This window comes from Argiope bruennichi, chromosome 7 (genome assembly GCF_947563725.1).
Source record: "Argiope bruennichi chromosome 7, qqArgBrue1.1, whole genome shotgun sequence".
NCBI classification, from domain to species: domain Eukaryota; kingdom Metazoa; phylum Arthropoda; class Arachnida; order Araneae; family Araneidae; genus Argiope; species Argiope bruennichi.
In genome coordinates this window covers 7,719,683-7,863,861 of record NC_079157.1, presented here as the reverse complement: position 1 = coordinate 7,863,861, position 144,179 = coordinate 7,719,683, and the positions used below count along the sequence as shown (strand labels likewise).

At 34.2% G+C, this 144,179-nt stretch overlaps 1 protein-coding gene across 3 annotated transcripts; it reads right to left on the bottom strand.

The window, feature by feature from the left end:
- Positions 1-71,522: 71,522 nt before the first annotated feature.
- Positions 71,523-114,425, bottom strand: LOC129976747 (fibroin heavy chain-like). 3 transcript variants are annotated; one of them, XM_056090476.1, is made up of 20 exons: positions 113,825-114,425; positions 110,406-110,804; positions 108,217-109,182; positions 106,028-106,993; positions 103,839-104,804; positions 101,650-102,615; positions 99,471-100,427; positions 97,291-98,247; positions 95,123-96,067; positions 92,949-93,899; positions 90,766-91,725; positions 88,583-89,542; positions 86,400-87,359; positions 84,226-85,176; positions 82,052-83,002; positions 79,878-80,828; positions 77,707-78,654; positions 75,560-76,483; positions 73,366-74,337; positions 71,523-72,142 (listed from the first exon to the last, which is right to left on the bottom strand). In XM_056090476.1, the coding sequence occupies exons 1-20, from the start codon at positions 114,408-114,410 to the stop codon at positions 71,664-71,666; spliced, it is 17,715 nt and encodes a 5,904-aa protein (XP_055946451.1). In that variant the 5' UTR covers positions 114,411-114,425; the 3' UTR covers positions 71,523-71,663. The 3 variants fall into 3 exon arrangements, with proteins under 3 accessions (XP_055946451.1, XP_055946452.1, XP_055946453.1); XM_056090477.1 differs by having other exon boundaries at positions 75,560-75,898; positions 78,028-78,654; XM_056090478.1 differs by having other exon boundaries at positions 103,839-103,913; positions 106,103-106,993.
- Positions 114,426-144,179: the final 29,754 nt, after the last annotated feature.

Genomic DNA, 144,179 nt, shown 5'->3' with positions numbered 1-144,179 from the left:
ATTTCTCCAGCACAGCCTACCATTTTTTCAACTCACCGGAATAAAGTGCGCAGAATCAAAATTTAGTAGATGGTGTTTAATTTTGTGACAATTTTCTGAAAGTGAATAAGATTCAGAGATAATGATGCAAAATTTGTTTAATATCGATACAAGCCTAAAATATTGATGCCAAATAATTTCCTCTATGTGTGTTTGTCTGTGTGTTGAATTCTTAATCAGATATATAATATAATTATTTACACTTAAATAACACTATCGTAAAAATAAAAAAAATTGCATTTTATTTTTTTATCTCCTGTGCTTATTTCATAAAAGTTCAGCTGGTTTGGAAAAAAAAACAAGCATATTATAATACAAAAATAAAAACAGTACATAAATTTAAAAGAAAAGGATCTTTTAATGTTTAACGTCAGAGAATTGCTAGAAAGCCATGTCGAATTCTAACAAATTTTCCTAGAAAGAGCGAGTAGAATTCAAAAGAACTTGGAAACTTTAGCTTTAGACAGATTATGAGTCATATTGCTCGGATTCAACATTACAGCATTTTAAAACTGTCTGCTATATCAGTTTTCGACATTGATAAAAAGCATTAAAGTTTTACTTATTTTAATTAACTAATATTTCAATAAGAATTTCCCTACGGATACAGCGGCTCTTCAGATCTCTAATTCTAATGATAAAAATGCTAGACTTGAACTGTTTCACATTTTGAGATTGTTTTTATCATGTTCACATACATGTTGATGTAAAAATATGGTTATCCCAAAATCTGGCATTTTAATACGAATACCATATCCCAAATTACATCCATTTCTTCGTTATGTTCATTCATTTCGAAATATCACACTCACAATCTGACATTTCAAAAAAATCTCTTGTTCGATAAATCAAAAACATTGTGTTTTTTTTTTTTGAAATTTTGAAACCGTATCTCTAGATGATTATAATACTTTCCATTTTTATGCTTCGTATGCGCAAAACAAAAATATATTTTGGAGACATTCCTAAAGCAACTTCTCACTCCTACTAATAGGATCAATCAAATATCACGGAACACAAATCCTTTCTTTTGGTTTACTGAAATATTCAATAAAATAAAACAAATATTGTAGTAAATTTCGTTCACATTATCGTGCAAAATAATACTAGATTATATCTTAAGACAATACGAAATGATTTTCAATATTAATTGTATGAAGAATCAATGCACTCCAGAGCTCAAAATAAAATGGCAATTGTAAAAGCGTCAATTAAGAATGAAAGTGGACGAAATGTATTTGGTTATTACAATAATCAATAGAAATATAAATGTCTCTGATGATATTCCAAGATATTTTGACACGTTATCTTTGATCAGTATAAAAATTCATTCCATCTTGAGCAAAAAAAACTTTATAAATCTTACAAAAAGGAATATTCTTAAAATTATTATCGAAATTCTTGAGGATGGGGGGGGGCGACTTCAGTGTTAAATATAAAGCTCTTCAAAGATAAACACAAATTTATTAATATTTCAATTTCAAAGATACTAGGTGTACAATTGATTTTGGGCAAGAAATAAGAAGCAATATGTGGTTTCGCATATTTTACTTCAGATGCAGACGACAACCTCTTACATCCATTAGAATAGTTGCTAAAGAACAAAGAAGTAAATATTTGAAAAAAATAAATCTACGAGGGGAAATATTAAAAAAAATCTTATATTTCTTTTTTTCTCTTTATTTTTTATGTTAGGGAAAATAAATTTAAGTATGACTTACAAAAAAACAATAAATTGGAAACGAATTAGAATTCTGATGCTTGAAATAAATATTAAGAAATTTTACATAGTGATATAAATTTAATATTTTAATAGAAATAGCATAATCATTGTTTTAACTATAAAATATATAATAATTTTATCAATGATTGCAAGCTAAGTTGGAAAATTAAAAGTTTCTAAATGAATATTTAAGTATTTTTTTTTTATCTGAAGCTTTTATTACGCTATTATTTTATTCAAATTCAAGCTTTTTCATTGTTCTATATGTACAGTTAAAAGAAGTTCTCTTTTCAGAAATAAGTTTGTTCTATAAATTTAGTATGGAACGAATGAAGCTGACAAGATACATCATTTTTATCTTCTCAGCATACATCATTTTTAACGGTAACAGTATATATTACCGCCAAAGAGCAAAAATCAGTTCAACTGCAAATTTGTTCATTAACTAGAGTGATCCGTTAAAGTGCGGAAGATTGTCTCGTTTATGAAATTACCTAGGTAATCAACGAATTACCGAATAATCTACACAATACCTACTAAATATTATCGCAATTAAGGAAATTGATGTAATGTTATTTTTATTTATTTTTCGACATCTAAGTAATCTCGTTAATACAATCAAACAAACAACAGCGTTGATTCACGTTCATAAAATCAATCATGAATCAATTGAAAAATTATAATACAAAGAATCAAACGGTTTAACATATTATAAACGGTTACAATTAAGGAAATGAATTTGCGAAACAGGTGATAAAATTATTAGCACAATCTAAAGATTGGTGATGCTTTCAGTCGCATAGCAATTGGTTTTTGAGACAAGCTCACCTGTTTGAGGTACATTTAGATCTTCAAACCAACTAATCAAACGGTTAAAAATGATATTGCAATCAAGGAGATTGCACTTTAAAACAATCACAAAGGAAATTCTCGCCCTAACAGGCAGGAACGAATATAAAATAGAATTAGCTATGCTACGAATTGGCAGCCGACTCAAATTATGAGAAATAAATTGGTGCTGACGAAACCAAACTAAAAGTGGAGGGTGAAGGGGAAAGATAGGGAAAGGAAAGAAACAAACTTTTAAGCTTCAATGATTTGGAAGCCGCTAATGTGCAAGTTACCTCTTTAAAACGAGAAAAGTCTTGATTCCGCTATTCAACGGAGCAAATCAGTCAGTCCGCAGATTAGCTAGGCAATCTGCACTTTATAAGCTTTTGAACTCTAACAGTAACATATAAATGATGATAATTAACACGATAAAGCCAAAAATTAAAATTAATTTGGGAATTTCGGAAACATACAATAAAAATTTTACAATGTCGAATTAAGAGAAAGGCTTCTGAAATTCGATATTGCTTTATTGTTAAGATAATTGTCTTAAAAAATATACCTAAACAGTTTTTTTACCTAAACAGTAAGTTTACCTAAAACATTAATCGCATTTGAATTTATTCCTTTTTTCGAGAACTAATTGCTGTCAAACATGCATCCTTGTTTAAAAATTACTAAATGTTTGAACTGTAAAAATAAATTCCTACCATATTACTTCTAGAGATAAGAAATTAAAAAAACAATTTTAATTTTGAAAATGTGGCACCTAATGTACTGCGTGATATCCAACTTCGACGGAATTCATCGACCTGCCCCAAAGAGTCATTTGAAATTGTAGCTGGTAAACGTAAATATTAGATAAACAAATTCAATTACTTATTAAACCTGCCTTGAAATAAATAGAATGCATTTTGAAATCTTTTGGCATCTTTAATTTATGAATATGAGTGTAGTATTCGTATAAGTCATGTACTTCGGCATATAGAGAATCAACACACATACACATACATAAACATTCCCATTTATTATAAGTAGATGCCATAAATTCCAGTAAAAAAGGTGACATAAATAAAAATAACTAATTACTTTATTGATTATTTTAATAACCCTTTCGCCGTCCCTTCCAGCCAGCAGAAATTTCTGTTTTTCGCCTCATTAGAACAATTAGAAAAACTTGATGACCTTCTTGAAGAAAGAAGCTATTGACGAGGAGATGATCGAACTGACTCGAACCGGATTTGAGATTAACCGAAGAAAAAAGGCCGATGTGAACAAGATTGTGATTCAGGAAATGCCTTCAGCAGCTGCTTTGGTAAATACAACGAATTCAGGTAGGAAGAATTTTGATTGTCTTTTCTGTGATCAGAAGCATCCCAGCCAGGACTGTTATACGGCCAGAAAATTGACTTTAGAAGAGAGAAGGAAGATTTCATCTAGGAAAGGGGCTTGTTTTTCTTGTTTACGTTTAAAACACGTGTCTCGAAATTCTAAATTTAAAGACAAATGTATGCACTGTGGTAAAAATCACTTTCTTTTGATGTGTGCATATCTGGATTCAAGTTCACATAAGAACGGAACTGAAGTATCTACTGTGACTGACAGTACTCTGCAAACTGTTCTAATGATGATTTAAGAATCGTAATTGAGAACGCTTATAAAAGAGTAAACGTAAGAGCACTCATCGATACTGGGTCTCAGCTCTCCTATTTAAGTACAAGAATAAATAAAGAGCTTACATTGAAACCTAAAAGGAAGCAGCATTTAGTGCAAAGCTTATTTGGGGTGAGAAATATTGAGCCACGTTTGCATGAGGTACACTAAATTAAGATTTTAACTGTAATTGTTCTGTAGACATTGAGGTTAGGTCTGAGGAAAGAATATGCAGCTGTGTGCCTAAATCTAGAGATCTTTTGACATTGAGGGAGTTGGAAGAAAATAGTATTGTGATATCAGATTTGTATTCAAAGGATTGTGTTATAGATTTACTTATAGGAGCCGATGTTGCTGGACTGATAATGACTGGTAATTCTATGCAATTAACTTCTGGTGTAATTGTATTAGAAACTAGTTTGGTTCATACTTTAATAGGTACAGTTACTGGAAGTGGTTGCCTCAAAAAGAAACCCCAGAGGTTTTGAGTCTTCCTTTGTCAGATCAAAAGGGGGGAGGATGTTGGGAACTGAAATGAATTGAATAATTGTTTCCAATAGTGATGTCACCTAGCAACTGTTTCTATGTTTAATTGTCTGTATAGAGCGCCATTGCGAAGCAACTGTTTCCATGTATATGTCTTGTTGTTTTTTAAAATAAAGTTATTCTGTTCTGTTTTTGAGCAAGCGTTGCGCCTTTTTATTGAATAGACAGCTGTAAAGTCATCGGGTGGATGCAAGAGTCCCGATAAAGATGAGAAGATTTATTTATTTAGATAAATTTTATTGACTTTGAAGAAATATTTTCACTTATAATAAAGCTCAATGTGTGTGTGTGGGGGGGGGGGGTTGGAGCTCGGAAGGACAGACGGTTTGACCTACAGCTACCAAGTAGATTTGGCTACTTGGAAGTCGGGAATGTGCACCTCTGAGCAATTTTTTTCGACTTTTTAATTAGAATTTTAATTAATTAAAAAATTAAGCGAACTTTTAATATTTTACCGCCATACCTTCCGAAAATATTACAGTACAAAATTGATTTTTACATCAAATTGAAGATCAAAAAATTATCTTTTTAATAATACTAATGTTTTAATCAACAAATTAAATTTCTATTTTTAATGATTTTTTAAAAATAATTTAATTATATTTTTGAATAACTTATTTCGTACAAAGTAAAAATAAAATTTAACTCGCACGGAACTTGAATTTAAAAGAAGTAAGATATTGGGATTTGTTGCCTCAATGGCTGCTATCTCTGTAATAATTTTTCCATATGTAGAGAGCAAAAAAAAAAAAAAAAAAACTTATTTCGTTTCGTTATTAAGTGTTTTTTTATTAATAAAAACAAGACAGCACGCACACAAAATCAAAGTGAAGTTTCAGTCAGTTAACAGTTACAAAACAGTTCCGCTGATGCAATTTAGTACAAATTCGAGAGTTCCAGTGGAAAGAAGAGGTACAATTTAACAGAGCGTTCCAGCAACGCGGAATGTTGATAAAGAAAAGAGTCTCAAAAAAACTCTCAACAGAATATGGTCAATAAAGTTAGTAGATATTGAAATGCTTCAACGCTTGAAGAGAAATTTGCTTCAACCGTTTAGTTTGCAGTTATTTTGCCCAGAACATTTTTGAAGGAAATATCTTGTTCATCTAAGTGTAGAAAAGTCCATAATTTGTCTCTATAATGCGCATACTTTTTTCACGAGAGAATTATGTGTCCAATATGATTAATGCTATTACATTCATGACAAAGGACATCATTATGAAGGTGAAAACGATTCAACAGCCCTGGTGTTATAATTGTTTTGCAGATTTGTCTGGCTTAGACAACATCTTCCCTTCGATTTATGGACCAAAAAAATAGTGTTTCAATGCTAGGGATGTCACCTAAGGAAATGAAATATTTACTGCTTCTATAATTATTTATTGTGATTTGATGCGTCGCTTTCTTGGGGCTTGAAATTATATCTTCAGGAGAGAACCATTCAATCCAAGATGTATTTTCTGTAACATATTTGGCTAAGCGATCTGCAAGATCGTTCCAGATTATATTTGAATGACCAGGTACCCACAGGAAGGATATTTTTTTTTAATTAGTTTGGTTAAAGTTTCAACTTTGGATGCTATACGTTGGATATTTTTTGGCGACTGGAGAGGGCTTGCACGAATACGTTACGCTTCAATAAGAAAAAAAAATTAGTTTCTATCAACGTGTTGCCATCTATTGACAAAAGCTCAAATTTAAAAAAAATCAAGTGTTATTGCAAATTAATCATATAAAGATAAATTTCCAGCGCGTGTCTGTATGAAATGAAATAAATATGAAATAGCATATTTTATAAAATGTAAATGCAAAGAAAAGATTTCTATGATCTCTTACAATATCTATATTATTAATTCAATTAATGAGTTTTACTTAAGGCAAAAATGGTTTAATATATATATTCTTTAAATTCAATGCCTACCGGCTAATTTGTAAACCTTTAATAATAGAAATACATATATTAAAATGATCTAAATGAAGTAAATAATTATATGTAACTTGAGTTAATAAATGCTCTAATAAACTACGAATGTTTAACTTTTATCTAGATTCTCTGCTCTGTGAATCATATTTAACAAATATTCTTGAGATGCTAAAATTTTAAATAAAAAAAGTTGCACTACAATCAACCAAATCAGTCTCTAAATCTGACTGATTTATGAATATTTAAATACCACTATTCAATAAAAACTAGCCATTTTACACCACTTCATCGAACGTCTCAAAGATGATACCCCAAACAACACCCAGTATTCTCAAGACTGATTGGCCTAGGATTATGAAAATGTTGATTGTTTTAAATTATTCTATTCAAAATTTAATAAATCGATCTTATTTTATAGCAGAAGATAGTAACATTCATTTACTTATTTAAAAGTTGTAATGTCAAGAATATTTCGAAGAATATAATTCCCTAGGACCAATGAATTGTTTAAAATTTAGATTTTGTAATTTTTTAAGCATATTTATAAACCAAAACAAAATAAAATATTGTTAATAACGCCATTACAATTCTTTTGAACGTAAAACCAAAAACTGATTTTTATAATGAATCTGAGAAATATTTTGTGGAATAATTCTTAAAATACTACACAAATTATGAAACATTTTCTGTAGTGCACGTAAAACTTTGAACGATTCTGTTTTCAGTACTCATCCTTTTTTTTAAATGCATGGTTTCTGTAAAAAATGTTTTTTTATAGTGATTACAGTTTAATCATTTAAAATTAAATTTAAAATTGAAATTTTACGGGAGCTGACAGAAAATGAAAAAGATACATAGTACATTATGGCTTATGGCATTTTTAATAGCATGAGTGAATTATATGACTATCAAAATTTGAAGCTTAAAATAGTTTGATGAAGAAGCTATTAACGACATGTTACATAAAATATTTAATTGAAAATTTTAACAAGTATTATAATCGGTGAACTGGATGGTCTCTAAAGGCGGCTAGAAATAAATAAAATTCGGAGTGAGACTAGAAATGCGAGAATGTTTCTACCACATAAAAAAACCTAGCTCTGTTTATTTACATTACGGTTACATTCACCCCTCCTCTCAACACCTGATGAATAAAGTACCAAAGAGAGCCAGAATCTAAGCTACCTGAAGGTCAGGATACTATATCTATGTCCATTTCCTAAGTAAAATACACAGGGAGCCGTCTAGTGGCCTGCAAAGATAGTTCCATCTTAAAATGCACATATGGATCATTTGCCCCTTAACTCAACTTCCAGCGATACACAGGTGGTACGCCCGGCTGTGAGAGACGTCCGTAGGTGATGTACATATGAAACGCCCGTCGTGAAAGGGTTATCTGTTTTATATTTTCGCCCTTATTGTAAGTGTATGTCGTGCTACCAATATAGAGTTTTATGTTGAATATTTTCAATTCTTCATTTCAGCAGATTCATCCTAGGATCCACTCAGTTTAGTTTTACACATTAATACAAAACAAAGCTCTCAGTTTTGAATTCGATAAAGCATTTTCGAGGAATTTATTGAATCGTTAAACTCTTTCTTCCTACCAATAGAACATCTCTCTCTCTCTTTCTATATATATATATATATGTGTGTGTGTGTGTGTGTGTGTGTGTGTGTGTGTGTGTATGTGTGTGTGTATGTATGTGTGTGTTAGTACCATTTATTTTTGTAATTCGTATTACAATGCTATGTTTCATATTGAAAGTGTGTTTATTTGAATGAGCTTTGAAATTCGGCGGTCGGTAAAATCAAATGTATTTTCATTTTCTCACCTATGGCATTTACAACACTGTCAAGTTATTAATATCATATGAGTTAAACACATATGAAATAAAAAGGGGTCCCAAATTTAACTCAAGATGTGAATTTGGCACCATTATTTCAATAAAGTTGGCAACCGCCATTAAAAACCCTTTGACAGCTGATAATTTAGAATTTAAAAAATGGAGTGTTACACGATAGCAAAACGTGTTTTCATTGTTGAACAATATTTCAAAATTAATAAAAGTCTGGAGGCCACAGTTCGAAAATTTGTGAATTGGACCCCTAGATCTGTGATTTAACACCGCCAGATTTCTTTTTATGGGGCTATTTGAAGTCAAAAGTTTATGCCGACAAACTTATAAGCACGGGTGCATAGCAGGAAGAAATTCAATGCTGCATCAACGAAATTCAACCACATTTATGCATAATGGTGTGGAAAACTTCGACGAAAGAGGGCGTATGTGTCAGCAAAGCCGTGGAGGCCATTTGTCCTATGTATTATTCCATACATAACCCTATCCTGTTTACTTTACTATGCAATAAAAATCTAACCATTCAAAGAAAAAAAATGCATTTAATTCCTATCTTGCATTAGAACGTTGTTCTACAGAGTAACGCTCCATTTTTACTAACCCTAAACTCTCAGCTGTCAAACGGTTTTTTAAATAAGGTTGCCAACATTATAAGAAAGTTTGGTGATCGAACATATCATTATTTTAAAGAAGATTTTTACCAATGACTTAAATAGTTATTTTTTTTAAGTGAAAGACCAGTAAATATTTTTTCCTCAAATAACGACGCATATATTAATTAATGATGCAAAATTTAATGTTTTAATAAAATTATAAGTTTTGAAGTTTCTGGGTTAAAAGGATGGTGATAATGAAGGCCGTTTCCTCGTCTATAGCATCGATTATATATTTTTTTAAATCCAACATTTAATGTCAAGTTTGCATGTTTGTGTAATACCTTGGATACCAAACATAATTTTTATTCAAGTATTCTTGGGAATTAAAACTACAAAAAGAAAAAAATATTGATTTTAAAATCAATTGCATTTGTTTGTAACTTATAAACTCATTAAGGAGAATTGAAAATAAAACCAGTATTACATTAAATTGCAATAAGAATGTCCTTGATTATTGGTTTTAAAGCCTCCTAGGTTTTACATTAACCAAGCGAAAAACCTTCTCTAGCTTATTCAATATATCATTTATTTTAAGGTAAATCAAGCTCTTTAGTACAGGTGAAGTATCATTTTAAATCCTAAATTTCGTATTCCTTTATAGAACTGTTTCGTTCTCAGAATTTAAAAATTCATTTCGTGTGGGCTCAATTCCTTGAAATTCTAAGAATCCATTCTTTTTAATCAATAATAATACAATAAGTAATAATGAGGTTCTATAATATTTAATCAAAAAATGAAGTGCTATTTTAAGTTTTTATGCAAAAAAATATGTATAATTTAATTGTGTTTCACTTGATATCTTATGATGTTTTCCGAAATTTCTGAAAACACTATTATTTTATCCTACTTTCAATTTTAAAATTAACTTCTCTTCTTATCACAACTGAGAGAAGAACGAAGCCATTTTGAGAAAACTGGATCTGGATAGTTAGTTGATCACGAATTTTTTTTAAATATATGCATTGCATGTGCCAGAATTCCTAATTAGAAAAAGAAATTAATCATAAAATCTGAATTTTTTAATGTGTTTTAAACAAGATTTCTTACAAGTCAGAAAAATATTCGGATCTCTGTTGTTTATCCGTCAACTTATTATTGTTGTTTTATACTGTAATAATATGTCACTGAACACAGCTGTGTGTGACAATTTTAATTTGGAACTGAAGTGACCTTGTCTTCTTTAAGCATATATTTTTTTTTTCCGATTTCTGTTTGGTTTCAAATTTGTAAACACTCAGTATTTTCAAATGGTAACTTCCTATTTAAGATAATAATTCAAAATCTTCAAATTAAATTTGTTCCGATTCTAGAAAAAGTTTTTCATTAGAAGTAATGATTGGTAAGTTACGGAACAGTTAAAATATTAAATAAAGAACCCCAATTTTTCGACGTATCTCAAATAATTTTTAATAATTGTTCCTATTTTATAGCAACATACAAATGACATACCTTACTATAACATTGATGTCTTACTTAAACCTTCATTTAAGAATCCTTCAATCTGTTAAAATAAATAAGAAGCAGAATAAAATTTATTTATTTGATATTAATTGTAATTTAAATAAAGTTACATATTTAATTTTAATAGTTTCATTTAATTTTTTAATTGATTTAATTAACAAGATTTATTTTAATTATACTTTAGGATGCTTTAATCCATGTATTAAAATTTTTAAAGAAAAAATTTTGATGCCAATAAAAGTGATAAGAGTGCCGCTACTCCAAGTTTCAGCCATTTTTCATTTTGTAGTTATTACGATATGCAATGATAATTAAAAACTTTTTGAAAAGCATTATTATAGTTTTCTTTTTAAAAAATTCCAATCTATACTTATAATAAAGCTCAATGTGTGTGTGTGTGTGTGTGTGTGTGTGTGTGTGTGTGTGTGTGTGTGTGTGTGTGTGTGTGTGTGTGTGTGTGTGTGTGTGTGTGTGTGTGTGTGTGTTGGCGCTCTACAGGCAGACCGTTTGACATACAGCTACGAAATTTGGTACATGTATACCTTGGAGGTTGGGAATGTGCACCTGGGGTTTCTTTTTTCGAATTTTTAATTAGAATTTTAATTATTAATTAAAAACTAACTTTCCCGCCAAAAAAATCTTCCCCAGCGCCAAACGAGAAAGGCTTCAGTTTTTTTTTCTCCCAACAGTAATAAGGCTAGGGTTAAAATTTTTCGGCGGATTATTTCAATCGGTTCTGTTTATTTTCTTAATGTTTGATGCATTTAAAATTAAACATTGTTAATGAATCAATCTTTCAGATTCATTCTGAAGTACTTTTGAATTAAAATAAAACAGAATAAAGGAAATTAAAAATGTCTAATCCGCATAGCGTTACCCCAACTGGCGTAGAAAAAATCACGTATTTGCGTTACGTAACCGGCGAAGAAAATTCACGCATGCGCATTCTGTTCTGATTGTTGCCATGACAACGTTATCAATGGATGATTTAAATTATTTTTGGGTTAGTTGCATGCTTTTGTAAATAAATTGTATTTATGTTAGTTATATATTTTTTGTATATGCTTATAGTTTTAAGTACATTGTTTTTTAAGTAGTTTTTTTAAAACCTGTTTTCAACCGTTTATTTTAAACGATTCGTTTTATTTTCTTAGTGTTTGATGCATTTAAATTTAAACATTGTTAATGAATCGATCTGCTCATAATGAATCTAAGAAAATTTTGTTGACCAACTCTTGAGATATTACATAAATTAAAACAGATATTCTTTAGTGCCCATAAAGTTTAAACGCTGAGTGACTCTATTTTCAGTAATCAGATTATAAAAAAATGCTTTGTTTCAGTAAAAAATATTATTATATTAATTGAAGATAAATTCTTTCCACTTTAATTTAAAGCATAAATTCTACGGGTGCTAACAGAAAATGAGAGAGATACATATTACGTTATGACTGAAGGCCTTTATAATATTATGAATGAATTATATGATAATCAAAATTTGAAGTTTTAAAATATTTTGATGAAGAAGCTATTAAAGTAGAAATCGCATAAAATATTTAATTATTAAAATTTTAACGAACATTAAGATTGGCGAACCGGCTGGTCGCCAAAGGCGGTAGTTAAAAAATAAGGCTGAAAGAAATCCTTAATGTGGCAATTGAAACAAAGCATATCAACCAACATTATTTAAATCAGAATATTATCACGTTATTTTCTTTTCCAAACACATGTGAAAAAATAGACAAATATATACTTACCAAATATAATTCTTTTTACATGGGTAGCTAAATTATATTTTAAATATGAAATGAAAAATGCGAGCCTATTATGGCTGTAGATGGTTTTCAAATTAAAGAAGAAAGCAAAAAGCAAAAATACAGTCACGGAAAAAAAGAAAAGGAGTCAACAATTTTTATTCTGGCATCGTTCATCGTATCCTCATAAGAAAGGAAGTATTCGTAAGGAATTAACATATTTTTTAAAAAATTTGGATTAAAAATTTCATAAAGGAGTGTTTATATCGATAAATAAGAACAAACTTCACAATTTTCAATATCAACATCCATTTTTCACATTAAAAATTAAGACTATATCAAATGTTATTCTCGAAAATCAAGTTACATTATTTTAAGTCGAAATTATGCGCTAATAAAATTTTGACTTTTTAAAATTCAAATTAAATTTTGAACTTTTATTGATTTCTTACAAAAGTAATTCTGCTACTGATCAAAACTCTTTTTGTCATGAAAATATAAAACATGCTATACATTTTACACATATAGTTATTATTAAAAAGTCGGTTTTACTAAGGGAAAAAATTTTAAAATTAAAAATTTTTATACTGCAATACATTAAATTTTGGCATGGACCGAAGAAGATTGTTTTATGGAAGCTCAGATAATTCCGGTCAGTAGTTTTCCCGTTATATTATGCGTTCGGTGTTACCACTAAAATGATACATTTAGTTTACGAAAATTTTAAAACGTCGACCGGTTCTTATCTGGCATTTAAATGCTATTATTGTAACATTTCTTGCAGCAAATATCGTTTTCCACATTTTTGTACTGTAAGAAGATATATAAAATTGGCAACAAAAAAATCAACAGCAACAATGTAAAAAATATGCCTTCCATTAGCACATTTTGTTAATAGTGGCTACTTTTACATATGGAGGATAATATCTGTTCCAATAGCAAGCTGGAATTTTTACTTACATGCTCAAATATGAGAATATAATTAATTACTGAAAAATAGAAGTATTTCTTAACAAGTAATTTGTCAGGTTTAACTATTTAGTTTTACAAACAATCTCTGAGTAATTAAGGCATAACGAACTTCGCATTTTCCAACAAGGAAAAGGCCATCTGTGTTTGTTTAAATTTATTGATGTTTTTTTATTTGCTCAATTATTCTTACAGAAGTCAATAGATTAATCTGCTGTAATTTTAACTGCTATAAAATTGTATGTAATCACGTATGGAGTAAAAAATTCAGGCAACAAAATATTATTTTATAACTTACTTTATTAAAACTTTGTATTTAAAACTTATCTTACATTTATTCGATACACATGTGAAAACGGAGAATTTCAAATAATTAAAATCATTCACTAAGTATTGATTACTATTTATTAATTACTATTTTTGTCAATATAATTATGTATTTTTTCTTAATATTTAAATGAAGAATAGAAGCAGATCAAATAAAATAGAAAAACAATTCATTTCATTTGATTACTAATAAAAGACACATGAAAATATTAAACCTATATCTATTCTCTAACTTTCAAGAGTGATGACTGTATTGTTTTCGAAAGTTGAATTTAAGAATTGGATATTTTCATTGATTTCTTTACTCCATTTATTATAGTTGTTTCATAAATGCTACATCATTTCTGTGTCAGTTTAATTAAATTTGATATGTTTAACCAAATATATCCTGATATAAAATTCTGACTAGAATATGAAGTGGGTAACTTCCCAAAGACCTGCTATTCTCATAATTGAATATATGTAATAATTATTGATTTAATTCCTGTATTATTCCTATATATATATATATATATATATATATATATATATATATATATATATATATATATATATATATATATATATATATATATAGTTACTTCTATATTATCTATATATTCCAATATTATATATAGTTTCTCTTATAATTACACCTCCCTTCAAACTTCTAATCACATAAAAAGCAGAAAAATATGTGATTATTAGCAAAGTAGCTTAAAAATGTGCTACAATAATGGAGATTAAAGATATGAATGAATATTTAGAGTGATGCTCTGTATTTTTCTTTCCAAGTCTGTAACTTGCATATATCCTATTTAATGTCGTCATGCAATGAATTCTTTGTGATAAAAAGCAACAATACCATTTGTATGGAACCCTAAGTTACAGATAAAACATAAGAGAAAGCTGTTTATATTTCTGAATGAATGAAAGTACTATTTTTTTGTATGCTCGTAAAATAGATTATTTCATTTTATGTATATTTACGAATAGTAAGCAGTGATCATTGGATTAATATATACCGATAAAAAGAAGTAGAAACAAAGCTCAAAAAAAGAAACAATTCAGTGAATTTTTTCTCTCTCTCAATCAATAAGATATCGATTTTAGCTTAAAAATTAATATTTCTTTCAAACAGTAAAAAATGAATTTACATTTATTTCTTTTGCTTAGACAACAAAACTCTTCATTTTGGTGCCTTCAGCGTTAAGGTAGCGCGATTCCATGCGTAATTCCATGCTCAGGAACAATTTAAATAAAACTCTCAATGTTTTTTAATATTTCTTTACCAAAATAATCAAAATTCTTCGAAAAATTTTCACTGTAAATATTTTGTCATGAATAAAATAGCAATGGATTTTGAGAAGAATATTATTACAAAAATATGGAATAAACATGAGCAATATCGAATACTGCAGATGTTTGTAAGGCATCATAAAAATAAAGATACTATTACCGAAGTCCAGAAAATATCTCAATTTTACTCATCTATGTATAGAAACGTCCCCTAATAGAAAATGTCAAATATATCCTGATGTCATCTTGATACATTAACTAAAATTTGATGTCCAAGTATTTTTTTATAAGATATCTATTCATGCCATCACAATAGTTAGATAGATAATAGAGTTTCGCCAAAAAAAATTTCAAAGTTTATGCAAGTTTAAATATGTAGGTAGACAGTTCCCCCCCACCCCCACCCCAAAAATAGGCACATTTTCTTTTAGTATTTCTAATTAAATTTTAAATTGGGGCTGTTTAGTTTTCAAAAAGAATGATCGGAAACAGAATAAAGCTGGATTGTTCTATCTTTTATTCCGGAACAATACACAATATTTTACTTATGAACGAATGAAGGATGAATGAATAAAATAAAATATCTAATTCGTTTGTTGAAATACGACATGAGATTTATTTAAAAGTGAAATTTAAACTTACGATGTTTCGATTTACTTTCTTCTGAGCTGATTTGATATAATATTAATATTAGAATTATACAAAATATATGATAATTTTATTCAATTAATGACAAAAATTAGATGAAAAGATCCAAATTATAATTCTTTATAAATTAGTTGTATGATAGACAAAAAGTCGGCATTTTAAAATCCCCCGTATAGTTAGCAAATTCGAAACAGAATCAGCTTACCGTATCCAAAATAATGAATATATTTCCCCGATTTTCTTGCACACTTACTCACTTTCTTGCAGTGCCTCCAGAATATGTTTATGGAGGGTATACAGGCCATGTCGAACTACATAATGCTTATATCTATATAAACAGCACTAAAATCGAGATTAAAGAATGAAAGAATCAAATTGCACTTCAATTTGCTCAACAGTGTAAATAGAAATTGGATGGATCAGAGTTTTATTTTCTAATCAAATTTTCTGCACAGTCCTATAATATTATTTCTAAAATGCTATGCAGACCTCGAGCTTGCATTAATTCGTTAATTATATGAACTTAAAAAGGAATATAAATATACAGCAAATGTAGTATATTATAATAACCTAATATTATTCATAACATACATTATTCATTCGCACAGTAGATTACAGCTAATTAGGGTACAAGTTTTATATAAAAGTTTATCATGTTCACTGATTTTCAGATTTGAACTCGATGTATCGTCTCAAATTTTCTTAACTCAAGAACGAGTAAAGAATCGGGAATTTCTCTGAAAACAGCATAAAAAAAAGAAGCTGTTGGAGCTGGACAAAGGTTCATATCCTGTTCTTGTAAAAAAGATTGTTTTTCAAAGAAATGTTTCTGTGTCAAAAATGCCTTGTCGAAATAAGGAATTTGTAATAACAGTATTGTGCCAAACAATATCCAAATTAAGTATTTGTTCTTCAATTATAGGTCCTTTCCTCAAACAATGTATTATAAGTATAATTTAATACAATAATTTTGGATAGATAGAATTAATATTGTCTAACAAATCGGTCAAAGCACGAATAAAACGGGCTCTCCCTAGTGCTGTCAGTTAAAACGTGTTTTTCATAGTTAATTCGGTTCTCCCTAGCCCTCTTAGTTAAAATGCATTTTGACAAATTTCGGGGCTTTATATATATATATATATATATATATATATATATATATATATATATATATATATATATATATATATATATATATATCTGTGTGTGTGTGTGTGTAATGATATTTTAAACTCTGATTTGAATTCTAATTAATTTACAACGTTTTATCTTAATTTAGCCCATAGTAAATTCATCCTCTTACTTCTTGATACAATTCCACTTTCTCTGCTTAATTAATTCAAGAGAAGCTTTGTAAAATTGTTGAATCGGCTAAAAGCCTAACCTTCCCACACTCCACGTGAAGGGCTAAAAAAATGTCCAATAAGCACATTCTTTTTAAAACCTCCTTGTGTTTCCTCTGCCTTGTCGGCGCGTGTAGCGAAAATCCCTATCAAAATTTCATTATATATTAGCACTATGAAGAAATATTTTCCCTATAAAAATCTCAGGTTATATAAGACCAGGCATAAAATGTTCAAGTGCTTTTCCCTCATTCCTTTCTGTGTCGTTCTGTATGCTCATCGCTTGTACATAATGCCTGCCTCTCCAAAATGAAATAAAAGGACGTCCTGAAATCGAAAGTCTTTTCACTGTCTTCAAAACTGAATCCTGCTTCACATAAAATAATGCTTATATATATATATGTATATATATATATATATATATATATATATATATATATATATATATATATATATATATATATATATATATATATATATATAAGGAAAAAGAGAAATAAAATAATGTAAGAAAAGAATAAAAAAAGCAAATAACAACAACAAAAAATATATAACAACAAGTAGCAAACAAAGCGAGAATATGAGGTAAGTCGGAGTGAAGAAGAAAAGTACTTAAAACATATGAAGCGAATGTGAAAATGCCGCAATCTAACGAAAGCTGTTGAAAGAAATTGTAAATAAATGCTATAAGTGGAAATAAAATATAAACTTGAAAGACAGATATTCTATCCACAAAAAAAAAAGCACTGTAATTGAAGTGATGGAGGGTCAACTTAATAACAATATTATTGCTAGAAGCTGGAAAGGAAAGACTTATGTAATCATAAGGAAATTCGATATACAAGTTTGAAGCTTTCTGTAAACATAATTTCTATAAGAGATCCTTTACACAGCTCAAAACATTGCGGTAAGTTCAGTATCATATAACTATATAATGGACAAATTTTTATCGAAAATGAAATAGAAGAGTTTGCTAAAGAAAATTATAATATTTACCAAATTGGAAATTAGCAAAGTTTTTCTGTGTCATAGAAAATACAAGTTTAGAAAATTGTTGAATGTAATTTTGAAGCCTTTTATGAATAAATAATTAAACTATATGAAAATAATTATAATCAAATAATAGCAAATATATTTAAAAGCATAAGAATTTTGACAAAAATAGCCCTATCTTTTTGAAGACTTGTGTATCCTTTATTGATTAATGGAAATTATTTATAGTTCATTTTTCATTGTTATCTTATTTAATATTCCAGTAGATTAATAAATGCAACTGATTTTAAATTCTTATTTTTTCTTTTAGTTTATAGCTTCGTATACTTATGATTTTATTATATGAACTGAATATATTTCCTATCGTAAAAATTGAGTTCATATTTATTAAAATATTTGAAATTGATGAAAATAAAAATTTGCAGATGGTCCATCATGCTTTTTAAAAAGAACATATTTCGAAATTAAATGACGTGTTTTTCTGAAACTTAAATCTTAGAGCTTGTAAGCTGTAAAAGGTATGCAGATATATTTTTAACGAACCGAACAAAATGTTTCTGCATGTCAAATAACATTAAACATGAAAATGCGCATATGAATGTGTAAATATTATCATTCTACAGGTTAACTGTCTACCAAACTATCAAATTTGATTCGAATAAACTTTTAAAAGTGGGAATGTGTAAATGAGAGCTATTTTTTTAAAAAAGTGCTATTAGAATTTTATAAATTAAAAATGAAGTGATATTCTAACATTTCTTTGCTATAAGTTCAGAAAATAGAATCACAACAAAATAAGTTTAACCTTCATTTAAAATTTTAAAAAGTATTTTTCATAGCAATTTAGTTAGGAAAAAAAATTCTTATCATTAAGATCTTCTATTAATGTCAGTTTAATTTTTCTAACGCTCAACTTTTGGACCAAGAAATAAATTATTGGTGTTTGATGTGGGAGGAAGGAGTATTATATTAATTTTACTGAATGCATCATATAATATTAACAGTTTTTTTCCAAAGTAGATTGATATGATGCTCACAAGAAGTGTTCACCCTCAAACAGCAGTTACACGAAGAGTGGGGCGTTTATCTAAAAAATGTAGAAGAAGGATCTCAAGAGGATTGGCAGCCTGGAGATTCCTGAAGGGGATCGTTTTCATCCTATGCTTCGGATGCTTCGCCTTTCAGTCCACGACATTCCTTCTAGATTACAAGAAATATCCTACCACGATTAAAATCGAATTTACCTATCCTGATGAATTCGAACTTCCAGCAGTCACGTTTTGCAACACCAATGAGTAAGTAAAAATATAATAAATTATATTTTATGTAGTCTGCTTATAACGTTCACTCACATAAATGCTACAGCATTCATTTTGGTTATAACTGGACCTGTTGGAATCCCTCGAAACTCCAAAATATCTTAAGAACAGCTAGCGTTCTTAAGATAGCAGTGGAATTAGCGTTTGCTTAAAAAATAAAACTGAAAAGACGCATCTCGTGATCTCAAGTCATTGCCATGTCTTTTTGTGAGTCCATATCTCACTAAAAACAAGCTCTCAACGAGTGTTTGTAGATTTTGTAACAGGCATAACACTATGTGAGAATAAAAGTGCGCATGTATTACAAGAATTTCCACTGATGTCATATTTTGATTCTTTTTCTTGTTTTTTAATTCGCTGAATGCGTTTCCTTAGTCATAATTTCTTTGGTTATTTCAACATTGCACATTCATAATGAATCATAACGATCTCTCATTATGAGCCAATGCGTTTAAATCTTTCAGCTCAGGTTCTTTAAGTAATAGTAAATAGCTTAGGGTCATTATAATATTATTATTTGATACGGATATAATTGTGAATAAAAAAAATTGAGGATTTTCTTTGAAAGATTCACTTTTATTCCAGACTGAATGAAACTATTTTGCACAGAGCAATGCATTCTCTTCAGATGATGATTCACCTTATATATATATATATATATATATATATATATATATATATATAATGCAAACGTATGTGGCACAGAAATCGAAGCGTATTACAAATTCCATTTAATGGTTAAATATAAACAAATATCATGCGAATTTCTTACTGCTTTATTCAATGAACCTCTTTACAGCCGTACTGAATCGAACGCTTCGCTTAGCTAGTCAATGGATCTGCAAAATATTATTAGAAGTATTCTGAAGATATTTCGCCACATCACCAAAGAGGATATTCAGTAAGTCGGAAAAAAGAAATCAAGTAATAGGCTTCAGACAAAAAAAATTAAATCAAGTTCAAAAGTAGGCTTTATTGTTGTCAGATAAGTAATCCTGGCAAGACTTAAGATTAATGTACGATTTCTCATCAAGCGCCTTAAAATCGTGCCAATCGTCCAAAAATTCACTAAAAGTCTGCAATCATGAGTATATACCAGAAATGCTAACAAACGACTTTTAAAGTTGCAATCAAAAATTGTCCTGATTATATCTGGCGAGAAATCGCACCAAAATGTTCAACATTTGGCGCCTGAATATTAATCTTATGTTTAGCCGTACTCGTTATGACATGCCTTCGGAAATCGATACTCATATCTTCCAAAACAATTATCTTATAAAAAAGGCTATTTGTTTTACCTTAAGACTAAAAAAAATTCATTTTAATGACAAATTTCATTTTTGTGCAGATTTTTATTTAACTTTAATAATATTTTAATTCGATTTGATACATTATCAGAAACAATGTTTTTACGGGATTCAAACTCTCCAACAAAGTATTTAAGCACGGGGTTATGCCAAACGTACAATCCGTATAAGAACTTCACAGTCAGTTTTATTTCGCAATATTTATGCTATGGAAATAGCAGTAAACTGTTTTAATTGAATTCGCATGTTTTAGTCGTATTAAATAACTAGGTGAAATGTTTTTTGAAAGAAATACATCCCGTATTAGTAATTTAACAGCTTAATAAATTAATAATTTGGGTGAACAAATTGGAGACCAGTTACATTAATATACGCTTTTCGTATATATGAATGTCAGAGCTGAAACATTTTCAAATTACCGTGACCTTTAGGAACAATATATTACGGTTCTTTTTGGTATAAAATTTTAAACTCTTACGTTCAAAGTTGCAATAATATTTTATGACTACAAAATTCATAGTAACAATATCTTTTGCTCATTCAATGAATTGTATGTATTCTTTTATTTTCAGGGTTAAAAGAAGTAAATTTTGTGCTGAATATCCCGATTTGTGTGAAAATCCAAAAAACATGACGGCACTTTGTGCAGTCAATCCTGCTCTATGCAAGGAGAATCCTTCGAATCTAGTTGTTCGTATTATTAATCCTTAATTTCTTTTTTAATACAATGATTAATGTAGAGCTTATTTTAAAAATTAATTGCATTCTTTATATAAAAGTCCCCTTTAAAAAAAATTAAATATTCTCGAAATTATACATAAAATCCTAATTATTACATTCGCTTCTTGATATTTTTAATAAATGCTGTGATTGGTTTGAAAGTTTACTTACAATTATATTAAGTTTAGTAGTAAACTTACAATAATTACTTTAGTACTATAATTTTAATACTAAATTAGTATTAAAGTAAATACTAAAATTAGTATTAATTTAGTACTAATAGTATTAAATTAGTACTAAAGTTAGTACTAGTAGTAATAGTACTAAATTATTAATACTAGTAGTAGTTACTGTAGCACTATAATTTTAGTAATAAAATTATAGTAAATTTAGTAATAATTATAATAGTTTTATTACGAAAATTAAAAAAATATCTCACTAAATTGTAAATTTTTTAGGAAACTAATGCCTTGAAATCTTAAAATTTTATATATACTTTCAAAATTTTCAAACATTTTGGAATGAATTTTTAAAGTTGTTTTTCTTAAACCAAAAAGCAACGCTTCGTCACTATTATAATACTCCAGTAAAAAAAGGGAGAGGGGGGGGGGGGTTGTTTCATCACATTTTATTGAGTATGTTCAATCAGAAATAAAATCAATTAGCATAATTTTAAAATTTTCTGGATGTTTGTATAACTAATAAATATCAAAATATTATATAAGATATTAGAACAGTGTTTATATAGAAAAAAGATGCAATTATGTTTAACTCATTCTTTTGAGAAAAAAATTTTAATTGATGTGTTCGTGCAATCTTTATATTCTCAAGATAAATAAATATACAAAAAATAATGGAAAATAACTTGTATGAATTATAATTTGGGAATTATTAGATTGTTTTATTCTTATGAGCGCAGTAGAGAAATGTAATAATTTTGCTTTTGTATTTTTAAGTTAGTAAAAATTTATTTTTCCATCTTAGTTGCATTTTCGCTACCAAAGATAAAATTATATTCACGTCTAGGATTGCCATATGCTTAAAGGGCCGCGGTGGCCTGATGGTGAGGTTTCGACTTCAGAACCGGATGTTTGCAGGTTCGAGATCCGATTGCACCAATGAACCGTCGTGTAAGCTAGCCTAGTGCACACCAAATCCATCAGGGCCAAGCGCCTTCCTGCTGGCGTGATGTAAAACTTTGGAAAGAAGGCACCAGCTCAGGTGCACTCCCCATCATCTGACCACTGTTCACAACTACGAAGTCCGTCTCAAAATAACTCTAATGTTGTTTTAAAACGGGACGTTGATGTAATTAAACTAATCTAAATACATATAATTCGAGGGAAGATTACAATCACTGGCGTAAATCATGTCAAAGAAAATGTTAGTTTGTGCTTTTGGTAATTGCAAATTATTTAAACAAATAGTTTAGAAAATTTATCGCTGGTTATTTTCTCCATTACTTATAAAAATACTATTAAAGGAAGTAGGATTCAAGGATCACAAGTCTAATACCCAATTACATCAAAGGTTTCCTATGTACGAGATCTTGATATACAGTTATCAAAAAGAAAAGAACTTTTTATAAGCCGAATATAAATTATCGCATCTTCAGGAAATCCGTATCCATGAAAATATCTCAAGAAGAGAGATATCTTTAAAGAGAAAAATTGATAAAATAAGTTAATAACATAATTATTATTTTAGAATTTTTTCTTCACGGAAATTGAGGGCTTTTTTTTTTACTTTTTTTTTTTTTTTTTTTTGTAATAATTTCTACCTGATGTGCCTATTCCTGTATGTTAAACAAATTCCATTCCATAATTCATTGTTGTTCAAGAGATATAATAAATTGTGTTTGATTATAAATCCTGCCAAAAATCACTAATCACCTTAGATATTTTAATTAATTATTAACATTTCTTCTTCAAAATATGTCTTCCGTTTTTTTATTCTATTGTTATTCATTTTTAAAATTCTAATTGATATTTTGAAAAATTAACAAAATAAGATTCAGTCTGATGTTCAACAGAAATGTTCTTTTCAATTTTTTACTATTACATGAATTTTGATTGGAAAATTGAGCATTTCATTAATTTTTAAAATATTTTAATATTTACTTCTATATCTACCAGAAAATTGTGTTGTTATTTTTAATGGTTGCACTATTTTTAGAATGAAGGTAATATCCTTTATGAGAAACTAAGTTCTGTAATTTTAAGTCGATCGATTCTTTTATGCTTTATAAAAATATGAAATTTTTTTGCAAGCAGAAGTGGTTGTAATAAATTAAATTAGAATTTAATTGTGTAGAGAAGTATATTTGACAGATAATAAATACATTATATATATTTGATTTTAAATTGATATCAAAAGATTTTAATCAGATTATTGGAATGAATTAGTTTTAGGAATTTTAATTGCAGGCATAAAATTGTATCTTCAAAGTAAATTGAATTTGACGCCATCAGGTCAATGACCAATGTCTATTGCTGTTGTTTTAATGTTGACACAATATATCAATTGAGTTAGCAAAAATTGCTTCTGTATTCTTGTATGTGAAGTATAAAAGACAAATCGCTGTAGTAGTCAAATAATTCGATCTTGAGATATTTATTGAATCTTTAGGTCTGATCTGAGGTTTTTGAACCCAAAACAAATATTTTTGGAATAAATATGTCTGTCTAGATATGAATAAAAAAAATCAAATGTAGAACAAGTTGGAGTGATGGGAGGTTTACTAAAAGTTTAGTAATTGTATTAAATTTGGGACAAAATAGGAATAAGAGAAATTCAGTTACGGCTGTTTAACTGATAAGTGGTGTTACTATTGAATGAATTACTGGAAGTTTTTAATGTCATAAAGCGTGAAATATAATAAGAATGAATGGTTCAATAAGCCTCGGAAGAGATATAAAAAGACATATTTTTCAATGAAAAGGAGTTCACATTCATATTGCCCCAATGGTCCACCAGATTTTGGATACCCTGGGTGAAGAATTTCCAGGATTGGTTATGGAACCAATTTTTAACGGCAGCTTGGACCTTATTATCATCGGCTAATCGTCGTCTCTTCTGAGCTTTCTTGAGTGGACCGAAGATGCGATCACAAGGCGATATGTCCGGACTGTAAGGAGGATGTTCTAGAACCTCCCAACGGAATTGCCGTAACAATATTTGGCAAATATACGACAGCATTTAATTATAGTGTAGAAGCTTTGAGAGGGAATGGGAGGATAGATGTTTTTCACGTCATCACAACGTCATGCTGTGAAATCTGAATGAGAAGTACAATGATTTATTTTGTGTGGTAAATTAGTTTATGTGGTGTGAAACCCTGAAAGGAAGAGTGGCAGGTCTGATTCATCTTTCTTTTTTTTATCACTTGGATGTTGCTAAGAAAAATGAGTCTTGAAATGTTTTCCTCGTCCTTAGACCATTATATAAGCTAGTAAAACTTTCTAAAATAAATGTAATGTAATTTCAAAAAGGGATGTTTATATCACTAAACTGTATCAATCCTCCATCATTGTTATTTTAATTTAGCTTCGTTTTTTCCTTTTTTGAAAAGCAATATAAAATTATTAATTTATATTGACTAGTACTCTCACAATATTTTTGCTTTACTTTCATAATTACTTATATTTAACAAAAATCAGGAAATATAAAAAAAGAACTTTTTTAAATGTTGTTGACACAGTTATGAAAATTCAAAAATAATCTTTCATTATAAAAATTTCTTTTCAGATTCCTAAAATCGGATTTCTTGCAAACGATTCATACATGCAAATTTTAGACGCAATTCCAAAATTATATTATAATAGAAATGTTACTACAGAGTTTTGGGAAGAATTGACTTGGCATATCAGAAAGTGGCGCAGGTAAAATTTACACGTTTTGCAATTTTAGTTAGTTTTTGTAGCTGTAAAATTTTTGTGACAAAAATCTTCTTAATACAAAACGCATTTAAAAATTTTAAAAGCGCAAATCGCGTTTTTAAGTTTTTACAATGCTATTTATAAACTTTGACTGGATACTCCGAGCCGCTCGCAGGCCCACGGAAAAATCTGAATGACCGCCCCTACAGAAACATTGGTGAGAACTTAGGCTGAGTCATTAGGGCGATCACGGGCCACAGTACAACACTTCCCTTGAGAAGTACTTCCCGTCCTCGATGGGAGGAGCCAGACCCTCACCTTTTTCTATAGTCACCAGGATGGTGAGAACCAACCACCATACCGGAAGCTTCTTTTCATCAATTACGAGGTGCCCCCCCCGATAAATGCTTTATAAAAAGGCAAGTTTTAATTTTGTGAATTTATTCAAGGCAAATTTAAAAAAATCAAATGCATGTTAAAATTTGTAGGTATTATAGCAATTAAAAAACACACTGCTACACATCTTAATAATTAATTTTAGTTACTCCTTTTATCTTTTTATAAATTGACTAATTGGACTACATAACTTTTTTGGATGTATTGAGAGCTATTTTGGATTTTTGAGGATTTCCTTTAGAAATTGTAATCCCGCAGCTACTTGCCAATTTCATTCTGATTGAGCTATTTTCATCCTCACTAAATATGATTACTTTTTTCTATTAAAAATGATAATATGCTCGATGAAAGCTTTCATGCTTAATATGATTCTCTTGATAACAACAAAACAAAATGCCCTAAATGGAAGTGAAACGTGGCGCAACTTCATGTCTTTTGAAGGGAGATTCTTTTTTACTCTTGTGATCAGGGATTGCAATATCGGAACAAAATTTCAATACCGGTATTCGGTATTTTTTAGATCTTAATACCGGGATACCGGTTTTAATACGGGTATTAGAAATTTTAGAAAAAGAAAGAAAACACAGATGTTTTTTTGCTTTATTTGCCAGTTTTATTTGAGAGAGTAAATATCACAAAAAAAAAAATTTATAACTGATAAATTACAACATTATATAAAGAATCCCAATAAAGTAAAGGAACATCTTATTTATTAAATCACAAAAAAAGTGTAAATATCTCTATTCAGTTTGTGGTACCATTACAAATTTTTGAAAAGTGATCTTAAAAAACATAATGCATCAATTACACTGTCATTAAGCCTGAAAAGTAATTTTGTGCAAAAATGACCATCTGTCGAAAACGCTGTTTCGGCGTCTATACTAGTTGGTGGTACTGTTAGCAATGCGCGATTTATTTTTTTCCAAGTATTTACCTCTATATCCCTCATCTTCAAATAAATCGATTCCTCGTCGGATGGTTTTGGATATAGCTGATTTCTGTATTGTATTTTGGTTCGTTGAATTTTTTTTTATTTATCGCTAATTCTAATTTTTGTTCAAGAGACAATTCCTTTTCACTATCGACAGTAGTGACATCATAATCTTCGATAATTGAACCGAATTCTTCTGAATGTGGATAAGTTTGTGGGTAAAAAATTTTAAGAAAATTTACTCTAAACATAATCAGATTTGAATTGGTTCTTTTCTTTTCTTCTTTTTCATTTTCATTTTTAAAATCATTATAATTTAAATACCGTAAGACATTTTCTATTTCGGTATGCCTTTCTTCTGTGCGATGTTTCAATGTAATATATAATTCTTCAGATAGCGATGTTTGCCATTCTTAAAGTGATTGCAACATGAAATTTATTGTTGCTTTAGCTGTTAATAAATTAGAATAAAATAAAATAAAATAAATTGCCTCAAATGTCAGTTTCATTGGAAGTAGAGCTGGTGCAATTCTGGATATAAAGTCGAATCCACTATCTGAAAAATTAATTTACAGGTTTAAGTCGATTATTGGTTGAATTGGATTTCTCAGTTTCAAAAATCGTTCCATCATTAAGATTAAACTGTTCCAACGTGTTATAGAATCTAACATTAATATATATGCTATTTTATTTTCAGTTAGTATATATTTTTGTAACATGGCATTTTTTGTAGGGGAACGTTTAAATATTTTAAAAAAATCCAAACTTTTTAAATTATAGGAAGGAAATCTTGATGGGTTAATATTTCATCTTCATTAGCAATATCTTCTTCAACAATTACATTATCATTATCTTCATTGTCAATATCACTCTCACTCTTACTCTCTTCAAAGTTGGAATCCGAAGTTTCTATATCCACAGTATTTGGATTCTTCTGTTCTTTATTTTTTTGTAATAATACATCTATTACTCCTAATTGAATTCCATGAGCCTATCACAATTGTTGATTTGCACCAATTAACTTTCCAACTTTTTTCATAACTGTTGCTCCATCAGCCGTTATGGATACAATATCTTCGTTCAGGGATAATCTATGTATGTTTCGCTAATTTACATTTAAGCAATTAATTAAGCCATTCATTAGCTAATTAATTTCGCCCGTAAGGGATACACAAAAACATATACTATTTTGTTATGTTGCCGATCCTTGAACATATAGTGGAGACTATTTTAAAAATTTCTACTAAATACCGAAAAAACGGTATTTAAATTTGTGAATACCGGTATTACAAAATTATACAAATGGCTCAAAATACCGGTATTCGGTATCCCGGTATACCGGTATTGCAATCCCTACTTGTGATACTTAAATTTTGCTGTATACTTTACACGTTTTTACTTTTGGGATCCAAGCATGATAATAGAGGAATAAGGGTAAACATTAACCATGCATTTGCCTGGGGCTAGTTATCATTTATTTATTAACACCTCAGGGGCTATGACAATCTTTTCATGATCGATGTGATTCTCTTGATAACAACAAAACAAAATGTTCTAATGGGAAGTGAAACGTGGCGCAACTTCATGTCTTTTGAAGGGAGATTCTTTTTCACTCTTGTGATACTTAAATTTTGCTGTATACTTTACACTTTTTTACTTTTGGGATCCAAGCATGATAATAAAGGAATAAGAGTAAACATTAACCATGCATTTGCCTGGGGCTAGTTATCATTTATTTATTAACACCTCAGGGGCTATGACAATCTATTCATGATCGATGTGATTCTCTTGATAACAACAAAACAAAATGCTCTAATGGGAAGTGAAACGTGGCGCAACTTCATGTCTTTTGAAGGGAGATTCTTTTTTACTCTTGTGATACTTAAATTTTGCTGTATACTTTACACGTTTTTACTTTTGGGTTCCAAGCATGATAATAGAGGAATAAGAGTAAACAGTAACCATGCATTTGCCTGGGGCTAGTTATCATTTATTCATTAACACCTCAGGGGCTATGACAATCTTTTCATGATCGATGTGATTCTCTTGATAACAACAAAACAAAATGCTCTAATGGGAAGTGAAACGTGGCGCAACTTCATGTCTTTTGAAGGGAGATTCTTTTTTACTCTTGTGATACTTAAATTTTGCTGTATACTTTACACGTTTTTACTTTTGGGTTCCAAGCATGATAATAGAGGAATAAGAGTAAACAGTAACCATACATTTGCCTGGGGCTAGTTATCATTTATTCATTAACACCTCAGGGGCTATGACAATCTTTTCATGATCGATGTGATTCTCTTGATAACAACAAAACAAAATGCTCTAATGGGAAGTGAAACGTGGCGCAACTTCATGTCTTTTGAAGGGAAATTCTTTTTTACTCTTGTGATACTTAAATTTTGCTGTATACTTTACACGTTTTTACTTTTGGGATCGAAGCATGATAACAGAGGAATAAGGGTAAACAATAACCATGCATTTGCCTGGTGTTAGTTATCATTTATTTATTAAGAGTACAGCTCAATGACTATGTTAGTCATTTAAGCAAGTCCAAGTGAAAGAACAAACAGTTTACTAGCTTGATATCTATATATGAAACACTAGATGGCTAGAAAGAATGCGTCACAGTGTACTGTTCATTTTGAATTTGGAAATCTTCCGATTTTTTTTTTTTTTTTTTTTTTTTTTTTGCACAAGCATCAGGGGGCAAGTCAACCATTTAACACTCCGACACGCCCGAAGACACACGTATTTAAACCATAAAACTGAATGACCGGACCGCCGCAACAGCAACATTGGCGGGTACTGTGGTTGAGTCCTAAGGGCCGTCACCGGCCACGGTAAACCCTCCCCGAAGGAAGTACGTCCCGTCATCGATGGGAGGAGCCAGATCCCCCACCTATTAGTGTACCCTCCAGGGTGGAGAGATCCAACCACCATGCCGGAAGCATCTCATCCTCATTTCGAGGTGCCCCCCGGGGGGCAGCATCAGGGGGCATTCATTTCTTCAAAAAAATGTGGAGAGAAAAGATGAAAGGGAGATTTTTTACATTCAGCAATAGGATGTAAAGTAAATGAGAAGTAACAACTGCTCATTTTTCTGTATGCCACTCCTTAGAGAAGTACAATTGTTAAAAGTAATAGTCTCGGGATGCTAAAAGAAAAAGTATAGCCGTCTAATCGTGTCGCCAGTCTGTCGTGTTTTCAGCTAATCGGGGTTTTGTCTGTCCATGTGTAGAAAGGAGCAAACAATGAGCAGTTTGTTCTCACGCAGATATATCCTATTGTTGTCATAGATGGGAGAGATAAAAGCTAAAGTCGAAGTAAGGAAGTGAAGGAGAAGCCTGAAAACTCATATCCTTAGGAATCTCAAAATCGAGATTCTCATAATTACTTAATGGAGGTGGGCACTAAATAGAATATTTAAACTCAAGGCCGTGTGGAATTCAGACATGGATTTTAGACACGGTCTCATTTATTTATTTCATTTAACAGTAAAATATCTATACTTTTATTATTTGAGACAGTTTGGAGGATTAATGAATAGATGTGCATTTATTTTGAGAGGCTTTACACAGTTTCGAGATGTTTTCAAAAAGTATTTGTAGAATAATGGTTTAGGTACCTTTCTAGCGAAGTTAGTATCCATTAAATTAATTTTACAGTGGTAATGTGATTTTATTTAGCTAATACATTTAATTTCTGTTTTTCAGTTCAATTAAAATGAAACCAGTATTTGCTGTGAGTTCACATACGTACTATCCATGTTACACAGAAAATCTGCTCCTTAATAGTACAGAGGAACCAAAGAAAATTCATTTAGGTATGCTTTTACATTACATATCTTAAGGAAAAAATTATTTAATTTGTGGACCACGGTTTCCTAGTTGTAAGGTATCGCCTATGGAACTGGATGGTTTCAAGCTCGAGATGCAATTCCAACGAAGAACTGCCGTGTAAACCGGTCTGGTGCACGCTAGATCCAACACCTCCCACTGGTGTGGTGTGGAAGTTTGAAGAAGTAAGGCCAACTTAGGTGTCGTCCTAGTTATCTGTCCGTGGTCCATCACAAAATAGCTCTAGTGTTGTTTTGAAATGGGAGATTAATCTAACTGAACTGATTTCAAATGTGAGGACTTTGTCGATGTGTAGACAGTGAGTTTCTAAATGAGACTTCATTGAAGAGCTGCCTTGCATTTAGATTAAATTTTAGAGAGTAACTTATCAGTATTTTCGAATACAACTCTTGCAAAAGAAAAAATCAGCCTTACATTTATTGTAAAACGAATCTGACTGTTTTAATAAATATTTTGATTTTTTTTTCACTCAAAATTGTTTCACTGAAATTCGAATAGAATGAAAGGAAGAAGATTTTATACTTGGAAAAAAGCTGGAGTATATGTTTTAAATTAATTTTTACAGATATTTCAAACATTTGACAAACAATTAGTTTAGCATTGTGATGCTGAAATAGCTAACTTTAATTTTTCTTCTGGCCTAACTTCATTAGCGTGAGCACGTAAATAATCAAAAAGTAACTACTTTTAAGAACAATTTCTTATACTTTGTAAATTATTCTTTTATAGGTTCGAGATATAAGTTGGATAATTTTCATCACTATGACTTATACACCGATCGCAGTGAAAGAATAATCTTTCCTTTGAAACCGTCTTTCCTCTTTTCTATTCATTCTCCATTCGTTCCAGTAAATCCAGCTAGTCACGGAAACGTCTTGCAATGGGGTTATAGCTACAAGATATACGTACGAATGGTGAGATCTTTATGCATTATTTTAGAGTATTAGTTTCTCAGGACTTTCTTATTTTTAATGTATGAGAAAGTAAGAATATGCAGAATAAAACAGGGTGGTTATATAACGTTTCCTGATAACAGACACCTGTACTTAAAACTAATGAATGGAATGAAACAAAATTCCATACACAGAAATTTCATACATTCAAAAAAGACACGGACAAAAGAATTTTGTAAAATAAATGTACCTTACATTGCTTGTTGGAGAGAGTTTAATACTCTCTGAACAGGAAATTATTCAATAATTACACAGAACAAAAAATGGACCATGTAAACTTTCAGGAAGGGTCACGAAATAAAATAAAATTACACCGAGAAATTGATACAATATAATAAGAAACTCACAGAAAATATCCTGTGGTTAATCCACAAGAGCCTCCTGGGCCAAGTGCAATATTTTTACTGTGTTCTATTTTCATGTGTATAACATTTCTCATTCGATTTATGATATTCTTCATTCCTGTCCATAAATTGTCACTTTAAGCATTTTATATTATTGTATCATCTTTACTGCTTTTCGGCATTTATCATCTCTAATTATTAGCGATACAGTTTCTAATAATCTTTTAATTAAGAAGATCATTTTTTGGAACAGAGTTATAAATTTATATACAAATTAAACAAAAAATTAATATTGAAAATGGTTAAAAGTACTACACTCTTCTGTAAATTGATCGCTGCTTCCTACATGAGTTTAAAAAATGTTTTTTAGGGTAAAGTGAAGTTAGAATCCTATCCTTATAACACTGATTGCATAGATTATGAAAAGCTGTGGCGTGAAAAGGGCAAACAAGGACCAAGATCTCAAGAAGTAATTTCTCTTTTTGTGACAGGCATGCAAACTATTTTTCACAAAAATGCGCTACATTTAAGAAATTAATAATATATAAATACCTCAAACATGGTTTTATGATTTTCAGATGTGCAAAGAACTGTGCCTTTATGATATATTTCAACCATACAAGAACATGACACCAGAATTTGAGATGCTGGAATATCCCCTGGAATTGTGCTTTGGTAAAATTTACTTAAATATATTTGGCAAAAATAAGTTTTCCTAATTGTTATAAATTTTCTATAAAAATCCTTCGCAGACTTTTGATTTTATCATTTGGTTTTATAACAATTGGTTTCTATATTAAAATTTGTGTTGTAATATAATACACTCCCGACTATCCGACCTAATGTGGCGGAAGGACAATTCGGATAAGAAAAAAGCCGGGAGACCGGAGTATAGACCGGAAGAAAAAAGCCGGAAAATAGACCGGAGTTCTATGAACTCATTTCTTTGCCCACCGATACCAGGAGTCAAAGTTTTTACACCAAAACTCACTGTTATAACACTTATTTGCACACTTCTTTTTGAGTTCTAAATCCTCCATTTATCCTAAGCCTCGTATAATGCGAACGCGGTCCGGTGAATCATGCCGGTTAAATGTAGAGTTAAAATAGAAGGCTCTGTACTGGTAGTTCATATAAGTTTATATATTGAATTGCACGTTTCAAGAGTTTATTAAAGAAAAAATAATTTAATGGATACTGTGCAGGTTTGAGACGCGTGAGGATAGAACCTGGGACCTTGTGGTTCGCAGTCCAGTAACTTAACAATTATACCAAAACGATCGTTCGGGTAGAAGAGTTGTTACTGGCTTATATGCGATTCACCACAGTACTCTCCCTCCAGTGAAGTCGGAGGTGAGACGAACGATATGGCGTTGAGAGGTGATGTATTATGTAGTAGCTGTTGTCTTAATGGGCCGTACCCTTATTTGAGTAGCGCCAAGCGTTATGGCGAGAGTTTGTGGGTGCCGACGCGCCAAGTGTGTCTGGCGACTTTGGGTTGCTGCGTCACGTGAGTCTGACGACTTTGTTGCGCCAAGTGAGTCTGGCGACTTTAGTTGCGGGTAGATGGCGCCACAACAGCCGTACGAAGGTTGATGGATCACGTCCGGGTCACCAATGTGCAGGTTTGAGACGCATATGCGATTCACCACAATATAAACTATTCACATTTTAACGTAAATTCTGTAATACCTAACTTAAATGCAGGAAACATAAACAATATTCCCCTCGCAGCGCTTTGCCTTCCTCATTTTACGATAAAAGAAAATGTGGTCGATTAGCCGCAAACCGGATTCTAGAAAGAGTACTGTATTAATAATTTTTAATAATTTTAATTAATAATAATAATAATAGAAATTTAATTTTTCATAATATTGATTTTTAATTTGTAAAATTTTTTCGATTGTTTCTTTTATATTTATTTATTTAAATTCTTACCTCTATAAATTACATGGCAGTTTGCACACAAATTTTCGATAATACTTCCTAATGATTCCTATTTTACAATTTTGATTCAATGTCTTTCGATAAACAGCGTTTATGTCTGATTTTTGTATAAAGAAATTACATAAAATAAAAAATAAAGTTTTGAAAATAATGATTGTCTGTTATAAAAAGATATTAATCAAGAAAAAAATTATGTGAAAGCTTTTGAACTGAACATTTTGAGTTTTTTTCTTTTTCTATACTTTTATTTATTTTGGACTCAATGTAAATATCTTAGTAAAGGTAACACTTTCTTCTGCTCTTTAGAAGAATAATCTGAGGATAATAAAGATTCATACGTTAACCAACTATACATTTGTTATTAGAGGCATTGTAAATTACTCCAATAATCTACAGCTATCAATCCATCCAGCCTGATGATTACGAAAATAAATGCGAGCAATTCGCAGTAACATATCTAATTGTCCAATTGGCATATCACATCTAAGCAAATTTTTAATGAATATTTAAAATTTTGCCACTTTCCAAAGTTTTAAGAAAACACAAACTTCAGGGCGCTTCAAAAGCTCGAACTCAAAACCTGGATTAACCTGGTATGAGTAAGTTAATCCTATTGTCTAATAATTAGTCCTAACGTTATCAGTAAAGCATTAAAAAAACTTTCCAAGAGAATATCTGAAAGCTGCCTCAGTAGGTTTTTATGGTTGTTTGGATTTTTCGGCGCAAGAATCAAATTTGGCTAATCTGCGCCAAGCATATGGTATGAAATCCTACGAGATTAAAAAAAAACAAATCAAAAGTCTAAAATGAAATAAGATAATAGTTTAAAAAACCGGATGGTATAAAAGGTTTCCAAAATATTTTAAAATTTCAAAAGAAAAATGTGAATAATGATTTTCAAACAAAAACAGTTGAAAAAATTCAGTAAATAAAAGGCGATGAAGTAACAAAATAAAATATTAAATGCAAATATAAAAGCAAATGGTTTTTAAGAATTTAAAAATGTTTGGGGAAGTACTGATAATGACTTTAAAAAACTGCAGTTAATGATAATGACTTAATGAAAACTGTAAAGTTAATAATAATGACTTGAAAAAGTGTAAACGATACAAGATAAAACATATGCATTCGATTAAAATATGCTTGATAGAAATTCGACGTTACATGTTTGGCACACTGGAACCCTTCCCCCAAAAATGAAATGCCTGTGAGTGAAACGAGTATGTCCTATACGGAGACGAATCATTATACCCGTCAGCAGGAATACCACGTGTTTGGAAAAAATTGGCTTCGCGCTAGACGTTTAAGCATCTTCCGACTAATCAAGGTTATAAATAATATTACAGGAAGATCCAATTATTGACAGTAAGTGCTGTTCTTCACATCAGAAAGGTTTATGAGCGAATATGGTGCAATGAATTTATCTTCAAAATCAACATAAATGTCATCTTTATGTGATTCCATTCCACTTTCCATGTGAGATTTATAAAAAAAAAGTTCTTTCCAGATATAACATAACGGCATCTTGTGCCCCCGGTGCATATAACTCTGAGTTATCTAACCAGTTGGATTGAGCATAAGATGGAAGGGTAAGTTGGGAAAAAGAAAGAAAGAACGACAAACCATCCAGGGATCTCCACAGATCCATCGGTGTCAAATCCTACACAGCTGTATTTAATGCTTTGGCGAAGCAATAATTAAATGAAGAGAACAAAAATACTTCAAAACAAATGGTGAGAATGAGTTGAACTTACAGAGAAATGTTGACATTTACAAATGCAATCTATTTACATTTTTGATGCCGTTAGCTGCGAGTAAACGATATAGTGACTGCTAACTGAAAAGGAAAAAGAACTGAAAAATAACATCGTAAACATCTATATGATATGTATAAACATATAAACATTGTAGCCAAACATTGTAGAAATCTGTAGCGTCCGTCTGGAGATATCGGAACAATCGGAGCAAGATCTTAGATAGGGAGATTCATCTTCCTCCTGTTTTTTAGCATCTTAATTTCACATTATCCACAGGGACATTATTTATGATACTACTAGCCAAAGCAAGAGGATCTTCGTATATTTTATTAAAAGATCAATTGAATCTTACCTAAGCGCGATTGAGGAATGGTTCCTCTTTGGGGTGAAGCCACATTTACAAGAGAGATACACGCCTTCCTATTCCGAATAATGCATCCGAACAAAAGAATTGGTAAACAAAACAATCTTAGGATTATTTCGGACTGAAACTCGTAACTTAGGCCAATGGTTACATAGCAATAATCACATTTGAACCAACACAGCCTCTTTAGACTTTCAGGCCATATTTCACCAGCGGAGGAAGTTAAAACGCGATGGATTTAATGTATTCGATGGATATCTGCCAGAAGAGAGTCTCGAATTTTCGGTTTCTAAAACAAAAACTGTGACATAACCATAGAGCAGATATAAATGGAGGAAGCTAGTCGCTTGCTTCTTGTCTAAACAAGTGTACACAACATGAGCCATGTGACTTGAGAGAAATCTAGCCTTTTTTGTCGCCATATCGCAAATCTTGGCATACTCAAAAACTGCCGCGCAACATTTTGCTTCTCGGCATTGGGCCCGGTCGGTTTTCATTTCCTGTTAACATTTTCTAAATAATATATATATATATATATATATATATATATATATATATATATATATATATATATATATTAAAAGTGAGTATATTTCTTCTTAAGTAAACATTTTAATTCTTTTCTTTACCTAAAAACATCTTTTAATTTTACATTACATGTTCAAATACTTTTATCATTATCTCATACAGATAAAAAAAAACTTTTTATAGTAAAAGCAGATTACAAAAGTGACCCAAGTCTTTGTTTTTTTATTGAATATTCTGAATAATATTTATTTTTGCATAAAAAAATTAAAAAGGTATTAAGTAAAACTGTTAAATTATTTTGAAATAATTTAGAAAGAAAAAAAAACACTAACTCAGAATCGAACCCGGGTATCCTGAGTGCTACACCTGTGCCCTAACCACTACTCTACTCGAAAGCTCGCTCGGGTAACACATTATTAGTATATAAGCTAATTTGAAAGTTTTAAGGTTGAATATTGAGTCTTAATACTTTTATTAATAAAGATTCTAAATGTATTCTATCATTATACAAAATCTCATTCCGAACTCAATTTTAAACCTCGTGCCTTCTCCTTGTTAATATCAGTTTTAAATATTTCACTTCTGGTTTATAGTGTTGGCGGTAACTTTGCTTCTAACTACCGCAGAAACAAATTTAAATCATTTTTTGGAATCTTAAATGTGTTGATTTAATACAAAATAATAAGGAAATTCGAAATTTTTACTAAAACGGGGATTTTAGGGTATGTGCATATCACAAGTAATTAATAAATGTCAACATTCAGACAAAATTTATATCTGTAAAGATAACATTTCTTTCTTTAATAGTTTATCTTTAGAATATCCACTAGTTTTTTATTAGATCTTAATTAAAATTTATAAAAACATGCAATTACTGCTAGCACATTTATGAAATTTTACTATATAACATTTTCAATAAAAAGTTTTAGTTTCACTATTTCATTCACAATGATGATTTCATATCTTTTACGGTATAATACGATTCGAATATTTATGGTAAAAAAGAAACAACATATTGGAAATAATAAGGAACTTTATTTGCACTAAAATAAATACACAATTATAAATCGGTCAATAGTGTTTATGTAAACACTTGTATTGGCGAGAAAAAATCACGCCAAGCTTGCAGCCAAGCACTTGCAACACATTCGAGATTAAAATAAAGCAAGTAACAAAATATAATGCAGTTACATCAGTTTAAATGAAGCTTAATAACAAGTTAAATAAATTTAATACAATAACTAAACCAAACTATGAAATATTATTCAGTTTACACCAAAATCACTGAGTGATGGAGGTTACGAAATTTTAAATTGACTTAAAATGGATATAAACAGAATATGTTTATTGTACATACCTGCGAAATGATACAAAACTATCCTTAGAAGCTTTTTAATTTTTAATAACAATTGCTAATAGGTTTAGCAATTCGTAAATGATTTGATTCAATTGAATATTAAAAAAAAATAATATGACTTAGATATTTTAGTGTATGTTGACTAATGTAGAAAATTTTAATTTGATTCTTTTTAGGTAGGGGATGTCAAACTTCTCCAGAAGACAGTCAAATTTTAGAGCGATGTAGAAGGGATTGCAAAGCAAATTGCAGGTGAGTATAAATTGCAAGTTGCATATGTATGTTTAATATAAATATTACGTTGTATTCTACAACTCAAAATACTCTTTAAGTATAGAGGTATGAGACATTTCCTTTTTCTTGCATATAAAGAGTGCGAAAAGCTTGACTTCAAAATTTTGATACAATTTCTTCCTTTATTTTTTTTAGATGAAAAATAATTTTTTTTTCGCTCCCCGAGTGAAAGATGACATTTTGTACGGGGTCCAAATACTTTGGTATGGGTACAACGTAAAATTGAAAATATATATGAAGCAAACTATTAAACAAAATTCTTCAATTTAAAGTACAACTGCATTTCCTACCGATGGCATGCAAGCATGATTACTCAAGCGTAACGAATTAGTTGAGCGAACTCAGACATATGATTTTATTTTAGATTTTACACTCTTGTGGGCGTATTTATTATATTGTATTCAGAATCGTAAATATACCAAATACACTTGTGAATTTCTAGTATGGAATTATGTATGTTTATGTATAATACCTATACACTAGACTATTTTTACGAAATTTCCGGATAGTGGAAGTGATATGGTGGGGAGAAAGCTCAATCAGCAGGTGGCAGTAAAAAAAAAATTAATAAAAAATAAATAAAAAAAACCACCGACGTTTATTTACACGAAGACAGGACAGCACAAAGACGACAACTATGTACAGCAAAGACGAATACAGTAGACGACAGTAGCACACTTCTGTAGACAGCAGCACACGAAGCGGATAGACAGAATCCAGCAGGAGAGGGGTTCCTGGGAGCTTCGCTCTACCGTCTCTTTAACGGCTGAACTTCTCGTTTTAGCTGCCGACTCACTACTTCTCACACGACTTCACTTACACCCCCTTCTTCTTCTTCGCTGCATTGTTGAGAGGGATTACGGCTCATTGGGGCCGCAGGCCCCACCATTCGTAAATCTAAAAGTAGTTAACTTTGGAATGATGAAACTGACCTTATTAATTACAATGCATCATACATGGGTTATTTTAATTTGGAGTTATTGTTTTCTTGTGTGTGGAAAAAAAAGGGGGGGAGGGAGTTTTATTTTGTCTGCAATTTAAATTGCAAGGGCACAGCGAGGTCTGCGTTTGTTGGAGGCGTCGTGGATATCATATGTCGGTAAGTTGCTTAGAGTGGGGTTGTCTATATTTATGATATTGCCATAAAAGTTTTGGGCTTGTTTGAGGATTAATTTTTTGATTGGGGGGATGTTCAGAGCTTTTAGAATATCCGCAATTCTTATGAACCATCTGACCCTGGCTATCATCCTTAATGTTTTGTTCTCTAGGGCAATAATTTTTTGCAGGTTTGTTTTTGCCGTAGCAGCCTAGATTGGACATGCATAAGTAAGGATTGGCCTTAGGTATGCTAGGTAAATAAGGACCTTATTATTTATAGAGAGACCTGAATTTCTGCAAATTAGTGGGCATTGGATTCTGAAAGCCAAGTTAAATTTTTCTCTTGTTTTGTTTATGTGTGTTTTGTAATTTAAGTTTTTATCTAGTATTATTCCTAGGTATTTGACCTCGTTTTGCCAGCTGATTTCAGTATTATAGATTTGAATTTTGGGCCAGTTGTTGTTTTTCTTGAAGAATAATATTGCCTCTGTTTTGTCTACGTTGAGTTTTATTTTCCAGCGGGTTAGCCAATTTTCAAGATTTTTAATGTAGTTTTGTAGGGCGATGATTGCTTGCTGAGGGTTTTTGCCTTGGGAGAGAATTGCAGTGTCGTCTGTATAGAGACTTATCATAATATCTTTTTGATGGGGTATGTCATTCAGGTAGAGTAAAAATATGACGAGCGCCAGAATTCCGCCTTGGGGTACCCCAGCTCTGAGTTTTCTTTTGATTGAATCGGTCTGGTTGACTTGTACTGTCTTCTTCTTCACAGCTTCAGAGTTCCCGTCTTTTATAGTTCCGGGAGGCGGGGCTAGAATCTTCAAACCAATCAGGACGTCTCTGGGTGTATCTCGGTTCCTACTGGATGGATTGTGAAACTTCTCGAACTTTCCAGTATGTTCCATTTTGTCGCCAAGTTAGTCGCCAAGCGCTGAGTTCATTGACGCTTAGCACGAACAGGACAGATAGTACATCCTGTCTTTCTTACGATGACACTAGTCGTACTGGGAAGTAAAATTACAGGATTGTAACACTATTTTTGTGGAGGGAAAACTCAGCGAAAAAAAAATCAATTCCAAAGATGGCAACAGTTTTTTCTATACTGTTTTTTAGAAAGGGTAGCATTTCTTTTCTATCATGAATAGACAACGATCATGTTGCTTCAAATTCCACTTGCATGTGCGATTAAACCTTTTCGGCCTAACCTTGAAGAACTCGATACAGCAATTATTGCGAAATTAACATTCTGATAAATTAATAAAACGGTGTCTCATAAATTCAAAGCAGTATGAGTTGAAGAAAACAAAAAAAAATCTTTAATAATTTTTGTTCGCTTTATAGAAGCTACTCCATCATATGGAAAAAAAAGTTCTTGTGCATTTCATTTTTTATAATTCGCCCTCAGTTGGTCATATTTGAAATTATTTTTTCTTCCATCATTTTTAGCAAACCATCGTCAACATTTCCGTCTTTATGATAATTGTTAACAACTCTAGGTAGCTTTGAATAATCTTTGACCATGAAAGAAGGAAGAGCAAATTCGCAAAATATAACGAAAGAAAAAAATGAATAGAATTATGATCAATGAAAATAAAAGCATTTGACACAGAATAAAATGCTCACAAAATAATTCAGTAAATTTAGACTCAAAAATATATCAAAAGATTAGCTAATGTATAAATATATGACAGCTGAAAATATAAAAATTAAGCTTCAACGTGGAATTAACGCAATTAAAGTCTTACAGATTTAAACAATTTATTAACAGAAACCCTTCAAACGCCAAACTCAAAACGAACAGATCTTAAATTCATTATCACATTCAAATTCGTTCTAACAATGGAAAAAAAAATATAAATATATGATAAAAGATAAAGTATTTTTAACATGAAATATACATAATATAACTGAATACAGTTAGAATTGTAAGGGAGCACTGAATACCCCAAAGAATCATTAACAATGCGATGTGGAATTTGCGGGTGGTGATTTCTCTGTAGTAGACAAAATATCGTATATTCACAATCCATCATTTTTCTCTTGTTGGTAATAATGCGGTATATTTAAATGGAAACCTATTTGCCCTTGAACTACAGTACTTGTGAGGGAAGGCTACAGTACATGTTACTCGTGAGGGTGGCTTAAAGTAATGTTTATAGATTCTATTCATGAACGCTGAATTACGCACAGGCATTTGCGGTACTACAAAAGGAATTGCATCAGAAATGGCAAAATAGAAGAATGCACTATTGCAAAAATCAAAAGAATGTGATTTGAAATATTATAATATTTAAGTAAATTTTGCTGGTTTTTTACAATCTTTCCTTTAGAAATCTGAAGTACACTCATACGATGATTGAAACTGTGCGAGATATTTCTCAGGTAAGGAGAGTTTTAATATGTACATTCCTTTTTATAATATAATTCTTAAAATAAGTGTGATTCTTTTTAGATTTATATCAGAAACTATAAAAATACGCCATTAACAATTAGGTTTCCTAACTTAACACTATTTTTCCCTGCTAATTCTTTTAACTTAAACACATTTTAATTCATTATTACAGGATTGAAATATTACAATTTGAAAGTTTTTAGTTCCTGTCCTAAATAAAATAAGAATTCTTAGATTAAAACTGCTGAATATTAAATTGAAACATTCTGTTGATAAATATAGCATGGTCATAATTAAAGTATAGATGTTTAAACTCTATTACAAGGAAAGATCTAGGTCAGACGCATTACTGTTTCGTATGGAAGGAAATGTACTTTGGACCACATTTCTAACTATACGATTAAAAACAAACTAAGTAAGTTTTTATTTTATTTATAGCCATTCTATTTTATGTAGCATTCATTTAATTTGAACTTCACCATATATACAGTAAGATAAAGGCAGTCATTTGAAGAAAAGATAATAACAATCATGTGTAAAATTGCCCTTGATGCAAGAGGTTTCTGTACCTTAGATCATATAGAAATCCGCATTGCTGATAATCTTATTCCCTCTTGTTTGTATATGCGAATGGTAAAGAAAAACTCTGTCCTAATCTCATCTCTACTTCACGGGGAAGTATAGTCTTTATACAGCAAAGTACTTTAAAGTATGGTGGTGGCAATTCTGAAAATGTATTTTCTGTAATTAAGCTGAAATTACGATTACATAAAACATAAATCATCAACGTTTCAAAACTTTCTTATTACTGAAAATTATCAAAACAACGATGTAAAACCACAGTTGCGAACAAAAAGTTTTATTTTCTTGTTCGGAATGCCCAACTTCTCTGAGATATATCAAATATTAAATTCCGCTTTTCTTCTTTAAATATTCCCAGGGGCAGTTTTTAACCAATCAAAATGAATGACATTAGACGCGATAAGCAAATTTCTGTCAGCTTAAAATAACTAGATGATGTATTTATTATAAAAGCAAATATTTGCATGTGACAGCTTTTCTGTATTGAATAAACTCGCATATCTATGAAACTTCGTGTATGCGTATATGAAATGAAGGAAATATTTTGATTAATGGAATTTTTTACTATATGGACCGTATAAAAATTAGTTTTCCGATTTTTTTTATTATGAGCCTATACAGACGCCAACATGTTTTCCTACAATTATCTACATTATTTAATAAAACTTCGCTACATGTATGTATCTTTTTGCAATATTTCATCCAATAAATGTTTGTTGCGAATTTATAGGGCACCCTTTGTACATTTATATATATTTATTACAATCAATGTGTATGTTATTATTGATATTAAGTGGTCAGTGTGATAAAATAATTAATTACTTTTATCGGATATGACCAATAATAGCCGATTAATCACATTAACATACGGTAACTGTTACATATTATTTTGAGTAATCCATTCTCACTATTCATATCATTTCTACTATATTTTTTTCAGAAGGGATTGCCAGACTTTGAATCGGCAAAGTAAGTTATGCAATATTAAAAATAATTGTGTAATATTTTTGTTTCTTATATGCACTGATGCCACGTCTGTTTGCTTCCATCAAACCGTATAATTGAATTTTGAATAACATCAACAAAAACTCTTCGCATGCTAGCCATATTTGATTTGGCCTGTAAAGATAGGTGTCATAAAATTTTTGAAGAACAATTTAAAAATGAATGAAAACGATTGACTACTTAGAAAATCACCAAGGCAATAGCAAAAGCTCTACATAAAATGTAAGAATAAGTGCATGTACATTTAAAAATAAAAATGTATTGATAAATTGTTTCAACTTCCTATCTTGAATGAAGAAATCTGAACGTAGTTATTAATTGAATAAATACTCAGTGATTTAAAAGAGTTTTGCTTCACTTCCAGAATAACTGTGGGAAATTAATTCTATACAGAAATTCTCAAACGTGTATTCCTGCATTAGTATTCCTGATTTATTCCTGTATTCCTGATAAACGGTGTTTTCGACGTAAAGAGGAATAACCCTTACGGGATGAGATGTCTCTATTCTAGAAATTCGCTCGGGTCAGTGCGTACGCGAAAGGAATCATTCCACAGGACTGAGGTTTTTCATCGACAAGCTTAATTTTGAAAAAAAATCACAAAAATTAAAGTTGAAGTCCTAACGTCGTATTTTTTGGTACCTAATTAGATTATTAGTTCAGTTGTCATACTAAAACTAGCATTTAGTAATCTTTTTCTTTCAATTTATATTAAAAAATATTTTTTTAAATTCATTTACGTCTTGAAATAATTTTCAGGAGTCCTATTCAAATTATGCAGAAGTTTTAATGGACAAAATACATTAATAAACTATAAAATAATTATTAAAACATTCAAAATTTCAATATAATATGAACAGAAAGCAGCCACGTAGTGAGCTCAGAGTCTAATAAAATATCCATATCAAAATCACTCTAAATCTCGATTTCTAATTTTTAGTCCATAAATAATGCGAGATTTTGCTTTTCCGATAAATAAAGATTTCTTACCAAAACAAATCTAATTCAAGGCATTCCGAAATAAAAAAAAAGGAGAATGCGTAACGTATCTGAATGCTATGCTAAATGCAACAGAACTGATATTAAAACCCAAACAGATCCTGCATAGTAGCAAAATAATAATAATAATAAATAGAATTCAAAGTGAGAACAAGAACGCTAGAATGTTTCTATCCTTTTGAAAGTAAAAGAACCCAGCTCTGTTTATTTACATTTACCACTCACCCCCTCAACAGCTGATAAATAAAATAACAAAGTGAGGCTAACCGAAGATTAGGATGTTAAAACTTTGTTCATTTCAAAAGTAATGGACTCAGGAAGCCATCTAGTAGCCTTAAAATTAAGCTTTAAATGCGCATATGCATCACCCGTCCCCTGAGCTCAACTTCCAGCGATGCACGGGTAGTAGGGCCAGACACAACCATCGGCGGTTGTGGATATGATCGTAGATATGCATATATGACACGCCGTCTCGACAGAGATAGGCAGCTCGAGCATTCATCTTGTTCAGATAAAGTCTTTGAGAAAGTAGAATAAAATTTAAGAGCAATGCAGAGTTGGTAAACTAAGGTAGATCAATGCGCTCGACGTATATACACGTCATTCCAAATCTCCTTTTTGGCGCTGTCTATGCATAATTTTTCATTTAATAAAAATAAAATCTTATTCCCTTTATTATGATTTTTTTTTTGCAAAATTTACTATGCAACTATTTGTATTGCATTGAATGTGTTATCGCTTGGCTAAAAAAAAAAAAAAAAAAAAAAAAAAACAGGGACAAAGAAATTTTAAAAAATAAACTATATTAATAGTGTAAAATAGTTAATGGAAGTTAATATTAAATAGTTCATAGGAAAAAAAAATAACCATAGCATGTTTTCGTCGTGAAAAATTTCCAAACATTAGGAGCATAAGAGCAAACATATTGACCAAACTGGACCATCGATTGATGTTTTACCAGTTTTCTTTACAATTTCAAATTTAAAATAATAATTTTAGCATTGAACTTAAATACTCTATACGATTAATGTTGAAAAATGCTGAAAATATTTTTAATGAAAGCCTAAATTCGTCAAAAGGAAACACGTTAAGTAATTTTGTGATTCACTGATGAAAATAATTTAAATATAATTTTAATCACATTTATAATATATTTTAATTTTAATGAAAATTTATGAAATTCATATTTATTCATAAATATGAATTTCTCATATTTATGAGGTATAAACAGCTTATTTTTTAAATATTATAGCTTACAGCGTCTAGGCATTTTATGATTTAGTTTTAAAGTTCTCATTTTAGATAAAAGAAATTTGTCTTTAAGATTTTAATGCTAATAAAAATATATTTTAAAAAGTATTTTACGGTAGTTATTTTCCACTTTTTAAATTTGTCCGTTGTAATTATCATGAATGCTTAAAATCGGCTATTTTGTTATTTATAATTAAATGACACCAGTTTAATAAAAGTGATTGCTCCTTTAAGATTAATGCTTCAGAAAATATTAAAAAATTGCATTCTTTTCGAAAATACACAAAATTTTAAAAATGTGCCACAATAATAAAATAAAAAATTTCAAAAATGTGCCGCATGAATAAGTGATAAAATTATCTTTAAGTTCTTTCTTTACAACTATGAAGCGGGTGAAATTAAATAAAGCTTCGTAAAAATATATCAAAGAATTGAAATCTACTTTAATTTCAAAAACTTTCTTTGCAGAGAAAAAATTGAAGTATCGTTATTCTACTGGGATCCCCAAGTCATCGTAGAGAATCATGTTCCTGAATATAAAGTGAGACATGCTTCTTAATTGTCTCATTTACAGATTGTATTGAAATTAATACACAATAAATGAAAAATTATCAATAAGAAATAAATATGGAAAAAGGAAATAGTTTGCATTTTGAACACAGCAGTGCATTTTGTCTTTGCGTAGGCTAATAGAGATTTGTTAAAATGTCAATTTATATTTATATAAAAAAATGGTTGTTTTTTGTCTTTATTCTGTTCCTTTTTTACACTGACTACATTTTTAGCTTCGCAATATTAATTTATATCTTACTATATTAATAATACAAATATTGCCATCTTACATTGCATTAATTGGAAGTATAAAACCGATTTCTCTTCAGATATACATTATATAAATGATAAAGCATTCATTAGTTTCATTATTATGAAATGAAAAAAGAACAATTCTACATAAAGAGAAATAAAGTATTTCAGAACCTCATGATTTTATCTGTGTAATAAACAAAAATTGAATTAGTCCTTCTCTCGTCCTACTTCTTCTTATGTACCCTGCCAACCACTAGCTGACTCTCCCAGAATCACTGAACAACACAGTATCGAGGGATTTGTTGTGGCCGATTGCTATCTTCAGCATAGTCCTTCCATAACATCGCCATCCTCTTCGAGGCAATTGGCTCCTAGCCAGAAAGTGGTCAATCACTGACCAACCCCGTACAGGTATTAACCTGTTAAACAAGGAACAGGCCACCACTTTCAGAAAGTATCCTCAAAATTCTCAATATTCTTCCAAAATCTCGTTCCAGAAAGAAAGAAAGACACACACTTTAAAACTTTCAAATAATTGATAAAAAATCTGACAATTTTTAACGTGGTGTCCTTCAGTGTTTTAAGATTATCTAGGGCCATCAGTACTGTACTCCAGAAATACTTTTCATCTTTCAGATTATTTCATAATTCTGAGATTTCTATGCATTCGTTTAAATAATGAACAATTCCTCTACAAATGCATTTTATTTTCCTGCATTTTTCCGAATCCTTGGAAATATGCGGGAAATCTCCCATGTCCTGATATAATTTCGATTATCAGTGGATGATATCGTCTTATTTTTATTTCTGGGTTAGGAATAAAGTCATAAGTTACTTTTCTTTTTTTTTTTTTGGACATAAACAATCTGTCAAACCATTCTACCTTTATTTCTTCTGTTAATTCTTTTAAGACACCGATTTGACGATAATTATTCAACACTCTCATCCTGTATCGCCAACTATGCATATTGACCCACCTTTTTATTAGCATATATTCCATAATGGACTTTATCTCAATATAACTCTATCCGCTTGTTAATGTTACATGTTTTTTATCTATTATTTCAATGTCCGTATTTCCCTATTACAATTGTGAGATAATTGTATGGCTCCTAGGACTAATAGAGAAGTCTCTCGTTCTCCTGTTTCCACAAGGGTGGAATATTTCGAGATTATCTGGCTTGTATATGTTAATAGTACATACTTGCTATCGGAGGTTCTCCTAATATTATCCAAAACCTTCTGAATTGATAAATATTTGGTGCATTTGCATATAATTCACTCCAATAAATTCCAATCTTCAGAAAAATTCTAGATTGTTTATAACCTCTTAACTTCCAACCAGTGGCAATAATAATAAAATGTGTATTTGCTATGTTTATTTAAAAAATGCAATCCAGAGAAATTCATTGATAAACCTGATTAGAGAAATCCTCCTGTTTTATTTTCCAAACTTTAATTCCTTGAATTAAGTACGTGAAGAGTCTTTGTCAGTGCCTAGGCACTTCTACTCAGTTTGAGGCAACTAATAGCAGAGGGAAAAACAAAAGTAATGTACCAATTTTTTTTTTCATTTGGATAGAAGAAGGATTGCTTATGCGCATTCAAGGTGTAAATTGAAGCAGTTCTTTATATGCAATTTAAATTTCGGAAGAAGTCATGGAAACTTTTATTTAGATGATATTTTTAGTATAACCATTACCACTTTGTTTTTGTTTGTTTTTTATAATTTTCTCTTCATTTAAGATGTGAGCAATGGTTTGTCTAAATTGTCTAGCAACTTTAGGTATCCAATCTTGGGCAGACTTTGTATCCTAGCTGGCAATTAATTTTATGATTCCTTATGAAACCAACGTTAAGAGTTTTGAATCCTCTGAATTAATGAGCGCCCCAATCCTTGAATTTTCTTAAAACTCGAGTCAGGAGATTATGATTCTTCAAATGCAAGGGGACACGAGATTTATAATATTGGTGTTTAAAGGACTTACGTCGTATTAGATTACTGTGTTAATGTATTCTTACAGAGTGAAACATTAGATCGTTTTCCTCACTTATATGCCCTACCCTTATGAAATATTTCGTATAGGGCGAAGTATTTGACTTATAAAAATATAAAATTAAAGAAATCACTGATCATTTCTTTTGCCAAGCAAATCCCCATAATCAAAATTAGGTTAGACTATAATCTGATTGCTCCAAGCAACTATATTATTTGGTTTATTTACGTGGCGTAAATAAATCTTCCTCGGTGCATTAATATATTCATCTATAATCATGCAAATGTACATCCTTTCTGTAGTGTTTCTTACCTGCTAGTCGCGCACAAATATGACTAAAGTGATATATGACAATATGACAAATATGACTAGCCTTAAAATGGCTACTCCGACCCTCTGGAAGGCACACGGAAAACTCTAAACGACCAGACCGTCGTAGCAGCAACATTGGTGGGAATTGTGGTTGAGACTTCAGGGCCATCACCGGACACGGTACAACCCTTCCCTTGGTAAGTACGTCCCGTCATTGATGGCAGGAGCCACACACCCACATTTTTTTTTTTTTTGAACCCACGACGATAGCGAGAACCAATTGCCATGCCGAAAGCTTCTCATCCTCAATTACAAGGTGCCACCCTCCCCCCCCCCCGAGGGAGTAAATAACAATATAAAGAAGATCGTCACTGATTAAGTAAATTCCCATATAGAATATGTTTGAAGTAAAATGTGGTATGGCTTTGATATTTTTTATAAGGACAGTTTACGTTGCCATCGTTCGATAAAAAAATTTGAAATTTATAAAATTTTAACGCAAATTTCCAAAGGAATTTTTAAGCCAGTTGAAATTAATTAATACAAACATAATACATCGCATTCCTGTCTCTTTTCTGTTGAATATTCTACCATTTAAATAAATGGCATTAAAAATATATCAACGATAAATAAAAAAATAAGAAATGTTAATAATTTTTCGTTGCTAATGCATTTGTAGTAAATGGAACAATTAATTTCAAAATTAATCTTCCAAAATATTTTTGTAACAGTTTTTAGGAAATTTATTTTAAGATAATTATTTTTTACTTTATATGTATATATTCTTTTTTTTTCTTTTTTTTTTCTGTTTTGTATAATCGTATTTTTTCGGAGTAAATATTTAGATACGGATCATATCACATATGAATAGTTTTCAATCTTATCTACATATTAGCTGGTCATTTAAATAAAAAAAAATCATGAATGTACTTAGTTTAACATGTTATTCAAAACAATCTATATATAGATAAATGATAGATAATGATCAATATTATAGCATTCATTTTACAGTTTATCTATTATTACTTAAATTTTTGGTGAAATCAGATACAAACAGATAGAAAAAGACTCTAATAGTTATTTATAAAAAAAAATGCTTTTTTGCGTGGTTAAAATCTTGTTGATTCAGGAAAGATACCTATATAGATAAACTTAAAAAGCAAATATAAATTCATACGTAAAAAATAAAGCAAAAAGTAAGACTCGAACCGAGGATTCGCAGCACACACGCCAGCTTTGTTGTTCTAACCACGATTCTACACTGCACAGGCGTCGAAGCGAAAATTAAATAAATTTATTCTAATAAATAATTACAATTTTTTTGAGAGTGTAAAATCAAATATATATATGTATGTGTGTGTGTGTGTGTAAAAATAATAATTTTGAAGCAGAATCGTGGTCGAAGATATCGAAGACACTCTGAATTTGTATACTTCGTTTCATTTCACTCCGGGAGACATGTTTTATGGACAAGAAGCGATGATGGACTACCATCCGTTCACAGCGCGGCACAAAAGCAGAAGAGAGTAAAAGAGAGGGAAGATAGTTTTCCAGGGCTTATATATATAACACAGGGATCTTTTAAAAGAATGTGCTTGTTGGATGATTTTTTATCCCTCCACTCGGAGCGTAGGAATCGCAGACGAAAACATTTTTGCAGAGCTTTCTATTTTATTAAATAAATAGAAAAAGTGGAATGCGACCAGGAAATAAGAGAATGTTTTAGAATGAAGTTAATATGTGCTGAACTGAACTAAAAATTTAGAAATTATTTAAGTTTAAATTATATTTTAAAATATCATATTTCCATTTCAGATTGGGTATTTCTTCAGTTATATCGGAGGCTTGATGGGTTGTTGGCTCGGAGTCTCCGTATGGGCGTTTCCTGGAATAGCAGAAAATGTTTTCCGAAGAGTCCTTCGATGGATAGTACCGAACAAAAGATATGTTAGAACAACTTCTCCAGCACAGCCTACAATTTTTTCATCTCACCAGAATGAAGTGCACAGAATCAAAATTTCGTAAATGGTGTTTAATTTTGTGACAATTTTCTTAAAGTGAATAAAAATAGATATAATGATGCAAAAATTTGTTTAATGTTGATGCATCCCTAAAGAATTTATGCCAAATAATTTTCTCTATATGTGTGTGTGTGTTGAATTCTTAATCAGATATATGATGTTAATTATCTAAGCTTAAAGAATACTATTGTAAAAATAGAAATATATCACATTTTATATCACCTGTGCTTATTTCATAAAAATTCCTGAAAGACAAAAAAAATAAAAGACGGATTTTTCTTATTTAGTGGAAAACTTCTTAGAGCAGCTCGAAATGAAATTAGAAAAATCCTGCAGGTTCGAAAAAGGAACAAGCATATTATAAAAAATAATACAAAAATAAAAATAGTACAAAAAATTTAAAATCAGGATATTTCAATGTTTAATGCCAGAAAATTTCTAGAAAGCCGTGTCGAATTCTAACACATTTTCCTGGAAAACTCGAATAGAATTGAAAAGGATTTGTAAAATCTAGCTTTAGACAGATTGTAAGTCATATTGCTCAGAGTCTACTTTACAACATTTTAAAACAATCTGCTACGTAAGCTTTCGGCATTGATAAAAAGCATCAATGTTTTACTTATTTTAATTAACTAATATTTCAATAAGATGTTCAATACTGATACAGTGGCTCTTCAGATCTTTAATTCTTACGATAAAAATGCTAGACTTGATCTATTTCACATTTTCAAAAAAATTTTTATGCATGTTCACATACATGTTGATGCACAAATATAGTAGTCCCAAAATCTGATATTTTGATACAAATACCATATCCCAAATTACATCCATTTCTTCGTTATGTCCATTCATTTCGAAATATCGCACTCACAATCTGACATTTCAAAAAAACATCTTGTTCGATAAATCAAAAACATTGCTCTTTTTTGAAATTTTGAAACCGTTATAAAACTTTCCATTTTTATGCTTCGTATGCATGAAACAAAAATATATTTTGGCGACATTCTTAAAGCAACTTCTCACTCCTACGAATAAGATGAGTCAAATATCACAGAATCATTTCTTTTGGTTTACTGAAACATTCATTAAAATAAAAAAATATTGTAGTAAATTTCGTTCACATTATCATGCAAAATAATACTAGATTATATCTTAAGACAATACATAATGATTTTCAATATTAATTGTATGAAGAATCAATGCACTCCAGAGCTAAAAAAAATGGCAATTGTAAAATCGTCAATCAATAATGAAAGTGGACGAAAAGTATTTGGTTATTACAATAATCAATAGAAATATAAATGTCTCTGATGATATTCCAAGATATTCTGACACATTATCTTTGATCAGTATAAAAATTCATTCAATCTTGAGCAAAAAAACTTTATAAATCTTACAAAAAGGAATATTCTTAAAATTATGATCGAAATTCTTGAGGATGGGGGGGGACTTCAGTGTTCTATATAAAGCTCTTCAAAGATAAAAACAAATTTATTAATATTTCAGTTTCAAAGATACTAGGTGTACAATTAATTTTGGGCAAGAAATAAGAAACAATATGTGGTTTCGCATATTTTACTTCAGATGCAGACGACAACCTCTTACATCCATTAGAATAGCCGCTGAAGAACAAAGAAGAAAATATTTGAAAAAAATAATCTACGAATTATTTTTATTGGGGAAATATTTAAAAAAAATCTTATATTTCTTTTTTTTTCTCTTTATTTTTTTATGTTAGGGAAAATACATGTAGGTATAACTCACAAAAAAACAATAAATTCAAAACGAATTAGAATTCTGATGCTTGAAATAAATATTAAGATATTTTACGAAGTGATATAAATTTCATATTTTAATAGAAATAACCCAATTATTGTTTTAATTAAAAAATATATAATAATTATGTCAATGACTGCAAGCTATGTTGGAAAAATAAAAGTTTCTAAATGAATATTTAATTATTTTTTTATCAGAAACTTTTATTACGCGTAATTTTTTTTAAGTATGAAGAAACAATGGAGTTGTGAATTTTACTTATGAAATATGTTACTATACAGCAAACAATGACTGCAAATTCAAGCTTTTTCATTATTCTAGATGAACATCTAAAAAAAATGTTCTCTTTTCTGAAATAAATTTGTTCTATAAAATTAGTACGGAACGAATGAAGCCGTCAAGATACATCATATTTATCTTATCAGCATACATCATTTTTAACGATAACAGTATATATTACCGCCAAAGAGCGAAAATCACTTAATCTGCAAATTTGTTCATTAACTAGAGTGATCCGTTAAAGTGCTGAAGATTGTTTCATTTATCAAATTACCTAGGTAATCAGCAAATTACCGAATAATCTACATAATACCTACTAGCCATTCGTTAAAGTGAAATAAGATCTATGCTATAACAATAACAACGTTTCAGTACGCTTAAATTAAATGTATTTATATGAATTTAATATCTAAAGAATCAAGTTAATACAATCGAACAATAAACCCTTAGTTGAGAATAAATCCTTAATCGATTGTAGCACTTCAATACAAAGAATCAAACTTCAATCAATAATCAAATATTATTGCAATTAAGGAAATTGATGTAATGTTATTTTTTATTTATTTTTCAATATCTAAGGAATCTCGTTAATACAATCAAGCAAACAACAGCGTTGATTCACGTTCATAGAATCAATCATGAATCAACTGAAAAACTATAATACAAAGAATCAAACGGTTTAACATATTATAAACGGTTACAAGTAAGGAAATGAATTTGCGAAACAGGTGATAAAATTATTAGCGCAATCTAAAGATTGGTGATGCTTTGAGTCGCATAGCAATTGGTTTTTGAGACAAGCTCACATGTTTGAGGTACATTTAGATCTTCAAACCAACTAATCAAACGGTTAAAAATGTTACTGCAATCAAGGAAATTGCACTTTAAAAAAATCACAAAGGAAATTCTCGCCCTAACAGGCAGAAACGAATTTAAAAATAGAATTAGCTATGCTACGAACTGGCAGGTCCAGTGAGTGAAAAGACTATTGAATGAGGATGTTCGAATAAATAAATGCCTCTTTTGTTCAGGAAAGTCGAAGTGGAATTCTGTCTTATTGACAGTAGCAGCCATTATGTATATTATTATTACACTTTCACCTGCTTTTTATAAAAAGGTTCATTTGTAGCTACGGGTGCTTATTTTTCACGAATGCCTGCGATACAACAACCAGTTGTTTCTTTTTTTCTTTTTATTGAGCTTATTTGCATGAAAAAGCACAAGTAATGGCTTCTGAAGTAAGTCGACACCATCATTTCAACTGACTAGTCATATGACACACATTGTTGGAAAGAAGGACTTAACTGTAACCAGTTTTGACTGTAAAGAACTTTCCCTTCTCGCCACCAGGGGCTTGTTGACCTCCTCTCGTTTTGGCGGCAACCAACGAACGCGTTTTATTCTCTTCTTCTAGCTTGTAAATATATTTTTAATCATGTAACATTTAATCAAGTAACTATCAAATAATTTTCTTAAAGATAAATTCCCCGTGTTAATGAGTCATAGTCACTAAACCTGCCACTAATTAGAAATTTGAGATTTTCAGCTGCAATCAGATGGAGACAACAACATAAGTATGTTAACAAAGAGATTCCAACCAACAAAACAAAGGTAAGCGATTTTACTTGCCTATAATTTAGAGATAGTTCGTGTTGGAATATTATTTGGCATCCCTGCCGGGATAATTGGTGTGGTTTATTCCAATTTAGAGCTGAAAAATATATATTAGAATTTTGAACTGATTTATTATTATTATTAAATCTTACTGAATATAAATTTCGAACTGTTCAATTCTAAAATTGGATGATAAAAGTGGCAGGTTAAGAAAGAAACGGAGAATATTGAGAACATCTGTTACCAAAATTTGTAAAACTATTGAAACAGAACTAACGAAAACAGATGTGTATGTCGATATGTTAGAAGAAATGTTAGAGAAGCTTGCTGTTGAGTCAAGTGAATTAAAGAATCTAGATTCACAAATTGAAGAATTCGTTTCCGAGGACAAATTAGAAAAAGAAGTTAGCGGAATACACCCAAAAAATAATAACTTGGAAATTTAGAGCGGCCAAAAAAATACACGAACGAACAAAAAATGTTGATTCTTTGAATGTTCCAAGTTCCTGTTATAAAGAATCATCGAACATTAAATTGCCAAAACTTGCGATATCTAAATTCTACAGGCAATCACGTTTATAGCTTTCATTTTGGAACTCCTTTGAATCAGCCATACATGAAAATGATTCATTAAGTGAAGTCAGTAAATTTAATTACTTGAAAGCACACCTAGGTGGTTCTGCCCTTAGTACCATAGAAGGATTTGCGTTAATACCAGAAAATTACGAAATCGCCATAAAATTATTAAAGAACGCTTCGGAAGATCAGATGTTCTCATTAATACCCATTTGAATAATTTACTGCGTATCTGTCCATTCAAGAACTCAGATGATATTGTATCATTCAGAAAAATGTTTGATAATATACAGACGGAAATCCGATCTTTGAATCTCTTAATGTTTTGAAAGAAACCTACGAAAACTTTGCCCAATCCTGTTAAAATGCCTTCCCCCAGATCTCGTTTTAGAATATAATAAAAACATGAAATCGGATAAATATGAAATAGATGAATTGCTCGACTTCCTGTCTCTTCAGCTGAAAGCAAAAGAACGATCGTTAATGTATGCTTCTCCCGTTAGTTTGAAAAAAGAAAAGTATTCATTTCCCCCGTTGCGTTATGACTCATCGAGTGGAAAAATAAATAATCCTAGATGTTCCACTGCAAAGAGATTTAGCAGTTCAGAATTTATTAGTTCTGAAGTAAAAATAAAAACACCGGAATGCTTATTCTGCAATAAATTTCATGATGTTGTTGATCGTGAATACGTACGTTCTTTAAGTTTGGAAGAACGGAAACGTATACTGTCTAAAAAAGCTGCGTGTTTTATTTGTGCAAAGCAATTTCATGTTGCTAAATTTTGTAGGTCAAAAATAGTTTGTACTCTCTGCGGTAAAAAACATTTATCCATATTATGCAATCAAGATCATTTTGTTCCGAAAAATAATACTCATTTGAATGAAAGTAAGGATGAGAATAATCTTTTAAATGAAAATTTCGCGTTGGCGAATAATTTATGTTCCAGGGAGGTTTATCTGCAGACTTTAATTGTTAGCGTTGAAAATAATGATTTAAAATACTATGTTAGATCGATCATTGACCTCGGGAGACAGAGGTCGTATGTCAGCAAATACGTAGCGGATGTAATGAAATTGAAGTGTCTTGGGGAACAAACGGTGACTCATGGACTTTTCGGAGGACTGAAAAGGCGGGAAAACCACAAGATGTATTCCAATAAATTGCGTAATAATAATTTCTGTTGTAATGTAGAAGTGATGGATCAGAATAAAATTTGCACTTCTCTTCCCAAATTAGATTCTAAAAACATCGAAGAAGTAAAACAATTGGGTATATTTGTTAGTGATATTTGCTTAGATGAAGATCTTTGTTTGTATGAAAACGATCCCAAGGAGATTCACATATTATTAGGGGCAGATACAGCAGCCAGATTATTTACAGGAGAAATTAAAAAACTTTCGCCTGATCTAATTGCGATGAACACCAAGTTAGGGTGGACAGTTACTGGAAGATCAAGAATTTATAAAATTGATAGTTCCAGCACGCTAATGTCGCTACTTGTCGACGACGTAAATATATCCGATCTTTGTAGGCTTGATCCGCAGGACATTGAATATCAATGACCCTGCGGAAAGTCAAAGTAGAAAAGAACTAGAAGAAGCGGCTAAGGAGCATTTTGAACGCAGTGTAACACGACATAACGAGGGGCGCTACATTGTCAGTCTACCGTGGATACATGATCATCCACCTCTTCCTGATGGCAGAAAGATAGCTGAACGAAGACTTAACAGTTGTATTAAAGCCTTAGAACGTGCCGAAAAGCTGGCCGATTATGATGATGTTTTTCAGGATTGTCAGAGTGAAGGTATTATTGAAGAAGTTGATCCTATGCAAGAAATCAAAGAAGGACAGCATTTCTTACCTCACCATCATGTCTTCAAGGAGAATTCGACGACCAAAGTTCGACCCGTTTTTGATGGTTCAGCTAATGTAAAGAATACGCCTTCTATTAATGACTGCCTCGAAAAGGGACCAAATCTTGTAGAACTCATTCCATCTCTCATAAATCGCTTTCGTGTTGGAAAATATGGAGTGATATCTGACATCAAGAAGGCCTTTCTGCAAATTGGATTACAAGAACGAGATAGACCATATCTCAGATTTTTATGGAAGGATAGAAGAAAAGACGGAAATATCAAGATCCTGCAGCACAAAAGAGTTGTGTTCGGAATCTCCTCCAGTCCTTTCCTTCTAGGAGCTACATTAGAACTTCATTTAAAAAACGCCCCAGATCATCTCAAGGAAACAGCCCAGCAATTTATGAGGTCCTTCTACGTTGATAATTGTGTTTTCAGCATCAACAGAAAAGAAGAACTCGCTAGATTTATTTCGGAATCGCAAGCACTATTATCTACTGCCAAATTTGAACTTCGAGGGTGGGAGAATTCTCCTACTGAAGACAAAACTGATGAAAGGCAAGAAGACCGAAAGGTTCCAGTTCTTGGGCTTCTATGGAATTTACCAAAGGACACTATATCTCTAGATTTTAAAAGTTTGATGAAAGAAGATAAAGAACCTATTACAAAAAGAAAAATCCTGTCAACCGTTCATCGAATCTTTGATCCGATAGGATTTTCTTGTCCAGTGACTCTAGAGCCCAAATCTTTCTTGCAGGAATACTGGAAATTGGGGCTGTCCTGAGATGCTGAACTCCCTCTGCTGATAACTGAAAGATTCGAACGCTGGAAGATGAAGTTACCGAAATTGAATGATCTTGAAATACCAAGATGTGTACGTGAGGACTTTGCAGAAGATTCCAGATTTTCCATCCATGTTTTTTGTGACGCAAGTCAGAGTGCCTACGCTACATGTATCTTCTTGAGAGCTGAATCTGCTGATTGCACGTCGTGCCAGTTAATACAAGCTAGAAATAGAGTTGCTCCTTTGAAAAAGATCTCTATTCCACGCCTGGAACTTTTGTCCTGCACTATTGGAGCTAGATTGGCAAAAGCAACCATATCCGAACTTGGACTTGAGAACATACCAATCTTCTACTGGTTTGACTCTATGAATGCTTTGTATTGGATCAAAAGAAATGAGAATTGGGCCACGTTCGTTTACAACAGGGTACTGGAAATCCGTAAACTCACTAATCCTGAAGACTGGAGGCATATAAGTGGAACATTAAACCCAGCTGACCTTCCATCACGAGGTTCCAATGCAGAGGAACTTGTGAAATCTCTTTGGTGGAAGGGTCCAAATTGGCTGAGAATGCCTATAGAAGATTGGTCTGTTTCGGAAACTATGCCAGATTTCGACGTTGTAAACTCTGAAAAAAGAAAATCTATTTTGCCTGTCACTAACACCACTACAGAGCAATTAGAGTACTTTTCTAAGGTATCTTCTTTCCGAAAAATGACCAGAATCACGGCTTGGATTTTTAGTTTTTATAAAAATGCTAAAACCCAGAAAAAAGAAAGAAAATGTGGTACTCTAGATTTTGAAGAAGTAGAGGCTGCAGAAAAGTTCATTTTAAAACAAGTTCAAAGTCAATGTTTTTTGGGGAACGAAAAACTGAACTTACAGACATTCCTGGGTTCAGATGGTTTATTAAGAGTAAAGACCAAAATTCCTCAAAGAAGTGATCTACCGACATTTAGATTTCCAATTTTGCTGCCTTCAAAAGAAGATGTTATCGCAAAACTTATTTTTGAAAAGCATGTTGAACTTAGTCATGCTGGGATACAGATTTTGATGTCGTGTTTAAGAGAGAATTATTGAATCTTAAAAAGCAGAAAGACAATACGTCAAGTAATAAGAACTTGTGTAATATGCCAACGTTTTTCATCTCGGCCATTAGAAGTAGTAAGTGCTCCACTACCCGAAGATCGCGTCAGAGATGCTTATGTTTTTGAAGTAGTTGGAGTTGACTTGTGCGTACCACTATATTTGAAAAACAAAACCAAATGCTGGGCTGTTCTTTTTACATGCGCAGTTTCTTGTGCAGTCCCCATCGAGCTGGTAACTAGTTTATCAACAGATACTTTTATTCTAGCTTTAAGAATGTTTATTTCTAGAAGAGGAAGACCAGCTACAATTTATTCAGATAATGGAACCAACTTAGTGGGTACTTCTAATGAGCTGAAATCTGTTGATTGGGGGGAAATACAAGAATATGCCTCAGTAAAGAAAATCCTATGGAAATTCAACCCCCCATCAGCCCCATGGTGGGGCGGATTTTGGGAAAGGCTTATAGGTATGTTGAAATCTATCTTAAGAAAAATTCTTGGAAAGGCCTCCTTACAGTTTGAAGAATTGTACACCGTGCTATGTGATGCTGAAGGCATTATAAATTCAAGACCTTTGACATACTTAAGTGAAGACAATGAGGACCTTGTAGCATTAACACCTGCTATGTTTTTGCAAGATGTAAAAGAAATAGGAGTTCCAGATATAGATCAAATAGATACTAAGAGAATGAATAAAATATTCTTTTACAGGCAAAAAGTGTGTCAAGATCTCGGAAAACGTTTCAGAATCGAATATCTTGGACATCTTACAGAATTTTCAAAGATTCGTAATGAATCTAAAATTAAAGAAAGAGACATTGTTCTCATCGGTGATAGTAACGTGAAGCGAATAAATTGGCCTTGGGGAAGAGTCATCAAATTATATCTTGGAAAAGACAAGAAAGTTCGTCTCGTGGAAGTCCAGACCAAATCTGGGTCTTTCCTACGTCCAATCCAGAGACTTTTTCCTCTTGAGATCAGCCAAAGGGAAAAATCTGCTATTTCATGTCTCCCAAAGAGTGATTCTCCATCCACAACGATGATTCCTGATGGTACACCTACCTCTAGTGACTCTCATGCTATTCCAGATGTGAGACAACCAAGAAGATCCCGTTATGACCGGCTTTTAAAGCCCAATGTTCTCCTGGACTCAAACAATGTTGTTTGAGTTTCTAAAGTCCTTTACGAAACTCAAAGGTGGGAGAGTGTTCGAAACAAGGACTTAACTGCAATCAGTTTTGACTGTAAAGAACTTTCCCTTCTCGCCACCAGGGGCTTGTTGACCTCCTCTCGTTTTGGCGGCAACCAACGAACGCGTTTTATTCTCTTCTTCTAGCTTGTAAATATATTTTTAATCATGTAAAATTTAATCAAGTAACTATTAAATAATCTTCTTAAAGATAAGTTCCCCTTGTTAATGAGTCATAGTCACTGAACCTGCCACTAATTAGAAATTTTTGATTTTCAGCTGCAACCAGATGGAGACAACAACATCAGTAAACAAAGATATTCCAACTAACAAAACAAAGGTAAGCGATTTTACTTGCCTATTATTTAGAGATTGTTCGTGTTGGAATACACATGTTAACGTGACTTCTCTCGAAGGCGATACACAAAATTCAACAGTACATCTTGTACGTACAGTTCGTTCGTGTCTTTGACTGTAACTATTCTATAGCATCTGGAAAGTATGTACGCTCATGACAAAAATTAAGGTCACAAAAATGCTTTTCAAAGTAATTCTAAATGGCTACCAGTAAAATTTAAAAAAAATTATATTTTATATATTGTGAAGGATCGGTAACACGATATTAATCTTTGTTGTGAGAAAAAAATGTTGCTTAGCATTAGTTTTTTAGGAACTACTGAAATTAGACCGTTTAGGCATCTGGGATTTTTGCCTGAATTTTGTGAATATTGCATTAAAACAAAAATAATTAACCTGTTTCCAGTGAGAATGAGTTCTCATAATCGTTTAGACGATTCCTTGAGATGGAGAGCCGTTGGCAAGCTTGAAGTTGGGCAGTTTTAAGCGGAGGTGGCTCGATGTTTATAAGTGGCACCGAAAATGTATCCAGGTTGTGGAATGAATTCCAAACAAGTGGTACTGTAACAAGGAAAGCCGGCCATGGCCGTCACAGAGCAACGACGCCTGCACAGGATCGCTTTTTGGCATTAAGCGCACATTGATATAGGCTGATAACGGTTCCTCAACTTGCTCGTGACCTTGCTGCTGCGTCTGGAATAAGAATTTCCAGACAAACAGTATTGCAGATGTCTAGCAGAGAGGGCTCTTTATTCCTGGCGACCAGTTGAGTGCGTCCCTTTGACTGCATCCAACAGAAAAGCCAGGTTATTGTGGTGCAGAATATATATCAGTCTTGGCCACAGCAAGAATGAGGACGTGTTCTTTTCAGTGATGAGTCGAGATTTACCACACAGAGTGACACTCGTCGAATCTTCATCTGGAGAGAGCAAAGAGCTCGCTATCATCCCTCCTACGTAAAAGAAATCGACAGATATGGTGGCAGAGGAATACTTGTCTGGGGTGGCATAATGTTGGGAAATCGTACACCACTGCACGTCTTCGATGGGGGTACTGTCAATGCATATCGCTATAGGGATGAGATCCTTGAAGCCTATGTGGGGTTGCTCCGGGGTGCTTTTGGCCCAGACTTCATGTTTATGGACAATAAGACGCGTCCACATAGAGCCCAGATCGGTGAGGATTTTCTTGAGAAAGAGGATATTCGACGTATGGACTGGTGCCCGAGGTCTCCGGATCGCAATCCTATCGCACATGTGTGAAATGGTCTCGGAAGAGCCACTGCACAGCCTAACCCCTCTTCTAATACCCTCCAAAAGTTAAAAGCCGTGCTTTTGGAAGAATGGACTTTGTTGCCCCAAGTATTTATTGACACCCTCATAAACAGTATGAAAGCTCGTTGTGAAGCCTATATAGCACTGCACGGTGGTCACACTCCATATTAGACAGGCTTTCCCTGATATAAGTGCTTTATCTCTGATTCATAATGTAACACTTTTTGATATACCCTGTTTCTTAATTCCTAATTAAAATATTTTCCATGTTGTTATGTGTCTATGTTCTTTCTTTCATTGTAGTATACCTCTGTACCAAATTTCGTGGCAACACAGTGAATAGTTTTTCATTTTTCGCAGATTTTATGTTTGTGACCTTAATTTTGGACATGCGTGTAGTTTATGAAACACCCTGTATTATCTGCGTTTACTTTGAATTAGATTTTTAATGCATAACCTCATATCTGTAATACCGTAGTAATAATATAGTAATATATAGTAATAAGCATTAGATTGTGGCAGATATCAAAGCCATGTCGTTTTAATAGCCTTACACCTGTTCATTGCTTATATGAAACATCCAAACTCAGTCTAATTCCATGCAATCTTAATGCTGTTAAAATATTCAGATAATTAGAAAAAGAACCCCTAGTACTGAGCTTTCCACACTAAAGGAAATTACATAATAATATATTTTGACTAGCACTTAAAAATTTTCGATTTTAATTAAACTACACAATTTTTTGATAAAAATAACACAGAGATTATCATTTTTTTAATGTGAAAAAATTCAGAAAACCTATGCAACGATTAATAAATCATTATTATTATAAAGACAATATTTTAACTTTTAAAATTTAGTGAACATTAGTTTTGTGCAGTTATATTTTCGGGAGCTGTCCCGGACAATGTTGAAATCTTGCTCAATTTTTGATTAATTACAATTTTAAGAAAAGTACATTTTTACCCATCAAAATTTATCTTCATCTAATTTTGTAGCTTTACAGAGCTAACATATGCACACACATACACTTCCATCTTTCGTATTAGTCGCCTTTAGTGTCTAATTGTTCCTCCGATATTATTAGTTTTCTTGAAGTTAAATTAAATATTATGTAGGTAACATAGTCTTAACTTAAATATTATGTAGGCAACATAAGCTTAAAGACTTCATCAAGGTTTTTTTGGTTTTCAAGTTTTATAAATTAGTACTGTTTTAGAAATCTTATTCAGTTACTTGCCGTCTTTATCGACCAGTATGTTCACCCATATTATTAACTTATTAGACTGTTAAATTAATGTTAATAAGGGATGCATTTATTTAAGCAAAACATTTATCCTAATTTTTTAATACGACTAAAGCACATGAATTCAATTAAAATAGTTTACTGCAATTTACAAAGAGTATATATTACGAAATAAAAGCGGAAACGGAAATCCTTCTATAGATTGTATGATTGGTACAATAAAAACACTGGCTTGAGTGTTTTGATGGGGAGTTTGAATCCCGTGAAAACATTGTTTCCGATAGTGTATCAAATTGATTTAAAAATATTATTAATGAAAAATTGCACGAAAATGAGATTTATTTCATTAAAAAGATTTTTTTAGCCTTTAAGATAAAACAAAAAGCACTTTTTATAAGATAATCCTTTGGGTAGATATGAGTACCAATTTCCGAATGGAAGTCATAGCGATTACGGCTAGACTTAAGATTAATATATGGAGGCTAAAGGTAAACACTATTTGAGTGATTTCTTACCAAATATAATCGTGACATTTTTTATTGCAATTTTAAAAGCCGTTTGTTAGAATTTCTTCTTGTATCACCCAGGATAGCAGATTTTTAGAGAGTTTTTGGACGATTGGCACGATTTTGACGTGCTTGGCGAGAAACGTAACTTAAGTCTTACCACGATAACTTATCTGACTACGGTTAAGCTTACTTTTGCGCTTGGTTCAGCTTTTTATTTGAAACCTATTTCATGCTCTCTTTTATATCCTCTTTCCAGCTCCAATAATTAGCTCAGCGAAGCTTTTGATTCAGTACAATTGTAAAAATGTTCATTGAATAATGCAACCTGAAATTCGTTTGATGTTTTGTTTATATTTGGTTGTTGCCATTCGAAAATTATTTATAATCTCGATTTCTGTGCCATGAAAGGTAGCCTTTTATGTATATAGATGTTCATTGCGCCAGATGGACTCCTCTAATTTTCTATTAATTTTCATCTACAATTTGAAGTTTAGGATTGTAAAGAAACTGATTGGGCTTCAATTTTACAGTAAAATATTCGTGAAAAAAATCGAAGCCATATCCGTGAAAAAAAAGAACAGAGGGGAATATTATTCAGCATAGAATCTTTAGATGCTGTATCGAATTTTTATCATGACTTACATAATATATGTGACTATTATTCTATAAAAATTTCTCTGGCTCAAAGAGTTATGTGCATGCATCATTTAGAAAATAAAACGGCAAGATAAAATATCGACAACTTAAAAATGTTCAAAAATAAATACGCTAAATTTTAAAGAAATTATTATTTTGAAGTTACGCGTTAGCTGAAATTGCTTGTTTATTTACAAATTTTATTATAAACTTGCTTTAAACAGGAATTTATGCAATATTGGAGAAGAAGCCAAATTTTCAAAGCGTGAGCATCAGTCATACAAGAAAAATACTAGGATGAAATATTAAAATCAACAATGAAAAGGACTTGGGTTTCATTCATAACAATGAGGATATTGTAATATAAAGAACTTAAAAATATCTTCAAAAAGTGAATTAAATTTAGATTCAATGACATTCCAGCAACCAGATTGGTACCAGTGATAAAATAATTTATAGAACTTTAAAACTGCGTGAATATAATTATAATGCATATATATATTTCGAGTTAACATAAAAAAAAACACTATAAAATTTTGATAAAATTTAATTAATCAAAAATTTAAATAGAATTTTAAAAAATCACTTCGAAATACATGCTTCAACCTTCTGAAGTAAATATGCCCTAAATCTGGTATATATACACTCATGTCCATAAATGAAGGATAATTAAGAGTCACGCGGAAGTGGAACTCAAAAATACTTATATCACTCGTAAAATGACAACACACATCTTCAAAAATGATATGCAAATTGCAGGAAGTCACCAGATGACACCGATAGTACGTCACAATGACGAGAGTGTAAGAGAATGATGTATAAGGAATACAGGCAAAGAAGTAAAATTGCTCACACGCTTTTTATGAACCTTTCAATGCAATAACCGCATAGTTATGATACAAAGGACGCATTTGGATGATTTTTTAAGCAGTAGAATTATCGGCCGTCTAGAATGTGGGCGTACCCACTGGAAGTATACGAGGAATTTGGAATCGCTCAGAGTGTCATCCCCAGGCTTTGGCAACGATTTCAAGATGATGGTAATGTGAGTAGACGTTACAGCACAGGTCGCTTCCGAGTTACAACGCCGAATGAGAATGGCAGTTACTGATAAAAGAAACAGACGGAGCACAGCATCACACCTGTCTCGTCAGCTCTCTTCAGCCACTGGTACGACAGTTTCAAGGCAGATCGTGTACAGACGCTTAGGGCAGATTGGTCTATATGCTCATAGGCCTGTCAGATGTGTTCCACTTACTGCAATTCATTGTCGCCTGCAGTTATCCTGGAGTAGAGAGCATGCATTGTGGACACCGCAACAGTGGGCATAAATTTATTAAAAGCAAATTACTGTTGAAGTTAACCTAATTTTCTGTGTATTATTATGTTATTACTTTAATCATAAAAACTTAAAATCCTGTGGCGTTTTTATCCTGTGGAGTTTAAAATTCCTGTGGAGTTCCTGTGGTGTTTTCTTCTTGAAAAAGAGTAAATACTATTATTTTTTTAAATTTAAATTACAAATCTTAAGTCTTAAATTATAGTTGCGTTATTACGAAATTGCGATTACATTTATTTTATGTATCAATATATATATTCTAAAATTATTATTAAGGGATTTTATTTAATGCAAAAATTAAGTGGAAAAGAACACAAATTGATATATTTCCATTTCGCGAAGTGCATTTTTGGGCAGAAATGTTGAAAATGGGTAGAAAGAAATAATATTTTTTCTTGAATTTTATGATAAAAGTTGAAAAAAAATCTTTACATGGTTGTCATGATAAGGAAATTTCAGCTATTTTCGCTACATCAGAGTGAAGTATTTCCTTTTAGTGCTGACTGCTGCGACGAGTGGGCTTCAATCTAAGTGGATTGCCGTGTTAAACGAGTTCCCGTTAGTGTCAACGCGAATAAGACTGCTGTTTCATCTTTTCTATGACTGAATGTACGATATGACTATACGACTGATTTCAGTTAGCCCATTGGCTGAAGATTCTAGACTAATCCATTTTGTATCCAAAGTCTCCAAATTTGTCGCTAAATCTGATTGTCGAAGATTGGGCATCCAATCAGTATCCAACAGAGTTGACTGTTTTCCTTGCGATTGACTAACTGCACTGGGAAATTACAAATTCCTAACATAAACTTCGTGAATCATTAAAAGTATTTGAAATTCTTCGTTTCACATGTATAGGAAATAAATGCTATATTTTGCGTCCAAGAATTAATACTAAACGTGTTATCTAAAATGTTTTAATCTAAAATTTTTTAAGATTCTATCTATGATTATATACAATCTAATGCATAAAAATGATTTTTTTGTTTTGTTTTTGTTTGATCGCATGTTATGCGCTGTCGTGCCAATCATCCGATTTCGATAAAATGTTGCCAACTTATTGCTTCCACTTGCGCGAAAGTTATAAGCATAGTACTATTATTATATCTATATATAAAAGTGAATTTTTCTTTTTTGTACTTTATGCGCTGTTGTATTGTTCATCCAATTGCGATAAAACTTTGCCAACTTATTGCTTGCATTTACGCGAAGAGTATAGGCATAGTACAATTTATTAAATTTAACGTAAAAAAATAGAATAAATAATATTTATACTGCTACTTTATGTATCATTCAATTTCAATGAATTTATTCATTGTAGACAAGAAAATAAATATCATTTTTTCTATCATTCCTAATTAAAGAAGATAGCTATTTCAAATTTCAAACGATATTTCCAAAATTATTTCTTCTGTGGCAACAACGCACATTTACCAGCTAGTGTTTTAATAATTACATCTACAGCAGATTAATTTTATGAGATTTCAGACTTTACTAAGAAATATTGAGGACAGTAACATACTTACAATACATTTAAGCAAATACAAACCTGATTTTTTCTTGTTACAGAATATGGAGTTCGTTATTATTAGTTCTAGAGAAAATAATTTGGTTACTAAGTTTATAAAATTAAATAGTTACGATCCTATAAAGACTTTATAAAGAAATAAAATTCCCGTTTTGTAGTAATTTCTGACATTCTGTAAATGACATTATATCACCTAAAGAGTAAAAATTAACGAAAAAAAATTGCCAGAAGCACGGAGACTATGTTCCACATTTAAAATCAGCGACTTTTAATAAAAGTACGGGAATGCAATTTTTTTTATATTGACTTCGTATTTTTGCTTTTGATGGTAATTTTTTATAGATATTCAAATTTATAACAGCGTGGAAAATAATATTTTGTTCACGAAATGCATAAACAGTTACACTTGAATGTCCAACAAAACTCAACCGACATTTTGAGATTTGTGAATGTATCCTTAAACGCATCGTTTTAGAGGCAAAACAAAACACTTAATGTAACTGAAATAAGCTCATTGTGGGAATGAGATGAAATTTTGCAGGTCCCCATAAAATGACTTTGCTCTTCGATTTATGCCCACGTTTAGATGTGTTGCCATTTAAAAAAGTTTTTAATTTTTTTGCGTATTAAAGATTACTTTTAAATCATAACTATGTATGTACAATGTGCAGAATACTTTGTATTTTCATAGCAAAAAGGAGTTGAAGTCAATAAATATATTATTTTTAGTATATAAATGAAAGTTTAAAATTTTATTTTAACATTTTATTGAAAACTTTGTTAGCTCATGATTTCGAAAATAATTGACCTAGACTAATGAAATTTGGTTTCTGGGAAGAATGTTTCATGTTGTTTTGAAATTTGTTGAGAGGAATGTGTGCTGTGTTAGAAATTTTGAAATTGTTCATATTTCAATATATGAACGACCTCTTATGAAATTTTAACTTCAAAAATCTATAAATGTTCGTTAATTCCTTTCGAATGATACCCTTTCTATGATTGTTCGAAAGAAAAAAAACTGCGTGGCTCCTTTTTGTTCTGCGGCTGTACACCACTTTTACTTTAGTCAAGAGAATATAGATAAACGTAAATATATGAATGTACATATGAATGAATGAACAACGAATGAATGCAAAAAAACGCACATAAATCGCCTTTAGTTATTGACTGGGATAGATTTAAGAATCAACACCTGCAAGATGTTACACTTTTCTCAAATGTATGTAATAAATGAGAATCTTGATTTCGCGAAGGCTGTTTAAAAATGCAATCGCAACGAATTACAGAAAATATGGGTGGTGCTTTTGTAATATTGTGAAAATACTGCATACAAATATATTTAGGTAATTAATGAAAAAATTAAAATCTTTAGAACATTATAAATAAAAAGGAAAACAAAAACACCTTAAAAATCCCTTTACATGATTTTAACCTCTTATAGATAGTTTGTCTTGAATCTTTAGATTTTATAATGAGTGGCACAACTATATTTCCATCAAACTCAATTCAAAATTATTTCCATCTAACAAATCGTCAATTGCTGTTGAAGTCCAACAAAATAATTCGTTCACTGCATTTCAAAATATAATTTGAAATGCAGTATGATTTATTTCCATCTAACTTCATCCAATTTAAATTGTAAAAAAAATTGTTTCATAATTTTTTTTAATACTTTTGATACTACTGTACATTGAGTAAAACAATGTACATTTAAATGTCATGCGCCACATGAAAGAACTCATGGTCATCCCTCACAAATATGATCCTGGTTGTTGGCTCAAATAAGTCAGCATAACGTTCTATCAACTAATTTTGTAGAGCCATCAAGTGGCCAAATGATATAACCCTTTAGTACGTTTCTGTGAGGTTGAAAATAAAGCAATGGTGACACAGTCCAAGATTTTGTGTTTTATTTATGTGGTGTACGGAGCGTCATCCTGGCGGCGCTCGCGTCATCACTCAACAGCCAATAAAAAGCTCTCAGATTCCCGCCATTAAAACTGAATTCAGTACTGTAATAGCGTTTGTCGATGTAAAACGGCCCAGCCGTTCGTCCAGTTCATTAAATTCGTTTATGTTAAATGAGTGTGTGAATCTTGTAATTTCAGCATTCTCTAAGCATTCATCTCAACCGGGCTTTCCCCTAGGGCCCGTGAGAGATATTTGATTTGACATATTATCCGGTTAGTAGAGGCCCGTTTTTCGAGCCAGAGTGAACATGTCTCTACATTTATATTTCATTGAGTTTTTTTTAAAATGAGATATCATGGGCCAAAACAATGGTAATGATGAAAGTTTATAAGGCCTTTGGCGCCTTTCTGATCTTTAAGATTTTTTGAAGCAATTTTCAGTGAAATATTATTTTATTTATTATTACCCACCTTTGGTGACCAGCCGGTTCGCCAATCTTAATGCTCGTTAAAATTTTAATAATTAAATATGTTATGTAACTCCTATTTTAATAGCTTATTCATCAAAGTATTTTAGCTTCAAATTCTGCTATTCATATAATTCACTCATAATATTATAAAGGCCTTCAGCCATAACGTAATATATATATCTCTAATTTTATGTTAGCTCCCGTAGAATTTATGCTTTAAATTAAAGTGGAAATGATTCAACTGCAATTAATGTAAGAACATTTTTTACTGAAACGAAGTATTTTTTTAAAAATATCAGTACTGAAAACAGAGTCGCTGAGCAATCAAACCTTATGAGCACTAAAAAATATCTTTCTTAATTTATGTAATATCTCAAAAAATTTTCAACCAAATTTTCCCAGAATGAACACATCGATTAATTAACGTTTAATTTTAAATGCTTCAAACACTTAGAAAATAAACAGAATTGTTTGAAATAATCGGTCGAAAACATGTTAAACCTAACCACGTTACTGTGGAAAAAAAAAAAAAAAAATTAAAATACGATGTACCTTAAACTATAAGCATATACGAAAAATATATAACTAACATGAATACAATTCAATCAGAAAAGCTCACAGCTAACCTAAAACAATTAATTTACAGTGTGTAACTGAAATAAAACAAAACTGCAAACAAATTAATCAAAATCAAATCCGTATCCGTTGAAAATACAGTTGTCAACAATCAGAACACACTGCGCATGCGTGAATTTTCAACACCATTTATGGTAATGCAAATGCGTGAATTTTCTACTTCAGTTGGCAAACGTTATGCAGATTAGAAAATTTTAATTGCTTTATTAAATTTTATTTTAATTCAAAATTACATCAGAATGAATCCGAAAGATGGATTAATTAACAATGTTTAATTTTAAATGCATCAAACATTAAGAAAATAAAGAGAATCTTTTGAAATAATCGGTCGAAAACATGTTAAGCCTAACCTCGTTAGTGTGGGGTAAAAAAAACTTAAGCCTTACTCATTTGGAGGTGGTAAAATAAAAAAGGGTTTTTGATAGGAAGGTTGGTTTTTAATTAAAAAAATAAAGACTCAATTAGCCGGGATAAACAGTAGCGTATGCCCCATTCCTGACTATAATCTATCTCTGTGCCAAATTTCATCCAATTCCGTTCAGGCATTCTGGCGTTATTGAGTAACAAACATCCATCCATCCATCCATCCAAACTTTCACATTTATATTAGTAATGTAAATTTTTAAAAAAAATTATTTAAAAACAGAAATTTTATTAGTTAGTTAAAATGTAAGTATCATTGAAAAGATTATTTTTGATCTTCAACATGATGTAAAATAAATTTTGTGCTGTAATATTTTAGGAAGTTATAGCGTAAAAGTGCCAAATTTTGCTTAATTTTTAATTAATTGAAATTTTAATTAAAAATTTAAAAAAAGAGCTCCGAGGTGCACATTTCCGACCTCTAAGGTATGCATGTACCAAATTTTGTAGCTGTATATCAAACGGTCTGGCCTGTAGAGCACCAACACACATACATTGAGCTTTATTATAAGTATAGATTGTAACTTTTTGCTTTATTGCCAACTATCACGTAAATCATGAAAAGGAAACAAATTAAGAGTAAACTTTCCCTCATCAAGTTTAAATTATTCTCTCCCACAAAAATTAATTTAATTTAGTGAAAAATCAATACACACATATGCGTCACTGTTCCCCTGAAGATTTTGCTTGATCTTTTAAATATAAAAACATATTACAACATTTGAAAATGCGAGCATCTGATATTGCTTTTGTGTAATTTTATTTAACATGTTCTATACTTGTTAATCTGGTTTTAATTTTGTAATCAATTTTCGATCCACTTCCCAGCATTTTGAAATTTATACAATGAGTATTCTCATTATTTTGACATTTTTTTAGAATTTGATTAAGTTTATCGATTAATTCAATGAAATTCTTTCCTTCCACTCTCGCTGTCTAAAAGTGAACTTAAAAGTAACAGAATGTAAAACTGGCTGAAATTTATAATTCTGAACCAAGACTAGAAAATAAGTGAACTTTCAGTTTTTCATAGTCTAATGTTAAAAATGTATTTTTTAAGAATTCTTAATTTAATTTCTAAAAAAAAGAAATTTTGTATTGTATTGTATTGAATTGTATCTCAGCAGATACAATTTTCATACTTAAACATTGTATCTGCTTAGAAATAACTTCTAATAAGCTATCTCATTCAAATAATGCCAGTCATAAGCGAATATCCGTTGGCATATGCATTAAAATGTAGAAGCTGATGAATGTATACGATTTTTAAATATATTACAAAATATTTTGTAAACACATTATTTGTTTCATTACTTTAAGAGGTAGAATTAATTACCAAAAAATTCGACAGTTAATATTACAACATTAAGATATTTAGTTTACAAATTACAAAAGACTTCTAAAGTTGCTTCCAATTTATAAATCTAATCATCCTGAAACAGAACAATTGCTAAATGTGCTTATAAATTTCATGATTTCATATTTGAAACTGAAAAGAGTGTTTTAATAGTAAATTACATAAAAGTGCTCACTAATATAAAAGCACAATAAATCAAATAGGCAAACAAAAATGACGGCAGAAATTAAGACACTCTATTTTGTTGCTTTTAAAATAATATTTTATTCTCTTATAAAATTATTAATTATTTGAAAACATATGCAATTAAATCACAAAGCAATTATTTTTTGTAGTAATGTAGAAAAAGTTAAAGCCGATTAGACGCATCACGAAAACTGGATCACATTCAGAAGCATCTTCGAACGTATTGCGAGTAAGCTGACATCGCAGATGGCGACGGATATGAAGGGACATAAGAAGCTCCCTGGTAGCTGAGGGTGTGAAGCGCTGCCAAAAGGGCATCCATCAAAAGATTTAAATCATAATAGCTGCAAGAACCAGAACCTGTGGCATACTGCGAAAGCATATTTCCAAAATTCTGATAATTAAATCCTCCTCCCTGCATAGAACTCTTAATACTATTAACCAAATTTGGTAATCTTGCATATCCACTAGTCGAAGGAGCATAACTAGCGGCAGCTAAAACACCACCTGTAGACACGCCTCCACCGACAGTAAAAGATGAAGAGACAGATACCGGACCTGTTCCACCAGCACCTCCAGACGGTCCAGCACCTCCAGCTCCTGGTCCAACACCACCGCCGATTCCTGCTCCTCCGCCAAATCCACCTGGACCTCCAGGTCCTCCTGGTGCACCAGCTCCTCCTATGAAAAAAACATGACAAATGTACTTGAATGCTCAATCAATGATTTATTTGGAATGGATATTCTTAACGGCATTTAAAGTAATAGTAGATGCAAATATATTTCGTTGTAGGTTTGCCATAACTTGTGTTCATCTGGGTATATGAAATTACTTGAAATACTTTCTCAATAAACTTTGTGCCTGCTAAAGTAGCACGTTTCCTCAGGATTAGGATGTCTATTAAAATATTCGGATTAATGATATGCGTCTGAAACGATTATTGAAATGGAAAAATCTTTAAATATTAGTCACGTATATTGAATTGTATTTATAATAACAATTCAAAGTGACATCAGAAAGTAAATTAGTGATTGATAATATAGCGGAAATTGTCGCAAATACAAAATACAGAGGCGGTATTTATTATAGAAATCGTTCCATTTAAGAAAAAGGGGTCGGAAGGACAGGGAATAATAGTTAGCCAAGTACAGGAGGCGCATAGGTTTTCGTGTCGGAAAGCTATACGTTTGTTGGCGACTTTAACAGCATTCTTTCCTCGAAATCATTTTTATGTGTTAACTGTGACAGAAAAGCAATGTTTCTAGTTTGGAAGTGAGTCTTTCTAGAGATGGTAAATAAATATGTGAGGAAGAGAAATTAAATTAAAATAATCGACAAGAAATAGAATAAAAGAAGTTCTCCAAGAAGAGCTTGAATTTAAAAACATTGCCAGGTTATTTCGTCGTGTCACACATTTTGGATGGAAAATGCGATATAGTGGTGGAATGTGCACAGAAATAATGATACAGTTTAATGAGTTTAATTGACAACAAAACCATGTAGTTTATTGGCTCTTTCTCGATACCATGTATTTTTTTTCTCGAAATGCTGCATTTGAAACTTTTTGTCCAATTCTTAATTTGCTGATAATGATTTATTCATTTCGTCCTGTGTATTTGTAGACATGACACTGCATGTGAGATAGAAGCGTTTTGTATTTATAGAAGTTTTATATTTTAAAAGAGTGTTTGAGGAAAGAGTTAAAGCGTAAAACACTGTTCGAAAGGAATCTGCTAATGAAATATTGTCGTTTGTAAAATGAAGGAAGCATTTTTATAGAGCAGCATAAGAAGATGGGAGGTGTTCCGAGGATTCCAATTTACAGACCGCCTCAAAATAAAGTGTACAATTGTCTTGACCTGACATATATTTGTGTTCTAAAGTTCTTAAAAATATATCTCACCTCCTGCTCCGAAGGCTCCACCTGCACCCGGTCCGTAAAGTCCTCCAGCTCCTCCTGGTCCGTAAATACCTCCCGGTCCAACTCCTCCAGGTCCGACACCTCCTGGACCGACACCACCAGCTCCTGGTCCTCCGGCTCCACCAACAGTAACTGACTCTACAACTGTTACATCTGATCCGCCAGCACCGCCAGCACCTCCAGAGATTCCGCCGGGTCCGACACCACCGGCTCCTGCTCCTCCGCCTGAACCTCCAAATCCTCCTGGTCCACAGGGTCCTCCTGGTCCACCAGGTCCTCCAGCACCACCGAATCCACCAGTTGCTCCGGCTCCTCCCAGACCTGATGGTCCACCGATTCCACCAGCTCCTGCTCCTGCTCCTGCTCCTGCACCTCCGGCTCCACCAACAGTAACTGATTCTGTAACTGATACACCTCCTCCGCCAGCACCTCCAGAGACTCCACCAGGTCCGACACCACCAGCTCCGGCTATACCTCCGATACCTCCTGCTCTACCCGGAGTTCCGGGAGCTCCAGGTGCACCAGCTCCTCCAGGTCCGTATAATCCTCCGGGACCGTACAATCCTCCAGCACCTCCAGATCCGTACAATCCGCCAGCGCCGCCGGCGCCTCCGACTGCTCCTCCTGGGCCGCCTGGTCCTCCAGGACCACCCGGTCCACCAAATCCACCTGGACCTCCAAATCCTCCAGTTCCGACACCACCAGCTCCTGCTCCACCTGCTCCTGGTCCTCCTACTCCTGGTCCACCTGCGCCTGGTCCGCCAGCACCACCGACACTTACAGTAGAAGAGACAGATACCGGACCTGTTCCACCAGCACCTCCAGACGGTCCAACACCTCCAGCTCCTGGTCCAACACCACCGCCGATTCCTGCTCCTCCGCCAAATCCACCTGGACCTCGAGGGCCGCCTGGTCCACCTGGACCTCCAGGTCCTCCTGGTGCACCAGCTCCTCCTATGAAAAAAACATGACAAATGTACTTGAATGCTCAATCAATGATTTCTTTGGAATGGATATTCTTAACGGCATTTAAAGTAATAGTAGATGCAAATATATTTCGTTGTAGGTTTGCCATAACTTGTGTTCATCTGGGTATATGAAATTACTTGAAATACTTTCTCAATAAACTTTGTGCCTGCTAAAGTAGCACGTTTCCTCTGGATTAGGATGTCTATTAAAATATTCGGATTAATGATATGCGTCTGAAACGATTATTGAAATAGAAAAATCTTTAAATATTAGTCACTTATATTGAATTGTATTTATAATAACAATTCAAAGTGACATCAGTAAGTAAATTAGTGATTGATAATATAGCGGAAATTGTCGCAAATACAAAATACAGAGGCGGTATTTATTATAGAAATCGTTCCATTTAAGAAAAAGGGGTCGGAGGGACAGGGAATAATAGTTAGCCAAGTACAGGAGGCGCATAGGTTTTCGTGTCGGAAAGCTATACGTTTGTTGGCGACTTTAACAGCATTCTTTCCTCGAAATCATTTTTATGTGTTAACTGTGACAGAAAAGCAATGTTTCTAGTTTGGAAGTGAGTCTTTTTAGAGATGGTAAATAAATATGTGAGGAAGAGAAATTAAATTAAAATAATCGACAAGAAATAGAATAAAAGAAGTTCTCCAAGAAGAGCATGAATTTAAAAACATTGCCAGGTTATTTCGTCGTGTCACACATTTTGGATGGAAAATGCGATATAGTGGTGGAATGTGCACAGAAATAATGATACAGTTTAATGAGTTTAATTGACAACAAAACCATGTAGTTTATTGGCTCTTTCTCGATACCATGTATTTTTTTCTCGAAATGCTGCATTTGAAACTTTTCGTCCAATTCTTAATTTGCTGATAATGATTTATTCATTTCGTCCTGTGTATTTGTAGACATGACACTGCATGTGAGATAGAAGCGTTTTGTATTTATAGCAGTTTTATATTTTAAAAGAGTGTTTGAGGAAAGAGTTAAAGCGTAAAACACTGTTCGAAAGGAATCTGCTAATGAAATATTGTCGTTTGTAAAATGAAGGAAGCATTTTTATAGAGCAGCATAAGAAGATGGGAGGTGTTCCGAGGATTCCAATTTACAGACCGCCTCAAAATAAAGTGTACAATTGTCTTGACCTGACATATATTTGTGTTCTAAAGATCTTAAAAATATATCTCACCTCCTGCTCCGAAGGCTCCACCTGCACCCGGTCCGTAAAGTCCTCCAGCTCCTCCTGGTCCGTAAATACCTCCCGGTCCAACTCCTCCAGGTCCGACACCTCCTGGACCGACACCACCAGCTCCTGGTCCTCCAGCTCCACCAACAGTAACTGACTCTACAACTGTTACACCTGATCCGCCAACACCGCCAGCACCTCCAGAGATTCCGCCGGGTCCGACACCACCGGCTCCTGCTCCTCCGCCTGAACCTCCAAATCCTCCTGGTCCACCGGGTCCTCCTGGTCCACCAGGTCCTCCAGCACCACCGAATCCACCAGTTGCTCCGGCTCCTCCCAGACCTGATGGTCCACCGATTCCACCAGCTCCTGCTCCTGCACCTCCGGCTCCACCAACAGTAACTGATTCTGTAACTGATACACCTCCTCCGCCAGCACCTCCAGAGACTCCACCAGGTCCGACACCACCAGCTCCGGCTATACCTCCGATACCTCCTGCTCTACCCGGAGCTCCAGGTGCACCAGCTCCTCCAGGTCCGTATAATCCTCCGGGACCGTACAATCCTCCAGCACCTCCAGGTCCGTACAATCCGCCAGCGCCGCCGGCGCCTCCGACTGCTCCTCCTGGACCGCCTGGTCCTCCAGGACCTGCCGGTCCACCAAATCCACCTGGACCTCCAAATCCTCCAGTTCCGACACCACCAGCTCCTGCTCCACCTGCTCCTGGTCCTCCTACTCCTGGTCCACCTGCGCCTGGTCCGCCAGCACCACCGACACTTACAGTAGAAGAGACAGATACCGGACCTGTTCCACCAGCACCTCCAGACGGTCCAACACCTCCAGCTCCTGGTCCAACACCACCGCCGATTCCTGCTCCTCCGCCAAATCCACCTGGACCTCCAGGTCCTCCTGGTGCACCAGCTCCTCCTATGAAAAAAACATGACAAATGTACTTGAATGCTCAATCAATGATTTATTTGGAATGGATATTCTTAACGGCATTTAAAGTAATAGTAGATGCAAATATATTTCGTTGTAGGTTTGCCATACTTGTGTTCATCTGGTTATATGAAATTACTTGAAATACTTTCTCAATAAACTTTGTGCCTGCTAAAGTAGCACGTTTCCTCAGGATTAGGATGTCTATTAAAATATTCGGATTAATGATATGCGTCTGAAACGATTATTGAAATAGAAAAATCTTTAAATATTAGTCACGTATATTGAATTGTATTTATAATAACAATTCAAAGTGACATCAGAAAGTAAATTAGTGATTGATAATATAGCGGAAATTGTCGCAAATACAAAATACAGAGGCGGTATTTATTATAGAAATCGTTCCATTTAAGAAAAAGGGGTCGGAAGGACAGGGAATAATAGTTAGCCAAGTACAGGAGGCGCATAGGTTTTCGTGTCGGAAAGCTATACGTTTGTTGGCGACTTTAACAGCATTCTTTCCTCGAAATCATTTTTATGTGTTAACTGTGACAGAAAAGCAATGTTTCTAGTTTGGAAGTGAGTCTTTCTAGAGATGGTAAATAAATATGTGAGGAAGAGAAATTAAATTAAAATAATCGACAAGAAATAGAATAAAAGAAGTTCTCCAAGAAGAGCATGAATTTAAAAACATTGCCAGGTTATTTCGTCGTGTCACACATTTTGGATGGAAAATGCGATATAGTGGTGGAATGTGCACAGAAATAATGATACAGTTTAATGAGTTTAATTGACAACAAAACCATGTAGTTTTTTGGCTCTTTCTCGATACCATGTATTTTTTTTTCTCGAAATGCTGCATTTGAAACTTTTCGTCCAATTCTTAATTTGCTGATAATGATTTATTCATTTCGTCCTGTGTATTTGTAGACATGACACTGCATGTGAGATAGAAGCGTTTTGTATTTATAGCAGTTTTATATTTTAAAAGAGTGTTTGAGGAAAGAGTTAAAGCGTAAAACACTGTTCGAAAGGAATCTGCTAATGAAATATTGTCGTTTGTAAAATGAAGGAAGCATTTTTATAGAGCAGCATAAGACGATGGGAGGTGTTCCGAGGATTCCAATTTACAGACCGCCTCAAAAAAAAGTGTACAATTGTCTTGACCTGACATATATTTGTGTTCTAAAGATCTTAAAAATATATCTCACCTCCTGCTCCGAAGGCTACACCTGCACCCGGTCCGTAAAGTCCTCCAGCTCCTCCTGGTCCGTAAATACCTCCCGGTCCAACTCCTCCAGGTCCGACACCTCCTGGACCGACACCACCAGCTCCTGGTCCTCCGGCTCCACCAACAGTAACTGACTCTACAACTGTTACACCTGATCCGCCAGCACCGCCAGCACCTCCAGAGATTCCGCCGGGTCCGACACCACCGGCTCCTGCTCCTCCGCCTGAACCTCCAAATCCTCCTGGTCCACCAGGTCCTCCAGCACCACCGAATCCACCAGTTGCTCCGGCTCCTCCCAGACCTGATGGTCCACCGATTCCACCAGCTCCTGCTCCTGCTCCTGCACCTCCGGCTCCACCAACAGTAACTGATTCTGTAACTGATACACCTCCTCCGCCAGCACCTCCAGAGACTCCACCAGGTCCGACACCACCAGCTCCGGCTATACCTCCGATACCTCCTGCTCTACCCGGAGCTCCGGGAGCTCCAGGTGCACCAGCTCCTCCAGGTCCGTATAATCCTCCGGGACCGTACAATCCTCCAGCTCCTCCAGATCCGTACAATCCGCCAGCGCCGCCGGCGCCTCCGCCTGCTCCTCCTGGGCCGCCTGGTCCTCCAGGACCTCCCGGTCTACCGAAACCACCTGGACCTCCAAATCCTCCAGTTCCGACACCACCAGCTCCTGCTCCACCTGCTCCTGGTCCTCCTACTCCTGGTCCACCTGCGCCTGGTCCGCCAGCACCACCGACACTTACAGTAGAAGAGACAGATACCGGACCTGTTCCACCAGCACCTCCAGACGGTCCAACACCTCCAGCTCCTGGTCCAACACCACCGCCGATTCCTGTTCCTCCGCCAAATCCACCTGGACCTCCAGGGCCGCCTGGTCCACCTGGACCTCCAGGTCCTCCTGGTGCACCAGCTCCTCCTATGAATAAAACATGACAAATGTACTTGAATGCTCAATCAATGATTTATTTGGAATGGATATTCTTAACGGCATTTAAAGTAATAGTAGATGCAAATATATTTCGTTGTAGCTTTGCCATAACTTGTGTTCATCTGGGTATATGAAATTACTTGAAATACTTTCTCAATAAACTTTGTGCCTGCTAAAGTAGCACGTTTCCTCAGGATTAGGATGTCTATTAAAATATTCGGATTAATGATATGCGTGTGAAACGATTATTGAAATAGAAAAATCTTTAAATATTAGTCACGTATATTGAATTGTATTTATAATAACAATTCAAAGTGACATCAGAAAGTAAATTAGTGATTGATAATATAGCGGAAATTGTCGCAAATACAAAATACAGAGGCGGTATTTATTATAGAAATCGTTCCATTTAAGAAAAAGGGGTCGGAGGGACAGGGAATAATAGTTAGCCAAGTACAGGAGGCGCATAGGTTTTCGTGTCGGAAAGCTATACGTTTGTTGGCGACTTTAACAGCATTCTTTCCTCGAAATCATTTTTATGTGTAAACTGTGACAGAAAAGCAATGTTTCTAGTTTGGAAGTGAGTCTTTCTAGAGATGGTAAATAAATATGTGAGGAAGAGAAATTAAATTAAAATAATCGACAAGAAATAGAATAAAAGAAGTTCTCCAAGAAGAGCATGAATTTAAAAACATTGCCAGGTTATTTCGTCGTGTCACACATTTTGGATGGAAAATGCGATATAGTGGTGGAATGTGCACAGAAATAATGATACAGTTTAATGAGTTTAATTGACAACAAAACCATGTAGTTTATTGGCTCTTTCTCGATACCATGTATTTTTTTTCTCGAAATGCTGCATTTGAAACTTTTCGTCCAATTCTTAATTTGCTGATAATGATTTATTCATTTCGTCCTGTGTATTTGTAGACATGACACTGCATGTGAGATAGAAGCGTTTTGTATTTATAGAAGTTTTATATTTTAAAAGAGTGTTTGAGGAAAGAGTTAAAGCGTAAAACACTGTTCGAAAGGAATCTGCTAATGAAATATTGTCGTTTGTAAAATGAAGGAAGCATTTTTATAGAGCAGCATAAGAAGATGGGAGGTGTTCCGAGGATTCCAATTTACAGACCGCCTCAAAATAAAGTGTACAATTGTCTTGACCTGACATATATTTGTGTTCTAAAGATCTTAAAAATATATCTCACCTCCTGCTCCGAAGGCTCCACCTGCACCCGGTCCGTAAAGTCCTCCAGCTCCTCCTGGTCCGTAAATACCTCCCGGTCCAACTCCTCCAGGTCCGACACCTCCTGGACCGACACCACCAGCTCCTGGTCCTCCGGCTCCACCAACAGTAACTGACTCTACAACTGTTACACCTGATCCGCCAGCACCTCCAGAGATTCCGCCGGGTCCGACACCACCGGCTCCTGCTCCTCCGCCTGAACCTCCAAATCCTCCTGGTCCACCGGGTCCTCCTGGTCCACCAGGTCCTCCAGCACCACCGAATCCACCAGTTGCTCCGGCTGCTCCCAGACCTGATGGTCCACCGATTCCACCAGCTCCTGCTCCTGCACCTCCGGCTCCACCAACAGTAACTGATTCTGTAACTGATACACCTCCTCCGCCAGCACCTCCAGAGACTCCACCAGGTCCGACCCCACCAGCTCCGGCTATACCTCCGATACCTCCTGCTCTACCCGGAGCTCCGGGAGCTCCAGGTGCACCAGCTCCTCCAGGTCCGTATAATCCTCCGGGACCGTACAATCCTCCAGCACCTCCAGGTCCGTACAATCCGCCAGCGCCGCCGGCGCCTCCGCCTGCTCCTCCTGGGCCGCCTGGTCCTCCAGGACCTCTCGGTCCACCGAATCCACCTGGACCTCCAAATCCTCCAGTTCCGACACCACCAGCTCCTGCTCCACCTGCTCCTGGTCCTCTTACTCCTGGTCCACTTGCGCCTGGTCCGCCAGCACCACCGACACTTACAGTAGAAGAGACAGATACCGGACCTGTTCCACCAGCACCTCCAGACGGTCCAACACCTCCAGCTCCTGGTCCAACACCACCGCCGATTCCTGCTCCTCCGCCAAATCCACCTGGACCTCCAGGGCCGCCTGGTCCACCTGGACCTCCAGGTCCTCCTGGTGCACCAGCTCCTCCTATGAAAAAAACATGGCAAATGTACTTGAATGCTCAATCAATGATTTCTTTGGAATGGATATTCTTAACGGCATTTAAAGTAATAGTAGATGCAAATATATTTCGTTGTAGGTTTGCCATAACTTGTGTTCATCTGGGTATATGAAATTACTTGAAATACTTTCTCAATAAACTTTGTGCCTGCTAAAATAGCACGTTTCCTCAGGATTAGGATGTCTATTAAAATATTCGGATTAATGATATGCGTCTGAAACGATTATTGAAATAGAAAAATCTTTAAATATTAGTCACGTATATTGAATTGTATTTATAATAACAATTCAAAGTGACATCAGAAAGTAAATTAGTGATTGATAATATAGCGGAAATTGTCGCAAATACAAAATACAGAGGCGGTATTTATTATAGAAATCGTTCCATTTAAGAAAAAGGGGTCGGAAGGACAGGGAATAATAGTTAGCCAAGTACAGGAGGCGCATAGGTTTTCGTGTCGGAAAGCTATTCGTTTGTTGGCGACTTTAACAGCATTCTTTCCTCGAAATCATTTTTATGTGTTAACTGTGACAGAAAAGCAATGTTTCTAGTTTGGAAGTGAGTCTTTCTAGAGATGGTAAATAAATATGTGAGGAAGAGAAATTAAATTAAAATAATCGACAAGAAATAGAATAAAAGAAGTTCTCCAAGAAGAGCATGAATTTAAAAACATTGATAGGTTATTTCGTCGTGTCACACATTTTGGATGGAAAATGCGATATAGTGGTGGAATGTGCACAGAAATAATGATACAGTTTAATGAGTTTAATTGACAACAAAACCATGTAGTTTATTGGCTCTTTCTCGATACCATGTATTTTTTTTCTCGAAATGCTGCATTTGAAACTTTTCGTCCAATTCTTAATTTGCTGATAATGATTTATTCATTTCGTCCTGTGTATTTGTAGACATGACACTGCATGTGAGATAGAAGCGTTTTGTATTTATAGAAGTTTTATATTTTAAAAGAGTGTTTGAGGAAAGAGTTAAAGCGTAAAACACTGTTCGAAAGGAATCTGCTAATGAAATATTGTCGTTTGTAAAATGAAGGAAGCATTTTTATAGAGCAGCATAAGAAGATGGGAGGTGTTCCGAGGATTCCAATTTACAGACCGCCTCAAAATAAAGTGTACAATTGTCTTGACCTGACATATATTTGTGTTCTAAAGATCTTAAAAATATATCTCACCTCCTGCTCCGAAGGCTCCACCTGCACCCGGTCCGTAAAGTCCTCCAGCTCCTCCTGGTCCGTAAATACCTCCCGGTCCAACTCCTCCAGGTCCGACACCTCCTGGACCGACACCACCAGCTCCTGGTCCTCCGGCTCCACCAACAGTAACTGACTCTACAACTGTTACACCTGATCCGCCAGCACCTCCAGAGATTCCGCCGGGTCCGACACCACCGGCTCCTGCTCCTCCGCCTGAACCTCCAAATCCTCCTGGTCCACCGGGTCCTCCTGGTCCACCAGGTCCTCCAGCACCACCGAATCCACCAGTTGCTCCGGCTGCTCCCAGACCTGATGGTCCACCGATTCCACCAGCTCCTGCTCCTGCACCTCCGGCTCCACCAACAGTAACTGATTCTGTAACTGATACACCTCCTCCGCCAGCACCTCCAGAGACTCCACCAGGTCCGACCCCACCAGCTCCGGCTATACCTCCGATACCTCCTGCTCTACCCGGAGCTCCGGGAGCTCCAGGTGCACCAGCTCCTCCAGGTCCGTATAATCCTCCGGGACCGTACAATCCTCCAGCACCTCCAGGTCCGTACAATCCGCCAGCGCCGCCGGCGCCTCCGCCTGCTCCTCCTGGGCCGCCTGGTCCTCCAGGACCTCTCGGTCCACCGAATCCACCTGGACCTCCAAATCCTCCAGTTCCGACACCACCAGCTCCTGCTCCACCTGCTCCTGGTCCTCTTACTCCTGGTCCACTTGCGCCTGGTCCGCCAGCACCACCGACACTTACAGTAGAAGAGACAGATACCGGACCTGTTCCACCAGCACCTCCAGACGGTCCAACACCTCCAGCTCCTGGTCCAACACCACCGCCGATTCCTGCTCCTCCGCCAAATCCACCTGGACCTCCAGGGCCGCCTGGTCCACCTGGACCTCCAGGTCCTCCTGGTGCACCAGCTCCTCCTATGAAAAAAACATGGCAAATGTACTTGAATGCTCAATCAATGATTTCTTTGGAATGGATATTCTTAACGGCATTTAAAGTAATAGTAGATGCAAATATATTTCGTTGTAGGTTTGCCATAACTTGTGTTCATCTGGGTATATGAAATTACTTGAAATACTTTCTCAATAAACTTTGTGCCTGCTAAAATAGCACGTTTCCTCAGGATTAGGATGTCTATTAAAATATTCGGATTAATGATATGCGTCTGAAACGATTATTGAAATAGAAAAATCTTTAAATATTAGTCACGTATATTGAATTGTATTTATAATAACAATTCAAAGTGACATCAGAAAGTAAATTAGTGATTGATAATATAGCGGAAATTGTCGCAAATACAAAATACAGAGGCGGTATTTATTATAGAAATCGTTCCATTTAAGAAAAAGGGGTCGGAAGGACAGGGAATAATAGTTAGCCAAGTACAGGAGGCGCATAGGTTTTCGTGTCGGAAAGCTATTCGTTTGTTGGCGACTTTAACAGCATTCTTTCCTCGAAATCATTTTTATGTGTTAACTGTGACAGAAAAGCAATGTTTCTAGTTTGGAAGTGAGTCTTTCTAGAGATGGTAAATAAATATGTGAGGAAGAGAAATTAAATTAAAATAATCGACAAGAAATAGAATAAAAGAAGTTCTCCAAGAAGAGCATGAATTTAAAAACATTGCCAGGTTATTTCGTCGTGTCACACATTTTGGATGGAAAATGCGATATAGTGGTGGAATGTGCACAGAAATAATGATACAGTTTAATGAGTTTAATTGACAACAAAACCATGTAGTTTATTGGCTCTTTCTCGATACCATGTATTTTTTTTCTCGAAATGCTGCATTTGAAACTTTTCGTCCAATTCTTAATTTGCTGATAATGATTTATTCATTTCGTCCTGTGTATTTGTAGACATGACACTGCATGTGAGATAGAAGCGTTTTGTATTTATAGAAGTTTTATATTTTAAAAGAGTGTTTGAGGAAAGAGTTAAAGCGTAAAACACTGTTCGAAAGGAATCTGCTAATGAAATATTGTCGTTTGTAAAATGAAGGAAGCATTTTTATAGAGCAGCATAAGAAGATGGGAGGTGTTCCGAGGATTCCAATTTACAGACCGCCTCAAAATAAAGTGTACAATTGTCTTGACCTGACATATATTTGTGTTCTAAAGATCTTAAAAATATATCTCACCTCCTGCTCCGAAGGCTCCACCTGCACCCGGTCCGTAAAGTCCTCCAGCTCCTCCTGGTCCGTAAATACCTCCCGGTCCAACTCCTCCAGGTCCGACACCTCCTGGACCGACACCACCAGCTCCTGGTCCTCCGGCTCCACCAACAGTAACTGACTCTACAACTGTTACACCTGATCCGCCAGCACCTCCAGAGATTCCGCCGGGTCCGACACCACCGGCTCCTGCTCCTCCGCCTGAACCTCCAAATCCTCCTGGTCCACCGGGTCCTCCTGGTCCACCAGGTCCTCCAGCACCACCGAATCCACCAGTTGCTCCGGCTGCTCCCAGACCTGATGGTCCACCGATTCCACCAGCTCCTGCTCCTGCACCTCCGGCTCCACCAACAGTAACTGATTCTGTAACTGATACACCTCCTCCGCCAGCACCTCCAGAGACTCCACCAGGTCCGACCCCACCAGCTCCGGCTATACCTCCGATACCTCCTGCTCTACCCGGAGCTCCGGGAGCTCCAGGTGCACCAGCTCCTCCAGGTCCGTATAATCCTCCGGGACCGTACAATCCTCCAGCACCTCCAGGTCCGTACAATCCGCCAGCGCCGCCGGCGCCTCCGCCTGCTCCTCCTGGGCCGCCTGGTCCTCCAGGACCTCCCGGTCCACCGAATCCACCTGGACCTCCAAATCCTCCAGTTCCGACACCACCAGCTCCTGCTCCACCTGCTCCTGGTCCTCCTACTCCTGGTCCACCTGCGCCTGGTCCGCCAGCACCACCGACACTTACAGTAGAAGAGACAGATACCGGACCTGTTCCACCAGCACCTCCAGACGGTCCAACACCTCCAGCTCCTGATCCAACACCACCGCCGATTCCTGCTCCTCCGCCAAATCCACCTGGACCTCCAGGGCCGCCTGGTCCACCTGGACCTCCAGGTCCTCCTGGTGCACCAGCTCCTCCTATGAAAAAAACATGACAAATGTACTTGAATGCTCAATCAATGATTTCTTTGGAATGGATATTCTTAACGGCATTTAAAGTAATAGTAGATGCAAATATATTTCGTTGTAGGTTTGCCATACTTGTGTTCATCTGGTTATATGAAATTACTTGAAATACTTTCTCAATAAACTTTGTGCCTGCTAAAGTAGCACGTTTCCTCAGGATTAGGATGTCTATTAAAATATTCGGATTAATGATATGCGTCTGAAACGATTATTGAAATAGAAAAATCTTTAAATATTAGTCACGTATATTGAATTGTATTTATAATAACAATTCAAAGTGACATCAGAAAGTAAATTAGTGATTGATAATATAGCGGAAATTGTCGCAAATACAAAATACAGAGGCGGTATTTATTATAGAAATCGTTCCATTTAAGAAAAAGGGGTCGGAAGGACAGGGAATAATAGTTAGCCAAGTACAGGAGGCGCATAGGTTTTCGTGTCGGAAAGCTATACGTTTGTTGGCGACTTTAACAGCATTCTTTCCTCGAAATCATTTTTATGTGTTAACTGTGACAGAAAAGCAATGTTTCTAGTTTGGAAGTGAGTCTTTCTAGAGATGGTAAATAAATATGTGAGGAAGAGAAATTAAATTAAAATAATCGACAAGAAATAGAATAAAAGAAGTTCTCCAAGAAGAGCATGAATTTAAAAACATTGCCAGGTTATTTCGTCGTGTCACACATTTTGGATGGAAAATGCGATATAGTGGTGGAATGTGCACAGAAATAATGATACAGTTTAATGAGTTTAATTGACAACAAAACCATGTAGTTTATTGGCTCTTTCTCGATACCATGTATTTTTTTTTCTCGAAATGCTGCATTTGAAACTTTTCGTCCAATTCTTAATTTGCTGATAATGATTTATTCATTTTGTCCTGTGTATTTGTAGACATGACACTGCATGTGAGATAGAAGCGTTTTGTATTTATAGAAGTTTTATATTTTAAAAGAGTGTTTGAGGAAAGAGTTAAAGCGTAAAACACTGTTCGAAAGGAATCTGCTAATGAAATATTGTCGTTTGTAAAATGAAGGAAGCATTTTTATAGAGCAGCATAAGAAGATGGGAGGTGTTCCGAGGATTCCAATTTACAGACCGCCTCAAAATAAAGTGTACAATTGTCTTGACCTGACATATATTTGTGTTCTAAAGATCTTAAAAATATATATCACCTCCTTCTCTGAAGGCTCCACCTGCACCCGGTCCGTAAAGTCCTCCAGCTCCTCCTGGTCCGTAAATACCTCCCGGTCCAACTCCTCCAGGTCCGACACCTCCTGTACCGACACCACCAGCTCCTGGTCCTCCGGCTCCACCAACAGTAACTGACTCTACAACTGTTACACCTGATCCGCCAGCACCGCCAGCACCTCCAGAGATTCCGCCGGGTCCGACACCACCGGCTCCTGCTCCTCCGCCTGAACCTCCAAATCCTCCTAGTCCACCGGGTCCTCCTGGTCCACCAGGTCCTCCAGCACCACCGAATCCACCAGTTGCTCCGGCTCCTCCCAGACCTGATGGTCCACCGATTCCACCAGCTCCTGCTCCTGCTCCTGCACCTCCGGCTCCACCAACAGTAACTGATTCTGTAACTGATACACCTCCTCCGCCAGCACCTCCAGAGACTCCACCAGGTCCGACACCACCAGCTCCGGCTATACCTCCGATACCTCCTGCTCTACCCGGAGCTCCGGGAGCTCCAGGTGCACCAGCTCCTCCAGGTCTGTATAATCCTCCGGGACCGTACAATCCTCCAGCACCTCCAGGTCCGTACAATCCGCCAGCGCCGCCGGCACCTCCGCCTGCTCCTCCTGGGCCGCCTGGTCCTCCAGGACCTCCCGGTCCACCGAATCCACCTGGACCTCCAAATCCTCCAGTTCCGACACCACCAGCTCCTGCTCCACCTGCTCCTCCTACTCCTGGTCCACCTGCGCCTGGTCCGCCAGCACCACCGACACTTACAGTAGAAGAGACAGATACCGGACCTGTTCCACCAGCACCTCCAGACGGTCCAACAACTCCAGCTCCTGGTCCAACACCACCGCCGATTCCTGCTCCTCCGCTAAATCCACCTGGACCTCCAGGGCCGCCTGGTCCACCTGGACCTCCAGGTCCTCCTGGTGCACCAGCTCCTCCTATGAAAAAAACATGACAAATGTACTTGAATGCTCAATCAATGATTTCTTTGGAATGGATATTCTTAACGGCATTTAAAGTAATAGTAGATGCAAATATATTTCGTTGTAGGTTTGCCATACTTGTGTTCATCTGGTTATATGAAATTACTTGAAATACTTTCTCAATAAACTTTGTGCCTGCTAAAGTAGCACGTTTCCTCAGGATTAGGATGTCTATTAAAATATTCGGATTAATGATATGCGTCTGAAACGATTATTGAAATAGAAAAATCTTTAAATATTAGTCACATATATTGAATTGTATTTATAATAACAATTCAAAGTGACATCAGAAAGTAAATTAGTGATTGATAATATAGCGGAAATTGTCGCAAATACAAAATACAGAGGCGGTATTTATTATAGAAATCGTTCCATTTAAGAAAAAGGGGTCGGAAGGACAGGTAATAATAGTTAGCCAAGTACAGGAGGCGCATAGGTTTTCGTTTCGGAAAGCTATACGTTTGTTGGCGACTTTAACAGCATTCTTTCCTCGAAATCATTTTTATGTGTTAACTGTGACAGAAAAGCAATGTTTCTAGTTTGGAAGTGAGTCTTTCTAGAGATGGTAAATAAGTATGTGAGGAAGAGAAATTAAATTAAAATAATCGACAAGAAATAGAATAAAAGAAGTTCTCCAAGAAGAGCATGAATTTAAAAACATTGCCAGGTTATTTCGTCGTGTCACACATTTTGGATGGAAAATGCGATATAGTGGTGGAATGTGCACAGAAATAATGATACAGTTTAATGAGTTTAATTGACAACAAAACCATGTAGTTTATTGGCTCTTTCTCGATACCATGTATTTTTTTTTCTCGAAATGCTGCATTTGAAACTTTTCGTCCAATTCTTAATTTGCTGATAATGATTTATTCATTTCGTCCTGTGTATTTGTAGACATGACACTGCATGTGAGATAGAAGCGTTTTGTATTTATAGCAGTTTTATATTTTAAAAGAGTATTTGAGGAAAGAGTTAAAGCGTAAAACACTGTTCGAAAGGAATCTGCTAATGAAATATTGTCGTTTGTAAAATGAAGGAAGCATTTTTATAGAGCAGCATAAGAAAATGGGAGGTGTTCCGAGGATTCCAATTTACAGACCGCCTCAAAATAAAGTGTACAATTGTCTTGACCTGACATATATTTGTGTTCTAAAGATCTTAAAAATATATCTCACCTCCTGCTCCGAAGGCTCCACCTGCACCCGGTCCGTAAAGTCCTCCAGCTCCTCCTGGTCCGTAAATACCTCCCGGTCCAACTCCTCCAGGTCCGACACCTCCTGGACCGACACCACCAGCTCCTGGTCCTCCGGCTCCACCAACAGTAACTGACTCTACAACTGTTACATCTGATCCGCCAGCACCGCCAGCACCTCCAGAGATTCCGCCGGGTCCGACACCACCGGCTCCTGCTCCTCCGCCTGAACCTCCAAATCCTCCTGGTCCACCGGGTCCTCCTGGTCCACCAGGTCCTCCAGCACCACCGAATCCACCAGTTGCTCCGGCTCCTCCCAGACCTGATGGTCCACCGATTCCACCAGCTCCTGCTCCTGCACCTCCGGCTCCACCAACAGTAACTGATTCTGTAACTGATACACCTCCTCCGCCAGCACCTCCAGAGACTCCACCAGGTCCGACCCCACCAGCTCCGGCTATACCTCCGATACCTCCTGCTCTACCCGGAGCTCCGGGAGCTCCAGGTGCACCAGCTCCTCCAGGTCCGTATAATCCTCCGGGACCGTACAATCCTCCAGCACCTCCAGGTCCGTACAATCCGCCAGCGCCGCCGGCGCCTCTGCCTGCTCCTCCTGGGCCGCCTGGTCCTCCAGGACCTCCCGGTCCACCGAATCCACCTGGACCTCCAAATCCTCCAGTTCCGACACCACCAGCTCCTGCTCCACCTGCTCCTGGTCCTCCTACTCCTGGTCCACCTGCGCCTGGTCCGCCAGCACCACCGACACTTACAGTAGAAGAGACAGATACCGGACCTGTTCCACCAGCACCTCCAGACGGTCCAACACCTCCAGCTCCTGGTCCAAAACCACCGCCGATTCCTGCTCCTCCGCCAAATCCACCTGGACCTCCAGGGCCGCCTGGTCCACCTGGACCTCCAGGTCCTCCTGGTGCACCAGCTCCTCCTATGAAAAAAACATGACAAATGTACTTGAATGCTCAATCAATGATTTCTTTGGAATGGATATTCTTAACGGCATTTAAAGTAATAGTAGATGCAAATATATTTCGTTGTAGGTTTGCCATACTTGTGTTCATCTGGTTATATGAAATTACTTGAAATACTTTCTCAATAAACTTTGTGCCTGCTAAAGTAGCACGGTTCCTCAGGATTAGGATGTCTATTAAAATATTCGGATTAATGATATGCGTCTGAAACGATTATTGAAATAGAAAAATCTTTAAATATTAGTCACGTATATTGAATTGTATTTATAATAACAATTCAAAGTGACATCAGAAAGTAAATTAGTGATTGATAATATAGCGGAAATTGTCGCAAATACAAAATACAGAGGCGGTATTTATTATAGAAATCGTTCCATTTAAGAAAAAGGGGTCGGAAGGACAGGGAATAATAGTTAGCCAAGTACAGGAGGCGCATAGGTTTTCGTGTCGGAAAGCTATACGTTTGTTGGCGACTTTAACAGCATTTTTTCCTCGAAATCATTTTTATGTGTTAACTGTGACAGAAAAGCAATGTTTCTAGTTTGGAAGTGAGTCTTTCTAGAGATGGTAAATAAATATGTGAGGAAGAGAAATTAAATTAAAATAATCGACAAGAAATAGAATAAAAGAAGTTCTCCAAGAAGAGCATGAATTTAAAAACATTGCCAGGTTATTTCGTCGTGTCACACATTTTGGATGGAAAATGCGATATAGTGGTGGAATGTGCACAGAAATAATGATACAGTTTAATGAGTTTAATTGACAACAAAACCATGTAGTTTATTGGCTCTTTCTCGATACCATGTATTTTTTTTTCTCGAAATGCTGCATTTGAAACTTTTCGTCCAATTCTTAATTTGCTGATAATGATTTATTCATTTCGTCCTGTGTATTTGTAGACATGACACTGCATGTGAGATAGAAGCGTTTTGTATTTATAGAAGTTTTATATTTTAAAAGAGTGTTTGAGGAAACAGTTAAAGCGTAAAACACTGTTCGAAAGGAATCTGCTAATGAAATATTGTCGTTTGTAAAATGAAGGAAGCATTTTTATAGAGCAGCATAAGAAGATGGGAGGTGTTCCGAGGATTCCAATTTACAGACCGCCTCAAAATAAAGTGTACAATTGTCTTGACCTGACATATATTTGTGTTCTAAAGATCTTAAAAATATATCTCACCTCCTTCTCTGAAGTCTCCACCTGCACCCGGTCCGTAAAGTCCTCCAGCTCCTCCTGGTCCGTAAATACCTCCCGGTCCAACTCCTCCAGGTCCGACACCTCCTGGACCGACACCACCAGCTCCTGGTCCTCCGGCTCCACCAACAGTAACTGACTCTACAACTGTTACATCTGATCCGCCAGCACCGCCAGCACCTCCAGAGATTCCGCCGGGTCCGACACCACCGGCTCCTGCTCCTCCGCCTGAACCTCCAAATCCTCCTGGTCCACCGGGTCCTCCTGGTCCACCAGGTCCTCCAGCACCACCGAATCCACCAGTTGCTCCGGCTCCTCCCAGACCTGATGGTCCACCGATTCCACCAGCTCCTGCTCCTGCACCTCCGGCTCCACCAACAGTAACTGATTCTGTAACTGATACACCTCCTCCGCCAGCACCTCCAGAGACTCCACCAGGTCCGACCCCACCAGCTCCGGCTATACCTCCGATACCTCCTGCTCTACCCGGAGCTCCGGGAGCTCCAGGTGCACCAGCTCCTCCAGGTCCGTATAATCCTCCGGGACCGTACAATCCTCCAGCACCTCCAGGTCCGTACAATCCGCCAGCGCCGCCGGCGCCTCTGCCTGCTCCTCCTGGGCCGCCTGGTCCTCCAGGACCTCCCGGTCCACCGAATCCACCTGGACCTCCAAATCCTCCAGTTCCGACACCACCAGCTCCTGCTCCACCTGCTCCTGGTCCTCCTACTCCTGGTCCACCTGCGCCTGGTCCGCCAGCACCACCGACACTTACAGTAGAAGAGACAGATACCGGACCTGTTCCACCAGCACCTCCAGACGGTCCAACACCTCCAGCTCCTGGTCCAAAACCACCGCCGATTCCTGCTCCTCCGCCAAATCCACCTGGACCTCCAGGGCCGCCTGGTCCACCTGGACCTCCAGGTCCTCCTGGTGCACCAGCTCCTCCTATGAAAAAAACATGACAAATGTACTTGAATGCTCAATCAATGATTTCTTTGGAATGGATATTCTTAACGGCATTTAAAGTAATAGTAGATGCAAATATATTTCGTTGTAGGTTTGCCATACTTGTGTTCATCTGGTTATATGAAATTACTTGAAATACTTTCTCAATAAACTTTGTGCCTGCTAAAGTAGCACGGTTCCTCAGGATTAGGATGTCTATTAAAATATTCGGATTAATGATATGCGTCTGAAACGATTATTGAAATAGAAAAATCTTTAAATATTAGTCACGTATATTGAATTGTATTTATAATAACAATTCAAAGTGACATCAGAAAGTAAATTAGTGATTGATAATATAGCGGAAATTGTCGCAAATACAAAATACAGAGGCGGTATTTATTATAGAAATCGTTCCATTTAAGAAAAAGGGGTCGGAAGGACAGGGAATAATAGTTAGCCAAGTACAGGAGGCGCATAGGTTTTCGTGTCGGAAAGCTATACGTTTGTTGGCGACTTTAACAGCATTTTTTCCTCGAAATCATTTTTATGTGTTAACTGTGACAGAAAAGCAATGTTTCTAGTTTGGAAGTGAGTCTTTCTAGAGATGGTAAATAAATATGTGAGGAAGAGAAATTAAATTAAAATAATCGACAAGAAATAGAATAAAAGAAGTTCTCCAAGAAGAGCATGAATTTAAAAACATTGCCAGGTTATTTCGTCGTGTCACACATTTTGGATGGAAAATGCGATATAGTGGTGGAATGTGCACAGAAATAATGATACAGTTTAATGAGTTTAATTGACAACAAAACCATGTAGTTTATTGGCTCTTTCTCGATACCATGTATTTTTTTTTCTCGAAATGCTGCATTTGAAACTTTTCGTCCAATTCTTAATTTGCTGATAATGATTTATTCATTTCGTCCTGTGTATTTGTAGACATGACACTGCATGTGAGATAGAAGCGTTTTGTATTTATAGAAGTTTTATATTTTAAAAGAGTGTTTGAGGAAACAGTTAAAGCGTAAAACACTGTTCGAAAGGAATCTGCTAATGAAATATTGTCGTTTGTAAAATGAAGGAAGCATTTTTATAGAGCAGCATAAGAAGATGGGAGGTGTTCCGAGGATTCCAATTTACAGACCGCCTCAAAATAAAGTGTACAATTGTCTTGACCTGACATATATTTGTGTTCTAAAGATCTTAAAAATATATCTCACCTCCTTCTCTGAAGTCTCCACCTGCACCCGGTCCGTAAAGTCCTCCAGCTCCTCCTGGTCCGTAAATACCTCCCGGTCCAACTCCTCCAGGTCCGACACCTCCTGGACCGACACCACCAGCTCCTGGTCCTCCGGCTCCACCAACAGTAACTGACTCTACAACTGTTACACCTGATCCGCCAGCACCTCCAGAGATTCCGCAGGGTCCGACACCACCGGCTCCTGCTCCTCCGCCTGAACCTCCAAATCCTCCTGGTCCACCGGGTCCTCCTGGTCCACCAGGTCCTCCAGCACCACCGAATCCACCAGTTGCTCCGGCTCCTCCCAGACCTGATGGTCCACCGATTCCACCAGCTCCTGCTCCTGCTCCTGCACCTCCGGCTCCACCAACAGTAACTGATTCTGTAACTGATACACCTCCTCCGCCAGCACCTCCAGAGACTCCACCAGGTCCGACACCACCAGCTCCGGCTATACCTCCGATACCTCCTGCTCTACCCGGAGCTCCGGGAGCTCCAGGTGCACCAGCTCCTCCAGGTCTGTATAATCCTCCGGGACCGTACAATCCTCCAGCACCTCCAGGTCCGTACAATCCGCCAGCGCCGCCGGCGCCTCCGCCTGCTACTCCTGGGCCGCCTGGTCCTCCAGGACCTCCCGGTCCACCGAATCCACCTGGACCTCCAAATCCTCCAGTTCCGACACCACCAGCTCCTGCTCCACCTGCTCCTCCTACTCCTGGTCCACCTGCGCCTGGTCTGCCAGCACCACCGACACTTACAGTAGAAGAGACAGATACCGGACCTGTTCCACCAGCACCTCCCGACGGTCCAACACCTCCAGCTCCTGGTCCAACACCACCGCCGATTCCTGCTCCTCCGCCAAATCCACCTGGACCTCCAGGGCCGCCTGGTCCACCTGGACCTCCAGGTCCTCCTGGTGCACCAGCTCCTCCTATGAAAAAAACATGACAAATGTACTTGAATGCTCAATCAATGATTTCTTTGGAATGGATATTCTTAACGGCATTTAAAGTAATAGTAGATGCAAATATATTTCGTTGTAGGTTTGCCATACTTGTGTTCATCTGGTTATATGAAATTACTTGAAATACTTTCTCAATAAACTTTGTGCCTGCTAAAGTAGCACGTTTCCTCAGGATTAGGATGTCTATTAAAATATTCGGATTAATGATATGCGTTTGAAACGATTATTGAAATAGAAAAATCTTTAAATATTAGTCACGTATATTGAATTGTATTTATAATAACAATTCTAAGTGACATCAGGAAGTAAATTAGTGATTGATAATATAGACGAAATTGTTGCAAATACAAAATACAGAGGCGGTATTTATTATAGAAATCGTTCCATTTAAGAAAAAGGGGTCGGAGGGACAGGGAATAATAGTTAGCCAAGTACAAGAGGCGCATAGGTTTTCGTGTCGGAAAGCTATACGTTTGTTGGCGACTTTAACAGCATTCTTTCCTCGAAATCATTTTTATGTGTTAACTGTGACAGAAAAGCAATGTTTCTAGTTTGGAAGTGAGTCTTTCTAGAGATGGTAAATAAATATGTGAGGAAGAGAAATTAAATTAAAATAATCGACAAGAAATAGAATAAAAGAAGTTCTCCAAGAAGAGCATGAATTTAAAAACATTGCCAGGTTATTTCGTCGTGTCACACATTTTGGATGGAAAATGCGATATAGTGGTGGAATGTGCACAGAAATAATGATACAGTTTAATGAGTTTAATTGACAACAAAACCATGTAGTTTATTGGCTCTTTCTCGATACCATGTATTTTTTTTTCTCGAAATGCTGCATTTGAAACTTTTCGTCCAATTCTTAATTTGCTGATAATGATTTATTCATTTCGTCCTGTGTATTTGTAGACATGACACTGCATGTGAGATAGAAGCGTTTTGTATTTATAGCAGTTTTATATTTTAAAAGAGTATTTGAGGAAAGAGTTAAAGCGTAAAACACTGTTCGAAAGGAATCTGCTAATGAAATATTGTCGTTTGTAAAATGAAGGAAGCATTTTTATAGAGCAGCATAAGAAGATGGGAGGTGTTCCGAGGATTCCAATTTACAGACCGCCTCAAAATAAAGTGTACAATTGTCTTGACCTGACATATATTTGTGTTCTAAAGATGTTAAAAATATATCTCACCTCCTGCTCCGAAGGCTCCACCTGCACCCGGTCCGTAAAGTCCTCCAGCTCCTCCTGGTCCGTAAATACCTCCCGGTCCAACTCCTCCAGGTCCGACACCTCCTGGACCGACACCACCAGCTCCTGGTCCTCCGGCTCCACCAACAGTAACTGACTCTACAACTGTTACACCTGATCCGCCAGCACCTCCAGAGATTCCGCCGGGTCCGACACCACCGGCTCCTGCTCCTCCGCCTGAACCTCCAAATCCTCCTGGTCCACCGGGTCCTCCTGGTCCACCAGGTCCTCCTGCACCACCGAATCCACCAGTTGCTCCGGCTCCTCCCAGACCTGATGGTCCACCGATTCCACCAGCTCTTGCACCTCCGGCTCCACCAACAGTAACTGATTCTGTAACTGATACACCTCCTCCGCCAGCACCTCCAGAGACTCCACCAGGTCCGACACCACCAGCTCCGGCTATACCTCCGATACCTCCTGCTCTACCCGGAGCTCCGGGAGCTCCAGGTGCACCAGCTCCTCCAGGTCCGTATAATCCTCCGGGACCGTACAATCCTCCAGCACCTCCAGGTCCGTACAATCCGCCAGCGCCGCCGGCGCCTCCGCCTGCTCCTCCTGGGCCGCCTGTTCCTCCAGGACCTCCCGGTCCACCAAATCCACCTGGACCTCCAAATCCTCCAGTTCCGACACCACCAGCTCCTGCTCCACCTGCCCCTGGTCCTCCTACTCCTGGTCCACCTGCGCCTGGTCCGCCAGCACCACCGACACTTACAGTAGAAGAGACAGATACCGGACCTGTTCCACCAGCACCTCCAGACGGTCCAACACCTCCAGCTCCTGGTCCAACACCACCGCCGATTCCTGCTCCTCCGCCAAATCCACCTGGACCTCCAGGGCCGCCTGGTCCACCTGGACCTCCAGGTCCTCCTGGTGCACCAGCTCCTCCTATGAAAAAAACATGACAAATGTATTTGAATGCTCAATCAATGATTTATTTGGAATGGATATTCTTAACGGCATTTAAAGTAATAGTAGATGCAAATATATTTCGTTGTAGGTTTGCCATAACTTGTGTTCATCTGGGTATATGAAATTACTTGAAATACTTTCTCAATAAACTTTGTGCCTGCTAAAGTAGCACGTTTCCTCAGGATTAGGATGTCTATTAAAATATTCGGATAAATGATATGCGTCTGAAACGATTATTGAAATAGAAAAATCTTTAAATATTAGTCACGTATATTGAATTGTATTTATAATAACAATTCAAAGTGACATCAGAAAGTAAATTAGTGATTGATAATATAGCGGAAATTGTCGCAAATACAAAATACAGAGGCGGTATTTATTATAGAAATCGTTCCATTTAAGAAAAAGGGGTCGGAGGGACAGGGAATAATAGTTAGCCAAGTACAGGAGGCGCATAGGTTTTCGTGTCGGAAAGCTATACGTTTGTTGGCGACTTTAACAGCATTCTTTCCTCGAAATCATTTTTATGTGTTAACTGTGACAGAAAAGCAATGTTTCTAGTTTGGAAGTGAGTCTTTCTAGAGATGTTAAATAAATATGTGAGGAAGAGAAATTAAATTAAAATAATCGACAAGAAATAGAATAAAAGAAGTTCTCCAAGAAGAGCATGAATTTAAAAACATTGCCAGGTTATTTCGTCGTGTCACACATTTTGGATGGAAAATGCGATATAGTGTTGGAATGTGCACAGAAATAATGATACAGTTTAATGAGTTTAATTGACAACAAAACCATGTAGTTTATTGGCTCTTTCTCGATACCATGTATTTTTTTTCTCGAAATGCTGCATTTGAAACTTTTCGTCCAATTCTTAATTTGCTGATAATGATTTATTCATTTCGTCCTGTGTATTTGTAGACATGACACTGCATGTGAGATAGAAGCGTTTTGTATTTATAGAAGTTTTATATTTTAAAAGAGTGTTTGAGGAAAGAGTTAAAGCGTAAAACACTGTTCGAAAGGAATCTGCTAATGAAATATTGTCGTTTGTAAAATGAAGGAAGCATTTTTATAGAGCAGCATAAGAAGATGGGAGGTGTTCCGAGGATTCCAATTTACAGACCGCCTCAAAATAAAATGTACAATTGTCTTGACCTGACATATATTTGTGTTCTAAAGATCTTAAAAATATATCTCACCTCCTGCTCCGAAGGCTACACCTGCACCCGGTCCGTAAAGTCCTCCAGCTCCTCCTGGTCCGTAAATACCTCCCGGTCCAACTCCTCCAGGTCCGACACCTCCTGGACCGACACCACCAGCTCCTGGTCCTCCGGCTCCACCAACAGTAACTGACTCTACAACTGTTACACCTGATCCGCCAGCACCTCCAGAGATTCCGCCGGGTCCGACACCACCGGCTCCTGCTCCTCCGCCTGAACCTCCAAATCCTCCTGGTCCACCGGGTCCTCCTGGCCCACCAGGTCCTCCTGCACCACCGAATCCACCAGTTGCTCCGGCTCCTCCCAGACCTGATGGTCCACTGATTCCACCAGCTCCTGCTCCTGCTCCTGCACCTCCGGCTCCACCAACAGTAACTGATTCTGTAACTGATACACCTCCTCCGCCAGCACCTCCAGAGACTCCACCAGGTCCGACACCACCAGCTCCGGCTATACCTCCGATACCTCCTGCTCTACCCGGAGCTCCGGGAGCTCCAGGTGCACCAGCTCCTCCAGGTCCGTATAATCCTCCGGGACCGTACAATCCTCCAGCACCTCCAGGTCCGTACAATCCGCCAGCGCCGCCGGCGCCTCCGCCTGCTCCTCCTGGGCCGCCTGGTCCTCCAGGACCTCCCGGTCCACCGAATCCACCTGGACCTCCAAATCCTCCAGTTCCGACACCACCAGCTCCTGCTCCACCTGCTCCTGGTCCTCCTACTCCTGGTCCACTTGCGCCTGGTCCGCCAGCACCACCGACACTTACAGTAGAAGAGACAGATACCGGACCTGTTCCACCAGCACCTCCAGACGGTCCAACACCTCCAGCTCCTGGTCCAACACCACCGCCGATTCCTGCTCCTCCGCCAAATCCACCTGGACCTCCAGGGCCGCCTGGTCCACCTGGACCTCCAGGTCCTCCTGGTGCACCAGCTCCTCCTATGAAAAAAACATGACAAATGTACTTGAATGCTCAATCAATGATTTATTTGGAATGGATATTCTTAACGGCATTTAAAGTAATAGTAGATGCAAATATATTTCGTTGTAGGTTTGCCATAACTTGTGTTCATCTGGGTATATGAAATTACTTGAAATACTTTCTCAATAAACTTTGTGCCTGCTAAAGTAGCACGTTTCCTCAGGATTAGGATGTCTATTAAAATATTCGGATAAATGATATGCGTCTGAAACGATTATTGAAATAGAAAAATCTTTAAATATTAGTCACGTATATTGAATTGTATTTATAATAACAATTCAAAGTGACATCAGAAAGTAAATTAGTGATTGATAATATAGCGGAAATTGTCGCAAATACAAAATACAGAGGCGGTATTTATTATAGAAATCGTTCCATTTAAGAGAAAGGGGTCGGAGGGACAGGGAATAATAGTTAGCCAAGTACAGGAGGCGCATAGGTTTTCGTGTCGGAAAGCTATACGTTTGTTGGCGACTTTAACAGCATTCTTTCCTCGAAATCATTTTTATGTGTTAACTGTGACAGAAAAGCAATGTTTCTAGTTTGGAAGTGAGTCTTTCTAGAGATGTTAAATAAATATGTGAGGAAGAGAAATTAAATTAAAATAATCGACAAGAAATAGAATAAAAGAAGTTCTCCAAGAAGAGCATGAATTTAAAAACATTGCCAGGTTATTTCGTCGTGTCACACATTTTGGATGGAAAATGCGATATAGTGTTGGAATGTGCACAGAAATAATGATACAGTTTAATGAGTTTAATTGACAACAAAACCATGTAGTTTATTGGCTCTTTCTCGATACCATGTATTTTTTTTCTCGAAATGCTGCATTTGAAACTTTTCGTCCAATTCTTAATTTGCTGATAATGATTTATTCATTTCGTCCTGTGTATTTGTAGACATGACACTGCATGTGAGATAGAAGCGTTTTGTATTTATAGAAGTTTTATATTTTAAAAGAGTGTTTGAGGAAAGAGTTAAAGCGTAAAACACTGTTCGAAAGGAATCTGCTAATGAAATATTGTCGTTTGTAAAATGAAGGAAGCATTTTTATAGAGCAGCATAAGAAGATGGGAGGTGTTCCGAGGATTCCAATTTACAGACCGCCTCAAAATAAAATGTACAATTGTCTTGACCTGACATATATTTGTGTTCTAAAGATCTTAAAAATATATCTCACCTCCTGCTCCGAAGGCTCCACCTGCACCCGGTCCGTAAAGTCCTCCAGCTCCTCCTGGTCCGTAAATACCTCCCTGTCCAACTCCTCCAGGTCCGACACCTCCTGGACCGACACCACCAGCTCCTGGTCCTCCGGCTCCACCAACAGTAACTGACTCTACAACTGTTACACCTGATCCGCCAGCACCTCCAGAGATTCCGCCGGGTCCGACACCACCGGCTCCTGCTCCTCCGCCTGAACCTCCAAATCCTCCTGGTCCACCGGGTCCTCCTGGCCCACCAGGTCCTCCTGCACCACCGAATCCACCAGTTGCTCCGGCTCCTCCCAGACCTGATGGTCCACTGATTCCACCAGCTCCTGCTCCTGCTCCTGCACCTCCGGCTCCACCAACAGTAACTGATTCTGTAACTGATACACCTCCTCCGCCAGCACCTCCAGAGGCTCCACCAGGTCCGACACCACCAGCTCCGGCTATACCTCCGATACCTCCTGCTCTACCCGGAGCTCCGGGAGCTCCAGGTGCACCAGCTCCTCCAGGTCCGTATAATCCTCCGGGACCGTACAATCCTCCAGCACCTCCAGGTCCGTACAATCCTCCAGCGCCGCTGGCGCCTCCGCCTGCTCCTCCTGGGCCGCCTGGTCCTCCAGGACCTCCCGGTCCATCGAATCCACCTGGACCTCCAAATCCTCCAGTTCCGACACCACCAGCTCCTGCTCCACCTGCTCCTGGTCCTCCTACTCCTGGTCCACCTGCGCCTGGTCCGCCAGCACCACCGACACTTACAGTAGAAGAGACAGATACCGGACCTGTTCCACCAGCACCTCCAGACGGTCCAACACCTCCAGCTCCTGTTCCAACACCACCACCGATTCCTGCTCCTCCGCCAAATCCACCTGGACCTCCAGGGCCGCCTGGTCCACCTGGACCTCCAGGTCCTCCTGGTGCACCAGCTCCTCCTATGAAAAAAACATGACAAATGTACTTGAATGCTCAATTAATGATTTCTTTGGAATGGATAATCTTAACGGCATTTAAAGTAATAGTAGATGCAAATATATTTCGTTGTAGGTTTGCCATACTTGTGTTCATCTGGGTATATGAAATTACTTGAAATACTTTCTCAATAAACTTTGTGCCTGCTAAAGTAGCACGTTTCCTCAGGATTAGGATGTCTATTAAAATATTCGGATTAATGATATGCGTTTGAAACGATTATTGAAATAGAAAAATCTTTAAATATTAGTCACGTATATTGAATTGTATTTATAATAACAATTCAAAGTGACATCAGAAAGTAAATTAGTGATTGATAATATAGCGGAAATTGTTGCAAATACAAAATACAGAGGCGGTATTTATTATAGAAATCGTTCCATTTAAGAAAAAGGGGTCGGAGGGACAGGGAATAATAGTTAGCCAAGTACAGGAGGCGCATAGGTTTTCGTGTCGGAAAGCTATACGTTTGTTGGCGACTTTAACAGCATTCTTTCCTCGAAATCATTTTTATGTGTTAACTGTGACAAAAAAGCAATGTTTCTGGTTTGGAAGTGAGTCTTTCTGGAGATGGTAAATAAATATGTGAGGAAGAGAAATTAAATTAAAATAATCGACAAGAAATAGAATAAAAGAAGTTCTCCAAGAAGAGCATGAATTTAAAAACATTGCCAGGTTATTTCGTCGTGTCACACATTTTGGATGGAAAATGCGATATAGTGGTGGAATGTGCACAGGAATAATGATACAGTTTAATGAGTTTAATTGACAACAAAACCATGTAGTTTATTGGCTCTTTCTCGATACCATGTATTTTTTTTTCTCGAAATGCTGCATTTGAAACTTTTCGTCCAATTCTTAATTTGCTGATAATGATTTATTCATTTCGTCCTGTGTATTTGTAGACATGACACTGCATGTGAGATAGAAGCGTTTTGTATTTATAGCAGTTTTATATTTTAAAAGAGTGTTTGAGGAAAGAGTTAAAGCGTAAAACACTGTTCGAAAGGAATCTGCTAATGAAATATTGTCGTTTGTAAAATGAAGGAAGCATTTTTATAGAGCAGCATAAGAAGATGGGAGGTGTTCCGAGGATTCCAATTTACAGACCGCCTCAAACAAAGTGTACAATTGTCTTGACCTGACATATATTTGTGTTCTAAAGATCTTAAAAATATATCTCACCTCCTGCTCCGAAGGCTCCACCTGCACCCGGTCCGTAAAGTCCTCCAGCTCCTCCTGGTCCGTAAATACCTCCCGGTCCAACTTCTCCAGGTCCGACACCTCCTGGACCGACACCACCAGCTAAAGGTCCTCCGGCTCCACCAACAGTAACTGACTCTACAACTGTTACACCTGATCCGCCAGCACCGCCAGCACCTTCAGAGATTCCACCGGGTCCGACACCACCGGCTCCTGCTCCTCCGCCTGAACCTCCAAATCCTCCTGGTCCACCGGGTCCTCCTGGTGTACCAGGTCCTCCAGCACCACCGAATCTACCAGTTGCTCCGGCTCCTCCCAGACCTGATGGTCCACCGATTCCACCAGCTCCTGCTCCTGCTCCTGCACCTCCGGCTCCACCAACAGTAACTGATTCTGTAACTGATACACCTCCTCCGCCAGCACCTCCAGAGACTCCACCAGATTCGACACCACCAGCTCCGGCTATACCTCCGATACCTCCTGCTCTACCCGGAGCTCCGGGAGCTCCAGGTGCACCAGCTCCTCCAGGTCCGTATAATCCTCCGGGACCGTACAATCCTCCAGCACCTCCAGGTCCGTACAATCCTCCAGCGCCGCCGGCGCCTCCGCCTGCTCCTCCTGGGCCGCCTGGTCCTCCAGGACCTCCCGGTCCACCGAATCCACCTGGACCTCCAAATCCTCCAGTTCCGACACCACCAGCTCCTGCTCCACCTGCTCCTGGTCCTCCTACTCCTGGTCCACCTGCGCCTGGTCCGCCAGCACCACCGACACTTACAGTAGAAGAGACAGATACCGGACCTGTTCCACCAGCACCTCCAGACGGTCCAACACCTCCAGCTCCTGTTCCAACACCACCACCGATTTCTGCTCCTCCGCCAAATCCACCTGGACCTCCAGGGCCGCCTGGTCCACCTGGACCTCCAGGTCCTCCTGGTGCACCAGCTCCTCCTATGAAAAAAACATGACAAATGTACTTGAATGCTCAATCAATGATTTCTTTGGAATGGATAATCTTAACGGCATTTAAAGTAATAGTAGATGCAAATATATTTCGTTGTAGGTTTGCCATACTTGTGTTCATCTGGGTATATGAAATTACTTGAAATACTTTCTCAATAAACTTTGTGCCTGCTAAAGTAGCACGTTTCCTCAGGATTAGGATGTCTATTAAAATATTCGGATTAATGATATGCGTTTGAAACGATTATTGAAATAGAAAAATCTTTAAATATTAGTCACGTATATTGAATTGTATTTATAATAACAATTCAAAGTGACATCAGAAAGTAAATTAGTGATTGATAATATAGCGGAAATTGTTGCAAATACAAAATACAGAGGCGGTATTTATTATAGAAATCGTTCCATTTAAGAAAAAGTGGTCGGAGGGACAGGGAATAATAGTTAGCCAAGTACAGGAGGCGCATAGGTTTTCGTGTCGGAAAGCTATACGTTTGTTGGCGACTTTAACAGCATTCTTTCCTCGAAATCATTTTTATGTGTTAACTGTGACAAAAAAGCAATGTTTCTGGTTTGGAAGTGAGTCTTTCTGGAGATGGTAAATAAATATGTGAGGAAGAGAAATTAAATTAAAATAATCGACAAGAAATAGAATAAAAGAAGTTCTCCAAGAAGAGCATGAATTTAAAAACATTGCCAGGTTATTTCGTCGTGTCACACATTTTGGATGGAAAATGCGATATAGTGGTGGAATGTGCACAGGAATAATGATACAGTTTAATGAGTTTAATTGACAACAAAACCATGTAGTTTATTGGCTCTTTCTCGATACCATGTATTTTTTTTTCTCGAAATGCTGCATTTGAAACTTTTCGTCCAATTCTTAATTTGCTGATAATGATTTATTCATTTCGTCCTGTGTATTTGTAGACATGACACTGCATGTGAGATAGAAGCGTTTTGTATTTATAGCAGTTTTATATTTTAAAAGAGTGTTTGAGGAAAGAGTTAAAGCGTAAAACACTGTTCGAAAGGAATCTGCTAATGAAATATTGTCGTTTGTAAAATGAAGGAAGCATTTTTATAGAGCAGCATAAGAAGATGGGAGGTGTTCCGAGGATTCCAATTTACAGACCGCCTCAAAAAAAAGTGTACAATTGTCTTGACCTGACATATATTTGTGTTCTAAAGATCTTAAAAATATATCTCACCTCCTGCTCCGAAGGCTCCACCTGCACCCGGTCCGTAAAGTCCTCCAGCTCCTCCTGGTCCGTAAATACCTCCCGGTCCAACTTCTCCAGGTCCGACACCTCCTGGACCGACACCACCAGCTAATGGTCCTCCGGCTCCACCAACAGTAACTGACTCTACAACTGTTACACCTGATCCGCCAGCACCGCCAGCACCTCCAGAGATTCCACCGGGTCCGACACCACCGGCTCCTGCTCCTCCGCCTGAACCTCCAAATCCTCCTGGTCCACCGGGTCCTCCTGGTCTACCAGGTCCTCCAGCACCACCGAATCCACCAGTTGCTCCGGCTCCTCCCAGACCTGATGGTCCACCGATTCCACCAGCTCCTGCTCCTGCTCCTGCACCTCCGGCTCCACCAACAGTAACTGATTCTGTAACTGATACACCTCCTCCGCCAGCACCTCCAGAGACTCCACCAGATTCGACACCACCAGCTCCGGCTATACCTCCGATACCTCCTGCTCTACCCGGAGCTCCGGGAGCTCCAGGTGCACCAGCTCCTCCAGGTCCGTATAATCCTCCGGGACCGTACAATCCTCCAGCACCTCCAGGTCCGTACAATCCTCCAGCGCCGCCGGCGCCTCCGCCTGCTCCTCCTGGGCCGCCTGGTCCTCCAGGACCTCCCGGTCCACCGAATCCACCTGGACCTCCAAATCCTCCAGTTCCGACACCACCAGCTCCTGCTCCACCTGCTCCTGGTCCTCCTACTCCTGGTCCACCTGCGCCTGGTCCGCCAGCACCACCGACACTTACAGTAGAAGAGACAGATACCGGACCTGTTCCACCAGCACCTCCAGACGGTCCAACACCTCCAGCTCCTGGTCCAACACCACCGCCGATTCCTGCTCCTCCGCCAAATCCACCTGGACCTCCAGGGCCGCCTGGTCCACCTGGACCTCCAGGTCCTCCTGGTGCACCAGCTCCTCCTATGAAAAAAACATGACAAATGTACTTGAATGCTCAATCAATGATTTCTTTGGAATGGATATTCTTAACGGCATTTAAAGTAATAGTAGATGCAAATATATTTCGTTGTAGGTTTGCCATACTTGTGTTCATCTGGGTATATGAAATTACTTGAAATACTTTCTCAATAAACTTTGTGCCTGCTAAAGTAGCACGTTTCCTCAGGATTAGGATGTCTATTAAAATATTCGGATTAATGATATGCGTTTGAAACGATTATTGAAATAGAAAAATCTTTAAATATTAGTCACGTATATTGAATTGTATTTATAATAACAATTCTAAGTGACATCAGGAAGTAAATTAGTGATTGATAATATAGACGAAATTGTTGCAAATACAAAATACAGAGGCGGTATTTATTATAGAAATCGTTCCATTTAAGAAAAAGGGGTCGGAGGGACAGGGAATAATAGTTAGCCAAGTACAAGAGGCGCATAGGTTTTCGTGTCGGAAAGCTATACGTTTGTTGGCGACTTTAACAGCATTCTTTCCTCGAAATCATTTTTATGTGTTAACTGTGACAGAAAAGCAATGTTTCTGGTTTGGAAGTGAGTCTTTCTGGAGATGGTAAATAAATATGTGAGGAAGAGAAATTAAATTAAAATAATCGACAAAAAATAGAATAAAAGAAGTTCTCCAAGAAGAGCATGAATTTAAAAACATTGCCAGGTTATTTCGTCGTGTCACACATTTTGGATGGAAAATGCGATATAGTGGTGGAATGTGCACAGAAATAATGATACAGTTTAATGAGTTTAATTGACAACAAAACCATGTAGTTTATTGGCTCTTTCTCGATACCATGTATTTTTTTTTCTCGAAATGCTGCATTTGAAACTTTTCGTCCAATTCTTAATTTGCTGATAATGATTTATTCATTTCGTCCTGTGTATTTGTAGACATGACACTGCATGTGAGATTGAAGCGTTTTGTATTTATAGCAGTTTTATATTTTAAAAGAGTGTTTGAGGAAAGAGTTAAAGCGTAAAACACTGTTCGAAAGGAATCTGCTAATGAAATATTGTCGTTTGTAAAATGAAGGAAGCATTTTTATAGAGCAGCATAAGAAGATGGGAGGTGTTCCGAGGATTCCAATTTACAGACCGCCTCAAAAAAAAGTGTACAATTGTCTTGACCTGACATATATTTGTGTTCTAAAGATCTTAAAAATATATCTCACCTCCTGCTCCGAAGGCTCCACCTGCACCCGGTCCGTAAAGTCCTCCAGCTCCTCCTGGTCCGTAAAGACCTCCAGGTCCAACTCCTCCAGGTCCGACACCTCCTGGACCGACACCACCAGCTCCTGGTCCTCCGGCTCCACCAACAGTAACTGACTCTACAACTGTTACACCTGATCCGCCAGCACCGCCAGCACCTCCAGAGATTCCGCCGGGTCCGACACCACCGGCTCCTGCTCCTCCGCCTGAACCTCCAAATCCTCCTGGTCCACCGGGTCCTCCTGGTCCACCAGGTCCTCCAGCACCACCGAATCCACCAGTTGCTCCGGCTCCTCCCAGACCTGATGGTCCACTGATTCCACCAGCTCCTGCTCCTGCTCCTGCACCTCCGGCTCCACCAACAGTAACTGATTCTGTAACTGATACACCTCCTCCGCCAGCACCTCCAGAGACTCCACCAGATTCGACACCACTAGCTCCGGCTATACCTCCGATACCTCCTGCTCTACCCGGAGCTCCGGGAGCTCCAGGTGCACCAGCTCCTCCAGGTCCGTATAATCCTCTGGGACCGTACAATCCTCCAGCACCTCCAGGTCCGTACAATCCTCCAGCGCCGCCGGCGCCTCCGCCTGCTCCTCCTGGGCCGCCTGGTCCTCCAGGACCTCCCGGTCCACCGAATCCACCTGGACCTCCAAATCCTCCAGTTCCGACACCACCAGCTCCTGCTCCACCTGCTCCTGGTCCTCCTACTCCTGGTCCACCTGCGCCTGGTCCGCCAGCACCACCGACACTTACAGTAGAAGAGACAGATACCGGACCTGTTCCACCAGCACCTCCAGACGGTCCAACACCTCCAGCTCCTGGTCCAACACCACCGCCGATTCCTGCTCCTCCGCCAAATCCACCTGGACCTCCAGGGCCGCCTGGTCCACCTGGACCTCCAGGTCCTCCTGGTGCACCAGCTCCTCCTATGAAAAAAACATGACAAATGTACTTGAATGCTCAATCAATGATTTCTTTGGAATGGATATTCTTAACGGCATTTAAAGTAATAGTAGATGCAAATATATTTCGTTGTAGGTTTGCCATACTTGTGTTCATCTGGGTATATGAAATTACTTGAAATACTTTCTCAATAAACTTTGTGCCTGCTAAAGTAGCACGTTTCCTCAGGATTAGGATGTCTATTAAAATATTCGGATTAATGATATGCGTTTGAAACGATTATTGAAATAGAAAAATCTTTAAATATTAGTCACGTATATTGAATTGTATTTATAATAACAATTCAAAGTGACATCAGAAAGCAAATTAGTGATTGATAATATAGCGGAAATTGTTGCAAATACAAAATACAGAGGCGGTATTTATTATAGAAATCGTTCCATTTAAGAAAACGGGGTCGGAGGGACAGGGAATAATAGTTAGCCAAGTACAGGAGGCGCATAGGTTTTCGTGTCGGAAAGCTATACGTTTGTTGGCGACTTTAACAGCATTCTTTCCTCGAAATCATTTTTATGTGTTAACTGTGACAAAAAAGCAATGTTTCTGGTTTGGAAGTGAGTCTTTCTGGAGATGGTAAATAAATATGTGAGGAAGAGAAATTAAATTAAAATAATCGACAAGAAATAGAATAAAAGAAGTTCTCCAAGAAGAGCATGAATTTAAAAACATTGCCAGGTTATTTCGTCGTGTCACACATTTTGGATGGAAAATGCGATATAGTGGTGGAATGTGCACAGGAATAATGATACAGTTTAATGAGTTTAATTGACAACAAAACCATGTAGTTTATTGGCTCTTTCTCGATACCATGTATTTTTTTTTCTCGAAATGCTGCATTTGAAACTTTTCGTCCAATTCTTAATTTGCTGATAATGATTTATTCATTTCGTCCTGTGTATTTGTAGACATGACACTGCATGTGAGATAGAAGCGTTTTGTATTTATAGCAGTTTTATATTTTAAAAGAGTGTTTGAGGAAAGAGTTAAAGCGTAAAACACTGTTCGAAAGGAATCTGCTAATGAAATATTGTCGTTTGTAAAATGAAGGAAGCATTTTTATAGAGCAGCATAAGAAGATGGGAGGTGTTCCGAGGATTCCAATTTACAGACCGCCTCAAAAAAAAGTGTACAATTGTCTTGACCTGACATATATTTGTGTTCTAAAGATCTTAAAAATATATCTCACCTCCTGCTCCGAAGGCTCCACCTGCACCCGGTCCGTAAAGTCCTCCAGCTCCTCCTGGTCCGTAAATACCTCCCGGTCCAACTTCTCCAGGTCCGACACCTCCTGGACCGACACCACCAGCTAATGGTCCTCCGGCTCCACCAACAGTAACTGACTCTACAACTGTTACACCTGATCCGCCAGCACCGCCAGCACCTCCAGAGATTCCACCGGTTCCGACACCACCGGCTCCTGCTCCTCCGCCTGAACCTCCAAATCCTCCTGGTCCACCGGGTCCTCCTGGTCTACCAGGTCCTCCAGCACCACCGAATCCACCAGTTGCTCCGGCTCCTCCCAGACCTGATGGTCCACCGATTCCACCAGCTCCTGCTCCTGCTCCTGCACCTCCGGCTCCACCAACAGTAACTGATTCTGTAACTGATACACCTCCTCCGCCAGCACCTCCAGAGACTCCACCAGATTCGACACCACCAGCTCCGGCTATACCTCCGATACCTCCTGCTCTACCCGGAGCTCCGGGAGCTCCAGGTGCACCAGCTCCTCCAGGTCCGTATAATCCTCCGGGACCGTACAATCCTCCAGCACCTCCAGGTCCGTACAATCCTCCAGCGCCGCCGGCGCCTCCGCCTGCTCCTCCTGGGCCGCCTGGTCCTCCAGGACCTCCCGGTCCACCGAATCCACCTGGACCTCCAAATCCTCCAGTTCCGACACCACCAGCTCCTGCTCCACCTGCTCCTGGTCCTCCTACTCCTGGTCCACCTGCGCCTGGTACGCCAGCACCACCGACACTTACAGTAGATGAGACAGATACCGGACCTGTTCCACCAGCACCTCCAGACGGTCCAACACCTCCAGCTCCTGGTCCAACACCACCGCCGATTCCTGCTCCTCCGCCAAATCCACCTGGACCTCCAGGGCCGCCTGGTCCACCTGGACCTCCAGGTCCTCCTGGTGCAACAGCTCCTCCTATGAAAAAAACATGACAAATGTACTTGAATGCTCAATCAATGATTTATTTGGAATGGATATTCTTAACGGCATTTAAAGTAATAGTAGATGCAAATATATTTCGTTGTAGGTTTGCCATACTTGTGTTTATCTGGTTATATGAAATTACTTGAAATACTTTCTCAATAAACTTTGTGCCTGCTAAAGTAGCACGTTTCCTCAGGATTAGGATGTCTATTAAAATATTCGGATTAATGATATGCGTCTGAAACGATTATTGAAATAGAAAAATCTTTAAATATTAGTCACGTATATTGAATTGTATTTATAATAACAATTCAAAGTGACATCAGAAAGTAAATTAGTGATTGATAATATAGCGGAAATTGTCGCAAATACAAAATACAGAGGCGGTATTTATTATAGAAATCGTTCCATTTAAGAAAAAGGGGTCGGAGGGACAGGGAATAATAGTTAGCCAAGTACAGGAGGCGCATAGGTTTTCGTGTCGGAAAGCTATACGTTTGTTGGCGACTTTAACAGCATTCTTTCCTCGAAATCATTTTTATGTGTTAACTGTGACAGAAAAGCAATGTTTCTAGTTTGGAAGTGAGTCTTTCTAGAGATGGTAAATAAATATGTGAGGAAGAGAAATTAAATTAAAATAATCGACAAGAAATAGAATAAAAGAAGTTCTCCAAGAAGAGCATGAATTTAAAAACATTGCCAGGTTATTTCGTCGTGTCACACATTTTGGATGGAAAATGCGATATAGTGGTGGAATGTGCACAGAAATAATGATACAGTTTAATGAGTTTAATTGACAACAAAACCATGTAGTTTATTGGCTCTTTCTCGATACCATGTATTTTTTTTTCTCGAAATGCTGCATTTGAAACTTTTCGTCCAATTCTTAATTTGCTGATAATGATTTATTCATTTCGTCCTGTGTATTTGTAGACATGACACTGCATGTGAGATTGAAGCGTTTTGTATTTATAGCAGTTTTATATTTTAAAAGAGTGTTTGAGGAAAGAGTTAAAGCGTAAAACACTGTTCGAAAGGAATCTGCTAATGAAATATTGTCGTTTGTAAAATGAAGGAAGCATTTTTATAGAGCAGCATAAGAAGATGGGAGGTGTTCCGAGGATTCCAATTTACAGACCGCCTCAAAATAAAGTGTACAATTGTCTTGACCTGACATATATTTGTGTTCTAAAGATCTTAAAAATATATCTCACCTCCTGCTCCGAAGGCTCCACCTGCACCCGGTCCGTAAAGTCCTCCAGCTCCTCCTGGTCCGTAAATACCTCCCTGTCCAACTCCTCCAGGTCCGACACCTCCTGGACCGACACCACCAGCTCCTGGTCCTCCGGCTCCACCAACAGTAACTGACTCTACAACTGTTACACCTGATCCGCCAGCACCGCCAGCACCTCCAGAGATTCCGCCGGGTCCGACACCACCGGCTCCTGCTCCTCCGCCTGAACCTCCAAATCCTCCTGGTCCACCGGGTCCTCCTGGTCCACCAGGTCCTCCAGCACCACCGAATCCACCAGGTCCTCCAGCACCACCGAATCCACCAGTTGCTCCGGCTCCTCCCAGACCTGATGGTCCACCGATTCCACCGGTTCCTGCTCCTATTAATTAATGGTTTTTTGATTATTTTTTTAAATGTTAAAGCTTTTTTTATTTTATTTAATCTCATTTATTGTGTGCTCGCTTTAAAATTTTAATGTACTTTTCAATGTCCTTATATTGGAAATTTTTATACGAAATGTAATTTTCAAAAGATTTTAAATTGGATGGATCTTACTGACTCTTTTCCCAATTATAAGAGTTGTTCACCATAGTCTTGTTTCCTGTTAATAGAGACTATGTTAATTTTCATCTGAATATGTTGTACAGATTTTAAACTCTTGTTTATAGATAAAATTTTTTATTTTAAATTTTGGTAGTGATTGAAGTGTACATATTGTCTTTCTTAGTTTCTATTATTTGCATGTATGAATATTCCTGAAGGTATGCTCATATTTCAAAAAAAATTTCTTTTTTATAAAAATGTGATAAAAATTTAAGATTTTGAAAGAAGGTGGGTATCCTACAGTTTTGAAATGTGGTTACTGTATAGTTGCTTTAAATTGGAAGCCTTGTGTTAATTGAATGTAGTGTGATAACTCTGAAAAGAATAAAAATAACTGCAGTTTTATGTATTAATGTCGAAAGAATTGTATGCTACTAGACTTAAAATTGTTAAATTAAATGGTTTAAAAAATACAATTTATTGGTCTGATTAATTGAAATGCCTTGGGATGCTTGATAAAAGGAATTGTGTATTAAAGATTCGTCCTGATTGTGAAGATATTCACTAATTGGAAGTACATTTTTTTATCTGTCTGAGAAATATAATGAATGGGACTTGATTCGTTGGCTATGAAAAGTTTTTCCCATGTTTTAATTTTTCCGCAAAATAGAAAATGTATGCATATCGATATTTTTTAATCACCATTTTCACTAAATCCTTATTTTTCATTATTGCGATCATTCTTAGCAAAACTGGAAAGAAATATCTAATCAAAACCAATAAACCTAGTAAATTTGGCCTTTTGTTTAAAATTATAATTCTTTTAAGCTAAAATGAGTTAGCAGACATTAGAATCGACTTGGCGCCTCTTCTTAGCCAATGACGCCTTGATACTTTGGCCTTTGAACGAATTCATGTGATCTGATCTCCTTGCATGTTGTAGGATAGTCTTGAATCAATGACTGTATTTTTAGAGCTAGGATCTGGCAATAGACGACCTCAATCCTATGACCATTAATGAAACTTCTTCAGATAAAAAGAGAAACGACATCTTAGAACAATTTTTACTCAATAATTTCCCATACTACCATCCCATTCACTAAATATTTCTTTTAAAATTGGAAATACTAAGATTATCAGGCTATTACTTTATGAAATTCAACAGATTTTATTCTCCAGTTTGCAAAATCCTCGACTAATACACTTTCCGAAATTCTGATATATGTCTACTCAATGAAAATGGCATTTGGATCATTTAAAGCTGTGGTATAGACCTATGCTTCTCAAAGGATTTGATGGATGGTCCAATATTTTATAATTGTAAAGATAGAGTGACAATTCTGATTCATTCTGATATCGTCTTTAAATCTTAATTCTCATATTGTTGTTTGTCTGCCAAAGAAATTTAGTTGTAGGACACTAATTTGTTTTCCGATAAAATCTATTTTTGAAAGACATTCTTTTAGTTTCTGAGCGCTTTCTTTGAGAGGATCATCATTCCATGCAAGCTGGAATGAGCTTTTTTTAAGACTTTAAAATAGGACAATTGTTTCAAACTTTAGATCACACAAAGTCAATTGGAATCCACTGAAATAGCTTTCGACCCCGCTGTCAGTCAAGTATGAGAAGATCACATAAATTTTGTTTGCAGGAATGTGAAATTATGTTACGTATGAATTCTTAAAATTAAAATAAGTCCTTGGGATTCGGCATAGATTTTGTATTAGATTTCGAGACCTCCTAAGATCTTCGGAATCTTGTGCAAACACAGATGTACTGTCAGTTTTAAACACTCATTAGTTCAACTTTTACATCCTTTTATTTAAATATGTACACGATGGGAAAACCAACAACAGCAGAAATATACGATTCTATCAATGGTAGAAAAAGGCAACATATTTTACCTTCTTTTGACTTGGAAAGACGAATCTGCTATCTTGTTTCTTTGGCAAAATATCCATTTTAAGAGAATGTTTAAGATTTTGTTGTAATTACGCAATTTAGAAATTAATTTAAGGTAATACGTGAATAGAGATCACCTTAATTTCATATTCTACAATTATAATGAATATTATAATTTCGTAAGGAAGAAATAAATAAAATACATTTTATTAAATTCTCGTTTGATTACACAAATATTACAACTTCTTATAGTAAAATAACTGTATTTATGTATAAGAATTCAAAAATACACATGATTCAGACGAGAATGTGTAATTAATTCTTTGCGAATATGAACAACCCCTCACATTTCAGAGTTTTGTTGAAAGAACCAAGGAAAACAAAGTCGAAGGCATCCGTTAATGTAAATAGGGTTATATAAACATGACTATTAAGCAAAATTTTATTACTGAAAGGAAATAAATATTATATGGAAGGAGATGACAGTGCAAGGTAGCTTCCAAACATTTATGAACAATGGAAACAGTACCTAATTCGTTCTCTTAAAAATAATTGATAACTACATTTTAACTATTAAGACCTGTTTAACTATTTAAGATTTTTAACCTAATTAATTATTTAAGACCTCTGCTAACGATTACAAACCAGTCTTGTTGTTAATGGTGGTGATGATGGAGATAATTTAAAATGGGTTTCAATGTCTCAAGAAAAAAAGAGGCCACAGCTACCGCTATGAAAGAGACGATTCTTTGAAAAGAAAGCTACAGATAACAATCATACAATTAAAATATTCTCGAAATAAATCCACATCACAATGCTGAGTTAAGAAATGCAATTAAAGGTGACTATTAAAGAGAGATAAATCAGCGCTAATTTTTTGAATTCCAAAAAAAAAAGAAAGAAAAATATATATCTAAATCAAGAAAAGATAAAAAAAAGTTTGTGGAAACATACCTCCTCCACCTCCACCTCCAGACACGGAGACAGTCACTGTTTCTGTGACAACAGGTGTTCCTCCTTGTCCTCCTGTTGTAGAAGTTTGGTAGTAGGTGCCTGGACCATAGGTTTCAACTTCGTTGAATGACTCCTGCGAGAAGAGGTTGATGAGGTCTTCGATTTCTCTCACGAAATCCTCGTTGACTCTTCCTGTGGTGCTATACAAGGCATTTCTCAAGCAGTTGGAAATTGTGTTGGTCCTTCGCTGAACATTTGAACCTTCACTTTCACTTTCGGCGATGACCAATTCAGCTATGGAGGAAGCAAATGCCATCTGCATCGCTTTGGCCTTAGCGTTGGTGTCATGCCCCTTGTGCATGTTCTGGGCCTGCAGAAGACTTTGAATGATGTCATCGAAGTCCGCAGCATCTTGAGCCCCGAATTCTCCACTATTGACGATGTTGTTCACGAAGGTCCGAGCGAAATTCTCAGCCGTATAAGGGTTCGAAAAAGGGGTGTAAGCCGATACATGGATACCTCTCGCATATGTTGTCGCACATTGCGCTAGGAACAAAAATATCACTGCTGTGGTAAAGCGAGCCATTGCTGCTTTGGTCTCCAGAAGTGATCTGAAGTTTTCGGCAGCCTGGTCGCACTTTTATACTGAGATTGATCACGATTGCGTGACGATATCTGCGCATGGAAGAAAGAGATGCGTGTCACTCACTATTTGCTCCAGCGTCTGACTCAGAATTTAATGGAAAGGCCGGAATCAATCAAAATTATGTTTACTTTTTATTTCGATGCTGGAAATAAAAATTTCCATATTTGTAAGTGCATTTGGAATTTTTTGCATATTTTGTAAAATAATTTGGATTCAGATTTTTTTTATTTGCTTATTCAAATTAAATGGAATTTAATATTCGTTTCTAGTAAAGGGGAAATAATTTGTACCTGATTTGGAAAATATTTGCTTTGAAATTTATAAAATTTTGATTTTAAAATGTCACAGTTATAGGGTTTATTCAATTACTTAATTTTATTAATTAAAATCAGATGAAGTTCAATATTGATATCCTGGAGAAGGGAAAATATTTTGCGCCATCCTCAAGAGTATTTGGGAGATTATAAATATTCATGGAAGTGTTATTAAAATAATATTGTCTTAGAATTCATTTTTAATCATTATTTAATGGATTTTAATATTTATTTCTTGAGATGGAGAGGGGAGTATTTGCGTTTTCTATGAACATTAATTAAAAAAAAACTAAGAATATTTATGCATTTTTAAAAATTTTTGAACTGATATACTTATAGAATTCTTTTAGGCTAATGTTTATCAGATATATTTCGGTATTAATTACTCCAGTAATGTTAATTATTTATAATTTGCATGAAGAAAAATCTTGAAATTACAAATGCAATTTTATATTTATAAAGCTTTAAAAATTTTTTAAATGTCTTGTTACAGAATTCATTTCTTTCTTACTTTTCTATTTTTCTCTATAATTCAATATCAGTTCACAGAAAAAAAGAAGCAAATATCGCTTGAATCCTCGAAATAGAATATTTGTGCGATTATTTTTATTATTATGTTATCATCATTAAGAAATTTCAAAAATGATTTCTTTATTGTTTTTCAGGGCGTTAGAACTACATATTTTCTGAGAAAAAAAACCCACATTAGTTTACTTTACCGTAAAATAATTATAGTAGTTTTTTAATTTCCATATTTATGTTTCAAATTATCTTGCACTTTTTCCTTCTTAATTGTCTGTGATTTAGCCAAGGATTTTTTGTTTATACTTATTCTTAATGTCAAAAAAGCAGATTTCTTTTTTTTCCCTTGTGAAATGTTTTGCATGTTGTTTTTGTGATTTTGTCAATTATATTTTCATTTCTTTGCAGCAACCCTTTGATCTAGGCACTATAAATTCAAAAGGGAGCATGTATTCATCCGCACCCAATAAGAAAATCCATTATGGTCTTAAAACATTGACAAATATAAAATCTTGAAATATTTCACGATGTCTTAAATTACAGAAAGTGAAATATTAAATAGTATTCTAAAATTTTAGAATGAAAACTACTTTCCGAAATAAATATTTTCTTTATGCATGAAACAGTGAAAAGAAAAGGCAATTCATTACTCTTCTACCATTGTTAACGTCTTCTCTGCTCAGAGAAATGAGTACATTAATGAGTGTAAATAGTTTTTTTTATAAATATTTTAATGTAAACTACTAACACAAATTAGTCCTACTTAGAGTTTGTGCGGCCAAATGTATGTTTCAGTAATCATTAAAAGATTATGTCAAAAATTACTGTTTGAAACCGAAAAATAATTTTCAGTATAATTATCAGCATAATTACTACTTCAGTATAATTACTATAACTTTAGCAATGCTGATAATAAATTTGAAATAAGTAAACTGCAGATAATAATTAAAAACAAGTAATCAATATTTTGATTTATTTCATGAATTTATTTTATTTTTCTGAATTTTAACCATTGCTGTAACTTGCATATTCCTTTCCTTTTTAATCATTTTGAGATCATTTTTAATATCATGAATTTATTCGGTAGGTTCTGAACTGGGTGAAAAAAGGTGGACTTTTTTGCTTCGAAGTTAGATGTAGGGCTTGCCTTGTTGCCCTTTTAAAATTTTGTCTTTTTCAGTTACAAGTTTTTCAACTGTATTTTTTCAATTCAGCTTTTCAGTTGGATGTTTCCAACAAAGCTGTTATTTCCACTTGCTATTATCATTAAGTTTGGCCGACAATGTCTTGATTTCTAATATTAGGAATGCTACTAAGACATCAAATTCTGTTTGATAGTCATCCAGTAAATTTTAAGACAATTTTGAATGACAATTGTTTTTGCAGCTTCATTTTCATTCAGCGAGATTTTGTCTTGGTGTAAGAATTTTGTGGGTAAGTGGACCAGCGGGTTATTTTTTTTTTTCTCCTTTTCTTCTAGTCTACTTTGTGGTTACATTTGACTGAAGCGGAAATTCGAATTAATAGAATATTGTTCGGTGAGTTTCGTACTGCAGTTGCAGATTCAAGGAAGGGATTCCAAGTATTACATGGACAAGTATTATTAGTCTGGTTAGTCCATAAGCATGTGATGAAGAGGAGGAAAAATCTTTGTATTAATGATAATTTTGAAACCATTTTTACAGGTAGTGATGCGTACCCCACCATTTCTCCTTGAACAAGTACGAGCTCGGGTATAGTTTTATATAAGATCTCCTCTGCTTCAGTTGATACCTTAGCTGTTGTAGATGTTTCAAAGATTTTGAAGGGAAGATTTGGGTACTTTTACTGCCTGTTTTTTAATATAGTCCCATCCCTTTAGTTAAGTTTATAATTCAGATGCACCCAAAGATATTTAAAGGAATTTAATATCTAATTTTTATAGCTTCGTTTTTCTAAGACTCCCATGTTGCTTATGAGTAGAATATAAAAATTTAATACCAATAATAAATAAAAATTCAATATAATAATAAATTCATAATAATTAATAAATATAAAAATTCTGTTAAAAGTAAAAATTTATTGTGATCCACCCCCTTTTTGAATTTATTTAATATTTTCGGCATTCTATAGGTGATCTCTTTTCTGATGTTAGATTACATTATAAAGAAATTGATTGACATTGACTGGCCAATCATTAAAAAAAAATTCTTTAGATTACTGCATGAACCTTGAGGGCACTCTTGTTATTGCTTCTCTATGATGTCAAACTTGCTTGATACAAATAACTTGCCTATTTTCCAGTGGTCCATGGAAGAGTCAATTGATATTATCAAAACAACTAATTTTATCTAAACTTTCAAGAATTTCCTTTTTCGTTGAAGATTACCAAATGACACCTTTAAATATGATGAGAACAAACTAACCCATGACATTTTACTTATTCAACATTCTCTTTTTATCTTTCCAGATATGTTTTTGAAATGTGTACCGATTTACTCTCTCAGGAGTCCATACATTAGAATGTATGGCAAACAAAATATATGAGGGCATTTGATTTTAGCTTTGAATTTTTATGGTAGGTAATAGTGCGTAAATGAATGATGTGTTTGAATATAAAATTAATATTTAACTTAATACCACGAAATTAGAATTTAAAATTAAATAAAGGTCTAATTTGAAATGAATAGAATTTTTTGCTATATCATTCTCGATTTTTATAAAAATATATAATTTTTCATTCATAATATCACTCTTTTGTTCTTGTTTTAATATAAATTCTTACGCATTGTTACAAAAGAAATTTTTCAGTCATTACTTTATCTTTAATATTTCTAAAATTATTTTAAAATATTGAAATAAACAAAATATCGTTTGAAAGAGGAAAATATTAAATTTTAAAATTGAATTGAATCAAATTTTAGAAGCTAGATATCGAAATATGAAAAAAAAAAAATACTACCTCGCTTTTATTTCAAACATAATCTTTCAATAAATCTCAATTGTACTTAAAAGCAAAATAAGTATTATTGAATTTTTTATAGTTTGAAAAAAGAAAAGGAGATGAAATATTCAACAATATTTGTACACTTCTTATAAATTATATCAAGAGTTATAAAATTTCCTGTATATTCCAGATAGTGAATCATTATATTTCAAATCTAAATGAAAGTAAAGTAAGATAGTTAGTCATCTGCTTTCTAATATTCGACACATTATTATTATTTTTAAAAATTAAACTGCATTAGTTTAAAAATAATTCCTTTAATTGCTTTAATAAATTTTCTAGAATTTTCAGAAAATACTATCACGATAAACCTCACGGTATTAAAATTAATTGAAATTATCTTTTATTTTTATTCAGCAGCTGCGTTATCAGAACATTCTTTTTTTTTTGTGCATGAATGTGCGTTTATCAGAAACAGCATGTGACGTACAAAAGTTGATTACATTTGCATATTATAAATTTTTTCGCTTTATTTGGAGCGACTTTCGAAATAAAATTTGACCTTCTCAAATTTAATTTAGTTAGTATTAGAAATATATGTTTAACTTTCTGAAATTTCGTATGCATACCGTGATGCAAAAATGCAGCCTTTTCTAAATGTTATTTGTTATATAAACAACGATTTATGAAAGCAAACTACCGAAACCAGGCAATTTGCATGTTGTAGGTTCCAACTCGTGACTTTATTTTGATTAGAAACTAGGTACAAAATAAACATAAGCAGGTGTTTCCAATATTCTATCAATTTTATATCATCTCTGAATATTTTGTTTCACGTTTCATGAAATGAAATTATGCTAAGACGCATTTTTATTGAATTATTTTTGGACTCACTCACTTCCTAAAACTTTTCAAACACGAGAGTTCGCATGCGAGTTCTCAATTTCTAGACCTATCAACCAAGTCTCATAAAATTTTGTAAATATGGTTGACATTGTTAAATCACGTTTTTCAAATGAAATTATTTAAAAGACGTAGTCAATTTGATTCGTTCTGAACTTATTCAATTTCATAAATTTTACAATCCTCACGACAAGTTTTGGTTTCAATACGCATCCAGTTTAATTTTAAGAAAATGAAAGATAAATATGATTTGTTTTCCCTTCACGTTTTTTTAAGACGCATACAATTTAATTAAATTTCAATGTTCGCAATTTCAAGCAACGATACGGTTTTTGGTTTCCATCATAAGCAGTTGAGTTCTCCGAATTCAGTTGAGTAAGTATGATTTCAGATATTGTTTCATGCGAGTTTTTTTTTTTTTTTTTTGTTTGTTTTGTTTTGTGTGAAGTGCGATTTCATGCAAATGTGCGCAATGAATGGGAGAATAATTTTTAGCAATTCTTGTTTAGCAGTGTCGTTGATTATTTCTCATTTTCATAAAAAATTTAATCTTCTCGATATTGCTTGATTTCGATTTTTCAGAAAATTGATTATAAATATAATTCATTTTTCTTAAATTTCACGCAAGAAATATTTTATGACTAAGAAATATCTGTTTGGTTTGTTGTTATTTTTTACGATTTATAACCAATATAGCGACTTCTTGTGATACAAGATTGAAACTATTTTCATAAATTTGTTGTCTGAATTCGCTTATATTTATTAAATTTCATCCAAGAAACATCTTGTAGAGGGAAATGTTTTAGTTGTTTTTATCTTCTGAAGTTTCTCTAACATGACATTTCTAAATGATCTTAAAATTAAATCATTAAGAATTAAAATATGGGGCATCATCATGCATTAAACTTGAATTATGCCAAATAAATAGAAAAATATTCATTCAGATCAGCATCAACATAAAAATAAAAATCCTCAGAATAATTAAAAAAAGAAAGAGTAATATTCATTTTGAAACCTTCATCCCTTCCTAAAAAGAACCCATTCAGCTGCAAACCATTACAAAGGTTTCTTAGACTGAAAGTTTATATATATATATATATATATATATATTCGTTTATTCATACTTTTTTTATATTTGTATTTTCTTTCTTTGTTTCTTTGAAATTTAATGCAATTTCAAATCCCTTGATGAATACAAATAAAATTTAGCACACATGTTTCTTAGCATCTGGAAGGATTAACTGCGCTATTAAAAGAATTCTTTGCCCTTCTGATGAGGATCAAATAGGGTAAAAAGATTTTGCATTTTTTCTGCCTTAGATTGGGAGTATATTATCGTTCAAAAATAATTTTTTGTATGATAATGTGTGTTTAAACCATAAAAAAAACTGAAAAGAAAATGGCATTTCAGCAACCTCTGTTTCATTGTCATACAATCTTCGATATTTCGTCCATTTTTCGAATTTAATTTGTGTAAAATTTGAATTCTTTTTTCAATTTTCAATCAATTTCTTTTTTTTTCCTCGAAATATTAATCTGACTTCACTATTTAATTACAATCATCGCTCACAAGTTTTTTACTGGCGTTAAAGTTCATTCCATATCTTCGGTGGTTTCCATATTTTTTATTATGCAGCATAATCAACATTTAGAACAGATAAATAACGAATGAATTATACGACTAATAATCAGTTAAGGATGGTTCTAGATAATTTCCAGCTGAGTAAATAATTTGATAGAAACATCAGTCATTTGAGAAAAGTCAAGTTCATGCCTTTCTAATTTCTTCTGTGTTATGACTTTTTATGTATCATTTATGACGTATAAATTGTATAAAAACTTAAAAAAGGTCAAACAGTTTTCTTTCTATCCATCCATTTCGAGATCCACTTCTTTAAGGTAGATAGTATAAGAATATTTAAAAATATATATATTCCAATCGCAAACCCTTGATTTTATTAAAGGAAAAATGGTATAATATCAAAAAGTAGGCTCGTAATAAACATGGAAATAATTTATATTTATAAAAATTTACTGACAAAAAATTTATAAAAATTCCTGAAAAATTTACTCCATTTATAAAAATGTACTGACAGTTTCAGTCTTCATTTTATTACGAGGACAATAAATAAACCAATTATATGATTCACACACAAACTTTTGTTTCTTTTTCATATGTAAAATATTCCTCAAAAATAATTTAGTCCAATGTTTTATTTTTATTGAACTCGTTCAATAATGAATGGTTTAAATGAAACTGACTTAAACATATGGAAATGGACGGCTGTAAAAATAATCTTGCAAATGTTACGTATTAAATATAAAGTATGCGTAATACTTAAACATGCAAATAAATTTAGTAATGAACGTGAATAAGTTTGTATAATATCCTATTCTGCCTTTATGCTCAGCGTGAATTTTTTGAATTGAAAAATGTATTATTTTTTAGCTTTTTATTGTTTCCCGGTAATGATGACTGTTATTACGACATGAAAACGTTTCTCATGCTTCCATTTTACAGCTCAAGGGGATTTTTAAATTTTCACCATATTGTTTACTATATTACTTCATTTAAAAAGGATTTTACCACACTGGCTTTTATTTATCCGCTAACACAGAAAATGAAAGTAATCCAATGAATAATTTCAAAAAAATAATTAAATAAATTATAAATTCAAAAAATTTAATCGTAGTTTAGATCAATCTAATCTTATCGAATGTGATAATTCTTTTGAAAAAAAAAGATGTAATTGTTTAAAAATAAAAAAAAAAAAATTAAATAATATTCAATCAAAATAATCCGAAATCATAACACGACTGTTAATCGTAGAATTAGAATTAAATTCTACGATGAAGAAAAAAATAAATTAATATTGGCAGTATCAAAAAATTACCTTTAAAAGACTGAGAAGCAGCAACTAAAATTAAGTTAGATCCCAAATGTGAATTGTTGATAAATAGTTTTATTACAACCAAGGAAATATGAACAGATTCACTCAAAAATGATAAAGGATTCGAATAACTAATGTTCCCACATTTAAAAAATTTCAAACTACATTTTTATCTTTAGATGTATATGTTACGGCCAAAGCCCGAAATCGGCCAATTCGCGATCTGGCCAACGTTGCTGTGAACTTAACGGCCAATGTCCGATCTTTACGTGATTTTGGGCTTTGGCCGGCCAATTCGCGATCTGGCCAACGTTGCTGTGAACTTAACGGCCAATGTCCGATCTTTACGTGATTTCGGGCTTTGGCCGGCCAATTCGCGAAATGGCTTGGGACGATCGGCCAAAGTAGGAAGAAAGGAATCAAGAGCAGATTGTTTTTCACCCTGTTAAAAATGATGTATTTAAAAATGAGTATTTCTTTGTACTGTTTTTTTAAGCACAAGTGTTTCAGAAACGAGTTCAAATATAAGTGACACATCTGAGTTGAAAAATAAGCTTGTAATATATAAAAATATGATCTCGTGTTATTCTGTTCTCATATTAAAGACATAATAGAAATTATTCAGTGAACGTATATACTGTAACAACGTGATAGCGTGAAGATTAGATTTGCGCCCTTCAAAATGAACGAATTATATCTTGAGCAAAGGCGTTGCGTATCGTGTATGAGTGTATGAATACAAAGGCAAATTGAGTATTCAGTTTTCAATTACCTTTAAGGGTGATCCTTAGTCTTTTTCTGCTCCATGGACCTAATGTTAAAGATCCCACATCACATTGTCTCTCGAAATATCGCTTCAAAATATATAAAATTTTTTGCAAAGGCAAATAGCAAAAATAAGGGCTAATTAAAACAAATATGAAGGACAAATAGTTTTGTTATTAATATCATTTAAGGACATTTCTTTATTGGCACCATCCGTCGAATTTCACATACAACATGTCCTTATTTATATTTTATACATGAATGTCATTATGTTTATTTACCACTAGTCGCCTTTGGTGATCATCTGGTTCACCAGTATTAATGTTCGCTAAAATTTTCAATTAATGTAACTTGTTCTCTTAGTAGCTTTTTCTGCAAAATATTTTTGAGCTTCATATTTTGGTATTTATATGATTCAGTCGTACTTTTATGTAGGCCTTAAACAGTTCTATTTCATTGTACTACTTTCCCTAATGTTCTGTCAGTATCCATAAAATTTCTACTTTAAATTAAAGTGGAAATGTTAAACTGTAATCAATATTAAAGTTTTTATATTTAAGCTAATCATGCCTTTTTTTAAATATGAAAATTGAAATCAGAGTCGTTTGGCAGTGAAATTATATGTACACTGCAGAATAATTTATATAATATCTTAAAGAATTATTCAACAAACATTTCTCTGATTCATCGTAAAATTAATTTTTTACTTTCAAAAGGACGATGCAAATAAAAATATTTTATTTTATTTCAGTCAATAAATTACGAATTTTATATTTTACACAATCCTTTGGTCCTAAGGAATCATATTCTACGAAATACTCTTGACACCAACTTTTAAATAAATAAATAAACGTCCTTATCTTTTGCGATGAATCTGACCGATTTATGAAGTTTTTATGCATCAGTTTTAGAACAATCAACATTTTTATAATCACAGGCCAATCACTGTCGAGAAACCCTGCAGAGGATTAGCGTATCTTCATTGGGACAGTCGGTGAAGTAGTCTAAAATCGCCAGTTTTTATAGAAGAGTGATATTGAAATTTCATAAATCAGTCAGTTTTAGTGATTGATTTAGTTGGCTGATTTTTTATTAAAAATATTGGTGTCTCAAAAATATTTTGTTAAATATGATTCAAAGGGCAGAGGACCTAAGTAAAAATTTAAAATTCCTGATTCATCGGAGCATTTATTGACTAAAGTTATATTAAATATAATTATTTAGTTCCTTTAGACCATTTTGTTAACATATGTATGCCCCAATAAAAATTTAAAATTCCTGATTCATCGGAGCATTTATTGACTAAAGTTATATTAAATATAATTATTTAGTTCCTTTAGACCATTTTGTTAACATATGTATGCCCCAAATTAGCTGATGGTAGCTGATTAGAATGATTATCCTAAGTATATTAAACTATGTTTGCCTTAAATTAAATTGTTTTAATGAATTAATAATATAGGTATTGTCAAGGCTCATAGAAAACTTTTCCTCATTTTACTTTTCAGAAAATATCTTATTTTATTTATTTATTTATTTTCATTTTATACAGACACTTGCCGAAAATTACAATTTTGTTTATTACATTAGCAATAATAGTTGATTTATATTTTAATTTAAACTTCTATCAATGTGATGGCAACGCGTTGATAAAAGCTATTTTTTTTTAAACTTGACGTGCTCTTTCAGATTAAATTTTAGCATAATTTATAAATTAAATTTTAAGCTTTAATTAAAAAAAGCTTTAATTTGATACAAAAATCGATTTTGTGCTGTAATATTTTTTGGTTATAGCGACAAAACGCCAAAATTACGCTAAATTTTTAATTAAAAATTTTAAAAAATCTCTCCACGGTGCATATCCCCGACCTCCAAGGTATATATATGCCAAATTTGCCAAATTGACTGTATGTCAAACGGTTTGAACTGTACAGCGCCAACACACACACACATACATTGAGATTTATTTATAAGTATAGATTATCACATCAGGCTTTGGCCAAGGATTCCCGGCCACTTCGCGAAATGGCCAGCCAAAGTAGAAAATACAATATTAATTGCAAGTATTTCGGACTTTGGCCAAACCTCTTGGCCAGTTCGCGAATTGGCCAGCCAAATCGCTAACAGGCCCTACTTCGAGCTTTGGCCGTAACATATATATACAAAATCAAGGGGGGAAAAAGAAAAGAACCGGTTTTGTTCTGCCATCGCTCATCGTACAATCCTAAAAAAGAAAGGAATTAAGTATCTTTATTACTTTCTTTAAAAGTTCCTTTCTTAAAAGTATCTTAATTCCTATCATTCGAAAGAAATTAAGATATTTTTAAAGACTTTTGAATTTAAAATTTCATGCGCCCTCTCTATATAGAATAAGAGAAAGCTACAAAAATTCCAATGCCAACCTCCATTATCTTTTTGAAATTTCAAAATTATATCCAAACTTTATCCTGGAAACCAAACTTCATTAATCTAAGTCTATTCGTTTTGAAATTATAAGTTGACTAAATGTTGATCTCTTAATGTTAAAATTAAATTTTGTACTTTTATTTACATTTTATAAAGTAATATAATAAGATCTTTTTTTTAATGAAAACAAAAAATATTCTACACATTTTGCACACATATTTATCATCAGAAAGTGATTTTTAATATACGAAAAAATACCGCAAAATTAGAATTTAAAAGTTTTTAAATGGCAAAAAAATCTCAATTTTAGCATAAGGCGATTTCCGAAAGAAATTACTTAATTTTACAAACATACTTACCAAATTATTTCTCTTTAACATTAATGTAGAATGTAATTCATATTTCGTTACAGTTTTCCATATTCTTATTTGTTTGCAAGCTTCATATTTCGCTCATATGGCTCTTTTCTTCTCAGAAGAAAGGATATTTGTGTTTTTTTTGAACCTGTAGTATTAGTTTATATACTCAATATTTCTTTCAGCTGTCACAAATTTCACAAAATTAATCTCTGTAAAATTAATTTTGTGTAATCTCTGTAATTGTAACTATTACTATTACTATTGTTACTATTGTATACAATCATATACAGAATAGAGAAATTCAGCTATCAATGCTTTATTCAATAACCAATTTCGTACTCATTTTTTTGAATGCAAAATCTATTTTACGTTTTTTTCCCCGCCCATAGGAAAATGAAGAATTTTAAATAATTTTAATGATTCATAAAATCTTGATTAATATTAATTTTACTACAATTTTTGCAAATATAAAATAATTAAACATTTATTTCTTAATAAGCAAATGAAGGACAAAATCGGATCAAATAAAAATGTGAAACAAGAAATTTCAGTTTACTTGAATGTCGAAATGAATAGATTTTTTGGAAGCTAAGGTTTTAGAAGAATTTGTCTTGATAAACAAAAGTATTTTTTTTAAAAAAATCGCAGAATTTCGATTGAAATTCATTTTTAAGTTATTAAATCTTTTAGCAGGTTTAATACATTCAGAGAAGACGAGAAATTCTAATTGATTTTTTTATAAAATCTTTGAGACCATTTTTTTTTTACATCAATTAAATGAACACTCGTGATTTGCCAAATAATTCTGTTCAAGTGCTTTAAAGCACTCTCCTGATATCCTCTTAAAATGAATTTTTAAACCTCTAAGAATGAATGTAACGATTAAGCATGTATCTGTTGCTAAGCTTTAAAGTATAATTATGCTGGTTTTCTCGCCCGCATATGTGTTGCAGATGTGTCTTCAAAAAACGAAATCTTCCGCAAACAAGAAGCATTTGTGTAAAGACTTAAGTTACCGGATGAGCACTGGAAAAACTGGTTTATTTAATCAGTGAATGAAACGCACTACTTTATTCGCATGTTCGTTGAACAAAGGAATGTATAATTTCATGTCTATTTATAATATATTATATACTGATATAGTATATCATATACTGATATATAGTCAATTATATACTAATAATCTATACTTATATATAAAGCTCAATGTGTGTGTGTGTGTTGGCGTTCTACAGGAAAGACCATTTGGCCTACAACTACCAAATTTGGTTCGTGTATATCTTAGAGGTCGGGAATGTGCACTTGGCGTCCCTTTTTTTGAAATTTTTATTAGAATTTTAATTATTAATTAAAAACTAACTTTCCCACCAAAAAACTCCTTTCATTTTCCCCACCGCCAAATGAGTAAGGCTTCAGTTTTTTTTCCAACAGCAATGAGGCTAGGGCTAACATTTTTCGGCCGATTATTTCAAACGATTCTGTTTATTTTCTTAGTGTTTTATGCATTTAAATTTAAACATTGTTAATTAATCGATCTTTCAGATTCATTCTGAAGTACTTTTGAATTAAAATAAAACAGATTAAAGGAAATTAAAAATTTCTAATTTACATAGCGTTACCGTAACTGGCGTTGAAAATTCACGCATGCGCATTGTATTCTGATTGTTTACATTTCAACGGAAGCGGACTCGATTTAAATTATTTTTAGGTTAGTTGTATGCTTTTGTAATTAAATTATATTTATGTTAGTTTAAGTTCATTGTTTTTTAAGAAATTTTTTAACCTGCTTTCGACCGATTATTTTAAACGATTCTGTTTATTTTCTTAGTGTTTGATGCATTTAAAATTAAACATTGTTAATTAATATACCTGCTCAAGATGAATCTGAAAAAATGTTGTTGACAAATTCTTGAGATATTACATAAATTAAGAAAGATATTCTTTAGTGCCCATAAGGTTTAAATGCTCAGTGACTCTGTTTTCAGTAATCATATTACAAAAAAAAATTCTTTGTTTAGGTAAAAAATATTATTTTATTAATTCCAGATTAGTCCTTTCCACTTTAATTTAAAGCATAAATTCTACGGGAGCTAACAGAAAATTGGAGAGATACAGATTACGTCATGCATGAAGGCATCTATAATATTCTGAGTGAATTGAAATTTGAAGTTTTAAAATGTTTTAATGAAGAAGCTATTAAAGTAGGAACTATATAAAATAGTTAATTATTAAAATTTTAACGAGCATTAAGATTGCCGAACCGGCTGGTCGCCAAAGGCGGCTTGTATAGTAATAAAGTGAAAACGACTAAATATCAATTAATTTTTTCTGTTTTTATTGGTGAGATATTAATTCTAACAGGAATATTAATATTTCTTTTACACAATAAAAAATTGTGTTGAATTTTATACACTTTCCATTTTGATACTTTCAGAGAAATGGTGATTCGGGATTAGGTACAATTTTTAAAAAAAAATGAAAAATCTTGAATATTTCTTAGTGGAAGAGAATCGAAATTCTTCTAGAACGTTTCATTGTAAATATTTCATCACACATGAGATAGCGATGGATTTTAAACATGTAGTTTATAACTTTATAGATGCGTTTAGTGTTTCAAAAATAAAAAAGAAATAATATAACTGATGACTGAAAATGTCTGTAGCTTACATATCTAAATAGGAAAGAGACTTTTTTAGTCGAAAATGTTAAGGTTTTTTCTCAAATATCGCCCAACATAATCACGGAATATTACCCAAAATTTGTAATCTATGTCATTTCCTTGTGAAATCTATTCATGACATCAAAAAAAATTGTTGCCACAAGAGATTTCAAAATGTTGGCAATTTAAATAAGTAGACAATCTCGTACAATATTCAAAATTTGAAACAATAAATGAGAAATCGGCCTTCTTTTTTTGAATAGGAGGAATTATTGCTCACTTTTTTCTTTTACAGAACAAAAAAAAAAAAAAAAAATGTTTATTGCAAAAACTATAAATCATTTTTTTTTATTTTTTGTATCAATCAGAATTTTTTTTCTCTTTCAAAATAATTAGGCATTTCTTTCCTTTTTATAAATGAGAAATCTGTTATTGTTTTTTTAAAAATTACTCTTAGTATGTATTTTTTCTTGTATAGCTGAAAAAAAAAATGAAATACATATATTTTGAAAACTGTTTCACATTTTTCTTTTTTCTATGCGTGTCATTTTTTATGTAAATCGCTTGTTCTGTTTCTGAATTAAAGTTTTATACTTTTTCTGGCTCATTTGAAGAATAAAATATTTGTTTTCCGAACTGTTACTGTTTTTTTTCTTTCTAAGCGGGACTCTTAGAGTAGTAAAAGTTAATTATTAATTTCAACGTTAATGTAAAGTTATTAGTTAAAGTCATTGTTCATTTTAAATATCTTATTCGGTGCAGCATTTTCTGTTCTATTATGACACTGTTCTCTATGTATCAAAATATTCCATTGCATTGAGAATTTAAATAATTTTTTATTCTATTTTTCATAAAGAATGAAGTAAATTATAGAATTATTATATTTACAACCACTGTGGAATTAGCTTATTCTGAAAGAAATTATTTCTACAAGAAAAAAAGCGTTAAAAAATGAAGCATCCGTATTGAAATAAGTTTCAAAACTTTAGTCCCTAAAAAGTTAGTTTAGTTTCAAAAATTTAGATCCCTAAAAGCATTTCATAGATTAACTTTCTATCCATTTTTCTCGTAATAAAAGGCTGATAAATTCTTTAATCTAAAACAATTTTTGCCATATTTGAACAAAATGCAGCATAAGCATATTTTTAATTAATATTAATTTAATATTTTAAAGTTTTATGGCAGATGGATTTTGTAAGGCAGCGTTTATTCGTTCCTCTCAGTTTTCCTCTTTCACTGTTTTAAATTCTTCCCCCAAATTTTTAATTTTCTTCATTATCTAATTAAAATGACACATTTTGATATAGTTATTTGTAGTTTCTGTACTCAGAGTTTCTAGAATACTTGCAAAAATTCGATGTAAATTATATTTAAAATGATGATTGACCTAATTTTGGTTTAGTTTTATGATTGCAAGTGTGACGAACGCGAAAATTAAGATGATAAAATCTATTCCATGGATATTATTAACTTCATTCAATTTAACAGTATTAAATTTATGAATATGAATTTATATCAAAAACTTAACGTAAATTGAGATATATTAAATGCAAATTATGATTTTTTATTTTTCTTGACAATATATAAAAATTATTCATATGTTATTGTTTCTATTGCTTGATACTTCTTTTCTAATCGCTGTTTTAAGGATTTGGTATCTGATTTATAATGTCTACTTGACTATGATGTACTTCTATTTTCTTTTAGGAGCTTTTCATTTTTTCCCATTTTTGCAAACCACCTTATTATTACCTATTTAAGAGTATATTTTATACATTTATTTTAGTTGCTTCAATTGGAATAAAAATTAATTATTTAGTTAAAGATTTATATATAGGTATTATAAAAGGTTTTTATTTATGGGTATTACTATATTTCTGATATCTTAAAAAATCGAATCCCGCTTATAGAAGACCTTTGCTAAGTCAAAATACGAGGTAACTCCGCTAAAGCTGCGTGTTTACTTTTCTGCCATCCTGTTACGTGACTTGCTTGTTTACTTTTAGTGTTTGATGAAACAAAAGGTAATTGACTTTCACATCATCAAAAAGCAGTTGGTCCTTTTCTGTTCACTTTATCAAAGAGCAATTTCTGTTCAGGAATGTCAAAAATGTAACGACCGTCAGCACTTCATTTGCACTTTAACTGAAGGCAAAAAAATTTTTTAAAAAAAGTGAAAAATGTAGTTTTAGTAGAAAAAAAAGCGACAGCATTGCTTTAGCAGGGGAAAAGTACGAAAATATCACTAAATATTTTATTTAAATGCACATATTTAAATACACCATAAAAATGCTTTTTTTTTTTAAGTTAACAGACAAAATACTATATGTGAGGTTATTAATATATATACCCTTGTGTCTTCACTTTGATAAGTAAGTAGTTATTTAAAGTTTAAAAATATTTAAATTAACTTAAATTTTGTATAATGATTAAAATATATTGATATCCAGTAAAGAAACTGAAGTTGTCTTATGAATGATCAAAAAATTTAAACATTAAAAACAGAGCTAAATTGGAAATATCATTTGAAATGTAAGATAAAAACCATAAAAGGTTATTTAATCATTAAAAAAGCAACCTAATCCTATTTTTTCTGCCTTAGATAAATTATATAGTAAAATAATTTATTTTCAATTAAAAAATTTCATGCATCTGATGACATTTTATTGAAAAGTTAAGAATACTTTTGAAATAAAGGGAAGACAGTTTAAAATAAACGAAATTAAACGAAACTATAGTTCAAAACCATTGCAGCGTGATAAGGCTTTAAGCCTTATGCTTTAAATGCTTCCTCTTTATTATAGTAACGACATTAGGCAAACAAAAACTAATTTAATACCATCGCAAAATGGTGGTATATAAATGCAGCAATTAAAATAATGAAAAGTATTGTTATAATATATACTTGGAAATATATTTACTGAATTTTGAAAATTTGTAAAGAAATAAAATTAGTATCGATGAAAAGCTAAATTTTTTTTATATTTAAGGTTGTATATAAATTTGATTTTTGAGGAATATTCGAGATTGCTAAGGAATAATAGTAATGTGTCAGTTAATTCTAGAATAAAAATCTATTAAATTTGTGAGCAGTTTTTTCTTGGGGATTAATTATTACTTAAAAAGTAATTATGTGTTAACTTTAATTTTTAAAATTCAAACGACCTTTCCTCTAAAGTCTTTTGAATGATTTTTGCGTATGAAAGTCCCATTATCCAATTTATAGGTATTGTCTAATCAATAAATATTATCATGTTTAAAAAAATAGGAAATAGATAAATCGCAATTATCATAAACTTCTTTCTTTTTCTGAGTACTAAAGAAAATTATGTTTCATCTATTTCATATTTTTAATATATTATAAGTTTTATTTTCATAAAACACTTATTTGTACATGCATTCAGTGAATGAAAACCGTCGATTTTATACATAAACCGAATACTTCATGCAAAATAATTATTGTTTTTATCAAACATCTTCTTTTTCCTTATCTTTATTTATAACTAGCTGCCTTTGACGACCAGCCAGTTCGCCAGTTTTAAAACTCGTTAACATTTTCAAATAAATATTTTATGTAATTTGTCTTTTAATAGCTTCTTCCTCAAAATATTATTAAGTTTCAAATTTTGATAGTCATATAATTCAACCATCCTATTATGAAGGCCTTAAGTCATAATATACTATGTATCTTTCTAATTTTCTGTCAGATCCCGTAAAATTATACCCTTAAATTGAAGTGAAAATGATAAAATTTCAATTAATAATAATAATTATTATTAAAAAAAACGCTTTTTCTGAAACCAAACATTTAATTTTTCAATATGAGTACTGAAAATAAAGTCTTTCAGCATTTAAGTTTTGTGTGCTCTACAGAATAATTTTCATAATTTAAGTTGTATCTAAAGAATTATTCAACAAAATTTTTTCAGATTCATCATAAAATTTAGTTTTTGATTTTACTTTCAAAGGGATTTAAGTGACTTTAGTAACAATATTTCATTTTGTTTCGGTCTATAAATATAAACTTCAAAAAATTATGAAATCTAAATTTTATACTGATCATTGGTTCCAGGGAATGATGTTGTGGAAAATATTCTTGACACTTCAACTTTTAAATAAATAAATGAACATTTCTATCTTCTGCTATCAAATCTAATCGATTTATGAAGTTTCGAATAGAATAGTTTAGAACAATCAACATTATCATAATCTTAAGTCAATAAGTCTTGAGAAAACTTGGGCGCTGATTGGGGTATCATCTTTGAGGCTGTCGATGAAGTAATGTCTAACATCTTCCATTTTTATTGAACAGTGGTATTCAAATTTTCATTAATCAGTCAGTTTTAGTAACTGATTTAGTTGATTGGAATGCAACTTTTTTTAAATTTAAAATATTAGTATCTCAAGGATATTTTGTTAAATATGGTTCACAGAGCAGAAGATCTATGTAAAAACTAAACTTTTGTAATTTATTAGAGCATTTATTGACCCAAGTTACAAAAAATATAATTATTTACCTCATTTAGACCATTTTAACACATGTATTTCTATAATTTATTAGCCGTTGGTCCCTGAATTAAATGGATATATATTAAGTGAGGTTTGCTTTAAGCTGATTTATTGAATGAATAATGTAGATATTGTAAAAAGTCATAAAAACGTTTTTTTTTTATTTTTTGCATCTATTTTTTAGAAAATATGATATTTTATATTTATTTCATTTCATACGGACATGTGCTAAATAACACATTTTTCTTGATTTAATTTCTTGTCAAAGTTAACTTACTTTTTAATTTGAGCTTTTATGAATGTGCTAGCAACACGTTGATAAAATCTAATTTTTTCCCATTCACGCTTAACATGCGCGTGCAAGTTAAATTTTATTTTATTTTGCTCAAGATAAGTAGTTGAAAAATATGTTTGTAATATTTTGTTAAAAAGTAATTAAAATTAAAGACTTAATCTATAGGTCAAAACATAGACATCATTAAAAAGATAATTGTTTGAACTTTAACTTGATATAAAAATCATTTTTATGGAATAATATTTCTAGAAGTTGTCGTAAAAAAACTCCGAAATTTCGCTTCATTTTCAATTAATTAAAATTCTAACGAAACAAAATCGCTCCGAGCTACCCATTCTCGACCTCCAAGGTATAAATGTACTAAATTTGGTAGCTGTAGGTTAAACGGTATGACCTGTAGAGCGCCAACACACACACATTTTGCTTTATTATAAGTATATATATAGATATAGATAAATATGAATTTCTGTGTATATGCGTGTCTGGGTGCTCGCGCTCTACAGGCCAGACAGATTCTTTGACCTAGAATTACCAAACAGGACACACCATACATTTTGGAGGGTGAAAATGTGCATTACGGAGTGATATTTTGGAAATTTTAATAAGAATTTTACACGATTAATTTTTTTATAATTCTGCGATAACTTCCATATATATTATAGCGCAATAATTTTTTTTTATATTGTCTTAAAGTTCAAAAAAATATTCTTTCCAACCCATACATATTATTTTGCTGTATTTTTTTAATTTTTAAAAATATTTTACGTTAATACTCTATTATTTAATTTTTTAGAAAATGAAAATAAAATTTAATTTGTTAGAGCACGTTATGCTTGCCGGAAATTTTGTTTCCCAACGTGTTGCCTTTGCGCCACAAAAGCTCTAATTAAACGATCAAATTAATTCTCACTGCTTGCTAACTATAGAAAAGCGTAATTTTTAGCGCGTGTCTGCTAAAAAAATAAAGCATGATATTTTCTGGAAATATAAATTCAAGAAAAATAATTTTGTGAGTTTTAAAATGTCTATATTATCAATTCAATCATTCTGCATTATTTTACGCAAACATTGTTTAGCTTACTCGGGATATCCAAACTAATCCTTATCGATAAGATAATTTCTCAACCATTAATAATAGACATGTGCATCTAATAGGAACAGTGTTTTAAATAAAGCAAAGAATAATATTTCATGCATTTTGTATTTATAAATATTTTAATGAATTATACATTTTACACAGATTATACGGATCTGTACATATTTTCAGTCTTATGATTATATACATAAGACTGATATACAGATCTTCAAATATATTTTATGCCGATTTCATACATTTCATTATTTTTATACAGGCCCTTAGTCTTATGATGCGTATTTAATAAAAGTTTTTTGAAGCATTATAATTTTAAATAACAAAAAAGATCCACTATACTACGACTCAAACCGAATGAGTTATGAAAAGTTGAATATTACTATCTTATAAAAATGTGCGATTTAAAATCACGGCATTGATCAGAATTCGAAGTTTCTACGAAACGATTGGCCTGGAAATGTGAAATTGTTAATTTTCTTAAAATAGTGGTGTTCAAAATTTCATAAGAAAGTTAGATTTGATCTCAGAAAATAGAAATTTTACTTTATTTAAAAGTTGAACAGTCAATAATATTTCATGGAATGTGATTTCTTAGGAACAAAGTTAAATATAAAATTTAGACTTCATAATTTTTCAGTACAGTTATTGACTTAAACAAATAAAATATTATAATTTATGCCCTTGAAATCCATTTCAAAGCAAAACTAAAATCTGAATTTTATGATGAATCTGAGAATATTTTGTTGAATAATTTTTGAGACATTGCATAAATTATTCAAAAAATTTCTGTAGTGCACAAAAGACTTCAGTGCTGAACCATTCTGTTTCCTTTACTCATATTTGTTTTTTAACATGATGGGTTTCAACAAGAAAAGTTTTTGTTTTGATTGAAGTGTAATGACTTCCACTTCAATTTACAATTCAAATTTTATAGAAGTTGACAAAAAATTTGAAAGACACATATCGCAATGCACAGAATGGTATAAGGCCTCTATAAAATAAGAGATATATGATTGTCAACATTTGCAGATTAAATTTTTGACTGAAGAAGCTGTTAAGAAATCAAGTTATATAAAATATTGAAAGCTTTAACGAGCACATTAATCCCGGAAAGCCAGGCGATCACCAACGACGGCCAATTTTTAAAAACTAGAACAATTTATTCTCTTTCTATTAAAATATTTCAATATTACACGCATAATGCCAGTTCTCATTTAACCTTAAATAATGAAGTATATATGTCGAAGTGAAGTGAAGCACGACATATTCAACATGCTTTACCATACCAGCAAAGCTCAATACCTACATATGATCTGAAATTTAAAGAAAATGGTGATCCTACAATATTCCTGGTATAAGGAACGGAAAATAATTTTTTATAATGAAATTGCGATACATTTTTATATCCAAAATTTAATTTCTCTATTGTTAGTTAATGCCAAACCCGGCAAATGTGTTCATTTCCCCCATCAAACGTTGCTTAAATACATGAATATATCTATTAAATAAAGCACGAATGAATACGACAGTTATTATTTTAACATGTTTTTGTTTTATTCATTTATTTTGACATTCAAGACTTTATTTATTTTTCAAAACTTATTTATTAATACTGGAATTATTTGATTAATTTTTCATTCCGTATACCTGCAGCTATCTTGTTGTGAATTCGAAAAAAAAAATGATCTTCCGATTCCGCAATATTGATTTTTAAATGAATGCTTAAAAATAGACAAATAAATATATTAATAAAAATGAATATTAAAATATATGTTCATTGTATTTATTAGCAATTTCGTGTTTCCAACATGTTTATTGAACTTGTTTAAAGAAACTAAATGAATACAATCAAAATAAATCGCGATGCTTTCTTTCTCCAAAAATATGATGACACTAGCTATAGGAGACCTAAAAATATAATGTCTGTGAATTTGTTAGTAATGAGTGATAGATTTTTTTTTTTTTTTTGTTACATTCAGTTCCAAATAACGAAACGTATAGCCTTTGTTCTTTATATCGACGGAAAAAAAACTGAAGTAGCCAACTGACAAAAGAACGAGATAATATTTTATATATTATATTTTTATATAATGAAACAACGAGTGGTATATTTTCAGCTAGGCAGCATCTAGGGTCCCTAGGGTGAGAAGGACAGCAACGATTGGGTTGTTCATACTGTCTGTCCACGACAAGAACACTGCTAGACAATCGTCTATGTTTACGGCGGGCGTTATAGAAACAGGTTTCGGTAGGGACAATCCATTTTGAATGGGTAGAATCGGACAGAAGTCTGGGGGGTATTCTTTTTCTTGGCGTCAATGTGAAGCTATAAAAGAAAACCTGTTGCTCATTCGTCTTCTCGCTTTAGTCGCAGTTGCACGTATTTTTGTATTCGCTTAGCTTACTTCTTTTATATTTTATTAATCTTTTCTTTGGTTAATATTAACTGCATTTCATTATATAATATTTCTTTTTGTCACTTAAATTTTGATATCCTTTAAAAAAATATTATTCAACTATATAATGGTATGAAGAAAATATTATATTATAGATAGCGCATTACTTTTTTTTCAATAAAATAAAGAAAAATAGTCATTTATTCAGGCTTGTTTTCTCGCCTCCCTGTTGTTTCAATAGCTTTCCTTCTTAACTATGATTCCAAGAATCTAAAAATTAAAGTATTTAAAGGATTAAAGTATTTAACGAGATTCCTTTCTATTCAGGTGCACTGATTGTGATAATAAAACGGTAGCAGATAAGTATTCACAAACGGCATTGATGGGCTTTGAATAGAAATGCGAAGAACATTGGGAGTGAAGAATTTTCAACCCCGAAATGATAAAATGCATGCAGGAATTTGGATCCTTTATTGCTTCGAGCTCATGCTTACTGATATATATTGTAAGGAAAAACTCATTTATCACTCTATTATTTGAATTGACAGTTCGTGAGAAAAAATTTTCTTTTAAATAATTGTATTTCTTTTTCAAGCCGGGGGAAGTGAATAAATGGTAATCTGGAATAGAAAAACAAACTTTTACCGCGTTTTTCGTAGAATAATGTAAAGCGATGTTGGGCTTATTTAATCGAGTTCCTTTAAGTCCGGGACATCTGGCACGTGCATGAATGAACATTTGAATTATCATCAAATTCAGAATACTTTTACATATAAACTTTACGAAATTAATTATGCTGTAAAAAGCTTGTGCATATTGAAAATAAGTTACAAATCAAAGATTGATTTTTAAAAATCTGAAAATTGTTAGTATGGTAATTGTTAATTTTGTGTTTCGGGAAATAGTATATACATCAGAAAAATAAATAAATATAAATTTGTAAAGGTTTCAAGCATATTTAACAATGAACATTTTACTTTATAACAGAATAAAAGCAACCTTTTATAAAAATTATGAAATAATTACGATTAATTATGTTATAGTTTTTATGTTAAATTAGACAGATTACCTCGCGTTTGCTGCGGAGACTTTGATAATAATAACTTATATAAATTTAAAACAAATGAAATGAAGACGATTAATGTTTTGTCATGCATGATTTTACTTCTTAATTATTTTTTTTCTTCTTGTGCAATCGTTAGACATACAAATAATTATTCAGTTTTTCTATTTGATTTGTTTTGTTCTTTGTATACATATGACAGGAATGTCAGATATTTTTAATATTCTGAGTATGCAAAGGATTTTCAGTTTAGTGAATTATTTTTTAAATTTGTTTTCAAGAATTAAATGCAATAATACCAAATATAGCCAATTTGGCGCTAAATGTGCCAACGTGAGAAACTTGAATGAATTTCTACCTCTGCGAAATGAACTCTTCCTACAGTAACCTGTTTCTATAACGCCCGCCGTAAACATAGACGATTGTCTAGCAGTGTTCTTGTCTTGGACAGACAGTAACTAGCGTTGTGTTTACTCGGAGGTTTACTCGGCCCAGATTTGTTAATTATGGGTGTAATTGAGACAAAGGTGGACTTCGTTATTTTTTTACAAAGTTAACGCCCAAGTAGTCTCCTGAGTTGGGTGTAAAACCAGAGTTAGGAGCAACTCAGCACGCCAAGTATTCAGATTCGTCCCAACCTACAGTACATATATATTAAAAAATTTCAAAGGTTACAATCATTGCCCAGAACAGGAGAAGTATGTAATTACATGTGATTTTTGTATAATAATATAAATATAATTTTTCAAAGTCTCGACCCACTGTTGTGGCGATGGAGTACATACACCCCCCCCTCCCCCCTGCCGCTGGAAAAGAGTACTTTATTATTTTTAAAAACATATAAACACACACAAATAAAAAGGCCTGTCAGGCTGTTACTTTTACTGACTCAAGATAAATGATTGTTTGAAATGATATTTTGTATTTATTCCATTGTTACCATTAGTTTTATTGTTCATTTAAATGCCATTGTATCTTGATTTCAGCTTCCATGGAAAAGATAGTATTTTTCAGTTTTTTTACATTTAAAATAGTTGAATATGTTAGTTTAAGTATTGTATATTCGCTCATTGTATTAACTGCTGCCTCCCACCTCCAACTTCATCTCATTACACTTCACCATTCCATCAGAACCTCTGGTTAAAAAATATTTATTTACTATTATTATATTTTCTTTGTTTTATTTTGTAAGTATGGCCGGAGACAGGAACGAAAGGAAGGCGCCCCCGGACTATAACACAATTGTTTTTGATTAGTATATATGGGTCTTTAAAATTTTCAGTTGTATTTATTAGAGTAAACGCGCAATTTATTTAGTTTAAATTCTTAAATATTATATCTATTACTGATTAACTGTAAAAATTATAATTTAAGGTAGTTATTAAAAGTTACAAATATTTTAAGTCGTTCAGCTCTTATTTTTTAAATGATTCAGAATTTTAGTACTGTAATAAGTAGCAATAGCATCTTTTTTCTGATGGTAAGTTTTTCCCCATTGTTTATTTTGTGGGGGGCGCAAGGGGGGGGGTTAGGAGCACACATTTTTTTTTAAATATACAATGGATATATCAATAAAAAATAGCAAACATACAATTAATCAAGTCAAATAAAATAAACAAATAACATGGAAATTACTCATCAGAAATATTTTGTTCATTTAACAGAAATGACAGAATAATATAGCAGAATTAAAAAAAATCGGTCATAGATTGAATTATTCACTTAACAGAATTTTTTAAGGCATTTATTGTATTTCTATTAACAGAATCAAACAGAAAAAACATATTAACAAATAATAGAGTGAAGTTGTATTCATATATATGTTAATAATGGAAAACAAATTTTTTCCTTAAGTTTTTTTCTTACAGAAGTTTGAAATTTCTTTACCACTCCATTAATCGCTTATTTTTTTTTTCAAACAAATGTGATTGCACTGTATCCGCCAGATACAACAGTACATATATTGTTAACATTAGTAAATAATAGAGATTAGAATAATATAGATAAATAAACACAATTTAAAGTGGACACAAACAAAAACATATATTTTTTTTTTCCCAAAACGAATTAGGAAGATAGCAAAAAAAAGAATTTTTTTCTCAAATAAAGCATCATCTAGTTATTGAAAAAAGAAGTAATAAAATAAAGCACAACTAAATGTTAAGTGAAAGTTTTGCATTTTCTGAATCGTCGACGATTATTGTTAGGCCTCCTCTTGCTGGTTACTCATTTCTTTCCTCATAGATGGCAGCACGAACCTTACTCGATACTTTCTTCTTTCAGGAGAAAAGTTTTAAATCCACAAATTCTGCTCCGAGGGAAAAAGAAGGGAAAAAGTTGCGAGGGCAACAATCTTCGGAATAGTAGATTATTAAGCCTATCCTAAAAAGCGATATGGTTGGGTCCGTTATCTTTTGATAGCTGAAAGATTGTTAAGAACATATTTTTCGATTCATTTTAAATATGATTATTGTTTGTATTGGAAATATTTGATGTCATTTCGATTATTTATAAACATGACGGAAATGTAAATGTATATGATGAATTTAAAATCAAAAACGATATGGTATCATCCGCTATTTTCGATTAATCTTAAATATTATTGTAGTTTCTATTGGAAATATCTTTAATGTACTTTCGATTATTTTAAGCATGTCAGAAATGTGAATGTAAATGATTATTTAAAAATGTGTTATCATTGTGTGTTCATATTTATATTTTGTAAATACATAAAACTCAGCATCAAAAGCATTAATAGTTTAGTATTAGCGATTTGAAATATATTCAGGTATTTATAAAGGAAATTTATAAACATCTGAAATTTGAAAAACTATTATCTTTCAATCAATCACAAATGCAATTATTTTGTGAATGAATGTTTAATATGGATGCAAGAATTGCGAGCTGTGCACGTTTCAAATATTTTGAATCTCACATATTTCTCTTCACATATTTCTGTTTGTGTAACTAACTGTTCATGCCTGTTTAGCAGATACAGGATTAAATGTTAGTTCTAACCAATATTTACCTTTATTAATAAAATGAATTTTTATGAAATCTCATTCTTTTCAGATCATTAAGCATGCAAGTTATATTTAGAAATTCCTACTTTATTTACCTGAAATACTTCCCACATATTTTTAAGAAGTTTACACATGTTGATAATACACAGCTGTTTCTATAATTTAAAAAAGCGTTTCGTTGGCAATTGATATAAAAGATGGACAAAACGATTATCCTCAGTGGTGTAAATAAATTCCACGTCAAACTGGGAACGGAATAATGCCTTGCATTCAGCGAAGTAAAAATATTGCTTTTGATGTCTTCAGATTTTTAAATTGTCTTTGCTCATGAAATATTATTATGGAAATTATTCAAGGGTTTTTGTTACCTAGGAAGCCTAATACAATGGCCTTTTATTATAAGATCTTTTTCCTTGTTAAATTTGTTAAGAAAATGATTTCCTTCATTGAAATGTTTATTAAAGCAAATACTTCATACTAAATCATAGGTTCCCAAAGTGGTCCAGGTGGACCCCCAGGGGTCCATAGAAGACCACACGGGGGTCCACGAAAAATTTTCTGGTTTTCATTATAAAGAACAAAAATTTTGGCTTGGATTTACCTATCAACGTAGGCAGTAGGGATTGTAATACCGGACCAAAATTTCAATACCGGTATTCGGTATTTTTTAAATCTTAATACCGGTATTAGAAATTTTAGAAAAAGAAAGAAAACACAGGTGTTTTTTTGTTTTATTTGCCAGTTTTGTTAGAGAGTGTAAATATCACAAAAAATAATTTGCAACTTATAAATTATAACAGTACATAATCACAAAAAAGTAAAGAAACATCCTATTTATTTAAATAAAAAAAAAGTGTAAATTTCACTATTCAGTCTGTGGTACTATTACACATTTTTGAAATGTGATCTTAAAAAACATAATGCATCAATTGTACTGTCATTAAGCCTGAAAAGCAATTTTGTGTAAAATTACCAGCTGTCGAAAACGCACTTTCAGCATACGCTAGCTGGTGGTACTGTTAGCAATGCGCGATATATTATTTTTCAAGTATTTACCTCTAAATCCTTCAACTACAAATAAATCGATTTCTCGTCGGATGGTTTTGGATATAGCTGATTTCTGTATTGTATTTTGGTTCGTTGAAATTTTTTTATTTATCACTAATTCTAATTTTTGTTCAAGAGATAATTCCTTTTCACTATCCACAGTAATGACATCATAAGCTTCGATAATTGAACCGAATTCTTCTGAATGTGGATAGGTTTGTGGGTAAAAATTTTAAGAAAATTTATTCTAAACTTTACTCTAACTAATCAGATTTGAATTGGTTATTTTCTTTTCTCTTTTTTCATTTTCAATTTCAGTGAGGAAAAGTTATTGGATATTTTTTAAATTATAAATACACTAAAAATATCCAATAACTTCTCTACTGACCACATGATAAAAGCAATGAGGACGTTTTCTTTAACATTTTAACATTTTTAACGCAGATTATTAAAATACAAGCACTCCTTCAGGAGTTCTAACCGACAACTAGTTAATTCCAAAAATCCAATATAATAATGATCCCTTCTGGCGCCACCAGACCGGAAATGAACAGATGCATCATATAAAAAAATAAAAGCAAATAAAAAAAAGGAATTACAGGAAACTACGAAAAAAAATCAAGTTTGTTCGTTTCCTTGTTGCAACACAATTCTTGATAGGTTAATATTTCATCCTCGTTAGGAATATCTTCTTCAACAATTACATTGTCAATATCACTCTCACTCTTACTCTTTTCAAAGTTGAAATCCGAAGTTTCTATATCCACAGTATTTGGATTCTTCTGTTCTTTATATTTTTGGTATAATACATCTATTACTCCATATTGAATTCATGTGCACTGATGATCAATCAACTTTCCAACTTTTTTCATAACTGTTGCTCCATCAGTCGTTATGGATACAATACTTTCTTTCAGGGATAATCCATGTTTCGCTAATTTAGATTTAAGCAATTAATTAAGCCATTAATTAGCTAATTAATTTCACCCATTAGGGAGACATAAAAACAAAAACGTATACTATTTTGCTATGTTCACGATACCTGAACATATAGTGGAGACAATTTTAAAAATTTCTAGTAAATACCGAAAAACCGGTATTTAGACTTGTGAATACCGGTATTACAAAATTGTACAAATGGCTCAAAATACCGGTATTCTGTATCCCGGTATACCGGTATTGCAATCCCTAGTAGGCAAGTAGCATCATTCACTAGGTAGGTACTCAGAAATATTCGAGACTCAGTTTAAACACAGAATTGAATAGAACAATAGATAATAGTGCAAGTGTACACCACACTTGTACTATTATCAAGTGTACACCACACTTGTACTATTATAAGTGTCGAGACTTGCAAAGTGCCGCCCGTGGGCCCGCTCGTCCGGGATGCTTGTTTAGACCTGCAAAGGGATGAAATGCGACTTGCGCTTTGCTTATAATCTACATTAGTATAAATACGAATGCCAAGAATAAAACAAGAAAATATCCTGGGCTGTGGGAAATTGCGAGAAAATTTTTGATAGCGTTTCCCTCGTCATATCTTGTCGAAAGAAGTTTTAGTGCCGTTACCAACCTGTTAACAAAAAAAAAAAAAAAAAAAAAAAAAAAAAAAAGGAGCAGATTGAACATCACAGAACGGGGTAATTTGAGATTACTTCTTACAAAACTGAAGCCAAATATTGATAATTTGCTGTCGATTCATCAAGTACATCCGTCTCATTAAAAGTATGACTATTTTTTATTGTTGATTTACATTTCAGAGTGCAAGTCCATCTTAGATTGCCATAATATATTTGACCGAATATATTACGGCAAATGTTAGCTCCAATTGCTCTATAGTGAAGCAAATGTGGCCGTTTGACATTATGTCTGAAATCTAGGGTGTTTCTATTTATCTATTTTTGATATTGAAAATCGGTGGTTGTATAGCATTTTATAAATAATAAAAAGTATATCTTAATTTTGTGTATCGATAATAATTTTTACTTCCATCACCGATTATTCAGTCCAGTGACAACGAAATAAATATCATTGATCAAAAATTTTTATTGTCAGGACATTCATTTCTACCGAACGATCGTGATTTTGGAGTGGAACTATCGAGTAACTATTCATTAAAGAAACCCTTGCATATTCCCCAGGATTACTATAAAGTAATACAAAATTGTCGAAAACATAATACATTTTTAGTACATGAAATTAAACGTGGAAATGTATTTTCAACCCAATCTCTGGAAAAAGCGGTTTTAAAAAGAAAGAAAAATACCGATGGAGAAACCGTGAATTGATTAACTATATGCTGGATCAGATTTACAAGGGACGCACCATACAAAATGTTCAACAAAACTTCGATAGAACGAGATTTTGAATTTAAAATTATGTCTTTGTCAACAGAACGAGGAAGGTAAATAATTCCAAGTAATTACAGAAATATAAAATAATATTTTATGTAAGAAAAAAAGGAGATTTATTACATCTGAAAAATACAAGGATATGATGGATTTATTACCATATATACCTCCCGTTCATCATGAATTT

Bases quoted from the DNA above. Each gene is read 5' to 3' on its own strand.
- LOC129976747 (XM_056090476.1), bottom strand. From the start codon at position 114,410: ATGGCTCGCTTTACCACAGCAGTGATATTTTTGTTCCTAGCGCAATGT. The intron at 89,543-90,765 runs GTGAGATATATT...TTTTTTTCATAG, and splicing joins TGGAGACTTCAGAGAAGGAG to GAGGAGCTGGTGCACCAGGA. The intron at 85,177-86,399 runs GTGATATATATT...TTTTTTTCATAG, and splicing joins TGGAGCCTTCAGAGAAGGAG to GAGGAGCTGGTGCACCAGGA.